The 115455-nt window shown below is 41.3% G+C and overlaps 3 protein-coding genes across 5 annotated transcripts; 2 read left to right on the top strand and 1 right to left on the bottom strand.

Moving 5' to 3' along the window:
• The first annotated feature begins 26247 nt into the window (after nucleotides 1-26247).
• Calb1 (calbindin 1) lies at nucleotides 26248-49162 on the top strand. Its single transcript, XM_057790613.1, has 11 exons — nucleotides 26248-26463; nucleotides 26940-27016; nucleotides 30406-30480; nucleotides 39818-39901; nucleotides 40007-40063; nucleotides 43229-43306; nucleotides 45288-45343; nucleotides 45434-45473; nucleotides 45598-45651; nucleotides 47851-47922; nucleotides 48234-49162. Exons 1-11 carry the CDS (start codon nucleotides 26385-26387, stop codon nucleotides 48345-48347), a joined length of 786 nt encoding a protein of 261 aa, XP_057646596.1. The 5' UTR covers nucleotides 26248-26384; the 3' UTR covers nucleotides 48348-49162.
• A 7079-nt stretch (nucleotides 49163-56241) lies between these two features.
• Nucleotides 56242-80988, bottom strand: Decr1 (2,4-dienoyl-CoA reductase 1). The gene is made up of 10 exons (XM_057790661.1): nucleotides 80879-80988; nucleotides 68015-68217; nucleotides 66156-66213; nucleotides 65941-66027; nucleotides 64420-64567; nucleotides 61554-61653; nucleotides 59873-59945; nucleotides 57978-58124; nucleotides 57498-57560; nucleotides 56242-57403 (listed from the first exon to the last, which is right to left on the bottom strand). The coding sequence occupies exons 1-10, from the start codon at nucleotides 80945-80947 to the stop codon at nucleotides 57344-57346; spliced, it is 1008 nt and encodes a 335-aa protein (XP_057646644.1). The 5' UTR covers nucleotides 80948-80988; the 3' UTR covers nucleotides 56242-57343.
• A 4681-nt stretch (nucleotides 80989-85669) lies between these two features.
• Nbn (nibrin) lies at nucleotides 85670-114772 on the top strand. Of its 3 annotated transcripts, none has more exons than XM_057791076.1 (16): nucleotides 85670-85817; nucleotides 89029-89162; nucleotides 90317-90465; nucleotides 90786-90945; nucleotides 91630-91733; nucleotides 93693-93810; nucleotides 94576-94769; nucleotides 96243-96340; nucleotides 99103-99232; nucleotides 102057-102314; nucleotides 103526-103967; nucleotides 105654-105725; nucleotides 107895-108047; nucleotides 109975-110088; nucleotides 113785-113834; nucleotides 114611-114772. In XM_057791076.1, exons 1-16 carry the CDS (start codon nucleotides 85781-85783, stop codon nucleotides 114636-114638), a joined length of 2241 nt encoding a protein of 746 aa, XP_057647059.1. In that variant the 5' UTR covers nucleotides 85670-85780; the 3' UTR covers nucleotides 114639-114772. The 3 variants fall into 3 exon arrangements, with proteins under 3 accessions (XP_057647059.1, XP_057647060.1, XP_057647061.1); XM_057791077.1 differs by lacking the exon at nucleotides 85670-85817 and adding an exon at nucleotides 85947-86300; XM_057791078.1 differs by lacking the exon at nucleotides 85670-85817 and adding an exon at nucleotides 86808-86846.
• Nucleotides 114773-115455: the final 683 nt, after the last annotated feature.

Here is a 115455-nt window from a genome sequence, read left to right as displayed (position 1 = left end):
ACCTGCTGACTTGCACTGCAGATGAGAAGGGTCGCTTGCATGGAACATAAACAGCCAGGATCAAAAACTCAAAGATGGTAGTCTGCCAAATAATCTTCTTCTCAACAGGTGTTAAAGTTGAATTATTTTTCACAAACATCTTTTGCCTTAAATTACTGTACCAAAACCGTGAAATTGCAACAAGTATTGTAAAATTTACAAAACCTGATCTTTCTACACAGTGGGGTGAGAATCCAGTTTTTGCTGTGGAAAACCTTATCTGTGTGTTTTTTCTCTCTAGTGGAGCAAGAACAAGCAGAAAGAAGCTTAGATTTTATTTACAAGGAAAATTTCATTTTAGATGAAGGTCATTAAATGCTGGAACACGCATAAAGGTCAAAAAAGAACAAAGTTGGGCTTTGTGTAGAAAACAGAATTTCTGTCTCGTGGAAAGATTCTGTTAACACTCAAGGACATCAACTCCTATAAATCTGAAAGTTCTTAGTCTACATTAACCTGTGAAAACAAGAACCACTTCTCCCTGTAGGCAAGGAAAACAAGATGGCAGAATAAGGTAACTGAGAATTTACCTAGAATTTAGGTGTCATGGAAATCAAAACTCAGACATCAGATCCAAATTTTTCCACAGTTTACACTAAAATGGTATACAAAATGCAAAAAGAAAAATAGTGAGCACAGGAAACAGCAGGGTGCTTTAGTTTGAAGAGTCTGAGTGGGGAAGGAGAGCCGATGGCGGTGAAATCTCAAGGCGGTGCAATTATAAGAAAGCATTAACACTGCCTGTCTGCATTCACCTCCTCGTGGCGCGGCTCCACTATGGCTCCTCTCACCTCTTCTCTCGGGAGTTCCAGTTCCCCCTAGGTAGCCCAGGTCTTGCACAGATTCGGGATCTGATACCAAGAAGAAGGAACTTAAGCTCCAGGTTCAAAGAAACACAAGTATCAAATTTTCACATCAAGTTTAAGCCAAGAGAGTTAATTTTGTCTCAGATTTTATACAAATTCAACAGGTGGTCAATGTCCATTCTAACTCTCAGCCAGCGTCCGTTCTCTCTTCTGTGTCTAATCCTTTCCAGGCAGCAGAGTTCCTAATCACAGTACAACTCTGATCATTTCACTTTCACCTGCACGCCGTTACCAGCAGAATGTGTGTGACTCCATTTGAATGCAAATGAATAATGAAAGATTGCATCTTTAGCCATTGACCCACAAAGGGAAACCCCCCCCAAGAAGAATATGCAGCATATCCTTAAAAGTCAAGAAACATTTCTATTTCATAATTCCCTCAGTTTGCACTTTCTGGAAACTGCAAAGGAAAATGATTTCCCCTTCACGGTTAACAGCGCTTGCCGTCAAACATTACACCTATCTTTATTGTTTCTGGAGCCCCCAGGGGAACCAGCCAAGAGCATGAGTAGAAGACGACATAATGAGTAATTTCGTCAGGGTGATTTCTGCTAAGTAACAAGTTTGTGCCAGAAACTTCCAATTATTCTGCCTAACTCCCTCATCACTCCCTCCCTACCAATATAGACCTGTTATGTCAAGTTCACAGGGACCAAGGGATGAACCAGCTAACCTTTTCAGGCTGTGTATTTTGGTACGTCTTTTTCCATATAAAACTTTATTGAGATGCCCCTCCTAAAATGTGTTTGCTTTGGAGTCACATGCAATTGACCTGTGTCTATAATAAAACCATGTAGAATTATATATTTGTAGTTTCCAGGATTCATTCCAGGGTTGCTACTGCTTATTAAGGCTCTCCCAGCATCAGTATGCTTCTAAAATAAATGGTTTTTTTCTCAAGGAATAATTATGACTTCTTGTATATAGACAAGCGCATAGTGGAGCTGGATTAAAATACATGTGGACAACTTTTTTATTTCATGACTGGAGTTTCAAATTGTTCTTAAAATTCTAAAGAGAGAAAAAATGCAATATGTATGTTATGAAAGGGGGGATTGTGTGGAGGAAGAAAGGGAGTGCCCAGAGGAGGATGGGGAGGGCAGGGGGGGAAAGGAACAAGTAAGAACAGCAGAGAATGGTGCATATCAAAATGAAATGAAGTGCTAACGTGGAAATTTAATTTTAAAAAATTCTATTTCAAAAGCCTTATGTTATAAATCAGCAAGTCCACAAATCTTGCCTAAATAAAGACAACGCCTTCTTTTTCCTGAGAACTTTCCAAAATATACAAAAATTATTTGGGCTAAATAGTCAAGCATTTTTATGTATAGCTGAGGATGGAACTCGCAGAAGGCTGAGCACAATGTGAATTGCTGGGACCTAAGCTACCTGAATGTATGTGTTCTGTGTGTGCAGTAAATGGCCTCTTCTCATCCTCTCCCACCTGCACACACACCCACGTCTTGTCTTAAGGAGACTAGCAGATGGGAAGACCCCTGGTAGTGGCAGAATCTTGAGATCCGTGCCCAAGCTCGCAGTACTTCATATCCACAGTGCTCTTCGCCAGAGAAGGGGCTCTGAAGCTGCTGCTGGCCGAATGCTGTAAGAACTGCAGTGTCTGCAGGTGCATGGAGATGCATGTCTGTAACCCCAGCACTCAGCAGGCTAGAGTAGGAAAGCTAGAGGCAAACTCGCACACATAGTGCGATGCTTGCCTCGAAACCTTCAGTGTCCGAGGAGGCCCTAAATGCTGGCCCTAATCCCTTCCTGAGCCCTGAATTTTGTCAGTAGCACCCAGTTGACAGGACAACCTGACTACCAAGAATATATCTGTGAGCTGTTCTTCCTTTTGGTATTTTTTTTCTTAAATTTTGAAACTAGAAACTCTGCATTTCTTAGCTGTTGGCTTTCTAGGTAACCTTTTCGTGAAAGGTAAAAATACATGTAGAATCTGACATTTAAAGCACCAAAGAATCCAATAACTTAAAATAATTGAGTGGTGTGGGCAACAAGAAAGCCAGATCTCTAGCTGAAGTCCGGCCAGAGTGGTAGCCTAACAAAAGAGGAAAACTGCCTCCAACCCTACCCAGCAGAGAAGACTATGGCCACGCCCCAAGCCTCCCGGCAAAAGCCCAAATAGAATGTGCTTTCTCCCGGTTGTCACAGGTCTCCCTTCTGCTGGAGTGTCGGAGAACGTGGAGCGGGAAGACAGGGTTCCGACCCGTATTTGACAACAGCCACCCTCCATAGTGGTGTCTGAGGAGCGCACACTGCACAGGCAGCTTCCCCACCCCAACCTGCCTCCCGCGCCCCAACCTGAGCAGTGTCAGAGCAGGATGATTGGAGGTCTGAATTCCAAAGCACACGCAGTAATACCAAGGCCTTCTACTCTGCTGGTTTCCATGGAAGCTGGAGTGAAGACCTGTGCGTCCCCCTCCCCCGTTAGGACAGTAATGAAGGGGTATTGCTTCTTCATTCTCCGGCACCATGTCAGAAGAACCCTGCTACATCATAGGATTTAAATAAGACCGATAGACTCATTAGGCTCAAGAGCCAATTCATGGATATCCAAGGATTTTTGCAAGCCTCTCATTTGATTATTAGTAGCATGAAGTCAGGCACATGGGAGTATGTACAGCACAGAATGGGGACGCTCTGCAAAGTACAGCGTTCATTCAGGGAGTAGTCTACAGCATACCACAGAACTGCAATTCCCGAAGTTAGAGATTTATTCATTTTTGACTCCTGCCACATATTTTACCACCAATATCATTGAATGGTGCGACATACGCAGGTCTACGAGCTTACCGTGTCCCTCTCGCCTGCGTGCTTTGGTGTGTGGCTTTTCCTCAAATGCCATGAACACCACCATTTTCACTGTTCACAGCATCATCGTCCTAGCTCCCCTGCATCTTCACGCCTGCTTTCATGAGTTGGTGTACGTGTGCTCGCCTTATCATTTAAAGGCACACGTCACATTGTGCTGAGATTCTTGTCTACCCCTGAGTCTGGAGCCAAGGAAAAATCCCTAGCAAAGGGCTCCTTAACCTTTCCCCACAACTAACCCTTTTTCCCAGCTTATGAAATGAAACGGAGGCACAAATCACTTCCTGATCAGAAATCATAAAGATGTTTATTTAAGCATTTCTTTATAATTCTGTCATTCATTTAAGATGACAGGGAATTTGCATACTCATGAAACAGATGTGTTTGCTGATCTTTACATAAAGAATTAGTTCTTAGCTAAAAAATGAGTACAATGAGGTAGAACATCTTTATAGTTTTCCTGGATGGATTGATACTTTACTTTTAGAACTATAAATGCTGAGGATGTCATTTTGCACATACACATATACACATATGTGCTGATGCATATGTATGCATGGTACAAAATGGCAGAAGTATGTTTCGGGCTATCTCAGTAGTTGCTGAAAATTCTGTAATAATCCAAAACCAAAGTTCACTTAAGGTTTTCTTTTTCATGAAACTCAACTCTGGTGCTGCAACAAGTGTTTTTGTTTTGTTTTTAATGATTTGGTTTTTTCTTTCTTCCTTTCTTTCTTTCTTTCTTTCTTCTCTCCCTCCCTCCCTCCCTCCCTCCTTTCTTTCTTTCTTTCTTTCTTTCTTTCTTTCTTTCTTTCTCTCTTTCTTTCTGTGCATTGGTATTTTGCAAGGGTGTCAGATTCCCTGGAGGTAGTTACCGGCAGTTGTAAGCTGCCATGTGGGTGCTGGGGAGTGAACTCAGGTCCTCTGGAAGAACTGCCAGTGCTCTTAACCACTGGGCCATCTCTCCAGCCCCGCTGCGACAAGACATACTGATTTGATATACTTGCTTTCCATAATTGAATCATTTTGTTTCTATAAGAGCACAAAATAATATACACAGTGAACCCACTACAATTTATAATTTGCATGGTCTCGAGTCTGGGCTAAGACAGGTCTTATTGGTGTTGTGTGGCAACATGCATAGTGCAAAATGCACAAGTCGTGTGCTCAGAACCGAGGCTGAGGTGAAGTTATGAGCTGCCACTCTAGTATAGACTGTCAGAAACACTTCAGCTTCATTATGTAATCGGAATTAATTTTCCATCCTTGCATATGCAGAAACTTTCTATGGCTACAAAATTTTTCATAAGCCCCACGTTCAGTGATAAGGTCATAGTTTGAAAGCTGTGCCCCTGGAAAACAGTGCATGGTTGGTACTATGTCCTAGATTTACATTCGTGGGATAACACATAGGGACTTTGGACACTGTCGAAGAGAAACATTTCTAATTATGCAAGTGGGATATGCCAGAAGATATGACTCACTTATGGAAAAGTCAGCTTGTCTGCAACTTCATTAGTATAAATGTCTTTCATCAAGTTAAAAAACGGCTCTGACTACATACGTTTGCTTCGTTTGCTTATACTTATACATGTACTTATTGAACACGTATCTATCAGTAGGTAAAGCTCGGTCTACTTACATTCAAATAATAAACAGTGTTCACTCTAACAATATAATCATCATGTTTTCGTTCATTTAAATTCCCCTGGCACCGTATGTCTCTGTGTGGAGTGCAGAGTCTAATTCTAATTGAGTCTCATTATCCTCTGAGGTCGCTGTTTAGGGTTCATCATTTGTCTCCCTAGGTACATCTGCTTAAAGAGAAAAGACTTAAAAATGGAATTTCCTTAGAATTAAAAGTATATTATAAAATCTTTCACCCTGATTCAATTCTGAACATACAAAATCTCTATTATTCCAAAAACAAAATAAAGAAGAATCCAATTTTCAAATCTTCCCTGATGAACAGGAAAACAAAATTCTTTAAATAGAAAAAGGAAGTTGCTTTTTTAAAAGGTTTATTCTATTTGGTGGGGAGTAGAGAACAGGGAACAGGCACCTGTGGAGGCCAGAGAAGGCACAGATCTCCGGGAACAGGAGTTGGAGGTGGTTATAAGACATTCCAAAGGGGTAGTGGGGATTGAGCTCAGGTTCTGTACAAGAGAGTGTGTGCTTTTAATCACAGATCCATCTCTCCAGCCCAAGAGGAAACATGCTTAATGTTTCTGTAAGATAATGCACATATTCTCCAGGAAGATGAGTCAGTCAACACTCTGCATATGCCACAGGCTAAACTGCCCAATGAAGCAGCCATCAGAGTTCAGACAATCACATCCCATGATATTCAGAATAATGGAACTGCCTGAGGGTGCTTCTCCTAGACCCGATGAGGCATGTGTATGACTGCGCCCGAGAAAGCTGAAAGATCCTTATCAAGATCAACAGATTGCTCTGCACTTTGTGCTGTGTGTGACGTCATAGACACACAACGCTTATTCAGACAGTGCCTCTGGTTAATGAATCATAACAAAACATGAATGAAATCACCATTATCTAATAATCAAAACCAATAAAAATCACCATGGAATTTTGCTATTATGTAAAGCGTGGGAATCATTTTATCGGTCCCTTTCAGTTCAGGCATATATATATATATAGCCTAAGATTCTGAATCCAAACTGAATTATATGTGGACCTTAATAGATTCTTGTTATAGCTGCATCAGTCACTACTTGACCTGGCTAGCATGCAGCCGAGCATGGTACATATGGTTAGATCCCTGATTAATCCTCATTAATCTTTCCTGTATCATGAGGTAGATACCACCATTTTGCAGATAAAAAAAACTGGTTTTGGTCAAATTAGAGAGTAGCAAAAGAGGGTTTTTTAATAGGTCACCATAACTACTAAGCACATGCTCTTCCTTTTAGGACAGGGTACATAATCAATATATCTGTTGTCAATAAACACATTGTAGAATTGCACTAAAAGATGCCAAATCTTTTACAGCTCACCACTCAAAGAGAGAAAGCAAGAACTAGAAGTTGGGTGGGTAGGGAGGTGGGGAAGATGTGGGAGGAGCTGGGGGAGAAAAAAGAAGATTATCAAAATTTACTGAATGAAGAGATTTACATAAAAATAATAAAACAACAATTCACCACTCAGAAGAGCAGGTCCCTCGAAATTATTGCGACAATCATGCATTAATGTTGTCCAAGCATCCTTGGGTTTTGATCGCTTTAGTTCCTTGTGTACAGAAAATGCTCAAGGCAAAGTGCCCTGTTCTGTGTGTAGACCTGCAGACTCGGCTTCAGTTTATAGCTATGAAGACAGATAGCTTTCTGTATATAATATAATAATATGAAGTCAACACTTTTTCTGTTTCTTCTATTGACACACACATAAACTCTAGTTTCTTATAGAATGGATTGTCTGGGAACCATAAAGAGAAGCTAGACTACGTGTGGTGATATTTTGTTTGTGCTATAGCAGACAAAAAAGCTTGCCTGAGGATCAGAGTGCAGAGCTAAGCCACTAGTAGCTATAGAGGCCAGATGGCACACATCTTTAATTCCAGCGCTCGGGAGGCAGAGACACGCGGATTTCTATGAGTTCAAAGCCACCCTAGGCTACACTAGATAGATCCAGTCTCAAAGAGAAACAGAGTCACTGGTGGCTCACATATTTTATCCAAGTTTTTGGGAGTCCCATGCCTTAAATACCAACACTAGGGAGGTGGAGACAGGAAGGGATATGACTGGGCACAGAGAGGAATATAAAGAAGGAGGAGACAGGAACTCAAGGCATTCAGTCTGAATATTTAGTCCGGGAACTTGTAGAGACAGGATACCCCATTCAGTCAGAGGATTTCATAGAGGTAAGAACTAGTGACTGGCTGCTCTGTTTCTCTGCTTTTTCAGCTTTCAGTCCTAACATCTGACTCAGGTTTTTATTATTAAGACCGATTAATACTCATGCTACAAGTACCCATTAAGATGGATAAAAACATGTTCATAGAGCATACTTGGATACACTGACTGCTCTAAATTTTTATGTGGGCTTATCGAGTTGAAGAGGCCATTGGTAAATTTGTCTTAAAAACCTTTTCTGAATAACAAGTACAGTGTCTGAGAATAATGCAGAATCCCAAAAGAATCTCCCCCCATAAAAAAAAGAGCTCAAATGTTGCCCTGCTCTGAAATCCTTTACTTCACTTTAAATCCATCACTCTGAGCTAACAATAAGTAAAAGGCTAATTTGGCTGCAGAACCAATGGTTCTTCTGCATCTGGATAACCGATAAAGTCATAGAAGGAACCACTGGCTGAAGATTGAAAAGACAGACAAATGAACAGAGACATCCCAGAATTACCTGGACAGAACGACAAGCAGAAACTTCTGTGGGGAGCAACACCAGGGTGGAAATATCTGAATTGTAATTGGCAGGTTCCTGGAGGCTGCATGCAGGTCACGTCTTAGTTCAACTCTAGAACTACCAAACACACAGAAGATTGTAGGTGGAGGCAAGGATGTGGAGAAACAGAACCCTTCACACTCTTGGTGGGAATGCAAATTAGTAATAAGAACAGTCACTCCAGAAAAAGAAGAGAATTCAAGTCATCTGTATGCAAAAAAATCTAACTATGAAAGAAGTAGAATCATCCTTGTTTGTACATAACAAGGCTCTATATAGAGAAAACCCTAAAATCAATACAAACAAGCAAAGTAACAAAAACATGTTAGAGCTAAAATATTTAGTAAAATTGCAGGATACAAATTTAGTTGACCTTTTTACTCTTTGGGAGTCCACCACCCAGCTCCCAAATAAATACACAGAGACTTATTCTCACTTGGGAAGGCCCGGCCTTAGCTTGACTTATTTCTAACCAGTTTTTCTAACAAATTATCCCATTTCTCTTTAACTATACTTTGCCTATGTTTTTTTTTAATTTTTCTTTATTTTATATATCTTTCTTTCCTTCTTATTCTGTAGCTGGCTGTGTGGTTGGTGACTGATCCCATCACCCTACTCTCCTCCTTTTCTTGTTCCTCTAGCCTAGATTTCTCCTTCTGTTTATCCTATCTGCCCACCAGCCCTGCCTATTACTCTCTCCTGCCTAGCTATCATTGGCCATTCAGCTCTTTATTACACCAATCAGGTGTTTTAGGCAGTCAAAGTAACACAGCTTTATAGAGTTAACCAAATGCAACATAACAAAATGCAACCCATCTTTGCATCATAAACAAATATTCCATAGCATAAATGAATGTAACACACCTTAAACAGATACTCCACAACACCAGTATTCAAAAATCATTTCTTTCTAACAAAAATGACCAAACCAAAAAGGAAAACAAAACACTTGTGATATCCTCAAAACTAATAAAATCCTTAAGAATAAATTAAATCAGAAAGATGAAAATATACACTGAAAATAATAAACCATTGATGAAAGGCACAAGTGAATGGATGATACGCCAGGGTAATGAACGGAAAAAGCAACATTGTTTAAATGTCAAGCCCATCTAAAGAAAACAATTCTTATCAAATCCAATGATACTTCAGGCTAATGAACAGGAGAACGCAACATTGTTTAAATGTCAAGCCCACCTAAAGAAAACACAGCTCATATTAAATCCAATAGTATTTTTCTTTTTTCTCTCCTTTTTGGTTTTTTTAAGACAGGGTTTCTCTATAGCTTTGGAGCCTGTCTGGAACCAGCTCTTGTAGACCAGGCTGGCCTAGAACTCACAGATTTGCCTGCCTCTGCCTCCCGAGCGCTGGGATTAAAGACATGCCCCACCACCTCCAAGCCTAATTGTATTTTTCACAGATATGTATTTTTTTAAAGAAGACCAATGCCTAGCTTCACCTGGAGCTGCAGAAGAGCTTGATTAGTCAAAGCAATCTTGATAAGAAAACAGTTGAAAGCGTCAGGTTTCCAGGTTTCAAATTCTTCAAAGTTATGGCAATCAAAACAGAACAGCACGGGCGTAAAACAGATGACACAGACACAGCAGAATAGAGAGCTCAGGAAAAAAACTCGAGCATACATTATCAGTTAGTTTTCCATAAGGAAAGAACACTGATAAATGCTACAACATGGGCACAACTCAGCAATCGATTACATATTTCATGTTTTCACTTCTACAAAGCTTCCAGAAAACTGAAATTGACAGAGACAAAAAGAAGTCAGTAGATTCTAGAACGAGAAACATCCAGTCTGTTCCACACAGAAACTTCCAGGCCATCCAGAACTTCCTAGTTAGATTGTGTTACAAACACACAAAAGCTAAATAAGTTAAAATCAAAATAAAACAAAAAATTGTAAATTAAAATTATTGTTCAATTTGGTTTACATGCTTAGATCATCATGGTAAGTTTTTAAATATATTCAGGTCTGGAGCGTATTCTTTGGGATTCTGATAGAATTTCCTTAGTGTCTAAGCACCAGGAGGTTGCTGGGGCTTTCTGGTTAATTCTGATGCACAGCTGCTGACATGGAGTGCTAATCTCAGCACCCCTGTTCTTTCATCTATTAGGCAATTAATTGAGCATTCACCGTATTCCCAACATCGTGTTTCACAATAAGGAGACAAAAACAATTAGAGATCTCATTTCTGTCCCCATGGACTGAGGAACAGAGAGAAGTACGACCTGAGAATCATAACTGTGTGGTAAAGTCTGTGAGGGAAGCAAATACAAAGTTATTGTGGAGACCAAAAAAGGACGGATCCATCCGAGCAACAAAGAAAGGTCAAGGAAAGCTTAAGACATGACGGTTCTTAATCCCGAAAGATTAGTGGGGAGGAAATGGCATTCAAACATTCTCAGAATGGAAAATGCTTGGGAAAAACAAATAATTCAGTACAGCTGCAAAATTGGACAAAGAAATTAAAAAAAAAAAAAACAAAAAACCAAGCACTGTGGGTCTGGAAGAGGTTAAGAGCACTAACTGCTCTTCCAGAATACCTCCGTTCAAGCCACAGCTTCCAAATGGCAGATTGCAATCATTTGTAACTGCCTTTCCCAGGATCCAACCGTGTCTTTTGGCCTTTGTGGGCACCGGACACACGCATGGTACATAGACATACATGAAGCAAAACACCCCTACACACAAAATAAAACATTAAAATAACAAAAAACAAGGCAATAGACAAAAACATTGGGAGACTAGCGTTTTAACTCAGTGGTACGGTGCTTGCCTAGCATGTAGAGAATGCTGGGTTCCAGTCCTCAGCGCCAAGGGTCCGGGCGTGGGATTGAGAAAATGGATGGCAAAGGTAAGTTTGCAAACAACTTCAGACGTCATGATTGGGGGCCTCTGAATGGCACAAACACAGTCACATGTTTCATTTCAGAAGAGCACAGGAAACATTTAAACAAAGCACGCAGGGAACTCCTCTGCGGCTTAAGGTGAGAATGTGAGAGAAAATCGTAATAACGTTCCATTAAGCGAAGATTTCTTAGATACCAAACACCAAAAATATGGTTTACAGAAGAAAAGCCTTGATGAAGTGGGCTTCACTGTGATTTTAAAATATAGACCAGGGGAAAATCCAGTTATATATCCAAGGACATATAGTCAGAATACTAGCTAGATAAAATGTCATACTCGATTTAAAAAAAAAAAAACTATAAAGATCTTTAGCACACACTTTACCAAAGGAGAAACCCAAACAGGGAGTAATCCCAGAGTCCTGCTGGGGGCTCAGTGGTAGAGTGCTTTGTCAAGCACGTACTAGACTACTATAGACCATTTGACCCTGGCTTCCACCTCTGTCTGTCTCCCCCGTCTCTATGTCTCTCTTCTGTCTCTCTCTCCTCTCTCCTCTCTCCTCTCCCCCCTCCCCAGACACACTCCAAAATTTTTTAAAAATCACTGAAGAAAGAAATTCAGCATATGGACAGAGGGCACCCAGAGAAATGAAAACTAACACATTCCTATTCCCAAGGTAAGATCTTCACAGAAACGGCTGATGTTTGAAGAGTTGCTGCCGATAGGGAGGTATTAAAAAATCCTTCCTGCCTGCCCTGCTGTGGCTATGTAAAATGATACAACCACTTTGTAAAGCAATCTGGCAGTTTCTTCAAACATAACGTATTTCTTTCATTTGAGTTAGCCAGTCAATATCTGCAAACACTCTCAAGATATGTGAACATATATGTTTACTTCTTAACTAACTTTTTATTTGATGATTTTTTTCACATAGGTATTTAATGCATTCTGTTTACTCTGGCTCCTCCATCCTCGCTTACCTGCTTCCTACCCATTAAACTCATTATCTCCCTATCGTTTCTTGTGTCCTATGCTTGTGTCCTTTCTGTTTTGTGAGTTTAGCAAATGTCATGTGTGAGCCCACAGCTGTGGATCTGAGTGGGCTCACCACTGAGTACACACCTAAAGACAAGTCGGGGGAGGCCACTTGTTTACTTCCCAACCACCCAAGATACTCACAAAGATGCAATAAGTGGCACTCAAGACGGGTGGTAACTAAGATCCATTTAATTAGACTTAAGGCCCCCTTAACAGGAGGGAGATCATGCCTGCTACTGAAGAGCTAAGTAGCTTCCCAGAGTTAGTGCAGTCACGGACTTTAAGAACAATCTACTACCACCACTTTGCCAGACCAGCATCGTTTCTTACTACATTCTAAACCTTATCCTTATGTCCGCAGATATGGCTCCCACCCCACTTCAAAGGAGCCACTCTTCACAGCAAACAGAGAACCACAATGGGACACAATGCAGAGATCAAGGGATCATGGGGAGCCTAGCCCCAGTGGAGACAGCTACAGCACAGTGCCTGCATTAACTCAGGGAATATCACAGAAGGCTATCAACTTGAGAATGGGACAAGATTTGGGAAGGGATGGAAGGGCCAGGGCCTGGGAGGGGCTGTAAAGTGGAAAGAATGGTGGGAAAGTGATGTAATTTTATTTCAGCTAAAAACATATTTAAAACATAAATTACTCAACCAGCAAAATGTGAAGCATTGAGTAGAAGCACACGGGTGTGGGGAGGGGTGTGGATACGATGAGTTGTTTTGGATGTGGCTTCTCTAGGTTTACGATCCTGATTATTCTCAGCCATCCTTCCACACTGTTATCATGTTTAATTGTTTTTTACAATTGCTTTGAATAAATTGTTTTGTATTTTCACTTGGTCCTCTTTCTCGCTACCCTTTTCTGTTCTCCATGACTATTAAATTTAGATCTCAGAAAAGCAGAGGTACAAAAAGGACTAAGTTTAGACCTTTCATTACAATGTCTTAAATCTGAATTTTTATACATCCTGGACCACTTTTTAAATATTGGGATGACACGCGGTGATGAACACCTACAGTGCTAGCAGTCAGGAGGCAGAGATATCAAAACCATGAGAAGGCCCTGCTGAAAAGCCCAAGAAAACTGACCATTTAGTTTAAGTCAGGCACTTGTGCAACAATAAAGACAAAGACAGACTCAGTCATCACCTCACAGAACCTCCGTTCTGGTAGACAAAAAAAAAAAAAAAAAAAAAAAAAAAAAAAAAAAAAAAAAAAAAAAAAAAAATGAGAACTAGACCAAGGGACATTTTATGATATGATAATTACACAGAGTCTTGTCTGGGCATGTAGAAAAATTATGTAACAGCAGAAAAATTCAATAAGGACTTCTTGAAGAAACAATGTTTGAGCCTCCTTCCAAACAGTGATCAGAAGTTCACGAAGGTGTCCCAGGAAGAGTGATTGTTTGTGCAAATGCCCTGTGAGCAAAGGGGAATCAAGAAGCTGCAGTAGAGGCACCGCACAGAAAATATCTGAGAAGATGTGCATCTAGAAGGAACACAGACACCAGACTTTGAAAAATACACACCGCCTGCATATTATCAAATCCTACTATATGTTTAAGGTGGTAGTTTGGGGATTTAGGCTTGCCGTGCAGTGGGAGAACACTTGTTTACTACACACAAGGCCATGGTTCCAACCCAGTACCACAGAAGCAAAAACAAATGGCTAATATTCCCATTCATTTCATGTTTTGGTGAGGGCTCTCCACGAGACCTGTCTCATTTACGCTTACCAAAATAACAACTATAAATTCAAAGGTATTAACATGTAGTAAATTTATTTAAGCCAGATATTAATTTGCCACCATATTAAAAGAAAAATGTAATAAACTTCCCACCATTACTGGCTGACTTTAATTCATGAACTTAATCTTTTTTAGTTTAGCTCCTTAAATCACTTAGTGAATAACTGGACATTCCAATTGAGGGGTCAGGCAAGGAAGACAGAGATAAAGAAAGTAGTTAAAAATACACCAACTCAGAAATACTATCTCTTAGTAAGATGTTAGAGAGAACCTGACAAGATGGGTAGCTGTGTGAGTATTGCTCAAACAAGGCAAGGACCAAGGAGGGGCCACAAGATATCCCAAAGAAAGATAAACATGATGTTGTTGTTAGATATCACAGGGACAGTGTTGGAAATGTTATTAAAATATACATCTGCTTGAATTTAGGCATAAGGATTGATTTCTATTGCTCATTAAAGTGAGTAACCACTAAAAATCTTTAGATTTTATTGTTTTATTGCATTTTGAATCATTTGTGTATATACACATGCCAAGGCACATCAGAAGACATCTTTGTGGAGTCAGTTCCTGATGTGGGGTTCCCCTCTGTATGCTGTGAATACCACTGGATAATGGGGGGATAAACTGAATACTGGGAGAAAGAAGGCAGAGTCAGGGAAAAACCATGTAGCCCTGCTGGAGACAGACACCCAAACTTTACCTGGTAAGCCACAGCCCCATGGCTATACACAGATTAATGAAGATGGGTTAATTTAAGATATGAGATAGCCAGAAATATGCTTAAGCAATTGGCCAAACATGTTGCAAATAATATGGTTTCTGTGTGATTATTTCAGGGCTAAGCAGCCGGGAGCAAACAAGCGTCTCTCCTGCGGCAAGTTCTCTCCCTCCATCTCCAGCTGAATCCTGGGAAGCAAATCCAGTCAGTCAGGCTTGCAAAGCAGGTGCTTTACCGGAGGAGTCCTAGCTCACCAATCCCACACTGACAGAAGTTAGAAGGAATCAACAGATTTCCTCATGTTTAAAATGAAGCTGATTGTCACATATTGACCTGATAATGGCAGAACATTAACTGTTAGATTCATAATTTCAGAAATATTAAAATGTGGGGAAAAACACAGAGTGCAGAATTGATGGGAATTTGTGTTCTCATCTGTAGTTGTATTTGCAATAGCCTCTGAACATAATTATAGAAAATAAGTCCCCATTTTGAAATCTTTTTCTCTTAAATAAAAAGAAATTTTGTGTTCTGTTTAAACGATGAACATACTATTATTGCCTGATGGTGCAAGCCCTTAATCCCAACACTCAGGAGGCAGAGACAGACAGATCTCTTTGAGTTCAAGGCCAGCTTGGTCTACACAGTGAGTTCCAGAAACTTGTAGTTCCAGGGCTATGTAGAGAGACTCTGTCTAAAACAAACAACACAAAACACACACACACATACACACACACACCACAAATGAACAAGTGAACAAGTAAACAGAAGCCATGGGTATGTAATTTGTAATATTTACTAATCTTTGTAATTCAGAAAATTGATGAAGTTAATGAGCCAAAAGGTTTCATAATTACTGGAAGTGTACTAGGTTGTCATCAAGAAATTGATTTCTATAGAATGGAAAGGTGACTCAGGAGACAGACTACTCCAACACCCCTGCATTGGACCCTATAATCTATGAGTCCCACTTTGCCCATAAACCCACCCATCCCCTGCAACTTCAGTGGATCTCTGGTACACAGACTGCCAAGAGGTGAGAGACCAGCCTCTCAGCTGGACAACCCAGTCTCTAGGTCCTAGGCCCTGGGGAAAAGCCATGGGCCCCTCCCCCACAAGCCTCAGCTGCACTAGCCTGCCAGCTGATCAGCCTTCTGCATGCACACTGCTCTAACACCCCCACATTGGACCCTATAATCTATGAGTCCCACTCTGCCCCCAAACCCACCTATCCCTGGCGAACTCAGTGGCTCCATAAGACACAGACCGTGATTGCACAGAATAGACCAAGAACATCTCTCTGAGACACGGATAGCAACTGCAAAGACTTGTCCAAGAGAGGATCCCTGAGACACAGACACTGACTGCAAGGATTAGACCAAGAGGCAAAGACTACCTGCACCAGTTGGAAGAAGGAATGGGTAGGTGCCAATGCAAGAATACATTCAACAACCTAAAGAGCAATGTGGCAACACTGGAACCTAGTAGTCCCACAGCAGGAAGACCTGATCATCCTAACCCAGAAGAAGCAGAAGAAAATGACTTTAAATATAACTTTGAAGATAATAGAGACCCTTAAAGAAGAAATGAAAAATATCCCCTAAAGAAATGGAGGAAAAGACAAACAAAAAATAGAAGAAATCAATAAATCTCTTAAAGAAATCCAAAAAAAATAATTAAAAAAAAACAATTAAACAAGTGAAGCAAACAGTTCGAATAGGTGAAGACTTGAAAATTGAAATAGAGACAATAAAGAAAACACAAACTGAGTGAATTCTAGAAATGGAAACTCTGGGTAAACAAACGCGAACTACAGCTGCAACCATAATACAACCAACAGAATACAAGAAATGGAACACAGAATCTCAGGATACAATAGAGAAAATAGATTCATCAGTCAAAGAAATGTTAAATCCAACAAATTCTTAACACAAAACATGCAGGAAAGCTGGGACACCACGAGAAGACCAAACCTAAGAATAATAGGAATAGAAGAAGAAGAACGCTAGCTCAAAGGCACAGAAAATATATTCAACAAAATCATAGAAGAAAACTTTCCTAACCTAAAGAAGGATATTCCTATTAAGGTGCAAGAAGCTTACAGAACACCAAATAAACTGGACCAGATGAAAACTTCCCTCACCACATAATAATCAAAGCTCAAAATATACAGAGTAAAGAAAGAATATTAAGAGCTGCAAAGGAAAAAAGCCAAGTAACATATAAAGGAAGACCTATCAGAATTACACCTGACTTCTCAGTGAAAACTCTGAAAGCCAGAAGGTCCTGGACAGATGTGCTGCAGACACTAAGAGACCATGATGAAAGCCCAGACTACTATACCCAGCAAATATTTCAATCAAAATTGATGGAAAAAAGTATATTCCATTTTAAAAAAAGATTTAAACAATGCCTATCCAGAAATCCAGCCTTATAGAAGGTACTGGAAGGAAAACTGCCATCCAAGGGAGTTATGTGCACACACAAAAGCATAGGCAACATAATTTCACACCATCAAACCCCAAAGAAGAGAAACACACAAACACTACCACAGAAAAATAACAGGAATTAACAATCACTGGTCATCAATATCTCTTAATATCAATGGATTCAATTCATCCATAAAAAGACACAGGTTACAGAATGGTATAAAAACAGGATCCATCCTTCTGCTGCATACAAGAAACACCCCTCAATCTCTAAGATAGATATTACCACAGAGTAAAGGGTTGGGAAAAGATTTTCCAATCAAATGGACCTGAGAAAGTAGGTGTAGCTATCCTAAAATCTAATAAAATTGACTTCAAACTAAAATCAATCAAAGGAGATGGAGAAGGACACTTCATACTCATCACAGGAAAAAAAATCTGTCAAGACCAAGTATCAAGTCTGAACATCTATGCCCCAAATACAAGAGCACCAATATATGTAAAAGAAACATTACTAAATTTTAAATCACACATCAAACCCCACACACTAATAATAGGAGACTTCAAAACCCCACTCTCACCAATGGGCAGGTCTGCCAGACAGAAACTTATCATAGAAATAAGAGAACTAGCAGATGCCATGCCTCAAATGGACTTAACAGACATCTATAGAACAGTTCACCCAAACAAAAAAGAATATGCCTTCTTCTCGGCACCTCATGGAACTTTCTCTAAAATTGAGTACATACTCAGCAATAAAACAAACCTCAACAGGCACAAAAATTTGGAATAAACCCTATATCTTATTGGATTATGGCTAAAAGTTAGAATTCAACAATGCTAATCACAGAAAGCTTACAAAGTCGTAGAAATTGAACAGTGCTCAATTTACTCACCCCTGTGTCAAAGAAGAAAGAAAGAGAGAGAGAGAGAGAGAGAGAGAGAGAGAGAGAGAGAGAGAAAGAAAGAAAGAAAGAAAGAAAGAAAGAAAGAAAGAAATTAAAGACTTCCTATAATTCAATGAAAAGGAATGTACAACATACCCAAGTCTGTGGTTGAGATGGGGGAAGGACAGAGAGGGAGATCAAGGAAAGAGATATCTTGATTGAGTAAGCTATTATGGGGCTATAAAGAAACCTTGCACTAAGGAAATTACCAGGAATAATCAAGGATAACCCCAGCTAAGACTCTAAGCAATATTGGAGAGGGTACCTGAATTAGCCTTCCCCTGTAATCAGATTGATAACTACCTTAATTGTCATCATAGAACTGTCATCCAGCAACTGATGAAAGCAGATGCAGATATCCACAGCTAGTACAGGGATGAACTCCCAGAGTTGAGTTGAAAAGAGGATGAGCAAAGGGGTCAAGACCATGATGGGAAAACCCACAGAAACAGCTGACCCGAGTTAGTGGGAGCTCACTGACTCTGGACTGATAGCTGGGGAACCTACATAGACCCAAAGTAGGCCCTCTGAATGTGGGTGACAGTTGTGTAGCTGGGGCAGTCTATGGTACCACTGGAAGTGAAACCAAGATTGACCCCTAATACCCGAACTCGCTTTTTGGAGCCTATTTTCTTTGAAGGGATACCTTGCTCAGCCTAGATATGGGGGGAGGGTCTTGGTCCTGGCTCAAAGTGAAGAGTCAGGCTTTGTTGACTTCCCATGGGAAGTCTTCCCCTCTCTGAGGAGTGGGTGGAGGGTGGTGGGATTGAGAGGAGGCGAGGGAGAGGGAACTGGGATTGGATGTAAAATTAGAAAAGATTGTTTTAGAAATAAATAAATAAGAAAGAAAGAAAGAAAGAAAGAAAGAAAGAAAGGAAGGAAGGAAGGAAGGAAGGAAGGAAGGAAGGAAGGAAGGAAGGAAGAAAGGAAGAAAGAAAGAAAGAAAGAAAGAAAGAAAGAAAGAAAGAAAGAAAGAAAGAAAGAAAGAAAGAAAGAAAGATGTCTCAGATGTTGAAGTCACATTCTTTATAGACGACTGTAGTTTGATTCCCAGCATCCATGTCAGATGGACCACAACCACCTTTCACTCCAGCTCCAATGGATAGACATCTTTTCCTTGCCACTGTCGGCAATGCATTCACATGCACAAAGTCACACACACAGACACACACACACACACACATTAAAAATAAAAATAAAATCTTGAAAAATAAAATCAAAACTTTACCTCTCAAGTCTATAGTCTATACTTCTTACTAGAAATCTGTTGTACAAATTCATGATATTTACCCTGAAATGGACCAGAACAAGTAATCACAAAATTATGAAATTAAAAAGGTGGGAAGGAAACAGAGTTGTGGTGTCAAAGCACCTCAAGTCACTATTCTTTCCACAGTTCTCATGCCTGCCAGAAGTGTAACCTCTATTACTACACTCTTCCTGCTAAGCTTCAAAGCCAATAAGGACAGAAACACTCTGTCTCATTCCCCACTGTACCTTCTGGATGATATATTGTGATCAATAAATGTGCTTGAATGAATGAGTGTCCCTGAAGGCCTCCTGCGAGGAAATATACTACTCATATACAAGTATCCATCTTCATGAAGAGCTACGAACTTGAGAAGTCTGTTTAAACAGCAGTAAAAAATGCCTTCAGTGAGCAAAAGCTGTCTTCCAATAAGGTCAGCTCCCTCTCATTGCATAAGCCCTGCAGATATGTGAAAGCAGACTCTCCAAGCCAAACTATTGTTCCCAGGCATTTTTACTCTGTTCAGAAATGTTAGCACCCTGAAAGAAACATACTTCCCCACACACCTAGATAGCAAAGGCATAGAGTCCTCTTACTAAAACATCTATAAAAACATTTCAACTGTTAGGCAAGGGTTTGTAAAACTTTTTGGCAAACACAAACTGATAATATAGTAAGTCTCTCACCTTAAAGGCTTGATTAATCTATTTAAAATCCTATGTGTGTTAGGGTAAATATAAAACACTCATTTTCATTTCGGATTAAATTCATTAGACATCCATTAAGAAGGGGTGACAGAGCCGGGCGATGGTGGCGCACGCCTTTAATCCCAGCACTGGGGAGGCAGAGGCAGGCGGATCTCTGTGAGTTCGAGACCAGCCTGGTCTACAGAGCTAGTTCCAGGACAGGCTCCAAAGCCACAGAGAAACCCTGTCTCGAAAAACCAAAAAAAAAAAGAAGGGGTGACAGGGACATTCCTGTCAGTCATTTCATTTAGATGGAGAGGGAGTAACATGACTTTTAAAAATGTTAAATTTGAACCTGGCAGCTTTTTTATACATTGTCTGCAAGTAATTTTTTTTCTTTTCCAGCTTTTATTTTTTAGTCTACCATTTTTATTATAGTCCAAATAAAGGAAATCAATCATAAAAAAATCCTTTGTGTGTGATCATCTCATTAGATGCTGAAAACCTTTTGACAAAATCCAATACCCCTTCATGATAAAGGTCTTAGAGGGATTAAGGATACAAGGAACATATCTAAATATAATAAAAACAATATACAGCAAGTGAACCACCCACATCAAATTAAATGGGGAGAAACTCAAGGCAATTCCACTAAAGTTAGGAATAAGACAAAACTGTCCAGTCTCTCCATATCTATGTAATCTAATACTTAAAGTTCTAGCTAGAATAATACGACAATTGAAGGAGATCAAGGGGATACAAACTGGAAAAGAAGAAGTCAAAGTATTCTTATTTTCAAATTATATGATAGTATACATAAGCAACCCAAAAAATTCTACCAGAGAACTCCTACAGCTGATAAATACCTTCAGCAAAGCTGAATACAATATTAACTCAAAAAAAATTCTGTAGCGCTTTTATGTACAAATGATAAACAGCCTGAGAAAGAAATCAGGGAAATTACATACTTTATAATAGCCACAAATAGTATAAAATATCTTGGGCTAACTCTATCCAAAGCAGTGAAAGACCTGCATGACAAGAACTTCAAGTTTTTGAGGAAAGAAATTGAAGAAGATTTCAGAAGATGAAAGGATCTCCCGTGCTTTTGGATTGGATTTCAATCCTGTGAAATAAAAAAAAAAAATGCCAGAGGTATCACCATCCCTGATCTTTAGCTCTACTACAGAGCTATAGTAATAAAAACATCAAGGTACTGGCATAGAAACAAACAGGTGGATAAATGGAATTAAATTGAAGACTCAGACATAAATCCACACACCTTTAGACATCTGATCTTCCACAAAGGAGCCAACATTATAATGGAAAAAAAAAGAAAGTATCTTCAACAAACACTGCTGGCATAACTGGATGTCAGCAAGTAGAAGAATGCAAATAGATCCATATCTGTCCCAGTGCACAAAACTCAAATCCAAGTGGATCAAAGACCTCAACATAAATCCATCCACACTGAACCTAATAGAAGAGAAAGTGGGAAGTAACTTTGAACACATGGGCACAGGATACCACTTCCTAAATATGACATCAGCAGCACAAACACTGAGAGCAACAACAAATTAATGAGACCGCCTGAAACTGAGACGCTTCTGTGAGGTAAAAGACACAGTCAATAAAACAAAAAGACAGCATACAGAATGGGAAAAGATCTTCACCAACCCCATATCAAACAGAGGACTGATCTCCAGAATACATAAAGAACTCAAGAAACTAGAAATCAAAATACCCAATAATCCAATTTTAAAAATTGGGTACAGATCTAAACAGAGAATTCTCAACAGAAGAATATCAAATGGCTGAAAGACACTTATGAAATTATTCAATATCCTCAGCCATCAGGGAAATGCAAATCAAAACCACTCTAAGATGCTATTTTACAGATGGCAGAATGGCCAAGATCAAAAACACAAACAACAGCTTACGTTGGAGAGAATGTGGAGCAAGGGGAACACTCCTCCATTGCTAGTAGGAGTGCAAACTTGTACAGCCACTTTGGAAATCAATATAGTGGTTTCCAACAAAATTGGCAATGATCTACCTCAAGACCCAGGTATACCACCCTTGGGTATATACCCAAGCAAATGCAATTATACCACATGAGCACTTGCTCAGCTCTGTTCATAACAGCTTTATTTCTAGTAGCCAGAACCTGGAAACAACGTAGATGTTTCTCAACCAAAAAATGGAAAGAGAAAATGTGGTATATGAATGACATCATGAAATTTGCAGGCAAATGAATGGATCTAGAAAAAAGATCATACTGAATGTGGTAACCCAGACCCAGAAAGACAAAAATGGAATATACTCACTCGTAAGTGATATTAGCTGTTAAGTAAAGGATAACCCACAGAAGAACTAACCTGGGCTCATAGAAGTTCACAGAGTCTGAACCTACAACCAGGGAGCCTACATAGAACTGACCTAGGTAGGCACTCTGCATATCTGTTATTACTCTGTACCTTGGCCTACTTGTGGCACTCCTAACAATGGGAGCAGCAGCTGCCCCTAATCCTTTGGCTGGCTCTTGAGAATTTATTCCTCATACTGGGTTGCCTTACCCAGCCTTAACACAAGGGGAGGTGTTGAGTCTTGCCACAACTTGATATGCCATGCTTTGCTGATATTCATGGGAGGTTTCCCCATTTCTGAACAGAAACAAGGAGGGGGTGAGAGGTAGGAGAATAGGAGGAATTGAAAAGTAAGGTGGGGTGTAAAATAAATAAATAAATTTAATTTTAAAAGATCCCATGTGTGGACAGGTTCATAGGAGAGTGTGATAGAGTCCTTCCTCCATGTACTGGAATCCATAGGAAAATATCTGAGAGTTTTCTTTTCTGAATGAAGGTTAAGAAAGCATTCATTCAACCTGGGAGGTTCTGGATCTTCCATATGAATAGTGATTAGACCTGACGAGAGAGGCCTGAGTCTGCCTGGAGAAGCAATAATTCAGCAACATGAAATGCAAAAGAGTTTGATTGTGCTGAAGATTGTTTTTTCTACCTTTATGACATGTGGGATCATGCTGGGTAATGAGGCCTATAAAACAAGTCATAAAAGTGCTTTGACATGCGTTTGGAAAGTTTAATCTTATGGAACAATCTCATTACTCAATGAGTGTGTACTTCTCCCAGAATCCTAGAAAGTGAGAGGTTCCTGAACATTGGAAAAATAATGCCCTCCCTACCCTGGTTAATGTACTGAAAACTTCAGGGGGCAGAAGGCAGAAACAGTTCTTAAGTTACTTCAGATCTGTAGAACTGAAACAGTCTTTTGTGCTCTTAAGATTAAATCAATTTTGAAATGGCCCCAAAATATGTCTAAAAAGAGATGGATTTGAAATGAGACTCTAGAACCAACAGTACTTTAAAAGAGAAAGATGTTTTACGAAGTTACATTTCTTCTGCTTAAAAAGAAATTTTAAGAAAACTAAAGTGACTTTAGAAAACCAAAATGTAAATTTAAAGAATTGAGACAATAATATTCAAAGATGATGAGTATCCCATGCTTGCTGCTTGTTAATTTTAATTGATACAAATTTTAAGAATTAACCCAAAAATGCTCATTAAAATTAAATTTTATTTTTATGTATGCTATTGAACCAACAATAGTACCTCATAACCAGAAACCATGCACATCTGAAATAAATATCTTCAGATGTTTGCCATAGTGGAACACTATTCCACTAGAAGACATGGAATTAGAATAAATCAATAAAATATTAGCCAACCCTTTAAAAGTATAGGTTAAACACTGGTGATAATGCTGGAAGGGTGCCCTTCCATTCGTACTTAGATAGAAGATGATATACAGAATATAGAATCTTTTCTCTAAAAGCAAATAACCAAAACATCATATGTCTATATTTTTATGTCTGTGTAAGCTTGGAATTTTTAATGCTGATGACCTCGGAACAGCACCAAGCACTAACTTAAAGGGACTTCAGATCTCTATATAAGTGTCCCCCAAAATAATTCAGCATGAAAGAAATGGAATGTACTTCCTTATCCCACAACTCCGCGCAAATTTTGTATTTCTTTCCCACCTACTTCTCAGCAAGCCACAGCAGGTAAGCATTTCAACATGGATTATGAAGTCTCCTACTGACAAGTAAAAAAACAAGTTTTCATATAATGGGTTCAGAAAAGTGATCATTATATAATATTTTAACTTCTTAAAATTGTCTTTTAATACTTACAATTAAGATAAAATTATTTTTTAAGAAAAGTTTAAATATTTAAAAATTTAAATAAACTTATACTACAACCTGTGAAGATTTTGTTTTATCTTTTCAGGTAAAATATTAGTTATAATTATGAAAATAGTAAAGCATTGTTTTCTTTTCTTTGTTTGTCCAGGCCATGTTTGTTTAGTTAGTTAATTTGTGATATTTCTCTTTGTCTTTAAGGGTAATCAAAGTCTAGACATTACTGTCTCTATCAGAATAAGGAAGAGTCCTAATGAGGCTCAAGTCATTCCACACTGATTTTCCTGCCAACTTCAAAGTCTTTCTTCAACATCAGCCCAAATTTACATAGAACATTAATAAATACAAATGGGCCATTTTAATAATTTTCTAGGAATGAAATCAACTTGTTCGAGCCGTCGGTGTTTCTTTTAACTGTTCCTCCTTAGACCCCCAAAGTGTCTACCTCGGAATAGGCTTTTCTGTGTGAGGATGTGACTTGGGTAAGTTGAGTTTCAGTTTTCCCTAGAAATTAAAAGGTTTGAGCACAAAAGTAACTTATATGCATTGCATCAAAACACCCGGTCACATTTGGGTATGTGACTAAATCACCCTAAGATTAAACTCAATGCTTTTTATTTCATTACTTCCAAGATCTAGCAGAGTACTTGACGTAGAAGGTATTAAGTTTATTGAATAAATAAAAGTATAAGCAATTGGGCATGTATACAACCCTTTAATGTAGAAGAATATAAAGTTGCTAACCTCTTAGAGTTTAGCTTGCCTCTTTTTTTTTGTTTGTTTGTTTGTTTGTTTTCGAGACAGGGTTTCTCTGTGGTTTTGGAGCCTGTCCTGGAACTAGCTCTTGTAGACCAGGCTGGTCTCGAACTCACAGAGATCCGCCTGCCTCTGCCTCCCGAGTGCTGGGATTAAAGGCGTGCGCCACCACCGCCCGGCTTAGCTTACCTCTTACATGTGTGAGAATATGATCAAGTGAAGAAAGTAAAAAGAATTTATGTTCATGGAACTGTAAAGTATTATGACCACAAGACCTGTGTGGAGAAGCCAAAGGAAATTCTCCTAGTCTTGAGATAATGGTTTTGAATGATTTCATAAAGTCTCACAATTCCACCCCTGGAGAGATTCACAGTCTCAGATACACAAATGTGGATGGCTTCACATTCGATTACACAGTTGAAAAATGTGGAGCTTGGTGAGCTTTTTTTGAAAGTTTCTACCACACTTTTTTGCTTTTGCATTATTGTAACCACAGGCTTGGGACACATTTTTAGCAGACAATAAGGTCTCAAAAGATTGATGTCTAGACAACCCAGATGTACTAATGTAGATGATAACCCAAATGTAGCATATGTTATATTAAAAATGCCAAATGTAACATGTAACTGCATAGTTTTCTCCACTCTAGTGATTTCCAGTTTCTGAAAATTCTTAGGAGAAGCGCAGTGAATGGGGCTCTTTCTGAGTCATTGGTTTACCTGGTGACCAGGAGTCATATTTCCTTCTGTTTGTACTTTGTAAGATTCAAGGGAGAAGCTAATGGTATTGCTGAAATCGCTTCCTTCCTAACATCTTAAAATGTTATGAGTTAATTCTATTGCATTTCAATGATTCTACTTCAAGCTTGAAAAAGCAACAACATTGAAAGCAGCGTAATCCTGCATTCTCTGGTCTGTAAGGACAGCTCACATCTTAAACAGCCATGTGACGGTCTTCGTTAGCTCAAGATGAGGCACTGTTGAGGCTATCCAGCCCATCGTATACATTAATCAAATTAAACTAATACCTTGCAGTCTGATGTTGTCCAAACAAATGCTGGACTGCCTGGATAAACAATAAGCAACCATAATCACCACCAACGTGGTTTACACACACACACACACACACACACACACACACACACACCCATCAGCTTTCCCTTCTATCTGAAAATCAAATCAGGCAAGGGGACTGAGTCTCCCTGGACCAGGGGACTCTGAGGAGAAAGAAGTCTAAGCAAGGGATCCCCACCACCTGCTGCTTTCTTGACTCCAAAACTCCATTTCCATCTATTTCCAGGGAAGAGAGAAATCTGAAGGGGAGGGGGAAAGGTTGGAGAGAGCAAGAGGCGGGAGCTAGGAAAGGGAGGCAGGAGGAGGCGTGGCCCGGCCTGGGGCTGGCGGGATAAATACGGAGAACTGGGTGCGGGGTGCAGAGAACTCCGGAGGACGCCCGAACGGAGCAGCACCGCGGACAGCGCCCGCCGCGCCGCGTCCAGCTCAGCCTGCGCTGCCCTCTCGCCCTGAGGTTCCCGCTCAGCGCTCTGATAACTCGCCCCTGCACCATGGCAGAATCCCACCTGCAATCATCCCTGATCACAGCCTCACAGTTTTTCGAGATCTGGCTTCATTTCGACGCTGACGGTGATTATTTTCTTTTTAACCCCTTCAAGATCCATTCCCATTCCTTCCTTCCCTGCCCTTTCGCTCCAGTGATCCTCTTCATCTCAACCGCCCTTTTCTTCTTCCATCATCCTGCCTCATCTTGCCTTTCCACCCGTGGCTGATGACCCATCAGCCTGGAAGTTTGCATTGCTTGTACGGCACCCCCATGCTGTAAGCGTTCGCCTTTCTAGGAACAGCAATGGTAGGACAGAGAGCAAAAATTGGGAAACCCTGTCCCCCAAAAGTTTCAAAGGCTCCCCCCAAACACCCCCACTCTCCTCCTTTGCCCTCAATGTGGTTGAAGTTTGACACTTCGGCAGGGGAGCGCTACAGCAGCTGTACCCATTGCTGATTAATCAGGGCTCAGGCTACCTAGCCTCCCAGGACAGCTATCCTGGAAAGGACCAAGAAGAAACTTAGACATCTGATACCTGGGTGCCTCTTTGTCTTTGCAGGAAGTGGTTACCTGGAAGGAAAGGAGCTGCAGAACTTGATCCAGGAGCTTCTGCAGGCGCGAAAGAAGGCTGGATTGGTAGGCTTGGGCTTGTGAAAAACCCTTCACCCCTAAAACATACCTATTCTTGTCTTTCATGAAAGAGGTTTGGCAGGTGAAAGTCAAGACTTACTAAGAAAAGCGAGAAAGAACCTCTTTCTAAATTGCGTCAGGAGGAAAAGTGTGGCGTGTGTGTGTGTGTGTGTGTGTGTGTGTGCAAGGTAGGGGAGTCTAAAAAAATCCCTGTTGTCTTAAATCGGACATATATAGTCTATATCCATCTTTTCCTTAATAGGTCTTAAAAGGGAACATTGATGTGTGAGACCTTTTATCAGATGTGCCTCTGTATCTCTGAGTTGGTTGGGTGATTTCTGACTTCTCTTTCCTAGACACTAAGTTGGGGGTAAAAAATACATTTCTGCCCCTTTGTGGCCAAGAGCAGATCTGCAGTTTCTAGTGCCAATTTTTGCTGCCATGTAGGTGTTGTTGGGGGATGGGGGTGAGGAAACAGCTTGCCTTCATCCTTATCCCTGAGAAAAGATAACCAACTTGTAACATAAGTGTAGTGAGAATTTGGCAAGAAACATTTTTTTGTTTTCTGTTGGAGAGAAACTCTAAAATCAGGAAAGCAATAAAACAAAGCATTTTAAGAATTCAATGTATTATAGAAAGAAAAAAATTCTGTTGAGAAACTATTAGAAATGATTCTTTAAAAGCTATAGTTTTGACTTAAACCATTGGTTAGCCAAATGATAATTATTGGTTATAAATTAATTCCTTTGGGCCAAATGTATTCGTTGGGAAAGGATGATGTCAACATAAAAAAATAAAATGTATCCAGCCAGCTTTTAATCATATGAGATGTTTATAAAAAGGAGAACAGGTTGAGAAATTTACAGGTCCATTGACATTTATGTAAGACTGCCTTTCAGAAAGCAATGTTGGATTTGGAGTAGTTAAATATTAATGTTCTTCATCTCTTAGACTATGATTACAAATAAATTTTTACATTGAAGATGATATCCATATCATTCCTAGATATCATGTATCATGCCACCATTTTCAATGCTGGAGGGGTGATGTACTAACAGGACTATGTTTGCTGTTTTGTTATTCTTCTGTCTATGGTGAAACTTGTATAATAGGCATCCTTATACAACATATCAGAAGGAAATCCCACAAGGTTGTAATGTACTCTAATGTAAGCAGATTATGAAGTCGCTAAAATCTTGCCAGACTGACTTTAAACTGGATCATGCTCTGGGGAGTCGTTGGCTCAAGTTTAATACAGTATAATCTAAAAGTGTAATAGAATGAGATCCAATAAAGATGTCTTCTATGCACTTTGCCCCATTTCCACCATGTGCGTTACCTTGCAAATAAACCCACGTAATGCTAGCACTGTGGTCCTCTGGGTCTTAGCTGATGAAACTAAAGTAATTTCCTTCCTCACTTAAAATAGAGTAAACACATACGGAAAGTTTTGTTTCTCATATAAATTATAATTACAACCTTGGATGGTGCTTCTACCAGCTAAATGAACATATTTCAACTATCCAGAAGTAACTTTAGTATTACTAGAGATTTATTTCCATCCTATAAATACAAATATTCATGAGCTCTGTGTTTTTCATAGACTTTTTTTCCCTCCTCATTTTAACACTTCTACTTTTTGTATAAAAATATAGAAACAAAAAACAAAGCAAAGTTTGGGTGGGATATACAGAGTTTAAACTTATTTACTTTTTCTGCTGCCTAATTTGATTTTGACCTGTAAGAAGCTTTAATCATATTATAATTTGATAAGACTCATTTTTTTGCAAAAGCATATGTCATGTCAAGTTGCTTAATACTTTGATATCTGAGTATTTTTATGGATTATGTAATAGACTGGTTGGATAACTAAAAACTCTAAATTAAGATCTAGATTAAGAGTTCATATATATTAGGCACATTTCATTTATACTAGTGATCTGCTGCCGTAAACCTACTTTTATATATTTCTTTTCTTTAAAAAAAAACATACGTGCCGACCTGATAACCCAGACTTCTTCTCATATCCTGACTTATTGAGACAAAGAGAAGCATTTATTTGGTTCATCATAATAATGTGAAATTTCACATCTCCACCAAGTGACTATGATAGCCCAGGAGACCATTTCTGAGCTCACTCTCCTGCTTAGACATGATCTCCTCTTGCGTTTACTCTCATCTTCATGAGTCTTCAGTTGATGGTACTGATTATACATGCTCCTCACTACTTAAAACACATATTACAACCCATTTGCTACCCAGCAACTTTCCAAGCTACATACCAAGTCTGCTTCTAGAGCCAGTAATGTCATATCATTTTAATATTTAATAATACAACTTTGGTTGTGTTCACTTAGAGGTATATGAAAATCTGGAATTCCTATTCCCTTGCTTGACACTATTGAGCCAGACACTTTCATGTTCTTATAGTTGCTTCTGTAACAGAATTTGATAGATGCAAATTGAAAATTACCCCCAGTAGAAGGGTTCTTTCGGGACCACAGTGTAATTAAATTAATTTATTGTTGTTTGCTGCTTTAGTTCTATTACATATTTACAATTATTTCTAAAGTTAAGTGCTGGTCTTCATGCTTTAGAGCTTCAATGTGGCCCAGATCGTATTAGACCAGCTATCTACCGTAAACTCGTATGGCTGACACTGTTTGTTACGGTGAAAATTGAGACCTTAATTTGCTTTCCCAAAGAGATGGAATAGGGTATTAGTAACAACTGGCCTATTAAATAGACAAGTTCATGTAACAGAGACACTTTAACTGGGCTTTGCTTAAGACCCAAGGGTTAAAAGCTAAAATAGCTTACAATTCATAACTTTCTAATGTGTCAATATGTAAAGAGATTTAAAAAAGAAAGTCAAAAGAAAAGGTAGAATAGCCTTGAGGCAAGGGGAAATAAGGGCAGCTTGGAAAATTGTTTCTTATGGTCCTGGGAGAGGCAAAGTTCAGACACGTATACTTTGTGGCCTAAAATATGGTCTTCAGTATTGCCCAGCTCCTAGTGAAACACAAATTTGTTAGGTCATTTTCTTCTCTCACACTTCTCTCCCAACATTTAATTTTCTAATTCTATGTAATGAACAAACATCTATTTCAAGCCCAAAAGATTCATTGCCCACAAACGGGATCCCTCCACATATACATATTTCTCTTGTCCAAGTCAAAGGCCGACTCCACCTCCCATAGACAAGATACTGTATTAAAATAAGGAGATGTTATATGACAAGACTGTGCAGAAAAATGAAATAAGACCTTCCATAAACAAACTTTTTAAAGTATATTAACAGCTATTCTATTTCATTTTTCTCTGCAATGAATTATCAACATCATTATAAGAACAGTTTTTCACAAACATCTTACCTGATTTTTTTTTTATTTTAGGAGTTATCACCTGAGATGAAAACTTTTGTGGATCAGTATGGGCAGAGAGATGATGGGAAAATAGGAATCGTAGAGGTAAGAACCTAAGCGCTTGTCTGATTTAATGAATGAACATCAACTTTGCAATTGATAGAGTCATTAAGTCAAGTGTAACTCACACATAGAGGCCATTCGATGTCAACATCCTATCTTCTCTTTCAACACACCAAATTAAGATGGCAGAAACTTGAGAAGAAGCTGAAGAGTTTAACGCAGTCCCAGTCCTAGATTAAAAGCATTATAAGAAGACTGAGAAGAGAAATGCTGTCTCTCTCCCAGTCCTGTCACTGACATTAGCAGAACAAACAAACTCCATCTTCTGGGTGAGCACTGCCCACCCCATACCCCCTCAGCACAGTGGCCAAGTACCCAATTAATTTGTTAACGATTAGCGGTGTAAACTTTCTGTAACGTTTTAAAACCAAATGCTTTCAGTGCTGTGAAGTGTCGTGGCAGAAGGCTGCATCCTGGTTTCTGGAATTCTATTTCACATTGACAGATAAAAGCACAAGGACTTTCCTGCCGTGAGTGAACTCTTCACGGTCTGGTATAGGCACACATTTAAAGAAGTGAAAGCAGTGAATGGCAAATCTTGCCTTTTGACAGTGACTTCTCCTCTTTAAGACATTGAATTATGTCTATAAATCAAGGAAAGGAAATCAATTATTTATCCCTCTATAGTCTCTACTTGCAAAATAGTTGCTGCTTCCCTTATTTCTGCCGGTGATAGCTCAGCTCTGTGTAGCTCCGCCACCTATTAAAATCTTGGTAGAAAGCTTTATCTAGAAAATAAATAGGAACATATTTTAAAATATGAAATATCACAGTCACAATTATGTTCATAAAGCCTTCTCAGTCTCTTCAGTTGTGAAGTGCCTTGGCCTTCAAAAGTTTGTGATAGTTCACTTTTTATTTAGAAAGTTAACCTGGTTTCCAAATAATTGATTGCATTAGGACACTTGTGGTGCCAGTGTGAAATATACAGACTTTTAAACACCTACTACAAATAGAGTGAAGGGGGGACAGACTATTATTATCTTTGTAATTAAAACTTCTCCCTGGAGTATATGCTTCACCCTTTTGCCTGTGCGCAGCTCATTACTGTATAAATAGATAACTGTCATTGAACTTACAGCTGATATAGAGGCCGACTAATCAAGACAAGAATAATAAAATTATGCTTAAGAATGTAAATGAAATGAGATAAAGAATTACTCAAAACTAGTTTGAAAGTCTAATATGAGTGATTCTTCTAAACTGGCAATTTCAGAATTTGGAGTGCTTTATAGTTCTAGTTGAAGGAAGATTACCATCTTACATTTAGCAATTTCACCTTAAAGCCTTCCGATGGACTCAGTTCTTTATTATAAGTCACTTATTGGGTGTTGTAAGGTTACATAGTAAAAGAATGGGGTCTATTCACAAAGTGTTACATTTTTAAATAGGTAGAATAGATGGATACAGATTATGCTGTGTGTGATACAGTCCTACCCTTTCAGACATAATGTTTCAACCTTATTGTGGATGAGAAGTTATCACTCAGCAGATTTACTGTCTTAAGATACAGTGAAATGCAGTCTCCACAAGTTTGAGATAAGAACTGTTAGGCAGGAAGGGGTTTGTGTACATAAAAAATGGAAGCAGAAGAAGATAAATAAAGAGAGAGAGAATAGTAAACCTGCCAAACAACATACCCTCATGACACTGTGCACCGTACAGTTGTGGGCCCTTATCAGTTATTAGCCAAGATTTTGGAGGAAGCAGCTGAAAGAGATTCTCTAAAGAGAAGAGAATTTAAAAATGAAAGAATAGGAAGGAGACTGCTGCAGTGGTTCCTAACGCATGTCCAGGGTAGCTAAGTAAGAGATGAGAAAAGATAAGTCTTGAGGTACACCTGGGGAAAAAAAGTAAAATGTTGCAGAAAACAGGGAAACCATGGGGAATGTGTGCACTCATGGTTTGCCCTCTAGTGTCACCAGAAGGTGGTACTAAATGCAATTTATCCCATACCCAACTTGATACGTGATCTTACCTGCTGAGAAATCCTGCCTATCGCATGGTGCTCCAATATAAAAAGTCTAGTGGGCTAGGAAAGAGCACAAACCCCCATGCTTCCCAAGTACATCATAATCTCCTTCTTAGCCAGTACACGCTGCCTTAGTGTTCACAGAAAGGGGTTGAACTGACTTGTATGTTATACTCTTTTAATAGTTAGACCCCGGGGCTCATTGAAGTCTAATCAAAGGAAACTAATAAGTATGCAGTAATCCGCTTCCCTGTGGGAACTACCCAACTGAATTAAAAGAAAGGAAATTCAATACCTAATTTTCAATATTCTGACATGATACAATAAACTGACACTTTCTATAACATGTATTTTTACCTACAAATATTCATAGGAAAAATGTTGATATGTCTAATATCCTGAATGCATTAATTTAATCACCTTAATAGATTTTAAAATTCACCTGAAGATGGCTCAGAAATAACAAGACTGTTAATATGAACTCCAAAGTGGAGCATTGATGATTTGAGATAACTTAACAACTACCATGGCAATCAGAAATGTTCTAAATTTATTCAGGCTAATATAGTTCTGCTGTAAAGAAGGTCCATTAAAATAATTAAGGAGAGAGACTGAATGGCTTAGCAGGTCATGGAATTCCTTTCTCTAGGTCTCATGAAGTACACATGGATGCCTCCTTCTGCTAGATGTCAAATCTTGAAGCAATGTGTAGGAACCTATCAGCCTCTCTAGACTTAGTGTTCTATCTGTCCAGGTCAGTGAGTGCACAGAAAAAAAGAATAGATCTAAAAGCTATTTTAATATAAAAACTGTAACAACAGTCAAAAGGAAGCGGACAGTTCTCTGGCCATCTCCTGTCTTCCACGGTGGGATGTAAGTGTGCACGTTTAGCCTAGGAGAAGGTTATTAGGGGTGGGGGCAGAAACTTATCTATTTTAGAACTGGAGAAACTGAGTACTGGGAAAATAGGGTCTGAAATTTTGCTCTGGATAGACTTTCTAAAACGAGTTCATAACTGTTTTGAGTGAAGGGTGCTGATGGCAAGGGATCAATGTCTCAAAATCAAAACTATTAGACCATCTGACTTCAAAACTGCCTCAAACTACAAGTTACATAAAAACATCCTCAGGACATCTGCTTTCTGGACTATGAGCAAGCATGTCTATGTTCTAACTTCATGTGTCTATTATGAGCATAAGCATCAAATGAGATAATTCGTGTCAAACAAATAGACCACGGTAAAAACCTAGTATGCATATTGGCATTATCGCCAAATACAGAAATGAGTTACTGAAAACCCTACTCAATTGTTCTAAATGCCAAAAGCTTCTTTCTCCTTCTTACATAATTTATTAAATTCAAGTTATTAAACTCAAATACTTTTAAGTTCATGACTATTTACCTTCCACATCCCCTGGATTTGCTTCTCATTGGCGGGAAAAATGTTCCTTCAGCTTCCAAATGTAAAAAGAAATCTTTGTCTTAAATGCTTAGGAAAGGTGACATGTCCCATAGTTGCTTTAAATGTGATGAATTCTGTTCTCGTGCATGTTGATATGCCTGTTGTAGCTATTTGTCTCTCTGTGAAGTCACCCTCGGGTACTTCTCTGACATATAGCATTTGGCTTTATTTTTGTACGTATCTTTTGCTTAGAAATTAAGGGGAAAGATCTTTTGAAATGATCTGTCTTCCTGTAAGAGTCTGACTGGGAGTAACTATGAATCACCAGCAATCGACATAGTGGCCTACAAATCAACAGCCAGATAAGGAGTGGCTGGGATTTCAACTCTTTCTAAAGCAGGGGCCCCATATTGTACGAGGGAGGAAAAGGAAATGGCGAAGAGCACAAGTGAGACTCCTTTAGGGTTGAGTTCCCTGGAAGCAAACCTGAGATTCCGTAGGAAGTACGTGGGTATCGCTTGCTACAGAAGTAAAGACAGCCCCTGGCCTGAAGGGTGCGGGGCCCCTCAATGGAGGCTTTCTCTGTAATGAGCTCTGAAGTGGGGGTGCTACTTCAGAAATCCCAAGTTTTGACCAAAAGGATAGGTCTTTGTGTGGTTTAACCATGAGCTGCAGTCTCCTTGGAGGCATAGGCATCTTCAGCCCAGACAGTTCCTCAGAGGGGCAGCTGAGTGCACAGCAGTATTTCTGGAAGCAGAAGCAGTTGTGGATAGTATGTTCCAAGGTTCACCCCAGCCTCTATCCACAGCCCAGGCAAGCATCTCCTAAAGTCCACCCCAGCCTATATCCACAGCCTAGGCATCAGCTGAATCATGTCCAAGGGATCTTTACTTCCCTAGGTTTAAAGCTGACGCCAGACAAAGAGTTAGCTTCACTCATTGCATCAGGAAGATATTTATTGATGCAGTTGCTAGGCAAAGAAACAGTCGAAAAAATCCTCAAGGATGCAGGTAAGTAGACAGAAGTTTGTTCCTCCACTGTCAGTGCCAAGCAACCAGTTCCATAAGCAAAGACCTAAGGAGTTCTGTCTGTATTCACAGCTTTTTTCACACTGTCTTGCCTTTTGTTCTCTCCCTTCTCTCATTCTACTATTTTTCTGCAATTCACACTAAAGATTGGGGACTTCAAGAAAGGGAAATCAAGTGAGCCAGTGACTAAAAAATTACTAACAATCCTGAAAGCAGGACTAGGAATTTCTGTGGACATCAGTAACTTAGCAAATCTAAGAATAAAGCAGTCCTACCAAGCATCTTCTGGGAAAGACCTTTGGCACATCCTAGACCTTCCTTGTCTTAATTGCTACAGATAGAGAATCTCCACATTCATGTGAATAATAAATTGAATAATCATTTGAATAATGATTACTATGCATTGGCAAAAGCATCAACAGACAACACAGGACCACGATACTGTAGAATTCACCTTGAAAAGGAAGTCTTTCTATTTGCCCCAAGCAGTCTCAGCCAAACACATGCATTGCTTTTGAAACGGCTATTTTTGTCCCACAATGATATTTTATGTCAGTAAAGTTCATTTGTTTTTTAAATAAGATAGTACTATAATGAGTACCTTAACAGTTTAATTAGATTTAAAGAGGACATTTTGCATATAGATAAAGTCAATATTTTTATAATTGAGATCAAAACAGTATGCACAAAAAATATGCATCTATACTATCCATAAGGGACAGTGGCAGTGGTGGTGCCCAACTTTAATCCCAGTACTCAGGAGGCAGAGACAGGCGGATCTCTGAGTTGAGGTCAGCCTGGTCTACAGAGTGAATTCCAAGATAGCCTGAGCTACACAGAGAAACTTTGTATTTAAAAAAAAAACGAAAAGGAGGAGGAGTATGAGACCATGACTCTCTTTATATTTGACATTCTAAAAATCTCTGGTTGTTATGTGAGTCACATAAACTTTACAATACAAAGATGCGTAAATTTTCCTAATCTTGCATCTAAACATTACTTACTTGTATATTCTTTTACTTCTTTTAATTTTAAATATTTGGTGGATTTTCAGAAGTATCCCTTTTACGAGAATTCATTAATTTCCTAGTTTAAGGCAACAGATATCTTATAAAATTCAAGTAACATAGAAAATGATGTAAGTAAAAGTTGTTGACTCTATAGCCTGTCAATGAAGTATTTCTAATTTTAAAAGAAATCGCAAGCATGTGTTCTAGGCACCCAATATGCTGGGTTCCATTTCCTCCGGATGAGCAAATCATGAAGACTGGAAACTCTCTGAGCTCCTGAAATGGCCTGGGAGAGATCCACTCCAAAAATTAAAAGCTGCATATCAATACGCAAAGGAAGAGTTGAGATTGGCTATTCCAGTCCTAAACAGGTGCTTGCATCATCCACAGCTCTGACATTTCACAGACAGACTTTCAGAATGACACTAAACCTTCACTATAGAATAGAGATACTGCTACCATCAAGTTCTGTAGGTCAACTTGCCTCATCACTGACCTGCTTCCTCATTCTTTATGACCTAGAATTTCTATTTTGTTACTTCATCCTTATCTCTCTCCTGGATAAGTCTTTCTTCCCTTCGCTCCTCACACCCTCTGAAGCCCTAAAAGAATCATTCTCCAGAATGCCTTCAGTATTGTGCACTGGTCTTTAGGAGCATGACTGTTTCTCCTCTCTTTGGAAACCCTCTCTGTATTCAGTTCTCTCCTTTCTTCTCTTCTCCCTTAGCTTAGGGAAGACCCGCTCTCTGGGTCTAGTATTACGATTCTTTAATAATGAAAATCATTTACAGTAGCTTTCTACTAGGGGCCTACATACAGGTGCAAAGGAAAGAAAAACTCATGAAGAAGATGAATTCTAGATTTCATTGATTATAAAGAAGCATGGCTTCTCACAGCCAATGGTAGCAATCACCAATAAGTGCTTCCTTTGCATTCCATGAGAGAAAGAACAACCAAGTCATCCTCCTACTGTAATCAAGGAGCGTGGTGAGGACTTAATTTGTTTTGAGACAAGGTTTCTCTGTGTAGCTTTGGAGCCTGTTCTAGACTCATTCTGTAAACTAGGCTGGCCTCTAATTCATAGAGATCTATCTGCCTCTGCCTCCTGAGAGCTGGAATTAAAAGCATGTGCCACCACCACCCAGCTTTTTGCAGTCTTAATTTATTAAGTAATCAAATTTAATTGAGTTCCAGAGTCTCCAAGTCACTAGGGCAGATCACTCAATCTCAGCATCCTCAATTCAAAAGTTTGTGCTTTTAATTATATTGAACTGTATTATTTCTGAGAGGCAGAATTTTATGGGTAAAGCAATCAACTATGCAGGTCAGATAAGACTTGAATGTAGTACTAAGATACATGAAATATATATTATATTATTTATACATAATATATGTAATCGCACACTACAGTAATATAAGTGTATTTATAGACTAAAACCTGATTTAATTTCTAAAATCACTAGCAAGTCCTAAAGCCCTATTTTCATATTTTAGGTTCATTATCATCTACCCACACTAGTGGCATTGGCTTCTAGTTAAGATGTTTTCTGACTGGATCTTACTAAATATTCTAGGAAGGTTTATTTATTTTGCCTTTCACCTTGTTGTAACCCCCATACATAAGGACTATGGACAGAACTGTTGTAATGTGAGATATTTTTTTAAAGACCTGAAAACAAAACACTTTGAAGCATGTGTTGCACAGCTATCAAGAACATGAGGTGGCTTGCACGTAGAGTGAAGTGATGGTTTACATTAAACTCTAAACTTCGATGTGACCAAAAGTTTGGAAAACTTCTAAGTAGGTGATCTAGTTGAGCATTTCGGACACCTTCTGACCTTAATGTTAATTTCAACCCCGGCTTCTTAAACCAGAGAGAGCGACCTACATGGGTCACCATCAATGTAGTAACAGTACAAGGTTTCTGAGAACACAAAAAACAAAAGTTAATTCAGAATTAAGAGCATAATGACTCCAAGGGGTCCCTGGGAGCACCCACCTTGCATGACTGCAGCCTTGGTGCCGACCACACGTGTTCAGCTGGCACTGCCCATGCGTCGCACCAGGCAACACTGGCAAGTTTTGCCAGGTCACCCCCGCATAGGACTGCCACGTGCTGTGAATTTCAGTCTCTTTTGCTGTACGCATGAACTTTTCTGCTCTTAGAGAAGCTCAATAGTTTAATTACGGAAAACAGAGACTCCTAATACTTTCCTACTGTCGTTCCTCAGCACGCAACAAATTTATTACATCTTTGTATGATGTTACAGTATTTGATTTTAAAGTTTTATGTTACAGTTATCAAATTAAATTTCACAAAAATTTGTCAAGTTAATTCTAGTTTGGGTTAAGAACAATGTTTTCAACAATTTCTGTAATGATGTAAAAACATGGAAGTACCATTTTATATTTCATATTTATGTAAAATGCTGTTCACAGTAGTGACAATTTTACCGTGTTTCTTGGAATTGTCGCAGATGGATCAGTTCTAAAAGACTGAAGATGCTCTGCACCCTGCAGTATCAAACATCCAGCCAAGATTTAATCTTCATATAAAAACATTTTACCAGGACAGGCTCCAAAACCACAGAGAAACCCTGTCTCAAAAAACCAAAAAAAAAAAAAAAAACATTTTAGTTTATCTTTAATAAATGATAAAATTATATAAAAGAATTACTTTAAATTAAATTGTTATGTCTTCTTATCAGTAAATGTTTGTTTGCAATTTTATGTTATGAATGCCTGGGGTCACATAAAACTTTCTCAGGAGGAAAGGGGATATATGTGGGAGAAATTTAAGTAGCTGTTTTAGACAGGTTTAAAGTCTATGTAACAGGGATAAGGGTCCGTGTCTGTGCTTCAGGGAATTTACCCACTGCTGAAAATGAGTCAGATGTTGCATGCGAAGATTTACTCTTCAGTGGTGAAGAGTCCGTCATCCCAACAGCACACAGTTTGAGCCAGGGACGTTCATTTCTCTTTCACCTCCTTCTCCTAGTGATGATGATACTAAAGGCCAGGGCAGCTGGGGAAATTGTCAGGGACCACAGCTCATTAGCAGCAGAGCCAGAAATAGAAGTCACGCCGGCAATGGAGCCATCAATCCAGCTCCCTGCTTCTCCACATGCAATAGATTATATTAGTCTTAAAATGGGATCTGTGGCTCTTTCTTCCTCAAAAGAGGGAAGGAGAAACAGAGAGGTGGAAAGAGAGGGAGGGAGAGGTGTTGAAGTTACAGAATGAGATCTCAGGGGAAATGTCACAGAATCAAGCAGTGAAAAACAGAAATTACCCTGAGCCCCTGATTCAAGCAGCAAGTGTACTCTGACAGAGACCACAATTTAAGAGTGCCCTTGTTTGTGTCTAGTTCCCCCTATCTAGTGCCTATGGTGGTGTGCCTTTCTACCTCTTTCTACTGTTCTGCTGTTGCCTTTGGTCCGCCTCCATTGTGTTTCTCTCTCAAATTAAATATGTATAATTTTTTCTTCCTTCCTTTCACTTATATTCATGTTTCTCACAATTTCTCATTTCCCATGAAATCTAGAGCCATAGTGTGTGCCATTCTGTGCACGCTGAAAGAACCGAGACCTGATCAGTGGTATAGAGCTTCCTCAGGAGGCATCTGCTTGTGTGTGCAGCAGATGGAAACGGGTCCACCGTAGCCATCTCTTCAACTGGGCAGCCAGGTCCTCAGAGCACAGGTATTGAAACATGCCTGGGTGTTTTCACCTCAGAAGCAAAGCATTAGAAAGGAAAAGTGAACTACATCTGTCTATTCTATTAGTCAGCTGACACTTTCTCAGTTAATGTCACTGCTCAAAGAACACGTTAAGGCGACGCTGAAGCAGCAGGTGATGGCCCAGCCTCTTTCCAGGCTCCTCATCTCTGTTTTCCCATCCTTTCCAGCTGGCTCATGTCTTACCCACAGAAGAGAATTTCCTGCTGCTCTTCCGATGCCAGCAACTGAAGTCCTGTGAGGAATTCATGAAGGTAAAAATCCCACACCCTGGAAGACAGGTGCTGAAAGTCAGGAAGTCGATGGGCTCCATAGACTGATTTATTTAAACCTCATTTTCTGTCTCCACTTTTCTGCAGACATGGAGAAAGTATGACACTGACCACAGCGGCTTCATAGAAACCGAGGAACTCAAGGTGAGTGACTCAAGGCTGACGCCAATCACGCTCCTTCCAGATGCAGCCATGAACTGCTAAGGGATTCATAGCTTTTTTAAAAAACCTCCCACCAAAGAACCTTACGCTGAGCAGTGCCGATTGGCGCCCACTCTTCACATCATTACTGAAACACCAGATCGAAAGACAGACTTCAAGTGCTTCTTGAGATTCTGCAGGAAATTAGCATTCTCTGTGGTGTTCCTAAATGGTTACATAAGACGAATGGGTGATAAGACATGACACACAGACAGACAGATAGAGGTAGATAGCTATGCCCACCAAATAGGCGACCACTCTCATGGAAATCTGAAATTATATTTTATACATCGAATGCCTAGATTTTTCTTTGCAAAAACAAATGACAGAGACATGTGTTATACCTTATGCATATTTATTTCATCTTTGCATATATTATAGGAAACAAGCATTGCTCTAGTGAAAAAAAAACTACTAAAAGTTGAGACCTACCGAAGACCATGCAGAAACAAGACACAGGGCTGTGAGGTTTAATCCCAGACCCATCCAGATCCAAGGACTTAGACATAGCCTATGACCTGCTGACTCTTGACAAAATAAATTACACAGCTAGATTGTAGAAAACTGAGATTATGAAAATAAATCTACCAGTTCATATCTCACAGAAGTCGTGTTGAAGAGGAATATAAGGAAAAGGACTCTAAATCAGATATAAGCTCAGGACAAATCGCCATGTAATTCTACTACATTTCATCTTTAAAGCAGGGGCAATGATACTGTGGAATCTGAGATATGCCCAGTGGTCTTCCAAGTGCACAGCATAACAAACGTATAACACTCAGTTCAGCAGTGGGAACCAGTCATCCACCCCGTTTCCCCCAGCCAACCAGAAGACCTCTTAGTCAGAAAGGACCTATTTCCTCTAAGTTCAGAATACAGAGTGATTGAATGGAAGCAAGGGCCAGCGTGATGGCTCTGTCGGTTAAGGCAACCACCAGCAAGCCTGACAACTTGAGTTTGCCTCTCTGGACCCCACATGATGGGAAGAGAATTGTTTTTCTGGTCTGCACATGCATGCCATAGCATCTGTGCACCCTCACCCTGTCACACATGCATGCACACAAAACGATTTTTTTTTAATTTTTGAAAGGGAGGCTTAAGTTAATATTTGTTCAGTGCCCGAATGTGTGCTTTCTGTGTCACAGACACAGTACTGAGTGTGAAATGCATCTCAGCATTTGTTCTTCAGGAAATCTGCAAGGCGGTTTACTATGACTCCCAATATAGAGAGGGGCAGAAGTTAAGAATGCCTGGGGAACTTTTCACAGTTACACGCCTGCCTAGGAAGAGAACCGAGGCTTGGCCCTAGAGTGTCTACTAATATCAATAGCCGTTTTTTATTCTACAGCACTACAGCACTGTGTGCCTCAAGTTTCACTTGCTGTGAGCTGCTTCTGCAGCTGCTTTGTAGGGAAATGGATGTGTTGCCTTCCTAATCATAATTCAACATGGTTTAAGAAGGACAGAACTTTGGAGATTGGTCTGTGTGTGCCACTGTGAAATGGCCAGAAGAGACTCAGCGGCAGCCAACACTTTTGCTGTAAAGTTCCTCAAAACAATGTCTTTCAGAAACTGCTCCTCTTCTAGATCCCGCAAGGTGACAGGGAAGCTGTTATGGTTTTGCTCTTTTGAAAAAAAAGAATGCTTTTTAAAAACTCATCCAGTATGTAATGAAAACCTTAGCTCACTTCAGTACTGACCTCAAAATATCCCCCGAGTCTCTCTCTTTGTTCTAAATTCTATTCTCAGAAAGGAAATTCTAAATAGAAGTCCTCCTCCCTGGAGAATTTTGAAGATAAGTTGGCATTCTTTTTTAATGGATCTTTCAAGAAAGCTAATTTTAAGGAAAGAAAGCTAATTTTAAGATCCATAATAAAGTAAAACATCGCTTGCTCTCAGGCACGACTTTGAATCCTAGTGTCCCAAGGTTTCTCCACGGCTATTTTTGTGACCACCATTTCACTGTCTGATGAGGCTTTTTAACCCAATTAATCTCTGACAAAAAGAAAAACTCAGAAGGCTCAAAAATAAATCTCACCCCCACCAGATAACTTTGAGTTTTCTATGCTTCACTTTGGATCTAAAGCACAGTGGTCAACGTGGAAATAAATGTATCAAGCCAAGAAAGGGGATTTTCCTTGAAAACTGTGAAGCTGGGTCCTCCTAACAGAGCGAGTTCTCTTTCAAGGAGACAGAGCGCTGTCAAAAGCTCCAAAGGAACACGGCCCTCCAGGACTCTGGGCACGGGCTCTGCTCAGCTTCCATAGTGCATTAATTCGTTTCCTGAGGAAATCAAAGAGTTATAAATGAACAACAGTGGAGGAAATGAAAGGCAGTTACAGCCCTCGGTATTCACACGGGTGTTTACATGGCAAGGCTTTGTAAAGCTTTCATCTCTGTAAAACAAAAATCAAACTCACTCCCCAGTTCCAACTGCTGAATAATCATCATTTTCACCCTTCCCACATTTAATTTCTGCCTTAGTATGATTCATATGTCCCTCAATGATTCGATATTACCAACTGGTGTAGCTTGTACCATCAGCGGAAGCATCTGAGCAAAGATCGTATAGATCCTGAGATGCAGAAGGCTAGCCAACAGCCCGTCTGGAGAACGACATGGCACTAGCAGCAAACTAATAGGGAAACACGGCCTGGGATGCAGCAGGAAATGCATTTTAAATTATTGCTATATTTCCATCTAGCTTGCTGAACATTGTTCGCACAGGCTAGAGAGATACAGGCAGGGGCCTTATACTTGTAACAGGAAGAGCACATGGGTGCGGGTGAAGAGAGGCATCCATTGGGCTGATTAAGTTGTAATTCAGATCCTTTCACATCACGCAACCCACATCCTCCTTTAATTGTAATCACAAGAGCACAACAAAGCTCTGACTGGGACAAATTGGGTCTCAGTAAGAGGCAGGTATTGAGCCTGGCAAAAGTAGTTTCATTATTGGGATGCCACAGGGTCCACCAGACTAACCAAATCCTCTCCTCACCTGGCTCTGCCATAGAGGTCTTCTCTGTGTACATCCAGGTATGCTCTGTTACAGACTACAGATCATCAACGGCATGAAAATTTCTGAGTGCTCTTTTTTCTCAACAGAACTTTCTAAAGGACCTACTAGAGAAAGCAAACAAGACCGTGGATGATACAAAACTAGCTGAGTACACAGACCTCATGGTAAGACTGAACTGGAAAAGATTTGGCCAAAGAGCTTATTGAACACATTATGTTCTTGTTAAGTCTTGCTACCCAGGATGGAATAAACAAATCACGGCTTGCACATCACATAACCACAGATGAGCATTTCTGCTAACGCTGCATCACATTTATCCCTCAAAAAGACTTTTCTTTAAAAGCCAGAGTGATCGTATCACTAAGTTACATAGTTTATACACATTACACTTACACATAGAACACAAATGACATCACCTTTTGCTCATAGGGATTCTGAACTTGTTTTTTACCATTGTTTAAGAAACCTAGCAGAACGGTGGTGGCGCACACCTTTAATCCCAGGACTTGGGAGGCAGAGGCAGGCAGATCTCTGTGAGTTTGCTGCCAACCTGGTCTACAAGAGCTAGTTCCAGGATGGACTCCAAAGCCACAGAAAAACCCTGTCTTGAAAAAAAATAAAAAGAAAAGAAAAATTAAAAATTAAAAAAATTAAAAAACCTTGGACTTTTCTATAGTCTAATGAAAACTGTTAACTACTTTATTCATTAAATTACTTAAAGTGAGTTTCTTCTCCTTTGATTTTTATTATTTAGGGATATAGTATCAGTGCTACGAATGAGATCCAAAGCACCTTAAGCCTGATATTTTGATAACTGTATAGACAAGATTTGTTATAAAATATGAACAATATAGCCACAAAACTTCTTTACACAAAAGTGCCTACTGCAAATAAATTAGCAACATCTTAGATAAAGAAAATGTTCGTACTTTGTCTCAAGTAGGTCATTTGTGAATCTTAACACATTATAGGATTGACATTATAGGATAGCAAGCAATATATATGCTTGTATTTTCTCTACATAGCATACAGTTACTGTGAGTTCTTACCCTGTGGGTTAAGTAAGCACATCATTAAGCATTACTTCTATGCTGTGTTGGATTCTGAGGTACTCTGAGGGACAATCTTCTGAGTTCCTGTTCTAGTCAGGAGTGCTGAGGTTCACGCTCCGTCTCTGCACTCCTAGGTACAGCTCCAGCTGCAAGCTGGTGGGTTGTTCTTGCTGTGTCCTGAAAGCAAGGCCTAACTTCTCTTTGGGAAGTGAACAATAACCCACATTTATCAATTTTCTAGTTTGTCTCAATCTTAAGGGATTCTATTTAAAGTAAAGCTGCCTTTCCAGGTAGGAGTCTGAAGCCGCCTTTCATAACGATTCAGATGGGAGCTTCCCCCTGTTGGACTGGCCCAGTAGATCTGATTAAATGTCATAAACCAGTTCCAATCCAGGAAACAAATTAATCAAGAACTAATTAAAATTTGAATATATAGATTAAAAAACATTTCCCTATGGACACAATACTCTGTGATCTAGTTGTCCAGTATCTTGGTAGACATTGCAACAATATGAGGTCAGTTACGGTCAATAGATTGAAAGATGTGTCAGTAAAGAGCTCTGAACACTGATGTACTTCCAACAGAGATGCTTAGACCTTCTTAAACCATAGAGTGTCCTTTCTGTTTCCCTTGGAAACACCTTTCTAAACCTTTATGCACTGACTATACCATAGCCCCTTCCATATATACATGACATTTGTCATATTTAGTGTTAGCATTACCTTCATTCTGACACTATTTACTGCTTTCTAAAGTGTGAATGCTTCCTACGTGAGTATTTATGTGTGCGCACACCTCGGGATGTGATATGCAAGTGCACTACCGAGTTAGGAGGTATCGTTAAGTTTCCCAATGGAAAAATTAAACAATTCGAAATGATTGGAAATAACTTAGACTTGTTATTTAGTTACTGGTTTTGTTGATTTTTTTTGCTTTAGAAATAAAACAGGTTCTTTTAAAAATAAAACACTAAAATAATTTAGTGTTCAAGCGCTCATACTGCATGCACTCAAGATGTTTGAATTTTGAATGCTTGTCCCTTCCTTCAGTAATTTGTAACTCAATGGCCCCAATGTTGGCAATGTCTTTCAGCTAAAACTCTTTGATTCAAATAATGATGGGAAGCTGGAGCTGACCGAGATGGCCAGGTGAGTTTCGGGATTCCGTAGGTGGTAGTAGAATAAAGGGGTCCTCTTCTAAAATTCCAACCGACTAATATAATGTTTTTCTCCCAAAAGGTTACTACCAGTGCAGGAGAATTTCCTTCTTAAGTTCCAGGTAGCTGACTTTTCCCTACAATAAATAGTGTTTTTCTTAAAAAGTCAAAAGGTGGGAGATTTGTCAAGAAAAACAATCTGAAATACAGATCATGTTTTAACTGAACCTCTCTCCTGTCTCCTAGGGAATCAAAATGTGTGGGAAAGAGTTCAATAAGGCTTTTGAGTTATATGATCAGGTAAAAATAATTTCTTTCCTTTTTTTCTTTTAAAAAAATTTACAAAAGTAATTTGACATGAAATCTATCCTCTTAAGATTACATATTTTAATATTACATTTCCTTCAGGGACAGCCTTAGTGCCTTATTGATACATGGTTTACAACTCTCTTCCCCTAGGCTGCAGGTCACATTTCACTCTGAATGGTTCTTGCAGATTTTATGCTGAGTTCCACTATCTCCCTGTTGTCTGTGCCCTGGGCTCATAACCCACAAGCTCTATGCTAAGCCTAATGTCATAAAGCTTTCACTTATTTTATATTTAGGCATAGTTTCTGTTTTTGTTGTCTTGTTTTGGTTTTGGTTTTGACACAGGATCCCATGCTGGCTGGCCTGGAACTCACTATATGTACCAGACTGGCCTTGCACTCATAGAGATCTATTGCTTTATACCTGCCAAGAGCTAAGATTGAAAATGTGTACCTCCACACCTGCCTCTAGGAGTTTTGTATCTTCTAAACTGAAATATTTGCATTGAGTTAAGTTTTGTCCATATGAAAGACAGGAATCCAGCTCCTCCACTTTTGCAGATGGATACACAGTTTCCCCATACTTTTTGTTGAGGAGAATATCCTTGTCCTTATAGTCAGCTTCCTAATGAAAGGTCAGCTGATTCTCTGCATGTGGACCAATTCCAGAGCTCTCTATCCTATTCCATCAGTCTACAAGCCAGTGTCTAAATAATTGCCATACTGTTTTAGCTACTGTAACTGTGGACCAGTTCCGGAGCTCTTCTGTTCCATTAGTTTATAAACCAGTGTCTAAGTAACTACCCCACTGCCTTAGCTACTGTAACTAAGTACTATATTTTGAAATCAGAAACTGTTGCCTTTTTGGTATTTGTGTGTTTGTTTGCTTGTGGGAGGAAAAGCATGCCACAGCCTGTCTTAGCCCCTGAGCCATCTTACCAGCCCAACAACTTCATTTTCATCCTTTTTTTCCTCTCAACTATTTCAGATTTAGGTCTTTTGTGGTTGTTTATAAATTTTAGTTGTGTCTTGCATATTTTGTCTTAAAATACCCCTGGTGTTTGGGAAGGAATCACATCGATCGTTAGAAATAAATAGTATGAACACTTTAACAGTAAAAGTATTAAGTCTGCCAACCCGCAAGCACAGGTGCTTCTCCATCGGTTTACGCCTCTGATGTCTCTCATCAGCATTTTACAACTGTCAGTGCACATGAGTTTCTACTTCTGTTGCTAAGGTTACTCCTAAGCAGTTTATTCTACTTTTAGTGTATTGCAAAAGAGATTTTATTTTCCTTCCATATAGTTAATTGTTAATGTATAGAACAGAACTGATTTCTAAATGTAGGTTTTTATATTTTATGCCTATACTTAATTTACACAATAATGCCACCATGTTTTTATCTTGAGAGTTTTATATTTTTAAAAATCATATTAATACTTCTTCCTTCTCAATTTTTTTTCTGGTCTATAATTTCACCCATAAGGAGAACCTGGAAAGTATCAAAAGAAAATAAAAGCCCCAAACTAAAAAGAAATCATGACCAACAAATTACAAAACTGATTCATTCATTCCACAGAAAACCTGCTCTATCATATCTCACATCACATGACCTTATTCAGATGCTAGCCTAAGACCTTTCCACTATGAGACTCTGAAATCAGAGCCAAATCCTCTGAGCCACCGACTTGCTTGTAAACGGGAGCCAAGAATGCCATTCCCTGGAGAGCTGAATGGACATTAAGGGGAAACAATCCCACAGACGTTTCCCACATTCAAAAAGGGGGGGGCTTCATGTGGGAGAAAAGTTGCTTATGAGCTTGCTCGTTCATGCTTTTGGCTTCTAACTTCTCTATACCTGGATCTAGGTTCTATATAATGCTGCCTGCTGGTATGACAGGAAGTCAGCCACATCTCCTGTAGGCCACAATGTTCTCCTCTGCCACAGGAACGTGTCTAGTTTCATTTACTTATTCCAACTGAAAAGGCTTCTAACATAAAGTGAAATATTAAATGCAAGAGTGATTTGAAATTTTCTATCTATTTCACTGGCATAAGTGCTCACCTGTTTTGCAGCTGCAGTAGAGCTGTGTTAAGAGCCAGATGCACCCGGTTAGAACCCTCCCCCAGGCGGATTTTCTGAGGACCGCAGTTACTTCTAACGCACACCATCTTATTTCTCCTCCCTTAGGATGGCAACGGATACATAGATGAAAATGAGCTGGATGCTTTACTGAAGGATCTGTGTGAGAAGAACAAACAGGTAACTGGTTGTTGTGTAATTTATTTCCTAAGCAGACTTTAGGGAAGTACCCAGAAACAACCACACATCTGTTGTGGGAATCTACTCAAAGACTGCAGAGGAGCGGGAGCAGACTTTAATTCTTAACTCAAACTGAGTCCAGCCCAAATCAGTAAGTTGTGACAAACTTTACCCTAATCTTTTCTTAATGATTTACCCTAATCTTTTCTTAATGTTGATGTAACAAGCAGTTTCTCACATTTTATCACTCGCCAGTGGTTAACTAACTTCCATATCTCATTGGATTGCAATACTATCTGTGCTCTATACAGGAACTGGATGTTAACAATATTACTACATACAAGAAGAACATAATGGCCTTGTCGGATGGAGGGAAGCTCTACCGAACAGATCTTGCTCTTATTCTCTCTGCTGGGGACAACTAGAGTTGGTGGCCACAACCACTTGCTAGTGATACATTGTATCTAAAAACATAACTGTGCGCTATAAAGGAGTAGGCTGTATTTTTCTTTTATATCTGTAAATCCTACTGCATAGAGAGAATTATCCAGGATGCGTGGCACATTCTTTTCTGCTTGTTTCTATACTGTTTGTAATGTACAGTTTTTGTAACCAGATAATTGAAAAGAAGGAAGTTCATGCTTATGCCAGTTGGTACAATCGATTAAGAAATGAATCTAACGTGGTTTCGCTTTCATAAATGCAGCTGAACATTTGGATTTCCCTAAAAATTCTACCAGCATTCTTGTCAAGAAATTCTAGCGTTGGGTGTGCAAACGCACAACTGCACCGAATAAAACATAAATTATAACAAGCCAAGCATTTTTACTTTAGAAGATCATAGGACTGCCCACCAAGCACTTCTATGTTGTTTCCGTCTAGTGGAGGGGAGGTGCTTCTGCATCTGAAGCACCAAATATCAATCAATAGTTAATTATGATTTATTATAAAATATTCTCCCTAGAGATTTAGTTTACTGATCAGTGACAATGTCTACTGCTTGAATAGAAACCACACTATTGATTCAAGTTGGCTTGGTGACAAGGGAAGGGAGCCAGATGACACAGAAATCTGTCTGATTCTACGTCTGTATTTCCAAGAAGTCTACTGCCAGAGAATATGACTTTAGCCCATTTTCTAAATTATTTTCATGTGTTTCCAGATGACAATTATTCTAGTAAACTGCTGTTTTATGTCATATTCGCTGTGTGCTCTCTGATTAAATTCAATGTACTGAGTATCCTGGTGTCAAGTTTGCATACTTACTGGATTTTCTATGTAGAAATGTTCACCTCCACCAAGGATATCTATTGGCTCTGAAAATATTTTTTTTAGCTATAACTACTCTATTTTTACTATGTAATTGATTTTAATGTAAGATTCATAGTAACCTGATTATTGAATGTTATTTCATCTAAATTTTTGTGTATCCTGTGGATTCTATATTTCATATTGAGATAAGCATTCAAAATAGTTCTACTTCTATCTCCAGAGTCTCAGATAGGTTCAAGATAGAATCAGAGGAGAAATGCTAGTGTAATCATTTAACTTATCTAGAAAATGATAATCTAAAACCTTCATGGGCTCACATGTAGCTCAATTTCATGTATTTTTAAGTTAGTATAGCCTATACTGGTTATAGGTTGCAAATAATGACAAATGATCTCAGATTCTTTTTTGTTTTGTTTTTGTTTTTGTTTTTCGAGACAGGGTTTCTCTGTGGTTTTGGAGCCTGTCCTAGAACTAGCTCTTGTAGACCAGGCTGGTCTCGAACTCACAGAGATCCGCCTGCCTCTGCCTCCCAAGTGCTGGGATTAAAGGTATGCGCCACCACCGCCCGGCATGACCTCAGATTCTTTATTGCAAAGCAAAACCCAGTGACAGAGTCTATGAGTTCATAGTTACCATTAAAGAGTTAATGGAGGCCTGGGTCAGCTTGAATATTCTTATCAAGCACTTTTTTCTAGTTTTTAAAAATAACAACAAAAAATTGTGGGTCCTTTCCCTCAAGAATGAATAAAAATGGGATCTGCCACTAAAAACAAAACAAACAAACAAAGAAAGAACCCCATATCCCATGTAGGGAGGGAACAACAGACTGACTTTGATGTAGGATGCATTTGGAAGCAGTGGCATCACACTGAATTTAACTACTAAGAATAAAGAAAATTACATTACTCTCTCCTATTTGTTTCTCCCCCCAAAGAGCTAGTGGATATGTATTCTATTATCAATTAGGGTAGAAATGTAGGTATCTTGAATCATTATAGCCTAAGGGCTCTACAAAAACTTGTTCAATGAATAACTGACTACAAGGCTTAGAGATATGGAGAGTTTTTGCGATTAACCAACAAAGAAATCCCAAAAGATCCAAATATTTAAAGAGTTCTTTTTTATCAAGTTATTTAACCACATATTTTTATGAAAGATCTTGAAAGCAAGAGGAATGTGCAAAGATCTTCTAAATTTATAGAAAAATGGCTGTTCAACAAAATATATATTAAAATGGCACCAAGTTTGGCATTCTTACGATAATAGTCGAACAAAACCTACAATGGAAAAATATAATTGTAGTAGTTCTTCTCATGCTGCTTTATGTTTTATTGGGGGCTGTGTTTCTTAATTCATCTGTTCATTTTTCTGAGGCAGGGTCTCATCATGTAGTGCATACTGGTCTTGAACTCTTGATCCTCTCGACTTAGCCACCCTAGTAACAGAATTACAGATATGTGCCTTCATACCCAACACTGATAGTAACGTTTCTCAAAAGACCCCTCAGAGTGCTGACAGCAACCGTAGTCACAGATCTAGTAGCAAGACCATCATGGTGGACTCAAGTTCCTGAAAACTGTCAAAATGCTGACAGTGTAGTAAGTCAGCTCACACATATGCGACAGATCCTTTCCTGGGCAGAGAACAGGAAGAAGAATAAAAAGGATATAAATCTAGAACTGTGAATGTAAGACACACATTCTTGCACAAATCTGCCTCAAACCTTGAATGAAATGCATTTCAGCTTCATTACGCTCTAAATATAAATGGCATGCAGATAACACTGAGGTATCTTAATACTTTGGGCACAAAGGTATGCAGGTAATACTGAGGTATTGTTACTACTCTGGGCACAATGGTATGCAGATCATACTGAGGTATCATTAATACTTTGGGCACAATGGTATGCAGATAATGCTGAGGTATCTTTAATACTCTGGGTCCAGAAATAGTTTTTAGCCATTTGGAAGAAACACTGAAAATCAATACCCTATAAATAAGTTAAGAGAACACCCACACATGCATACTACTAAGAGTGTGAAAATTATAACATAAGTGGCAAAGGAAATACAAATTATTTCTAAATATTAACTTTAAAATATAACACAGTTGAGAAACAGGTAAGCTGAGTAGGTATTTCACAAGAGGACATTTCATTGTCCAATAAACATAAAAAATAAGCAACTTCATTGTTAATCATGAGCGACACTGGGTGTATCAACCAACCGAGGACAAGCCTCATGTTCCGTAGCTGCCAAACATATAACGAACTCCACAGTCTTTTAGTGTGCTTTTTTATTTGGTGTGTTTTTATTTGGGTTTTTCTTGTGGTAGGTGTGTTCTTGGGTGGGGTTGCAGAATGTGTCAAATGAAGCCAATGCGAGTCAAATGATCCCAAGCAAACTCTGAATAGAGTATTCTAAAGTTTTCTTTATTAAAAGGCAACTCACGGATTACAGCGAGAAAATGGGAATTGGGTCTGACATCCAGTTGTAGTTCATAGGAGAGAGAGTGAGCTGGGCGGGACTGCGGCTTCTTGGTACCCTAAGTCACGCCTCAACCTGGTCCAGCCTCTTAAAGGCCATTGGCTGAAGGAGGTTCCCCCATCAGGAAGGTGTTGCTGTTTTGGTTGGGGGAAGGGGTTTTATTGAAAAAGAACTTAAAGTTCTTTAAGGGGTGAAGGGAAGAGGATCTGGGAAAGACTTGGAGGGGAAGAAGATAATCAAAATATATCTAAATTTAAAAATAGTCTTAAATAAGAAAAATTAAGATATAATTTTAAAGTAAAATAACAAAGAAAGGGAAAGTGAAAGAAAAAAGAAAAAAGTTGGGGAGGTCAATTTCTCATTGATGAGCTTTGTATTTTGAAAACAATTTTATTTCATCTTACTTCATAATAACCCCATAAAGGAGATATCACAACCTAGTATTTTGCTGAAGAAAACAGGGGCGAAAGAAATGGCTCAACAATAGCTGAGAGCCAGCTCACCCACATGGGAAGTGGGTGCCTGTCAACCACCTATAACTTAATAACTCTGGGAGATTGGATGCCGCTTCTAGCTTCTGCATATACCCACACATTACAGATACACATACATAAAGAAAATACATGATGGAACCTTAACAAGGTTATATTACCTTTTTTCGGTTCTTTGCGGATTTCTATCACACATCCTGATCCCACCCATCTCGCCCCCAATATCCAGCCTCTACCACTGCAACCTCCCCCAAAAAACAAAACAAAATTTAAAAGAAAAATCAAAACTAAACAAAGCAAAACAAACCAAAAGGGAAAAATAAAAGAATCCTGTTGTGGAAGCTACAGGTGGTGGCCCAGTGGGTCACACAGTTCCCCCTTCCAGGTCTCTGGCCTCTGTTAGGCCACTGATAATGGGCTCTCACTGGGGCTCCTCTTGGAAATCCTGTTGTCCTGTGTCGTGGAGATCCTGTAGTTTGAATTTGTATGTTCGTCCCATCGTATGTTCCAACAGTTCATAGATGAGGGGGGATGTTGGAGTCGGCTAACTCGAAGGCCTGGTTCTGGGCCTGGGTGGTAGCTGGGCTGGTCAGTCCGCCAGTTTTTCCCCTCTGTAAACACGCATTCTGAAACACTGCTTGTGGCCATCCAAGGCAGCCCGCGGCAAGGAACTGGATCAGTTCTCCTGCTCTCAGGCCCTCAGGCCCAGCTTCACCCACACTCACACCGCCAGAGCCAGCTCCATTGTCTTGACCAAGAAAGGTGAAGGACCCTCTCTCCTGATTGCTGCAGGGGTGCATATGGAGTGGAGGTAATGGTGGTGAACTCCCCTGCTCTCATGCCCTCAGGAGGACTCACCTGTGCCCCTCCTACACACACAACAAGGTTAGCTCTAGTGTGCTGCACTGGCAGGGTGCAGGGTCCGCGCTCTTGGGCTAGTTCTCCAACCCTTGTGATCCGAGGTCCAGCTCTTTCACCTGCTACAGGGGGAGGGCAGAGGGGGGAAGGTATCGTTCCCTACCACATGGCGGATGAGGGAGTGGTAGAATCAGCTCTGCTGTTTTCGCCTGCTTCACTGACAACAGGGTCAATTCTGGTGTGCTGCCCAGGTGAGGTGCAAGCCCATGGTGAGGCGTGGGGCCATCATTACCATGTGTGTGGGGCTAGCTCTCCTACAGTATCCAGCAAAGGGCAGGGTCAGATATACCAGGGCCAGTGATGGGCGCGGCCAGCTCAGCGCGGCCCTCAGATTTCAACCTACGTCGTTCCTATGAAGCTTATGGCAACACAGGCCATAGATAGACATCAGCACAGACCCCAATTGCAGCAGGACCACAGACCCAGACATGAATGATCCTTAGCAACAGCTTGGACCCAGACATCATCGTCGTCCCAGTGGCAGCGCGAGTCACCCGGAGTAGTATGGCCATGGAAATGGCAAGGCCCGTACATACCAGTACGGTCTTGGGTAATTGACCAGACCCCAGGCATTCACACGGCCCTTGGTGAACATCAACTCAGTCCCTGGGTACTGTAGGGCCATGGATCCAGATATGGCTCTCAGCAGCAATGACACCTTAGCCCCAGGTAACTGCGGCGCGCAACTCTGCCAGCAGAGAAGACGACCACAACAGGATTCTTCTTGGAACGTACTTTATTGGAGCGCAGAAGACTGAAGTTAAGATGGAGGCGAAAAGACCCCGAGCCCGACCGCGCGGGGAATATATACAGTGCCTGGTCCGCCTATGATGTGTCATTGCTTGATTGGCTCGGCCCACACTGATGCAATTGCGTGAGCAAGACGTGTGAGCAATTGATAGGTGGATTCAAACCACTCTTGGGCCGGTAGCGAGCGTGCGCAGAAGTTGTTTGCTACTAGGGACACTAGCAAATGGCGGCAACGGGCTTAGTGCCAGACCCTGTGAACATGACAGCTGACAGCTCCGAGGTGCGCAAAGCGCCTGGCGCACAGAGCGCCGTGGCGCGCTACATCGGAACATGACAGCTGACAGCTGACAGCTGACAGCGTCGTGGTGCGCAGAGCGCCGTGGCGCGCTACAGGTAACAGCGCGGGCCAGTCAGATAGGCATGACCCTGGCTGCCGCACAGTCCTCGGGCATCCATGTGGCCACAGACTGTGTCCTAGACGCTGGGCATCCGAGTAGCCTTTGGTGGCAACATGGGTCACAGACATCAACACAGTGGGTGTGGTAGGATCACAGATACAGATATGGTCCTCGGCGGCAGCCCAGGCTCTAATGTCTCCATGGCTCCAGGAGGCAGCATAGGTCATTCAGATGGGCATGTCGCCACCCCACCTCCCTCCCCAGAGTGGCGTGACCCTCAGATACCAACATAGCCCCAGGTGGCAACCCAGGCTACAGGCCTCTGCAAGGACCTCAGAGGCTACAGAAGCTACAGGCGCCAATTCCGGCCTCCTGGCATGTTTTAGGGCTTCTGATCAAGGCTTAGTCCCTGGCAATAGCCCAGGCATGGAGATCACCTTGGCCTCAGGCCGCTAGAAGGCCATTCACATCAGCTTGTTCATCACCCTCACCTCTTCAGATCTGCCTCTCCCCAGCCCATGAACGGTTCTGCCTCTCTTCCACCTCTCCACCCTGTACTTGCTCACCGTAGTGGTGCCCAGCCAGCCAGTGCAAGCAGGCTCCTGGTTGAATCCCATGGGCCCCAACCACAAGGCATGGCACGGAGTTGTTGTTGTACCCTCACCAGCCTAAACTAGCAAAACTTTTTTAATGCTTTAAGAAGCATTGACAATTCTAAAGCGGAAGAGGGGGTGAGAAGAAAGCAGAGCCTCATGTTAGAGGAGGGAGTGCTAGTTGTGGGCACTACAGGCGTGTGTACGAAAAATACTAGCGTCTTGCTCAAGCCCAGTGGATAACAATATAGCAGCAACTGTGCAGGGTTTTACTCCAAACCAGACGAGGATCCTGTGGATGAATTTACTAAACCAACTATCAATGCGCAGTTCCCATACAGGTCTTACACATAACAGAAATTCTGGACTCTTGCACAGATCTACTCATGAAGTAAGATAAAAGCAGCTTCCTTCTTTAGCAAGGAGGACAACAAAGGCAGTCAGTCTAGTGAGCATGCTAACTTATAGAAGTTGCTATAAAAGCAAAACAAACTTTTTAAAAACACAGGTTCAAAATTCTAACTCTGTATGCTTAAGACTGCGGCCTTCTTTCTTATTTGATTCTAAAGATTACAAGTCAGTCAACTCAAATAAAAAACTATATTAATAAGATATATTGGTTTTGTTTTGTTTTGTTTTTGAAATAGGGTTTCTCTGTTGCAGCCCTGGCTGTCTTGGAACTCATTCTGTAGACCAGGATGGCCTTGATCTCACAGAGATCCACCTGCCTCTGCCTCCCGGGGAATTAGATTAAAGCCACCATCCACCACACCTGGCCCTGTTGTTTGCTTGTTTGTTTTTACAAAAATATTTTATAGCCTTCATTTTTCTCTATCTACAGAAATCTTTGAATTTTATGCCATATTACTAATTTTTACATTTGCTAACTTTGAAAGCAATGTGAATTACTTCTTACCCCTCATCTAAATCCCACGTAATAATATTTATCAACGTATCAGACAAAATTCATTTAGAGGTCTCTCATTCCTACTAGCTAAAGTTTCAAGAGTCAAGGGCTATCAGCTGTATCAATAAAACATCTGGTATAATGAGCAACCTCCTAACACACTGAGGGTCAGGTTACTACAGGGCTTTGAAGAAGAGAATCCCCAGGTTTAATGAGGACAGAATATACTGAAAAGTGGGGTCCTTTGAAATCAGGGCAGCTCCTCTCACTTCCAGGCCTCACTGTCATAGACAGTGTGCTGTGTACCTCAAAAACTGCATCCACCAGTTTCTTCTGCTCTACCAGATCACAGATCACTCCTTTCTCTGTTCTCTGAATCTCCACATGCATGCACTTCAGTACTGCCAAAGCTTCTACAACATACACACCCAATTTGCTATAGACAGTGTCTTAGTTAGGGTTTCTATTGCGCAATGGAACACCACGACCAAAAAGCAAGCTGGGGAGAAAAGGGTTTATTTGGCTTACACTTCCACATCAATGGAAATCAGGACAGGAACCCAAATGGGGTAGGATCCTGGAGGCAGGTGCTGATGCAGAACCTGTGGCCACGGTGGGGTGCTACTTACTGTCTTGCTTCCACTGGCTTGCTCAGCCTGCTTTCTTATAGAACCCAGGATCACCAGCCCTTGGATGGTACTACCCACCAGGGGCTGGGCCCTCCCCACATTGGTCACTAATTGGGAAAATGCCTTACAGCTGGATCTCATAGGGGCATCATTTCCTATCAGCTGAGGTTCCTTCCTCTCAGATGATGTTAGCTTGTGTCAAGTTGACTCAAATCCAGCCAGTTCATGCAGTTAATGGTCGCTGGGGAGAGGAGGTCAAATTCCTCAGAGATACGGCCATTGGTAAGTCCCCTTGTTTAAGGATATAATCTCCCACTCATGCCAAGCCAATGGAAACAACCCTGAAATTATGAGTGGACAGGTAGAAAGAAAAGGTTCCATGGGAGAGAATAATGGGAGAGGGTGAATATAACCAAACCATTCATGCATATGGATGAAGCTGTGAAAGATGATTTTGCATTGGGTGTGTGTGCGTGCACATGCGTGTGTGCATGCATGTGCACACATGCGCGCGTGCTCAGGAATGCTCAGTTCACAAGTAGCTGTCAGATGGTAATTCTGGGGAGCTGGCGCTCTCCTACCATGTTGGTCCTTGAGATTGAACCCAGATCATCAGGCCTAGCAGCAAGTGCCTTTACCTACAGAGCCATCTCACTGACGCAAGAATAATTTTAAAAAAGAAATCTTTACTCCTTTTTGTTTCTATCATTTTTAAAGAAAAGCTACCCTGCCCGTTTTATCCTTCAGTACACAGTGACCACCCCTGATCTGGCACATCGCGTGCACTCGATGCCTGTCCAACCATTTATGAGGGCTCAGGTGCAGCTCAGAGGTAGCACTCTAGCGTACCAGACACCCTGAGTTTGATCCCTGGAACTACAGAAATCATTTAAGCAAACATTTATGAACCCTAAAAACAAATGGTCCGTCTGCCTCATCTTCATGTCCCTCTTGTCCCAGGCGGAGATGAAACCATCTTAGGAGCCTTTTGTCTTCCTGACGAGCCCTTCAATTACGTCCCACTCCTCCTTGGTGACCTGAGGGAGGGAAAGACATCACTTTCATCAGCTCTACACACAATGTAAAGCCCAGTATTCTGGCTTGTAGTCATGTATGAACCAAATGCATTACCTTCTTGAGAGAGTTGAATTCACCTGACAGGAATACTTCTTCTCCACCATCAAATCTAATGACCTGAAAGAGATACCGCAAACCCTTTCACGCCTTTTGAGAAATCTCTCAGCCATCATCCACCCTCAAACCCTAAATTAATGAAGTCTCTTGGCTAGCTTCAAAGTTCAAATTTCAAACGAAAGATCTGAGGTATAATCTCAATCTATTTGTTATGGTTAGAATGTTCTGTCCACAAAATTTGGCCTAATTTAAACATCATCTTTAAACAATATCCACTGAGGCAACTTGAACTTAATAAAATTAATATATCAAGGAAGGAAGGAAGGAATGTTTAAGATGAATAATGCATAAATATTTTATCTGATTTACAGCTAACTAAATATTTTTAATCATATTTATATTTAGCATTATTAGGTCTGATTCCAAAATAGGGCTCCCAACACGCCCCCAAAAGTAAATACACGCAGCAATGCTTACCGCCCCATTAATCCAAGACGCATAATCACTGCACAGGAAAGTGGCTAGATTTGCAAGTTCCTCCACAGTCCCCAGCCGACCACAGGGAATTCTTTCGATCATTTCTTTCTCAAATCTCCCAGTTGGGTCCAAACGGCTAAAGGCGCCCTTAGCAATAAAAAAAAAGAAAAATTAAGTTAGTGTGTGTCTGCAAGTGTGTGTTTGTGTGTGTGCGTGTGTGTAGATATCTTTAATTTCTCAATTTTATATAGAATACAACTTGTACTATAGCGTGTTATTCACACCTTAGACACTGTAAAAAGAATGTTACCAAGGTCTTCCACAGTTACTGTCTGTCAAAATTGGTCATTTTACCTGAATGTACCCTTTAAAAGAAAAATATCCATCAAGAATGCAATTATGTGAGTTTTTCATTTCTCCTATCTCGGCAAGTCATTCCTAAAAATCGAATGAGCAGGGACTGGAGAGATGGCTCAGCAGCTAAGAGCACTGGCTGGTCTTCCAGATGACCCAGGTTCAATTCCCAGCACCCACATGACAGCTCACAACTGTAACTCCCATTCCAGTGGATCTGATACCTTCACACCAATACACTAAAATAAATTTGTTATTTTTTAAAAACTCAAATGAACAAACAATACACCCAAAAGAACTTTGAGATTACTCTGTGCGGTGGAGACAGTGGGACTGTTATTTCGTTGAGTAAATTCAAAAAAAGTAATATAAAATGTTTAAAGAGAACTTCCTTTCTTCTCTAATAGAAAAGGTCAAATAAGAGCAACTAACCCCAACTCCAACTGAGAAAAAGCAAGCAGTAATTACATTGGCGAGTCTCTACTCTGTGCCTGAGGTGTGGAACTCGGCAAGGTGAGCTCAGTGTTCAGACTCATAAAAATGATGGTTCCTTCTCTTCTAGACCTGCATCTATGCGATGGATTTCCTCCTAACACAGGGGAGAGGGCTCCCCCTAGAGGAGCCCGGTGAGCCTGCAGCTCTCCCAAGGCAAAGCCGCAGAGACTAGCACCAGCTAAGGCAATCCACATTCCATCCTATCTCACCTGGGCTTCAGCTTTTTCTCTCTTTAACGTCGGGTATAACCCCTATCCCCACGTCTCCGCTCCAAGCTTCCCTTCTTGGGAAGCGCTCTGACACAAAGGCTCTCACAATACCTTTGTATAGCGGGGGGGGGGGAAGGGGGCACCCAAAAAATTCAATGCAGGGACCAAAGAGATGGCTCAGCAGTTACGCGCCCTTGTTGCTCCTACAGAGGACCCAGTTCAATTCTAAGCTCCTAAAGGTTCACAGCCACCTCTAACTACAGTTCCAGGGACTTTACTGCCCTTTTCTGACCTCTGTGGCACCAAGCACGTGAGTGGTACACAGATGTACGTGCAGGCAGACACATGCAGAAACTTGCATATAAAGTAAAACTGAATAAGTCCAAAAATTAAAAAATAATCAAGAAATACAAGGCAAATAAATGCATGAAGCAGATGAAGTCTCCTAGTCACTGGACTGCAGCAGAGAGGCCTCTGTGACCCTAGGACTCTAGTTCTTCTGGGATAGTGTGCAACAGAGGCAATGCAAACTGTGTGCTTTGTCTTTCAGTTATTTTCCCATTAGTTTTATTAGACATATATATATATAATATATAATAGTATGTAACATAAATTATACATTATGTATATATAATACGTACTATATAATATGGTATATTATATATTATAGTTAGATAGATATAGATATATATTCATTCCAGTCCCACTCACTCCTTCCCTACAAGAGCTTCTGATCCAGGCATCCCTGGAAAGTCCCCACTCAGCAGTCAGAATGCATCCACCACTGTTTTAATCTTTAACCAATCACAGTGTTATAACATGTCAAATAAAACTTACTTTGGTTTTTATAGGCCCCGGCTGAATTATATTGAATCGCATCCCATATCTACTCCACTCAGCTGCAAGAGACCTAAAGAGCAAAGGAGATGAAATAGTAAATTGCATTCCATATTTACCCCCATGGAGCTCCAAGACTCCTAAAAGTTAAACAAAGTACACTGTAAACTACTGTGTTGTGTGTTCAAATAAGACTACCCAGGACTACACTGCACATTCAGTGCTTGCCAGGAATCGCACACCTACAGGGAAGAACGTTACAAATAGGCAGGTACCCGAGGCCCAGAAAGACTGAACCTTTCCTCGGGGTCACGCTGGTCATCTGTCGGCCTCTGGGAGTCTAGGCCATGGCTGCTTCCTTACCTCCTCTACTACATAACTTAACAGTTAACGTCTTAATGTCCTTTGTCGTGACACCGACCGTCTGCAGATTACAACAAGAGATCTAATATGCCAGGCATAGTGACACAGGCCTTTAATCCCAGCACTTGGGAGACACAGGTAGGTGGATTTCTATGAGTTCAAAGTCTGCTGGGTTTACATGAGAGCTTTGGGCTCCTCATTCTCACCGCTGTCTGCAGCCCTGGCTTACATTTACAAAGGCCATTGCTTTACTTTCCAGCTCATGCCCTGGATCACAGTGTCTGCAGGTGGCAGCACAGGTTGATCACCTGAGGAAGACATGGATTACACAGGTTTAAATGATTAACATAGCCTTGTTTAACTAGGCTTTACCATAACTGTTAAACTGAACTTTAAAGGAAATAAGACTCAAACAAAACCTTGAATGACCTAAAACCAAAACACAATCCCAAGAGCAAACATGGGACTTTGTGGTGGCCTGTTTAGAAATACACTTGACAGTCTATTGTTTAACAAGGTCATATTTCATAGATGGTACTGGCATGTTTTTGTGTGTATATTTGTACATATATGTACTTAACATGGTTGCAAAAGGAGGATTTAAGTTCCCTTAAAAGATACAAATAATGCAAACAAGGAGGGGAAGACAGAAGGGGAGAAGGGGGACGGGCCAAACAGACGAGGAAACACAATGGAGCCAAAATGGAGCTAAGAGCAACACGTTAAGATGTTTTATGTAGACAGGCGTGGTGGGGCACCCCTTTACTCTCTGCACTCCAGAGGCAAGTGGATTTCTTTGGTGCCAGCCTGGTCTACAGAGTGAGTTCCAGCACAGGGGGCTGTGTAAAGAAACCCAGTTTCAACACACAACCCGTCAACGTGTTGTATATAATGGCAAATTTGCATCCTCTTACCATGACCCTGTGAAAATGATAAGCCTGGTCAGTCTTGGAGTTTGCAGTGCCCATGGGAACAGCATTTTAATTGCTCAGAAGAGCAACCGGTTTTGGTATAAAACTCAGGAAAACATTCCCTCCTGAGAGGTCTATAAAAGGAGAATGTGTGTAACAAAATGGTGACCATAAGACACTGTAACCGCAACAGATAAAAGTCAGTGAGCTCCATAAAACTACAGGGTGCCTATTAAGGTAGTCTGAGAGCATCGGTCAGAGTCCAGGTCAGTAAAACCAGTCCTGGGGCATGGAATCGTGTGATCAAACACGGTCCACTCCAAATCAGCCTCTTTTACCTTTCTCCGGACGGAGACCTGAGAACTTTGATCTATTTTCAGCAACACAATTAACAGAGTAATGCTCACTTATTCATGGCTTCCACGCCTGATTTAGCTGAAGAACTTGGCACTACGAAGCCTGATCCGCTCTCGGCATAGATGGTAGTGATAGCAAGAAATGCGGCTCCTGCGGAGTGAAAGGGCACATTACCAACAGTGCAGCTCATCAGTCCCTATCCCATTACCAACAGTGCAGCTCATCAGTCCCTATCCCATTACCAACAGTGCAGCTCATCAGTCCCTATCACGTTACCAACAGTACAGCTACATCAGTCCCTATCACATTACCAACAGTACAGCTACATCAGTCCCTATCACATTACCAACAATGCAGCTACATCAGTCCCTATCACGTTACCAACAGTGCAGCTCATCAGTCCCTATCACGTTACCAACAGTACAGCTACATCAGTCCCTATCACATTACCAACAGTACAGCTACATCAGTCCCTATCACATTACCAACAGTGCAGCTACATCAGTCCCTATCACATTACCAACAATGCAGCTACATCAGTCCCTATCACGTTACCAACAGTGCAGCTCATCAGTCCCTATCACATTACCAACAGTGCAGCTCATCAGTCCCTATCACGTTACCAACAGTACAGCTACATCAGTCCCTATCACGTTACCAACAGTACAGCTACATCAGTCCCTATCACATTACCAACAATGCAGCTACATCAGTCCCTATCACGTTACCAACAATGCAGCTACATCAGTCCCTATCACGTTACCAACAATGCAGCTACGTCAGTCCCTATCATATTACCAACAATGCAGCTGTGCTGCCAACTCCAGCTACTCTGGTCTTGACCCTCACCCACCTGCTGTGCCCCCCTCTGCCCCTTAAGAAGCCATAGCACACCGAAAGCTGGTGCCTTCATCATGAGTAGACGACTACCCCATGACATTCCTAGGTTGTCTTCCTAGGTGTTGGATTGCCTACATATTTTTGGTGGGGGATTACATGCATTGCTTCCCCCATGAACCAACATCCAGGCTAACCCAAATTGCTATGCTTGAGATCATGAGCTCTTGAGAGCCTCAACTGCTCATCCAGTACCAGGTTAGACCCACAGTACCAAGCTTCTCTTGCCCAGAACACCAACTGTCAGGAGACTGCCTCAACTGACAGGAGTCTTGGAAGGATAGAAATGGGCTTCCATCTTTTAAAAAGTCTTACCTAATACATTTATAATGAAGCCCATAGAATTTTAATCCAGTGTGATGGGTAAAAATAGACAGAAGTCTGTGTTAAAATGAAAGACAATAATGAGGAGTGAGTCAGTCCGAAAACCAAGGATCCCGAAGATGAGCAAGGGAAGAGATAAAAGATCATGAAGCAGAGAAAGAACGTGATCGTGGAGACAGAAAGAAACAGAGAGAACCAAACATGGAGGACCTACAGAAGAAGGAGAGGGTGAGAATTGGGAAGTAGAGAGAAAAGAAACCACATAGCCAACAAGACAGGGGAGACAAAGAGTAAGAGCAGGCACGCAGAGTCAATCCATAGCCCCGTCTCTCCTCCCAAGTCTATCTCCCAGGGAAAAAGTAAATCAGTAAATAAAATGACAGGGTCCCAAAAATCCTCATCCAAATCACATCCACTTTGCTACAATGGAAATGGGGAGTGAGGGTTGCGCTGGCTGCTGGGGAAAGGATGGAGATTATTAGCATCTTCTAAAAAGCTGTGCCTTTCTATAATCCTGTTCACTGTTCTGTTTCTTTGATCATCCCTGCTCAAGCCAGTTTGTGAATTACCTACACTGGGGAGAAGAAACTGAACCTCACAGACAAAAGTTTCTGAACCAGAGAGGGGACAAAGGTCAGGTATAACATTCTCATCCCCCTCCAGACACACACACTCCAGACACTGACAGCCCTGGGCCTTGATGGTGTGCTCTACCTACTCTGAGAAAAAACCCCAAACTTCAAGTTCTGACCCCAGATAATTCAGAGGCACAATGCTGTACACCTCTACTTCAGAGGGCGCTCCACCCAAGGCCTGCTACATAAAGTCATGGTGAGAATCTAGTAAACAAAGCACCGGTCTAGCTCCAGCGATTTCCTCCCCCCGCCCCGTGTTTGTGTTCGTTTATATATACAGGCATTACACATTTTCTATCTATATAGTCATAAATTTTAATAAAGGAGTTGGTTCACAGTTATGACAAAAATGTTCTAATAACATCCATTTAAATCCAGTCTCTTGGCAGTGTTCTAGGTCTCTCCAGAGTTTGCCATCTCAAAGACGTCACCTTCATCAAAACTATTGAGCCCAGTCAAAAGCCTTCCTCTAGTGAGTAAGTCATGCTGCTGTCACTTTCGAGACCCCCCTGCCTTACCACCCACAGCATCTTCCCATACGCCAAACCTCCCAGCCCACCACTGAGTCAGTGCCATTTCCCATCACATCACTGCTCTTCACAAGATAACTCTGATGGACATCTAGCCTTCCCAGTTACACATCAAGCCTCTTCCCCACAACTCTTTCCTGTCTCCTCTCTCCCCTTTTCTGTCCACATCCAACTCTCTGTTGGTCTCTAAATACATCTGCCCTCCCCCTCCACCAGGCCTCTATCCCAGATGATCCTGACTCTTCGTCCTCTTTCTCTGTTCGTACACTTTTGAAAACCAATCTCAAATGCGTCTTATTTCTGGATCTAATCACAGACTACAGGAAAAAGCCGTCACTCCTGTCTCAGAGTTTCTGGATCCCTTGAAACCTGCGTTCACTATGACTTACACCACAACCTCTGGTACACATGTATCATAGCAACTGTGAGGTGTGCAAGTTCAGACTGTTTACATCTGGAGGGATGCAGGGCTCATCCCAGACTCGGCTGAGAATGTGCACAATGAACACAGGAGGAATACATAGACATACCTTTCTGTGCTTTAATGAGCTGTTTCCCAATTTCTAGAGTCACATAGGCTGTGCCATTGAGAACAATGTCAGTTATGGCCTTCCAAGCATTAGGGGACAGTCTTTCAGTGGGAGAAACAAAGTTCCCTGCTGCATTGTTTATGACTACCTAAAATAAACGAAGCAAAAGTGAAGTTGGACTCCCCTCTGTATGCTGTGAATGTGTTTTATTACCATTGGTTAATAAAGAAGCTGCTTTGGGCCTATGGCAGCATAGAGTAGAGCAAGGCAGGAATTCCAAGCAGAGATAGCGGAGAAAAGAAGGCAGAGTCAAAGAGAAGCCATGTAGCTGACGAAGGAGAAAGACGCCCGCCCTGGAACCTTACCGGTAAACCACGAGCCTCATGGTAAAATACAAAATAATAGGAATGGGTTAATTTAAGATGTAAGAGTTAGTAAATAAGAATCCTGAGCTAATAGGCTGAGCAGTGTTTTAATTAATACAGTTTCTGTGTGATTATTTTGGGTCTGGGCAGCCAGGAAATGAACAAGTAGCCTCTGACTACAGCAAAGCATTAGAAAGTATATCTGAATGTCCCAGTCAGCAAGGAAGCAATCCCATGAGATTCACTTGGTTTTATGTTTATTGAGTCTGTAGAAATGACATATAATTTCCTAATCTCAGAATCCCTGAGATTTAAATTAGCATAGACTCTAGAGACAATGGATGTAGGGAAGGGTGTGTCCAATGTCACTACACTTTACTTCATTAATCATAGGAGGCCTTTGAGGTGGCTGTGTTGGTACAGACTGGTAATGACAGCATCAGGAAAGATGAGACAAGAGGACTGAGAAAATGACAAGCCAGCCTGGGATACACAGGAAGTTCAGGCTGGCGTGGGTTACCTGGAGAGGAAATTCCTATCCCAACCTCCACCCACATACGAAATCCCCAGAATGAAGCCTTTTAAGTTACGCTGTCCTCTAATTTTTGGTAGTGGACATCTTCACTGGTGGTCACTCCCTCTCTCCCAGGGAGCAGTCTGCTGGGCAATGCAGTACTTCAGGACTACAGGGCTCTTTGAAGTAGCTTTTATCAGAGAAAAGTGTTCTCTTTGAGACGGATGGGAGGAAATAGCTTTTCTCTAATCAAGTAACAGCAAAGTAGTCATCACCTCTAAGGTCTAGATAGCAGAAATGTGGGATTCCTCATGACTTCCCCATTCTGTGCCAATCTCCTCCACTGAGAGACATGGATCATTATTAGGAAAAGCAAACTCAATTAACCAGCTACAACTCTACTCTTGTTATTGTATAATCTCATTAAATAAAGTGAAATCAAGTTTGTTCTACAATTACAAATGTGTTCTCTAGGTAGTCCCATAGGGCGAAGGGAGAGCAGTCCATTTAACCTTTGCTCTGCTTTAAGCCCAGGCATTTCCCGCCCTGGCTCTCACTGACATCAACAGCTCGTTCCTTCTGTGTGTCCTGATGGTGTTCTCAGGGGCTATGAAAAGCTTCAGTCCCATGATGCTTACTTACATCAGGAAGCCCTGCCACTTGGATCAGCTCCAGCACAGTGTTGTGCACCATCTCAGGATCCCGTACATCACACCGGATTGTGTGCACCTGCACAATGAATGAGAGCAGAACAAAGAACTCAGACATTTCCAGGCTTCCTAAACCAGAACTACAACGAAACCATGTAAACGTTAATCATCCGCACGTCAGATTTAAAGAGCTGCTTTTCCATCTACCTTATTCCCAGTCTGAGAAGAAATCTCTTCTGCAGTAGCTTTCAAAACATCAAGATTCCTAGAAATAAACACAGGAAACATCTCATGAGTTCTAAAAAGTTCTCATAATATACTTTTTAAGTTCCTAAGATAAGGAACACAGAGAAGTGGCAGTTTAAAGAAAAGTGTGAAAATTGTACTTACAGAAAAACCAAGTTGATTTCATTTTTAAAATTAAGTTGAAATAATTTTCATATATCTGAATTAGTTTTAACTTTTACATGTTTATATTTCAAATTATGTGGAGGGTTTTGTTTTGGTTTGATTTGGTTTGGAAACAGGAACTCAGGAAGTCCAGACCAGTCTCCAATTCTCTACGCACTAGATGAATTCCTCATCCTCCTGCCTCGACCTCCCTTGGTCTAGGGTTAAAGTATGTGCAGTCACACCTACTTACTAATCCATTTAAATTGTTTCCTTGATTAGAATCATTATGTTCATTCTTCAACCAAAGAACTTTATCACTGTTATAGTCCACACAGGTTTCAGATTAATTTTATGAGTTTGGATAACCCTGTGTTCAATCTTATATCCTTGAAAGAAACACAAACCATGAATGTGAACTGTTTAGCATTAAAGTTAAAGAGGTATTTTAAAACTTTCAAAAATGTTACCTTAAGAACATAATGAATGTTCCAGCCGATTTACATCTGTGAATGAAATACTAATAGTCACTTAGGTGACTACTTGGGCAAATTCTTAAAGGTCCAGATTTCATAGTAAGATGGTATACTAGACTTTTTCTTTTGGGCCACCAACCAGCTCCCAAATCATGACATGGAGACTTATTACTAGTTATGAATGCTCAGCCTTAGCTTAGGCTAGTTTCTTGTTAGCTCTTATAACTTAACCTGTTTCTCTTCATTCTCTTCATGTACATTTTGCCTCAGGGCTTTTAAACTTCTCTCTCTCTCTCTCTCTCTCTCTCTCTCTCTCTCTCTCTCTCCTTCTCTGTATGTATATCTTACTTTCCTCCTGTGTCCATGGCTGGCTGGCTGGCGACTTCCTGGCTTCTGGCCCAGGGCATGTCCCTCTCTTTCTCCCTCATTCTCTCCTTTTACTCTCAAGTCTAGATTTCTCCACCTACTTGTTCTCTCTGCCTGCCAGCCCCACCTATCCTTTCTCTGCCTAGCTATTGGCCATTCAGCTCTTTATTAAATCAATCAGGTGCCTTAGGCAGGCAAGGTGAAAGCATAACACATATTTATATAATTAAACAAAGACAGCATAAACAAATGTAACACATCTTTACATTGTTAACAAAGACAGCATAAACAAATGTAACACATCTTTACATTGTTAACAAAAATAGCATAAACAGATGAAACACACCTTCACATAGCAATATTCCGCAACTTAAACAAATGAAACATATCCTTGCCTAGTTAAACAAAGGGTCCATAGAAAGATGGCACCAGGATATACCTACATAAGAACTTGCCCCTGTGTGGTTTTATGTTCACCATAATATGCATTTTGAAATTCTTGTCCACCTTAAAGCAACCCTAAGGGTTGCATCCGTTATTCTGGCATGACGTTAATCACCAATTGAATTAGTAAGAAAGATAAGAAACCCAAGAGAAATCAAAACCACTTCAACGTAGTCCTTTTGAACTTCGCCTTCATATTCAGAAAACGAAAACTGCAAACAACAGCAGTTTCCCAGTGGTTACTATTTTTACATCTCAAATTGCAACTGGATCTTTCCAGGAAGATGTTTTCAATCAATCTACAGAATGTTTTATATAAGATGCCCTGGAATACTGTTTTTGAAACTGTGACACAGATGGTTTCTTCACAGATCCTCAAGTGACACTCACCTGCTGGCTATCACACACTGGGCACCCAGACTGGACAGAAAAGTTGTCATTGCCTTGCCAAGGCCAGTGCCTCCTCCGGTAATAAAAGCCACTTTTCCTTGAAAAGTATTAGGTGGTAGCATGGGCTTTAAACGGGGCTGGAAGAATTTAGACTGGGGAGCATCAATGCTTTGATACAGTGTTTTTGTTCCATAACTGAAAAACTAAAGAAAACAATGAGTTGATACCTGTATATTTACAAAAGAGATGAAATCTTCTAACTATCCATCATTATTGCATTTAAACAATTTTTCTGAATAAATATACTAAGTGAATATAATTATTAAGTACTATTATGAGGTGATTTAAAAATCATGGACTCCAGGGCAGAAACAACACATAAAAGAAATTACTCCATAGTCATATAACCATAAGCAAGTTTTTAAACTTCCTTTTGTCTCCGTTTCCTCATTCATAAAATGAGACCAGCAAAAGCATTTTCATGGAACATTGTTAGTCCTCCTAAGTAAAATAAACACAGTAGAACTTAGAGAAAGGAAGTTGCAGTAGACAGTGCATAGTGCTCTGGAGTAAATGGTGGCATTATCTTTGCAGATGTGATGTTTACATTCAAGTATAAAAGTCATACAGCTTGCCAGGCAGAGGTGGCACATACCTGTAATCTCAGCACTTGAGAGACAGAGGCAGGCTGATTTCTGAGTTCCAGGACAGCCAGGGCTACACAGAAAAAACCTGTCTTGAAAAACAAAAAGATCCAGGTAAATAGCACACACCTGTAATCATGGCCATTCAGGAGGCTGAGGCAGGAGGATCATAAGTTCAAGGACAACCCATTAACCAAAAGAAAAGAATTTAGATGCAAGCCACATTCTGTCTTTGAATTACTGAAGATGGTTATTTTCAAATTCCTACTTCAGCTATATTTAAAAGGAAGTAAATAAATAATTCAAATTAACTCAAAACATATTTCTTTTGCTTAGTTTTATATTTCACAGTTTAAAAATCAAATACTTGTGAAAAATACTGCTATTCTCACACATTGTAATTATAAAAACAAACTTTAAGTTTGGCTCAAGTGGTTAAAAGCACTGGTTTCTCTTTTAAGGGACCTGGGTCTAATTCCCATCTTACACCTGTCTGTAATTCTAATTTCATGGTTTCTGACACCCTCACACAGACATACATGCAGGCAAAACATTAATGAACAGAAAATGAAAATAAACACATACAGAAAAATCAAGTTTCATTTAGTAGTTACTATGGTCTACAATTAGATAACAAACCATGTAATCACCAGACTTGAAATAGGTATTACTTTTACCCCATTGCCTAGCAAAGTCTCACAGAGGTTATGAACATTGACAAAGTTGCAGGACCAAATTCAAACACAGGCTGGCAGGCTCTGGAGCCTGCTTCTATAACACCCTGGCACACTCCTCTGGCTTTCTTCTAAGTTTTTCTTAAGATTCTCAAATACACCAGGGAGGGATGTGACATTTCCCCATCAGATAGGCCTTGGTGGCAAGATCAAAATTCTAGATCTATCATTGCCTGCTAGAGTTTTTCTGCATGATCATAGCTGTAACCAGTTGACCCATGTTATCTACAGATTTACCCCCAAAGAAATAATTCAGGATTCTGAGCAGACTAAAATAAGGTTGTTCAACTGAATTTATACAAGACAGCACTTATGATGTGATATTAAGTCGATATACTATTATGTTAATATTGTATCAATATTTATGATTTTCTTAATTACAAATAAGAATCAGTGTTTGGGGGTGAGGATTCAGGTAGCTCTGTTGTCAGAGTACTGCCTTGTTTGTGTAAAACCCTGGATTCAATGCCCAGCACTATACAAAACACTGGGTTTGATAGTGCGCACTTGTGGTACCACTGAGGTGGAGGCTTAAGGATAAAAAGTTCAGGGAGATCTTCAAATACATAGCAAGTCTGAAGCCACCTGGTCTCCATAAAAATATGGTTGGGACACAGACAACAGCTACAGTGTAGCCGCCTGTAGAGAACAGCTACCATGTAGATTCTGTAGACAGCAACTACAGTGTAGCCACCTGTAGACAATAGCTACAGTGTAGATTCTGTAAGTAGGAACTGTGTGCCACCTGCCCATGCTGCCCATAGACAACAGCTACTGTGTAGATTCTGCTGTCATGCTCCTTTTGCAGATTAAGAGATTAATACTCTAAAGGGCCAAATGATCTACTTTTTAAAATAATAGTAAGGGAGCTGGAGAGATTACTCAGTAGTTAAGTTCATTTACTGTACTCCCAAAGAAGCTAAGTTCAGTTCCAGCACTCAACAGCATTTGGCCCACAACCGCCTGTAACTACAACTCCAAGCAACAATCTCTGCATGAGCACCCCTAACACATGGCATACAGTCACACAACATATAAATAAAACTTAGATAAAAAGTAATGTCTATAATAAATAAAATAAGTAGTAAAGACGACTCAAACCCAAGACATGTCTGGCTTCAGAGTACCCCTGAACTTGGTTATTATGACTAAGGGATGGGGTCATGAATAACTTTTCTTTTCCAAGATCTACTGAGCAAGTATGATCTTATTTCATAATCAGGGAAAATCATCACCTAACGTCAACGTCTGCAAATCTGGTGATGTCTCATCTTCATCATGATTGAAGATTATGTCAATATCATCATATTGACAGCGCTCACTTTCCCCTTCTGGATCCTTTTGCTGTGACAGAATGATCCAAGCAACCTGCAGTTATCTTTCTCTCCATAAATGGCACATTTGCTTAAAATTTCCATCCACCTCCACAACAACCCCATTAAGATGACGAATCAGGAAATCAGCACAAGTGGGCTGGCAAATTTGTCACTATCTGGGAATAATGAGAAAATGCACTGCAGTGTTCGCAAAGCTCTACCGTGAATCTTTATTTATTTGGGGATTAATTTGTAGAGGAAATGTTAAGCTTTGTGAAGGATAATTTATTATTTTTATAAAAGCATCTAAAATATACTTAGAAGCATTTTATCAGCCTTGTAACTGGCAAAGGAAGCATACAAAGGTAAAAGGGTTTTGTTCGATCATAGCCATCCTACTGTGTTAATGAAGCATAATTACAAGTCTTAGTAAATTCACGTGACCTGATTGATAATAATCTTAGGAATTCCTTTCCTACCATTGCGAGGGAAAACACTGACTTGCTATTGTAATCGACACCATCCTCTGATGACTGACAGCGTGTGTGTGGGCATGAAGTCGGCCACCTCTTGGTTTAACCACAAGTTGTCTATTGAGAACTCACAAGGGATTGGGTCTCACATGACCATGGTGTGACTGTGCCTCTTTCTACAAGGCAAAGCCCTAAAGAACTCAAACGTGCATCTGGCCACTTCCTTCAGAATTATGAAAAGTGGATGAGACATAAATAGGCTTGAATGATCTTCAAATCTTGTATTGTAATTTTTCTACATGTGGCTTATTTAGAATTGAGGGTTTTTTTTTTCTTCTTTACTTACAAATAATACTTTTCTCATTAGCATTGGTTTCCTTGTAGATCCAAAGATTGTGAATTTTTAAGAAACTTCCTAAAGTCTTCATATTTTGGAAATGCCAGCTTATTAGTTTGGACTCTAAATTTGTCTTAGGGAGATTGGTTCTCACCTCCTCCCACTGCCGTACTCATCAGCCTCCCGTATCACACCCAGTGTGTACACCAGGGGTGATCACACTTATCCTCGAACGGCAATTCTGAAAAAGTATTGTCTTTGTCCTTTCCCTAAGGGATTAAAAACCATAGATGAGATTCAAACCTAAATTGTTTATATTTTTGGTTGTGAGCCTAGCCTTTAATGGCTGAGCCATCTCTCCAGCCCTCAAACCTAAATTGTTCAATGATTTTTGCTAGCCTAAAGTAAGTAGGTTAACTAAAATATACACGTGTTGGTAATCGTAGGCCAAATGAAGCTATCATCAAGTCTTGAAACTTTGAGTCAACAGCAAGATGAATTCACGTAGAACTCAGAAGTCATACAAAGACGACATGAGTAGGTACAACCCTGATCCACACCCACCTGTGGTAAGTTCTGCTGTCTGTCCAGACTCCAGTTTTACAGGCTAAGTGTGTCCCTTTCACTGGATGGCTGATTTCATTTACAGGGCCTTCGGGGCTCTGGGGCATTTGAGAGACGACCCCTTGTGTAAACAAAACCTTAGCATCATACAAAAGAAGTGAGAAAAATTTGAGATTTTTGTAAAGGACGTTATTGGTGCGTTGTTTTGCTTTTTGCACCACAAATAAGCTTCTGGCAGTCGATGTAAAATATCTTTTAAAAATAATATTTAAACATGTTAAATTACTTCAGAAAAACTCAGTTTCAAATCTGTAAAATTCATCAAGCAATAGATTTTGACAGGGAAATTGTGAGACTGAAAGGCTCAATATTTAAACTATTGTCTCAGCTATTTCACTGCCAACATCACGGCTGTTGATCAAGCCTCCACAATCAAACTGCATATCTTACAAGCATGGACATATCCAGAATCAAAAAGACAAAACGACACACTTCAATGCCTCTCTCTGTCTCGTGTGTGTGTGTGTGTGTGTGTGAATTCGAGAGAGTGCATATGTGCGTGCCAGAGATCCACTCTGAGTATCATTCCTCAGTTGTTGACCACTATGTTCTTTGGAACAGGACTCGTCATTGACCTGTAAATTGTTGCTTGGGCTAGACTGGATGGCCAGCATGTCCCAGGAGTCCTCCCACCCCAGCCTCCCCAACACTGAGATTGTATGGACTACCTGACCCAGTTTTACATGGGTTCTGGGGACTGTACTCAGGTCTTTGAAGCCAGTCACATAGTAGAGGGACCACAGCTTGCTTTTCTAAAGCTATTTCATACCAGCTTCAACAATAAAATCCATACTTACTATTGCTGCAGCATTCCTAAAGCTTTTCAAGAACTTTCACCGCCTAGCCTTTGCTCTACCTTTCCTATAACCTGAACTACTCTTTTCTTAGTAGAAGCGCCAGTCAAAACCAGGCAAAAGTGTCAACATTTTCCCTCTGGTGCCTGCTTCTCTGGAGAGCAATTTGGCAACACGGGTCACAATGTTACATGTAATACCCTTAGAAGGAGTTACTCGACTTTCAAAAATTTACCCACTTATTAGGTAGATAGTGAAAGGGCATTCTGTTCAAAGACAAGTATGAAGGAACAAAAGGTGTAGTTCAGTGGTACAGCATTTGCCTAGCACGCTCAAGGCTTGGAAGTCTAGTGCCAGCATTGAAAACAAATTATATCCTATTTTACTTTCTACAAAAGTTGATGAGACTTTCTTAAAATTGATATGGAACTACAACAGGCTCAAAATATCCAAAGCCATTCATAAAGCATGGACCTCCTACCCACTGAAAGAAGGATGCAAACACATGCTGAAGGCAAACACCAAAGTTTGTCCGATTGCTCAGCAATGCCTGTTGAATACCAACAGGGTAAAGCGTCATGTATTAAGAGAAGGGCGCAAAGATAGTGATGCAGAATCTCCTCTGTATTTCTCAGAAGAGGCTATCTTCCTATGTGTTGACACAAACTCAAAAGTTTCTGGACCAATCCATGAGAAACTACTCATTATAGTCAACTATCAGATGCAGACTAACTAACGAGGACACAGGGTAATACTGCTTGAGTATTCCACACTCGTTAGATGGTATTTCATTCAAGTATCTAACAAACAATTGAATTATGTGTGCAAGCGCACAACACAGAAAGGTCTGAGCTGGAATCCATGCTAAAACAAGCAACACAGAAACAGTTCGTGAAGACACCACCTTATTTGAAGTACTGTACCTTTACCGCTTGGCTATGAGTCCAATGGCAGACAATGAACTTCTGCCATGGTTCATTCAGGGAGAGGGGCAGGGGCTGAGAGTCTGCTGGTTTGTGTCGGGTGAGTATTTTTAGAGACAATTTACTCTTACTCAGATTCACACCGAAGTAGGAGTTTATACAGTTTGCTCACTGTCATATAACATCCGTTTGGTAAAACTGGCCAACCATATATTTCAAAAGATGTGAAAATGTGTATCTTTATGCTTCCAAAGCACTCCCTGTATTGTCTGCATATAATGATACTTCCACCGATGGTTGCAATTTTTGTCCGATTGCTAGAATATGCTTGTCTGTGCCAGCCACATGTTTTTGTAAGTGTCCAAACAACCTTTTCAGTAAAGCACCTACAGTTTTTAGCAGGAGGGGTGGCTCTTCTACATGTTTTGGTGTAGAAAGCAAGGTTCTTAGAGAGTAAGACCTTCCCCAGCACCCCGAATGACAACCACGACCCTACAAATATAAAGAACTAAATGGCCCAAACTCTGTGACCCCCCCCCAGCTCTTCACAGGCTAGGAGAAGCGCACTCTGTAACTGTGTGTATCACCTGAGCATCCCTACCCATTCTATCATTTATAACAGAGCACTACACAGAGTGCCAGGAGGCTGAGCTTCTGGGGAGCTCACATCTTGTTACCACAGCAACTAGCCTGGAAGAAAATGCATTGCTGGACTCCAAGCTCGTAAGGCTAGGCTGAATTATGCAATTGCCAGGAGCAAAGCAGAAATTTCATTTCTGAGTACTGACACATCTCATAGCAATGAACCAAAGTCCTGCGGAAAGTCATTACTCCGTACAACAGGGTGTGCTTCTACCGTTATTACAGCTCTTATCTGTCTGCAGTTACATGCAGACCAAGATGTTTCCCGGTGCTGCATATGAAAGGAAGATGAAACAGAGACAAATTAGGGAGCGTGCCCCACTGGAGTCTTCACTCCTGCCTTCCCTTGAGACATCTGTTCTTGACTCCTTATTACTTCAGCCAAGAGTAACATGATTCTCATTATTGAACCAACAATCAGAACCCCTGGTCTAAACTATTCCAGGCAATGACAACATAGCGGTGACCAAAAAAAGAAAAGAAGCACTATTCTATCCTTGGTGAGACTAAATGTTGGGGAAATGGACAAATTAAGAGAAATATATACAATATTTTAAACCTTGGTGTATGTCACAGGATGACATAGAATGGAGGTAGGATATTGGCGGGTAGAAGGGGGTCAGGGCTGCTCCCAGCGTGCCTGTGGATCTGCGGTGGGGATAGCTAAGGCATAGCAAGTGTTTACAGCGGGAGAATCAAAGTCGGGTTGGAAGGAAAGGGCAGCACCATTTCTTCCTCCCGGCAATGGGGAATGTGTCTGGGCTCACACTGCCTCTCCTCCATCCACTGCTCATATCCCACGTCCTTCAGATGCTGGTGGCTGTCTCTGTGTTGTCTTTTTACAGTCTCCGGCCTCCAGCATCTGCTCACCCCAGTCCTCTCGGTGTGGCTCTCCAGAGATCTCAGGAAAGGAACACAATCCTTTTCTCCTTGGCTGCTCCAATGGCTTCCTGAGCTACATAAATTGAAGAGGAGCCAACTTCACACAGGACCATCAGTCCTCTGGGCCCTTCACCCCGCCTTATCTCCCTTTAAACTGACTCTCAGGGAAAGAAGGGCTGAGCTCCCCCCCACCCAAATAAAAAGACTGTTCACTGCCTCCCTTTCTTTCATGAATTTCTTCCTACCATCGTTCCAGCCCGGAGTGCTGGCACCTCCCTCGACTGAACTAACGCCTCATACCCACACAGGTAACTTAACTACTAGAGTTGGGGGGCGGGGGTCTGCTCACTTTCAGGAGTGACAGCTAACTCTTTCCACCCTCCACGCCCTCACAGTGACTGTTTCCTTTGCCGGCATGACCTCAGGGGTTGACGAGAAAACCGAGCTTCATCATCACCACACAGTACGTTCAAACGTTCAGGTCCATCCTGCACTGTTACCAATGCCGCCTTCAGGTCATCCCTTCTACCTTGACTTCCGGTTTCCTTCTGTTAGTGAGGCTACCTTCCCTGTGACAGTGTTGATGGCACCTGACGACCCCCTCCGAGCAGCCCAATCTTCCTTCCTTCCCCTCAGCCCCTAGCTCTTTCCTATGCCTCTCAGTCAACCCCCTGGACACCATATTCCACTTCCAGTCTCTACATCCGCAGCCACGCATTTCCTGGCGTTGCATAACCTCCCCTCTGGGAAGATTAGCCAAGGCTGACGATTGGCCTCCACTTTTGTCACGACCGCTCCCCCACAGCCTTTGGGAGAAGCTCTACGTCCTTTAAGGGAGCCACAGTTGCCCGGTACCTACAGCTAACTCTTCTCGCTCCACCAGTTACCTCCGTTCTGAACCCACCCACAGGCTATTCTCTTGCCTAGAACATTAAGGCTTTTCGGGGCTGTTTCGAAACTCCCGTCTGCTCTTAGGCATGCAGTTTCTGCAGGGCTGCTTTATTTGTCTGGTAAACTGTGAAGATAATCATTAAACAGAAACTTCTATGCCCTACCTCCTCTTGGGACCTCGCTGCCCCATTGGGGTAGCACTGGAACCCCATCCGAGGTGGTAAGTAAGCCTGATTCGGGAAGCCTAGTCAGCAGGCATAGCAGATCTTGGAAAAAAAAAAAAAAAAAACTAAATTCAAAGAAGAGATACTCGCAGATGTGAGATGCATGTGACTATAAACCTAGCACTCTCAAGTGTTAAACAGGAGAATCTCTATGAATCTGAGGCTACTTTGGACTACACAGCAAAAGCCAGCCCCAAAAACTATTAAACATAAGGGCTGGAGAGATGGTTCAGCATAAAGAGACGTCTAAGGCCTGGGTTTGGTTCCCAGCACCTGATAGATGACTGGAACCATCTGTAACTCCAGTCATAGTGAAACCAACGGCCTCTTCTGGTCTCTGTAGGCACCAGGAATGCATCTGGAGGACAGACCTACATGAAGTTAAGACATTCATATACATGAAATAAAGATAAATAAGCATTTAAAATTAATAAACAAAAAAGTGATATTTGGGGGGTTGTCTTCTTCAGAATGGAAGAAAGAGACAGCATTTCTGTTGAAGCTCCCCAACATCTAGGACATCGAGCTCTAACATGGACTGGTTCTTACCACAATGTCCTAAGACCAAGATCAGGACCCTCATGTACCTCTTTCCACATCCTGCGGCACAAACTGTACTGCATCAGATCATTTGAACTTGCAGGAATGGTCAAAGACCTTCCATGTTGATACCTATTATTCTTCAGGATGAAACTATCTTCTTATGTTTTTTAATTTAAGTATGTGTTTATATGTACATGCATGCTGTAGGACAACGGTCTGTACCCTGTCGATTATATTTTAAATAAGCACTGATTGGTCAGTAGCCAGGCAGGAAGTATAGGTGGGACGCAGGAAATAGAGGCGGGGCAATGAGAATTTGGGGAATAGGGAAGTCTCAGTCTGGAGTCGTTACCCAGCAGCAGAGGAAGCAGGATGTGACTGCCTTGCCGAAAAAGGTACTGAGCCAAGTGGCTCACACAGACGAGAATGATGGGCTAATGTAAGTTATAAGAATTAGTTAATAAGAAGAGCCTGAGATAATGGGCCAATCAGTTTATAACTATGTAGACCTCTGTGTGATTTCTTGGGGATTTAACAACTGTGGGAACCGGGCAGGACAGAAACCTCAGACAACATGTACAAATTTGTACAGGTGCTGTGGTGGTTTGAATAAGAATGTCCCCTATGGGCTCATGTATTTGAAAGCTTAATTATCACTAACTATTTGAAAGGATTATAAGGATTAGGAGGTGTGGCCTTTGTCAGATTAAGTGTGATTTCAAAAGCCAATGACAAGTTCTCTCTCTCTCTCTCTCTCTCTCTCTCTCTCTCTCTCTCTCTCTCTCTGGTTGTGGGCCCAGATGAGGAATTCTCATCTATCTCTCCAGCACCGTGGCTGCCATGTGTGCCACCATGCTCCCTGCCATGATCATAATGGATTAACCTCTAAAACTGTAAGCAAGCCCCCAATTAAATGCTTTCTTTTATGAGCTGGCTTGGTCACGGTTTCTCTTCACAGCAGTAGAGTAGTAACTAAGACAGGACAGGTCCCCCTCAAAGACAGAAGCGGGTGTCAGGTCCCCTGGAGCTGTACTTACAGGTGGTGCTGACTACCCAGTGTGAGTGCTGGGAAAACACACTTCAGTCCTCAGAGGAAGAGCAGGCACTCTCAACCCCAGCCACCTCTCCAGCCCTAGGTTGAAATCACTGCCCTGAAACAATCTGACCTCTGATTCAAAAGCCAGTTCCAGGTCCCTCCTCCTCCAGGCAGCCGTCTCTGCCTGTGTGCAGTTTAGTTCATCCACGCATTGTAATACACCTGGTTTTCAGTCTGTAAGAGCTGCAGGTAACTCATTATCACTTCTCACACAGGTTTGATGGTAACCGCATGATACGTTTTCCAACTCGACTACATGCTGTGCACAATCACTCGGGTTACATGCTCCCCCCCCCCCCCCCCCGTGTTCACTCTGTGCCAGGCCCTGTGCTGTGCACAATCACTCCGGTTACATGCTCCATCCGTGTTCACTCTGTGAGGCAAAACCTAAAGGTCATGAAGTAAGCACCAACGAGCAGGAGTCTACAGACACGAACAATTTTTACACTTTCACTGAGGAAATTTAACCTTACTACAAGACACAACAGCACTGCCTTTTGATTCCAGTTCTTTGTTACAACCACTCTCTTTGCACCACAGGTATTTCAATGCCTGATCATGAGTTACTAACCATCGCTCCATAAACACAAATGAATCTATTTCCATACTGAATGCATGCTTGCCTTTCAACCAGGGAGTCTCTCTGAAAAGAGCCAAACAATTACATTTCATGGTAAACAAATGATTAAAGTTTTCTCTGGAGAATGAAACAAAACCTAAGAGCAAGGTCATTTTTTTTTTCTTTTTTAATCTCAAAGACACAGCTCTAGGCCAAGCTATTTATCGGATTGAATTGAGGCCCATCTAGGTCAAGGTTCAATCTAAAATAGTGTTCACAGATAGTGCTTGTGGCTATGGAAACATTTCTCTCACACAAAAGGTTTGAACTATAATATCTTATTTTTACTCTCAAAAACATGATGTTTCTTGGCAGCTCCCAATCCACAGATGTTGTCATTCCTTTCCCACAGGATTCAAACTTCAGCCTTCTGTGTCAAGGAGACAGGCACCTCTACTAACTCAGAACCTTGGGGAGGGGGGTTGTTTGTTTGCTTGCTTGCTTTGTTTTGTTTTGAGACAAGGTTTTTTTTCTGCAGCACTATCTGTCTCTCACTGTGTGAACCAGCCTGGCCTTGAACTCACAGAGATCCACCTGATTCTGCCTCCCACTTGCTGGGTGGGCTTCTGGTCTGTGACTGCGGGTGTTACAATCCTAACATCGCTGAGGGAACAAAAAGGATTGGTTCTTGGGAAGGAAACGCTGACATTCTGTTGGTCTTTACACAGACCACTTTCCAGAAGGTTCCCCGAGTTGAAGAAATCAGCACACCAACTCCTGCCTTCACTTTAGGAGTCCCTTCTGGCCTGCCTCTGACTGCCCTTCTCCCTCCTTGCTTCTCCCCCTGGGACTCCAGCCTTTCCTGCCTTCACTTTTGAAGCCTCTTCCCGCCTGCATCTGACCCCATTCTCCCTCCTTGCTTCTCTGCACTCCTGGGACTCCGGGCCTTTCTCACCTCGCTGCCCCCAGTACTCTGGTCTTTCACACCATCCCACAATTTTCTAAAGCGAACACTGCAGGCCAGTCTGTCTCTCTCAAAGGGACTATGAGGTTAACAAGCGGCAGCCTGACTTTTCTACTTGGACAAGGAAATTCTGCTTGATTTTTAACCTAGTTAGAGGCGAGGATTGTCTTGAAATACTGCTTTTTTTTTTCTTCCTCGTCCTTTTCCTCCCCAATTTCTTCACTTTTATTTTATTTGCCTTGCAGACTTGGTGGGAAAACGTTGGCAAGCGAAACAATATAATAAGCTTGAGAGAAACAGTAGTGGATTCCACACAGCTAGAAAGTGAATCTAAACGTGGCTTAAGTTTTGAGTTTTTCAAATTACTGTACTACACTGTGCTGGTTTATTTGGGGGAGAAGGGCCTAAACCTGACAAACAGATCTTGGGATCTGATGGTAGATGGTGAGAACCAACTTCCACAAGGTTTTGACTTTTGTTTATTTCATCTTTTATGTGCATTTGCTTTGTGAAATTCATGATACAAATGAAGTTATTCCTGTCACAACCCACAAAAACAAGACACTGCCATGGGTATGTGGTGGTGGTGGGGACTTGTGAAAGGCTAACACTGCTCAGGGGAAGCCTCTTCAGCAAGGAAACCAACCTGCTAACCTTCAGGCTAGCTTTCACTAAAGGCTTGCCAATGCTAAAACTGGGTAAAAGGTCAAACGACTCCTTCCAAAATCACCTCCGATTTTCCATCCTAACACTGGACAATCCAGAGATCACGCAGCCTAATTCTGTCCCATTCCCCGCTTATTTACAAATCAAAGTTCCTTTATGGGAGTTCCTGTCTCTTTTTGTCTGTTTGTTTGGTTTTTGTTTCTACACCCCCTCATCTCCCTGTGTCCGGGGTCCCGGGCTTCTCTCCTTTCCCTTCGCTGCGTCCCTGGAGGCCTCTACTCTCTCCTCACATCGCCCCCACGTCCTGGAACCCCCTGTCCCCGCACAGTTCTCCTTGCCTGGCATCTCTCACCTCCCTGCACCCCAAGGTCCCGGCCCTGTTTCATCTGCCTGCGCCCGGGGAACCCTGGCTTTCCCCACTTCTCTGTCCTGGGGCACCCACGTTCTTTCCACCTCCCTTCCCGGAAACCCCGCTCTTCCCACTTTCTTGCGCCCGGAACCCTTCGCCTCGTGGAAGCGAACCTGGCCCTCACCCACCCCGCCCTGCCTTACCCTCAGAGGACCGGGGTCGCGGGGTAGGCGGGACACCCGAGCGAAGAGCGCACGACCCAGCAGCGCCATCTCTCCAGCAAAACTGCCTCTACCGCAGGGCCCGCCCGGTCCGGAAGTATCGGTCGGGGCGGGAACGTACTGCGACCGCAGGCGGTGTGGCCGGAGAGGTCAGGTCCCGGGGCGTCACGGCTCCGCTCCATGCTTTGTCCTGCTCTCTTCGACTAGAGAATTTTGTCCACCCAGGAATGGGCTCAGGACCAGCCAGCCCCTCAAGTGCTAAGCGCATAGGTAGAATGAACCCATATTCTTTACACACACACCCAAAATCAAATGAATGTCTCTTCTCCAATTCCTTATTGAGTCATTGCTCACCTCTAAAATCTCCTGAGCTAGCCTCCATTACCCACATTTCTTTCAACATTTTTGTCTTCCAAGATCCCTTCTGAATGGTAAATTCTGTTTGCAGAATTCAAGGCCTTTTCTAAACCTAAGCTGCAAGTCTTCCACATTTCAGGCATGAAACAGTTCCAATGGCCACATAGTCAGGTTTATCTCAGCAATGACCCCACCTCTGTTACCAATGGCTGTCTTAGTTGTGTTCCCATGTCTAAAGAGATGCTCATGGATGAGAATAAACAGTGCTAAAAAGACTACCATGCTGACATATATACATATACAGTAGAGAACAGAAAGCATCTTCAACAAATGGTGCTGGCATAATTGGATGTCAGCATGTAGAGGAATGCAAATAGATCCATATCTATCACCCTACACAACATTCAAGTCCAAGTGGATCAAAGACCTCAACATATATCCAATTACACTAAACCTGATAGAAGAGAAAGTGTGGAATGGCCTTGAAAGCGTGGCCCAGGAGACAATCTCCTGGATAGAACACCAGTAGCACAGACCAAAAGATCGACAATTAATAAATGGGCCCTCATGAAAATAAAAACCTTCTGGAAGGCAAAGGACACTGTCAATAAGACAAAAAGGGCAACATACAGAGTGGAAAAAGATCTTCAGCAACCCCACGTCTGACAGAGGGCTGATTTCTAAAATATATATTTAAAAAAAAAAAAAACTCAAGAAACTAGACATAAAAAAAACAAATAATCCATTTTAAAAATGGGATACAGAGGGGCTGGAGAGATGGCTCAGTGGTTAAGAGCGCTGCTTGTTCTTCCAAAGGTCCTGAGTTCAATTCCCAGCAACCACATGGTGGCTGACAACCATCTGTAATGGGGTCTGGTGCCCTCTTCTGGCCTGCAGGTGTACACACAGACAGAATATTGTATACATAATAAATAAAAATAAATATTTTAAAAAAATGGGATACAGACCTAAACAGAGAATTTTCAACAGATGAATCATGAATAGCCAAGAAACACTTAAAGAAATATCCATCATCCTTAGCCATCACGGAAGTGCAAATCAAAATGACTCTGAGATTCCATCTTATACTGTCAGAATGGCTAAAATCAAAAGCACAAATTACAGTTTATACTGGAGATGATGTGAAACACTCTTCCATTACTGATAGGAGTGCAAATTTATTCAGTCATTTTGGAAAACAATATGGTGGTTTCTCAGAAAATTGGAGATAAATCTACCTCCAGACCCAGTAATACCACTCTTGGGCATATACCCAAAGGGCACTCCATCATACCACAAGGACACTTGCTCAACTGTGTTCATACAAACTTTATTTGTAATGGCCAGAATCCAGAAACAACCAAGATGCCCTTCAACTGAAAAACAGATAAAGAAAACATGAAACATTCACACAGCTGTTAAAAGCAATAACATCAAGAAATTTGAAGACAAATGGATGGAATTAGAAAAAAAAACATCCTGAGTGAAGTAACCCAGACCCAGAAAGACAAGCATAGTATGTGCTCACTCATAAATAGATATTAGTTTTAAAGAAAAGAATAACCAGGCTACAGTTCACAGACTCAAAGAGGCTAGGAAGCCAGGAGGGTTCAAGAGGAGATGCATGCATGGGAAGGAGAGATAGAAGAGAACTTGTGGGTGGACTGGGGACAGGAGGACATGGGAACTTGAGGGATCGGGCTGAGGGTGGGCTGTAGAGGAGAGTGCTGAGAGAGGTGGCTGTAAAGGGGGGCTTTACAGAGTTGGGTAGAAGCCTAGTACAAGGGAAACTCCCATGAATCTAGCTAAGACTCCTGGTGGCAGAGGATGTATATCCTGAACTAGATACTCGGTGATCGGATTGGTGACTACCCCAGCTTCAATGGAGAGCCCTCATCCAGTGACTGAGAGTCAGATTCAGAGGCCCATGGCTAAACATTGGACAGAGCTCAGAGTGTCCTGCTGAGGAGAGGGAGGAGGGATTGTGAGGTGGGGGAGGTCAGGAACATTGCAGGAAAACCCACAGAAAACGCTAACCTGTCTCATGAGAATTCACAGAGTCTGGACCAACATCCAAGTATCCTGAATGATAGCAATCTAAACCCTCTACATATATGTGACAGTGTGTTTGGTCTGTTTGTGGGGCTACTGGCCATGGAAGCAGGACCGTCTCTGGTGCTTTGGCTGGCTCTTGGTAATCTGTTACTCATACTGGATTGCCTTTCCTGGCCTGAATACAAGGGGAGCTTCTTGGTCTTAAGGCAGCTAGCTATGTCATTCTTTGCTGATGCCCGTGGACGCCTGCCTCTTTCTGGGCAAACACAGAAGAGGGTTGGATGGGTGGGGTGAGTGGAGGTAGAGGAAGGAATGGGAGGAGAGGAGGGAAGGGAGGTTGTGGTCAGGATGTAAAATAAATTAATTAAAAGAAAAACGCTTGCTAAGCCAGAGTGATGTGACAGGAACTGACACTGTGCTCACAATATCATTCCTTTTCTCATGGTCACCCATGTGGTAATTGTTTAGCAGGTGAACAAGAAAGCAAACTACCTTGGGGGAATCAAAAGGTGCAGCAAGTTTAGGTGGAACTTCAACTGTCCTGATGAAAATGCTGTCTAGATGTTACTAAAGTACTGGCTAGTGTGTTTGTTAGCTTTGTTAAAACCTTATATTCAGAGCCTTATGTAAAATTATCACATTTGGTTTGGATGAAGTTAAGGCTCATAGCTTCTTAGGTAGGGAAAGAGTTTGAAAAGAGTGATCAGTCCCTCCTAGCTTTGCAGTATACTCAAAATTAAGAAAAAAAGCTTAGCAATTTAACTGGGCATGGGTGCACACACCTTTAATCTCAGTGCTTGGGAGGCAGAGGCAGGCATCTTTGTTAGTTTGAGGTCAGCCTGGTCTATTTAGAGAGTTCTAGGCAAGCCAGAACTACATAGTGAGACTGTCTCAAAAAAAAAAAAAAGAAAAGAAAAGAAAAGAAAAAGAAAAAGAAAAAAGAAAGAAAGAAAGAAAGAAAGGAAAAATAAAAAGAAAAAAAGCTTAATTTCCAAGCTGAATTCTCCTTGTTGTGAGCCAAGCCTTCCCCTTTCTTCCCTTGTCCCTTAGAGCAAACAGTAAACTCTCTGTCGAAGCCTTAGGTTCTTAGGGTTCTGGGTTTTCAGAGTCTAACAGCCACAGACTAAAACACTTTTTTAAAAAGTATTTCTGCTGAATATGTAGAGATTTATATTCTTATTCTCTAAATAATAGTACCAGACTACTGTGGAAATAGCATTGACATTTTGTTATATACCATATGTAATCTAAAAGCCAGTTACACTATATGGGAAGATTACTGTTATGTATTTATTGCTGCTGAAGATCCCAACCATGCTTTGTGCGTATTAGGCAAATACTGCGTTTACTCTGCTTGCATTTGTATCAGCCCCTGTACTTGGATTTCAAAGTCCCTTGACCTCTCTGCTACAGTCTCAAACTCCTTTATAATTATCCTTTAATCTACACGCACACACACACACACACACTTACTATATTATGTGCAACGAGTGATCCCAAAGTTATTATTAGCAATTACTGAAGTACAATAATAAAAGTTCAGGGTCAGAAATTGTGGTTCAACCTGAAGACCTGGAAAGTAAAGCAGTCAGTCACCGGCTCTTACCTTGACCTCAACTGGAAAATGGTGATCCTGTCTCCAAGAATCTTAGAATGGGACTGTGTGAGAGCTGTCTCCCCCACACCTTCTATTGTATAATCCTCTCTAGGGCTAGGATTAAAGGTGTGCACCACTGGGATTAAAGGCATGCACCACCCGATTTCTATGGTTACTGGGATTAAAGGTGTGTGTTACCATAACCTGGACTGCAAGGCTGACCAGTGGGACTCTTTTATTCTCAGATCTTCAGGCGGTCTTTTGAAACGCCACTACAAATTACAGCTGGGATAAGAAAAAAAAAAACTGTTTGCCAATGACCAGCTATTAAGGAAAATTGGGACTACTAGGAAAATTGCAGCCAGATATCCGTGTAGCTTGTTGATTTATTGTTATTCAATAAATTATGACATTGTGTAAAGACACAAAAATATGTTTCTGGCATAATGTGCACTGAAAAAAGTTAAACAAAAAGTTGGCTTTGGCATGAGGTCTTCATTTTAACCGATCCTCCCACAAATGATGCGAATAAAGACATTTTAAATACAGAGAAAGAATATAACCAACCAGTACTTTAATGACACTAACTTAAAATTCGCGTTTCTTCGGAGATTTTTAAACACTGCTATAGTTTGTGGATTAGGGCGTCACAATCACACCCTTTTAACGGGACACTTTCCGCGCTGCACTGCTCTCGGCGACCAGCAGGTGGCGCGCGGCGCGGGCGGCGCACTCGCGCCTCCTTCCCGCGCCTCCGAGGAACTTGGCGGAATCCTGGGAGCGCGCACGTCCCGGAGCCCGCGCCGCTGCAGCTCGGTGGCCGCGCACGCCGGACAGCCGCGGTTGGCGTGGCGCGGCTCCGAGGCGCAGGACCCATGTGGAAGCTGCTCCCCGCCGCTAGCGCAGCTGCAGGTAAGCGGCGGGGGAAGCTCTTCCCGGGAGCTGCTGCAGGGAGTTGGGGGCGGAGGGCCGCGCCGGGGCCACTTCCGGTCCGTCGGCTCGCCTTCCGGTGGCGGCGAGGCTCCGGGGACTCGGGGACCCCTCCCGGCCGGCCGCTGAGAGCTGAGCGCTGGAATCCGGGCAGGGCGCCCCGAGTGGGCCGGGCGGTGCAGTGTGCGCTGCCCGGTGAGATCCGCTCCAGCCCGGCTGCCAACCGGGGGCGGAACGGAAGCCCTGACGGGAAACGCAAGGGTGGGGACCGAAGACCCGTCGGGAGCACGCTGTGGAAATCACGTGACGCCCCGGGACCGCTTTAAAGTTTTACTTCATCATTGCACCCCAGACTCTCAGAACTACGGGAAAAAAGTCCCCCACCCGCCCATTTTTGCGCAGCGAAAATGTTATCGTGTGCTAAGTGGTTGTCGCCATATATAGTCATTATTAGTTGACGGAAAGGTGAGCGCTTGCCCGCGGTTGGATTTTGTTAACAGGGAAGTTAGTGAGGAGGAAGTTTGCTGACAGCATAAAGGGAAATACACAGGCAGAAGGATGGTCCCTGTGCGTTGGCCGCCTTGCAAAGATAGAACACAAATTTATGTGGGTGAGCGAGCAGGACTCTGAGTAGTTAGCCTGAGCCTAGCTGGGTCTGTGGGTTTCTGTGAGATGACAGGAATTTTCTGGACGCGGTGGCGCAGGCCTGCAATCCCATATTTGGGAGGTGGAGGAAGGAGGATCGGGAGTTAAAGGTTCTCTGTTCTCAGCTACAGAGTTAGGGCTGCTGAGCTGCAAAAGATCGCGTCTCAAAACAGATAAACAACCGGACACATTCAAGTTTGAGGCCTTGACCCGCAGAGCTTCACGGAACTCCACACAGCACCTTGGTCAAGCAATAGTTTGTAGACAGAAAATGGACATAACTTAGAAAAACACCTTCACTGAATTTGACTTCAGCAGTCGCCCTACTTGGGTGGATAAGGAGGCCTAAGGCTGCCCTCTTGATAGGTTGGTGTGACTGGCTGATAACCTCGCCACCTGTTAGAAAAATGTGTTTGTGGGCTGTAGTTCCCAATTCCCGGAAGCTAAGGCTGGAATAGATTGAGTTTGAGGACAGCCTGGGCAACATACTGAGACTTCCTCCCCAAAACAAAATAAAACGAACCCAAATCTCATTGACAAGATTTAACTCGGGCTGTTTAGGACGGATGCCAGGGTCCTACTGGACGGTTCCTGTTTGTTTAGTTGTGATAATATGCCACCGTTCTCTGAGAAGCCCATGCTCCCAATTCCCACATGCTATTACTCCAGCATTTAGAGATTACAACTGTTTTGTTTGTTGGTTGGTTTTTAATCCCCCCCCCCATAGAGTTTCTCTGTGTGACAGCCCTGGCTGTCCTAGAACTCACTTTGTAGATCAGACTGGCTTCAAACTCATGCTGATTTGAAATACTACTGCTAACAGTAAAGCAGAAATCTCCTAAATGTGTAGTCAAATGCATCTAATCTGATCTTAATTATACCAATCTGTGTTGTTTTTTTTCCTGGTCCATTGAAACATCTTTTAATTACTATTTATAGCTTTTTGTCATATTTTGCAATGCGGTAGGGCAGATTCCTTTAATAGGATTAAATTTCAGCCCTTCCTGAAGATCTGTGTTTGATTGAACAGTCTATCATTGACACCATCCCATGGCCTCTGTGAGTACTGTATACACATGCTACACAGACAGACATTCAGGCGAGTGCTCATATACGTAATAAAATAAAGTATTTTTGATAATCTTTTTTCTTACTAGCCCTCCCCCCTATTTTTGATTAGGAAAGGGTCTCAACTATATCAGCTGCCTGACTTTAAACGCACAGAGATCTGTCAGACTCTGCCTCCTTTGTGCTAGGTTTAAAGTCGAACAGACTTGTCCCTGTCCTGCTTTATTTTTATGATATTTTCCTAGTGAAGTTTTAAGATCAGTTAATCAACTCCAAAATCAGTAGTATGAATTTGTTTTATAGTACACTAAATTTATGTTATGTTGGAGGGAGTATTCAGTATTTGCAAAATGATAAAGGCTTCTGTGTATTTAGATAACATTATGTATCCTTCAGTGAAGATTTATTAGAAAAAAATCAGATGGGGTTAGAGAGATGGCCCAGCAGCTAAGACCTTCCGCTGCTCTTGCAAAGAACCCAGGTTCAGTTCCCAGCATCCACATGGTGGCTCATGACCATCTCTAACTCCAGATCCTGAGGATCTTATGATTGACAGGAGCGCCAAGCATGTATGTGATTGAGAGGGTAAGAGGTCCTTGTGCACACAGACACGCACTAGGGAAACCAGGGACGTTAAATGCACGGCTTGTCTCCTCAGAAGAAGGAGATGTTTGCCTGTCTGCCACCTGGAATGTGGGAAAGGATGTAGTCACCACTGGTGATCTTTCGCCTTCTGCAGGGCCAGGCTTCACCCAAGTCCCCCAGACTATCACGTTTGTTTATCTCAGAATTTTCCCCAATGCTAAGCATTGCTTTCCAGTCCATCAAACAACCCTTATGGGAGATGTCACGTGTACGGCCTGTGTGACCTCTGTGTTATCTTAGGGCCAGTCCGGACTCCCCCAGATGTTATGGTTACTTTAGTCATTCATTCTCCCTAGATAGACCCTTCTCTTGAACAGTCCCTGAGTTAAGTGAACTCATCTTTGTGGAGAAAGCCATATGCACTTTGTAAAGAGTTTCAGTGCAAACTTGTCTTAAGCTTTGTTGTATACCCTGGACTAATTTGTTACCAGGAAACATTTTCCTAAAATTGTGCTGTGCCTAAATATGGATAAAATAAACTGCCTGGTGTCAGGCTCCAGACATTTGAACCAGCACTGGGTAACTAAGTCATGTGCACTGAGTTTTATTCTTGGCTCTCTGTGGATCCTCTGCTGCCAGCTGCGGAGCTTGCAGGGGCCCCAGTATGTGATATGCACTCATTCAGACAGGCAAAACGCGTGAAGTAAACCCAGGAAAACAATTTAAAAAAAACAATTTGATGTGTATGCATATATGTATGTAATATATTATGCTCAGTTGCTTAGCAATTATATAGCAGAAGTGTGATTTATTTGTAATACCTATACATTTTGTCACGTACCTTGAAAACGTGTGTGTGTGTACCTTAAATTTGTTGATTTTTGTTTTTCTTCAGGAGAACCATGCAGACTTTTGGCTGGTGTAGAGTACATCGTTGGAAGGAAAAACTGTGCCATTCTAATAGAGAACGATCAGTCGATCAGTCGGAGCCATGCTGCGCTAAGAGTAAACTTCCCTGCAGCCGGCTTGGTATGCTGCTGGCTCTATTTTACTGTCTTGTAAGCAGATTAGAAATCCTGTCTGTCTGGGTAAAATGAAAACAGCAGGAGAACCCACACATAAGCAGCAGTGATTCTATTAGAATAGTTTCCTTTTCTTTAGGAGATTTTGAAATTCAGAAAAGGCGTTAGGAAACATTGGGTTTGTCTTTTCTCGTGGTGATGAAATGCTGAAGGTCCACTGTGTCTCAGGATTTCCATCTGTGATCTCTTTGCCACGTCGTATTTGATATGTGGTCCATGCCGTACATCACGGAATACGCCATGGAGGCTGCTTTCCTGCTGGCAGCCAATAAGCAAGCTGGGCAAAGGTGGAGTCTGAGAACTCTGTCCAGTGCACACTTTCACAGACCCAGCTTCCTTCCCCGGCCCCACCAGTGGCAGCTAAGCCTTTAGCACATGGGTCTTTGGAAGACGCTCAGATCCAACCGTAGGGCCTTTACCAAGTGATTCGCCTTGGTTGTGTGCCAGTTCTGGGAACACAGCCTTCATGCATTTCAGGGTGGAGATTGATATGTTTTACTAGGGAAAGTAACTGTCTTGTGCTCTGGGTGTGTTTTATCACACCCACAGGTGTGGAAGTGGGTTTACCTGACTGTCGGGACTTATGTTTGTGTTTGTAGCCTAAGAAAAGCCACTGTTTTATGTGTAAATACAGCTGCTCAGAAATTCAGGTTTTAAGTCTGTTCTTCTAGGAGTAGAGAAAATGTTTATTATTGAAACGCTTCTAGAAAAAAGTAAAAGACTTACATTCAGCCAGAAACTCTAGCCTTTAGCCTTACATTGTCATTGGGTTACTTTTTAATGGTACAATTTTGATAGTATTTAAAAAAAATTACAGGGGAGGATACACCCCCGTCTTTTAAACACAAAACAGACTATACCAAACAAACAAAGCCTCAGGAGAATGAACTGAGTGGCTATGGAAATACACACTGTTAGTACTTCTTGGCTTTAAGAAGCAATCTTAGGGAAAATAAGAATTGCTAGTTCAGTGATCATTCCTTGAAGACAGCCCCATCTACTTAGTTTTTGGTTAACCAGAAAGTTACAGATCTTGTGAGCTCTGCCCTGTAATTACGAAGTAGTTAAAGACTTTAAATCATTTGTTGATTTTTTTTCCAGAGTCAAACAGATGAAATTCCTACATTAACAATAAAAGATAATTCAAAATATGGAACCTTTGTTAATGAGGAAAAAATGCAGAATGGCTTTCCCTGCACTTTGAAGACAGGAGACAGAGTTACCTTTGGGGTGTTTGAAAGCAAATTCAGGTAAGAACTTCCAAAGCTGATGTGAAAGTCACAGCTTTATTTGAAATTCTAGAAGAGGTTTTGTGGATGATGAATTAAACTGCCATCACTGGATGAGTTGGTGTGGGCTCATAGTTGTAGGGTAGGTCAATTGTTTGAGTCTCATAGGTGACATGTAATTTTTGGTCATTGCTTTTTCTTCATTAGGATTTAAGACTTAAGAAATGATAGTTTCTTAGGAAAAAATGCATTAAAATTAAAATGACTGATATTTTTGAATCCTGTAAGTTGCTGTCCCTTGAATTATAATCTAACCTTATGTAACTTATTTTTCTTTGCAGAGTGGAGTACGAGCCTTTGGTTGTGTGCTCTTCTTGTTTAGACATCCCTGGGAAAACTGATTTAAATCAAGCTGTATTACAGCTCGGAGGACTCACTACAAATAGCTGGACAGAAGAATGCACTCACCTTGTCATGGCATCAGTTAAAGTCACCATTAAAGTAGGTTGGAGATCTTTGTGTGAGATCAGTTCTGTCGGCTCGAGCTCACCGAAGTGACATACTGTTGTCAGAACAGCTATAGACTCATGTATGTCCACCCCATTGTTCATATTTAGGCTTGCGTGGCTTTTCATTGTTTGTTGTCTCAGAAGCAAAAGCACACTGAATAATATTTCAGAGTTTGATTTGGTATTTTAGAAAGGTTTTTATGTTGTCCTTTACCGTGAAATTCATTTGATTGCGTAGATCCTGCATGCAGTTGAAAACAGACTGAAGTGCTTGCCACTCTAGAAGGTCAGCAGCTCACGTCTCCTTGTCAGGTCCCCTTCCTCCTGCCCTCACCACCCATGCCTCACACTGTTCTTACGGAAGAGTCTGCTCACAAAGACTAGAGAGTTCGCATAGTTCAGTATTACCTCAGTGAGTCCCGCCAGCACAGAGTCACGGCAGTGACGGAGGGCTTCGTAAATGTGCCTGCTTATTACGTACTAACCTAAGGTGTGACCTAGTGCTGACTTCTGCATTAGATGGTGTCTCCTTTATAAAATCAGGACTTTGATAGGAAAAGGTGGCTTTACGAAAACATAGAACCTCCTCTTTGTAGTTTATAACCTACGGCTTCCTTTTAAGTAAGCTATTGTATGAATATATGTATTTATAGTTACATGTGATTTTCTGTTTTAGACTATATGTGCCCTCATATGTGGACGTCCAATTGTAAAGCCAGAATACTTTTCTGAATTTCTCAAAGCAGTTGAGTCCAAGAAACAACCTCCAGAAATTGAAAGGTATATAACTATGTTAAATTTGATAAAATATAGCATAGAAATAAGTAGGCATTGCTTTTATTTATATTAATTACATATCAGATATTTTCACAAATCTTATGTAAGTGCTATTATTGACACTTATATAATTATTATTTTTAAATATCAAAGTGTAAGGGCAATGAATGACCCTGAAGTGTGGTCAGGAGAGCACACATGACAGTCATGACGTCATCAGAGAAGAAACTTGAAAGCTTTGTTGTACAACAAGACTCCTGAAGTCACAGAGACCAGAGCTTCTTTTCTTCATTACCTCTTTTCAAACATGCTGCTAAGCTGGGTGAGGAGGCTCTTGCTGGTAGCCCCAGCATCGGCCGGACACTATAGCAGAAGGGTAGCAAATTCCCAGCCAGTCTGCGTGGTGAAACCCTGTCAACTGAGTATGGGGTGACTTGTGCTTTCCAGCTTGGTAGTTAGAAGCGTAATCGCGCACCGCGTTAAGGTCCGAGCAGGCTGTCTGATGAAAGCACTTGCCAAAAAGAAATGTTTGTCGTTGTTGACTCTCAAATATCTGAGTAGATTCATAGTCTTACTTTCTATGCTTTTCATATTCTGTCAGTTCTGAACAACCACCTTAGGAAATTTATATGTTGTGTAGTGATACTCTGTAGTAATATAAATTGTGATCGATGAAGATGGGTGACCTTTTTTCATAGGTTTCGTTCCAGCAACTAGATAGTGAATTCACAACTGTCTGTAGCTCTAGTTGAGGTCTACACATAGTATACCAACATATACATATGTAAGCAAACTCTCTTAAACATAAATTTTTTAAAAACATTATTAATAAAAATGAATATAAAAGAGATAATGAACTATAGTGACTCTTTATGTCATAAACGCTTCTTTTAGTTCTGGAAAAATATGACTAGCTCTGAATTTAAATTAGGGCATGCTTTGGTGTTATTACACCTCAAGTGCTGTCCTGTTCAGTGCAGTTACACCTGCATCTTGCAAATTATCCCGAAATGGGGTAGAAAAGTCACCACCTCATGTACCTGATGTACTGGGACAGATGAAGTCGTTTCTAGAAGACTTGGTGTTGTAAAAACTGTTGAAGTGTATCCTGTGTATTCAGGCAGGAGAGTCTACATTGTGTGTGTCTGAACATAAGTAAAAGAGGAGGGAGTTTCCGTTCAGTGTGTACAGAACTCTCACGTTGTGACATGTCTCGATTATTTTATTTCAAACAAGTCTTACTGTTGGGAGAGTCTCCACGGATCTCTGGCGTTCATATGTAATTTGCCGGCTGTGCAGAGACACAGAAATGGCTCTGTAATGTTTGCAGTGAGAGCGTGGGAGACGAGGTGGAGTATGCTTGCTGGTCCCTAGCATGTGGGTTCACACATGCACCCCTCCTTACCCTCTCCAGGCCTTAGGGTAAGAAGAGGTCGGCCAAAAACAACCTGTAGCTTCATTCTTGCTTAACGTGTGTCTTGTTGCGGTCATCTCCCTTGGTGTAGTTAAGAAAATACAGAGGCATTTTGCTAGAATACATGCAACCGTATCTTATTTTAGGAAAAGGCATTTAGATACCTTTGATATTTTTGTTTCAGATAAAGCTTTACTGAGAAAATACAAACAAAACCCCTGAAAATAGTGGTTTTTGTTTGCTTTTTTTTGGGTTTTTTGCCTTTTTATTTTTTTGTAATGACAGGATCTCACTGTGTTGCCCTGGCAAGTCACTCATGTACTGTGTACTCTCGGTTACTCTAGCTCATCGTGTAGATCAGGCTAGCCCTGAACTTGCCCTGATCCTCTGTTTCTGCTTCCTGGGGATAAAGACATAGATCCTTGTGCCTGGCTCAAGTCATAGTGAAATTAAACCTTTTTGGTTCCAGGCAGTCACCTGATTCACAAATTCAATAGTAAACATACAGAAGAGCATATAATTAGAGTATACTTTAATTATTCTTACAGTTTTTACCCACCCATTGATGAACCAGCTATCGGAAGTAAAAGTGTTGATCTGTCAGGAAGACAGGAAAGAAAACAAATCTTCAAAGGGAAGACATTTGTATTTTTAAATGCCAAACAGGTAATTTTAAAGCTTGGATACATTAGTTTTCTTTTTTTTTTAAAGTGTATTTATTTTTTTGTGTATGGGTGTTTTGTCTGCATGTGCATCTCATGCATGCCTTGTACCCGGGGAGGTCAGACAAGGGCGTCATGCCCTGGAACTAGAGTTAGACAGTTATAGTTACCACCGTGTGGGTACTGTAAACTGAACCAGGTCCTTCGCAAGAGCATTCAGTGAGTCACTCAGGTATCTGTCCAGCCACCACACTAGTATTTTTATTGACAGCTGTTAGGGCTTTTTATTTGTGGGTTTTATGTCGATGTGTGAAATAAGATAAGGAGCTGCGTGCGCACTGTAGCCTGCTTGCGCGTGTATCTGACTTGTGTGTCTCCAAACACTGCCTAATTGGCCCGTGTAGTTGGTGTGAGTGCTGTAGTGGGAAGGACAGAAAACTTGTAAGTCCTTGTTGGTTTAACTAAGAGAACATGTGTGCAATGTCTTTTGTGTTCCAAAAAGTGAATTTCAGGAGTTTATGATGCAGTGGCAAAATCATGCAGGTGAGCCAGCCCTCGGTGAGCTACGTGATGAGAAAACCATAGAGATGTGTGGGCTAGAGACAGGGTGCTGAGCCAGCTTTCCAGAGTGGAAGCTCAGATTGCCACTGGGAAGTAGGATGAATTTCTGTCTTTGAATTCCAAAGTCCAATTTGTACCTAGTGAGAATGTGCTCTGAAGCCTCACTGCAGCTGACCCTTGGCTGGTTCAATGCTTCTTCTGTTTCCAGCATAAGAAATTAAGTTCAGCAGTTGTTTTTGGAGGCGGGGAAGCCAGGCTGATGGCAGAAGAAAATGAAGAGGAAGAGAGTTTCTTTTCGGCTCCTGGAACTTGTGTTGTCGACATAGGAATAACAAATACACAAATCATAATTACTGACTCCCAGAAAAAATGGGTTCATTTGGTAATGGATGTGCTTCAAAGGTACGTCATCATTCTTCACTGGTTAGGAATGCTGGTACATTTATATACAGCCCAGTTAATGTAACTGTGTCTACAAGGTTTGTTATTTGGGATGCTAGAGGGTGGAATATCTTTATAATCTTATCTAGGTATTTTTTGCCTTTTGCTCCTTGAATAGAATTTATAGAATTTGCTTCGTTTTTTTTTTTCCCCTTTTTTCTTTTTTAAATTTTTCTTGCATTTTGTTTTATTTTGAGACAGGGTCTGGCTATATAGCTATATATAGCTCTGGCTGTCTGACCTCAGACTCAAAGAGCTTTGTCTCCAGAGTGCTGAGATTAAAAACATGTGCTACCACACCACACTATAGCTGCTGGTCTTTACTCATAGAAGGAGGTATGGGGAGGTTCACTGGACCCTCAGCTGAGTAGCCACCCCCTCCAGCCAGTTGTAGCTAATCCTGCCCTAATTGCATGGAGAGAGTAGAGGGAAGGATGGTCTTAACTGCTAAGACATCTCTTGGGGTGCTAAAATCTTATTTTCACTGCAATATTGTTATAATCATAGTGCAGTAGAATTCTAAATTCAGAAAACATGTCACATAATTCAAACTACCACAACCATTTGAAACAACTCTTCATTGAGTTTTTAAAGGTGCTTTGTAGCTTACGATTTATTACAGTATCTATGTAACATTTTTTAAAATTATACTAAGAATTCTGTTTCATAAAATCATTCATATTGTAGAATATAGCAGATAAGAGTCCCCATAAGACTCCTGCGTGAAGTGGTCTGTGCCAGCCCAGAACTCTCAGTGGGAGGGGGGGAATCACTGGAGTTGCTGAGTGAGGCTGGTCAGTGCGGCACAGCCAGAAACTCATATAACTAGTGTCCTAACCTTATGTTAGCTGGAGGTGAGCTTATGGATGGGGATTGAAGCCCCCACCTTCTTGCTGCCTTTCTATGGGGTCAGTGTAGTTGTAAATTTCTATATGAAGTTCTGTTCTGTTGTCTTTCTAGATAGTACTGTGTGCTCATTCTGAAAATTACCATAGCAATGTAGAACTGGGAAGACCTCTCCTCTGCTCTAGCCCTGATCCGATTGATGATGTAGCTGAGTTGCTGGAGGATGAGGGACTGTCCACAGTACTGCCCTAGGGAGGAATTTAAAAATACTATCTACTAGCCGGGCGGTGGTGGCGCACGCCTTTAATCCCAGTACTCGGGAGGCAGAGGCAGGCGGATCTCCGTGAGTTCCAGGCCAGCTTGGTCTACAAGAGCTAGTTCCAGGACAGGAACCAAAAACTACGGAGAAACCTTGTCTCGAAAAATCAAAAAAAAAGAAAAAAAACTATCTACTTTTCAAGTCTGTTCATACCATAGAATTTTAGTGTCTCTTTGGAAAGAAAAATAGATTTGTCAAGCTTGATATTCTATTAATGAAAGTTGTTAGTTTTAGTATATTACTATATTTAAACTATTTTCTTCTCATAGACATGGTCTTAGGCCTATTCCTGAAGCAGAAATTGGATTGGCTGTTATTTTTATGACTACAGAAAATTACTGTAATCCTCAGGGCCAGCCTTGTACAGGTAAATAAGGCATTTTATTGTTTAAAAAAACTGTAAATGTATGTATTTATTTGTTTATATGTGTACTTTACTATTATGCTTGTGAGGTATTACCATTCCTTCTTTCAAAACTCACCTATTTATACATTCGTTCATTTACTCAGTTGATACATAGTTCTGCCATAATACTAGGTGCTGCTGTAGTTGCTGGTTCATTAGTGAGTGAACAGGCACTGACGTATAGAGAAGTTAGCCCTTTAATCTGAGTTCACACCACACAGTCCATGCCGACCGACTCTTGGGTCACAGCTGTTGTGGTTTTCCCCTGCACTGCTTGTTTCTGATGCGTCAGAGAAGTAGGTTTGCTTCCAAGAACAGAGTTTGAAGTGCTTGGGAAGTTTTAAATATGTCACATGATTTCTTCTGCTAAAGTTGTGTTATGAATAATATTTTCCCAACGTTTATGACTGAAATTCCCAGAGTTTATCCTTAGATTACAACCTAGAGACTACTCTACATCCTTTTAACAAGAAAACTAGTGTAGATACCTAAATATCACCACATTTTTGGAGAGGCTGTCCTTTCCTACCGCTTAGAAATCTGGGAGCTAGAATGATGCTCAGCTGTTAAGAACACTTGCTGCTCTTCCAGAGGACCCAGGTTCAATTGCCAGCACCCACATGGCAGCTCACAAATGTCTATAACTCCAGTTCCAGGGGATCCAGCACTTTCATATAGACACACAAACAAGTCAAACACCAATGCCCATAAAATAAAAAATAAGATTAAAAAAATCTGTCTAACATTTTAGAAATAGCATGTGCTGTTTGTTTTGTTGCTATTCTGAGGGCGGGGATCAAACTTATCACTGGTTGAAGACATGAACAACAAACATGGAAACAGCTGCATCTAAGTCAGTAGCCTCTCTTATCCTAGCCCCTGTTGGTGACATCAGTCTTTTGTTTCTGTTTAGAGCCCAGATTCTCAACTATGTATAAACTATAGAAGTAGTTTTTACTGTATTTGAATTCCTTAGCTCACAGTATTCTGGGAAGTGGCCAAGGCAGCTGCGTGCATTGTTTGGTTGTAAATTTGATTTCTATACCAACCTCGAGCCACTGGTTGTGAATATCTGGGAAAGAGCTGGTCTAGAGCTCGTGCATGAGGAGATGCTTAGACTGCAAGCTTCCATCAACCTCATTTCCATCCCGTGTCTCACTTCTCAGATCGGAAACTCACCCTCCTCCTTCCTGTCTGCAGCCACAGCCCTGGTTTATGTCTGCACAGACCTCTGGGGATCTGTGGTGGTGATGATTCTCCTCCAGACGCGTCAGTGTAGCTCACGCCTCACTGCCCGACTAGCATCCATCACCGCTCTGGTTTTTCTGAATACTCACCCACCTCTCACTGTGAACAGAAGCCTCGTCTAAACTTAGTCTGGCTCCTGGACCATCTGGCTGCAGACTCTCCTTCAGCTCTTACCTCTTCCTGACGCCTTTACAGAACACTTTTTTTAGCTTAGGTTACTAGTTTACAAGGCTATCTTGGCAGTGTGAACCAACAAGACTTTTTTGTCTGTAGTTTATGTGTGAAAAGGCCTTAGAGGTCATTGGATCTTTGGATTGAAAGGCAAAGGGTAGAGCTGGTACTGCAGCTCAGAGGTCGGGTGCTTCGGAGCACATATAAGGTACCGGGCTCCGCCCTCAACAGTGAGTAAATACAGACACTATAAAAGCCGGCTGGTAAACAGAGCAAGTGTCTTGTGGTGGAAAAAGAGTAAATAAATATTAGACATAATCCAGAAGCTTTATAAGGAATGGTGTTAAGTGTTATTAGTGTTGGTTCATTCATTTCAGCAGTTGTCCATGTGTGCTGACCCCAGCCATAACATCATTTTCATTGATACCTCATAGCTGTAATTTTACTATTGCTATGATTCATAATGTAAACATCTGATATGTGACCCCGTGAAGGGGCCGCTCCACCCCTCAAAGGGGTCACGACCCACAGGTTGAGACCCACTGTGTTACATGAATGGAAGTGGCTAACAGTAAGTGGTCCTGGGTATGTGAGGAACCTGAACTGAGGGCTCAGCTCTTCTGTAACTCTGAAATTACTAAAGTTGAAGCTCATCATGAGGCTTTTTAGGAAGCCACCAAGTAAGGTGTTCAAGTCTGAAATTGCAGCGTTCCCGGGCAGAGGCAGGAGGAACCGGAATTCAAAGCTTTAGCTACTACTGAGTTCAAGGACAGCATGGGCCTTGAGACCCTGTCTTCCAAGGGAGGGAAGCAGATGGCAAAGCTGAGAAAATTGGAGATTTTACAAACTGGTCCTGCATTTGGCTTTTAATGGGCAGATCAGGGCCTTCTGTAGGGTATGATTTCATACAGAAACCAGGCCGTGGACGGCAGTGACAGTCTGCACAGTCTCAAGGTAGCCTTGGCTCTGGTGTAAATGGGTTCATGCCAATAGAGCTGGAGAGTCTCTTCCTTCCCATTCTCCTTTTCTCTTTGTGTTCATGAATTGATTTGTAATTAGTAAGCATTTATCAGCAGTTGTATACATACCTGCCGTCATGTTACCCACGAGGCGTGAGGGACTGAGTGTGCGAGCCGGTCAAGGTGACGGCAGCAGTCGTAGCCCGGCTGACTTCTCTGGTCTCCTCTTGCTGTCCAGTTAGCAGTTCATTTTGCCCCTAAGACAGCTTGAGGTTTTATAATTGTTTCCATGTTACATACAATGATTGTGATTGTTTTTTTTCTTTCCACTTGCATGATGTACAGAATTGAAAACAACTACTCCGGGACCAAGCCTTTCCCAAGGCTTGTCAGTCAATGGAAAAATAATGCCAAGTGCTCCAGGGAATATGACCGCGTACGTAACTGACACAGAATCCGAGCAAGCAGATACATGGTAAATGTCCTTCTTATCGTGTTATTGTCGTTATTGTACCAACCAGTAGCGGATCCAAGAAGTTGCTCCCTCTCAAGTCATCATTTTGGAGATAAAGCGTGGGAGAAGGGAATGCCAGAGAAAACTAGCTGGCCAGCCTTGACCAAAATACCTCTTGCCAGGGTAGGGGTGTGGGAATTTAGAAATATTAGTAAAGACTATGAAGACACATGAAAAATAGTAAGACAGAAACCACAGAAGAGTGTGGGAGGGCATTCCAGTGAATATTGAAATCGCCCAGTTTATTTTTCCATAGCTTTATACCCAGTACAAATGGGGAGAGAAACTAACAAAAGATTTTATTAACATGATCCAAAGGATAACTTGAACGGTCAATCCCTGTAACACCCTGAGACATCAGATCATTAGCCTGTTCTTTCAGCAAGGAAATCTTACGGAGCTGTGAGCTGTTGGTCTGTGTTGTAATTACGTAACTCCACTGTTGCAGAATCGAAGTTGCTATAGACGGCATGTGACTGAGTGCGGTGGTATGGCAGATCCGATTGAGTCTGCTAACTGTACTTTTATTTCCTTAGGGTAATTTTTATTATTCCTTCAAATGTGTTTGAAAAAGAAAAAGAGTTTGTGACTTTGAAATTAATTTGAAATATAGTAGCCCCTCCTTACATGTACTTTTAATTAACCATAGTAAACCATCGACTAAAAATATGGAGTGGAAAATCACTGGAGTTAGAAATTCCCAAGTTTATCTCATGCTTCTGAATAGCGTGATGAGGTCTCTTAGCACAGTGGCTCTCAGCCTTCCTAATGCTGTGACCCTTTGATACAATTCCTCATGTGTGGTGACCCCAATCAGAAAATTGTTTCCTGCTACTTCATAACTGTAATTTTGCTACTGTTATGAATTATAGTGTAAATATTTGTGTTCTGATGGTCTTAGGTGACCCTGTGAAAGGGTCGTCTGACCCCAGGTTGAGAACTGGTACCACGTTATCTTACTTAGATACGCATTCCTTTGTGCAGCTGGTCCGCACTGTGTGTGTTGCACACCTATTTGTCACTACTAACTGCTGTAGTTACTGCATTGAGTGTCTTAGTGTTTCAGTGGTTACGTTCACGTAATTCTTACATTGCTGTCTGATGCTGTATCACAGTGCCCAAACCATTCCGCGCTCTTCATCGTAACCACATGGTGATTATTTTGTTGTCTCATAAGAAGGGTGGGTACAGTGCAGTCAGACTCTTTGGAGACACCACATTCATGAACTTTATTATAGAATGTAGTGTTCTATCTTTTTAAATTCTTTTAAAGTTTATTTCTATGTGCATTGACAGTTTTGCCTACATGTATGTCCAGTGTGTCAGATCACTGGAATTGTAATTATAGACAGTTGTGAGCTCCCATATGGGTGCTGGCAATTGAACCTGGGTCCTCTGGAAGAGCAGCCAGTGCTTTCTTAACTACTGAACCATCTCTCCAACCTCCGTAATTATTCTGCTTTGTTAGTTCCTACTGTTAATCTCTATGCCTAATGTCTAAAGTAATGGTATATATACATACAATACATATTAATAGGATTCAGCATTATCTTTGGTTTCAGGCCTCAGGTCTCTGATGGTCTTAGAATATGGGGATAGTATTATAAATATGCTAGTCTGTATAATTGTTACAGGGAGTCAGACCAAACTTAGAGCCAATTGAAAGTCATTTTTCCAGGCAGCTATAAAGTATTAAGTATTCCCGCCCAAGTGTCGCCCTGAGCATTTAGACCAAGGGGCTTTTAAAGGCAAAAACCACATTCTGGTATCTCATTCAGCAGCTGCAGGAAGAGGTTTGCACTAGCAAGCAGTTTAACAAACTTAAGATAAGCAAGCCAGGACATCTTGGCCTTGGATCCTAGAATAGATAGAGTTGAAGAATTTCTTTATTAGGAAGATCAAATTCTAGTTAAACTTGACTGGCCTCAGCAGGAACCCAGTTTGGAGGAACCTCATGCTGGGTTGCCCTGTTACATAATTTGAGAGGTGCTATATTAGGTCGGCCTGGATATCCAATTAGTTCATGTTCATCCCTACTTGTAGTTTTTCAGTGGTTCCTCTTATTTGAAGAACTCTGTTTCTTTTTATTTTGTTGTTTCCCAGAAAGGGTTACCATTTTGTATTCTGTGATAGTTTTCAAAGTCTTATTTTCAATATTACACAAAAGCATGTTCCTATTGAGATATTTAATAACACTATGTTAGATTGTCTTTAATTTTACTATTATATTAATTGGGCAGAACTTTTAAAAGAAACAGTTAATTTTTAGTAGTTGCTTGAAAGACAGCTCTATTTAGTTTTCAGTGTGTTCAATCATATTTTACAAAATAGTTCATGTCTTTAAAATATTTTTCTAATAGTAGTCTGGAATTGTATAACAGAGACCACCATCTGGTTAGAGAGACTCATCAATCTGTACAGTGATTTAAATGTACCGGTATGTGTGATACTGGAATAATAGGAATTTTCCTGATTTTCTATATTTCATTATAGCAGTCTTACATGAAAACAATTTTAAAATGTTTAAATGAAATAGGCTACCGCCTAGTTTTGTCTCCAGTAGGATACTTGGTTAAGGCCATGAGTGTGCTTGGCAGTTACTTCTAGGAGTGTGTGTCTGAAGAGGCGTGCTACAGCAGGGAGAATGTGATGTTGTCCTTGAGGCCTTAGATAGGTCTGCCCATTCTTGGACTGGGAAGACACAGTTGAATTATTATCTAATCGCCTGAAGTTGTGTTTCTCAGAAAATGCTGCTAATTGTTTGCTTTCTTTCCTTTTCTCATAGCATGTCTTTGAGTGAAAAACCAAAAGAAGTAAAGATATGTGGAGTGGAACAAAACGTTAGACCGCTTTCACAGGGAACCTGTAGTATAAAGGAGGTCCCCAAATCCAGCTCCACGACTAATCATGTGGTTAGGGAAAAGAACCCAAACTATCAGCTTTCACCAGTGAAAGTCCCTGCTACTAATAAAAATAAAGATTGGGCTTCTCAGCAGCAACAGAACTCCATCAAAAACTACTTCCAGCCATGCACTAAAAAAAGGTAAGTTGTCAGTGATTCCCCAACTGTGTCTGTGAAAGACATGTTCAGATAGATAACATAGAGTAGTGTTTTCTTTAGCTGGTCTGTTAAAATAGAAACAGTGTTTTGGCAGAAAGCTCGAATTTCTGGTTTTAAAGATTATATTCTGTGTGTGTGTGTCAGAGAGAGAGGGAGGGAGGGAGGGAGGGAGGGAGGGAGGGAGGGAGGGAGGGAGGGATGGGAGGGAGGTCAGAAGATAACGTGTAGGAGTCAGTTTTCTTTGTACCATGTGGATCCCTTGAAGCAGCTGCAGACTTGCAGGGTTGGGGCCCTTACCAGCTGAGCTACCCTGCTGGCCCCGTGGTTTTATTTCTGAGCTGATTCCGTCTCAGTTTTGTCCCAGTCTCCTTCTCTAGGCCCAATATACAGACTGCACTTGGTTTTTCTTCATGTCCTCCTACGCTAGCTTTATTTCCTGGGTGCTTTCATTTTTAGGAAAGATTAGCCAAACCCAAGTTCCAGAATCAACCATTTCTCTCTCTCTCTCTCTATCTCTCTCTCTCTCTCTCTCTCTCTCTCTCTCTCTCTCTCTCTCTCTCTCTCTATCTCTATCTCTATCTCTATCTTGCAGGGTAGAAAGAGTGGTTTACAATTGTCAGTTGTTCCCCACTTGCCTCCTCAGATCTGTATCTCCCCTCCCATCCGTTTGCCCCCAGCTCTGCACTCAGGTCTTTGGCGACCTAGACAGCAGAGGACCAAATGCGAGTCCTCTGGACTGCGGTACAATCGCATAAACAGAAGCATTTAGTGCTTCTGGCATGGCACACGTGTTTACAGTATTCATTTGGTGGTAGCCTCTTGATTTAGCCTGTTTGGCTTAATTTTTTTGATACCAGCTCTCATTAGCCCATCAGATTACAGTCCCAGATATAATTTTAGTTGCCCATGAATTTTCTACACTGCTGAATAAGCTGCTGCCTTCTACCAGTGGGTGGGTCCTGGGTGTGTCTATGTAGTTCTCTTTTCACACTGATTTATCTCTGATGATACCTTAGCAGAGGTCAGGGCATCAGTCCTGTCAGCAGAGTAGAAATCATGATGCACGTATTGTTCTAAAGGCTGATTTCCAGTAATACTGTTGGTAGTCAGGAGTAGGTCAGGAGTGAGTAGCAAAGACTGAAAAATTAAACAAATTTCCTGTGTCTTGATTTTGTTTTCTTTTCAAACCTAAGGGAAAGGGATGAAGAAAATCCAGAAATGTCTTCATCCAAATCGTCAAGAATGGACCTGTCTTGTTCTCTCTTAGAACAAACGCAACCTGCTACCCCCTCACTGTGGAAAAGCAAGGAGCATCCTTCTCAGAGTGAGCTTGTCGACAGGGAAGCAGGTAGCTCACTTGTGGGTGACAGAGACATGAAACTCAATGGGACGAGTCCTGCCACTAAATCATTTTCCACAGAATATCTTAGACCAAACAAAAGGAAAGAGGTTGATTTGGCCATAGAAGAGGAAGTATTGGAAGAGCTACTCAAGAGTACAGAGCTGAGGCTGGAAGTTCAAGTGAAAGTTGATAAACAAGAGGCAGACGTCGGTGTCAGAAAAAAGCCAAGGATGGATGTAGGAAGGAGTAGTCACCTTAGTGGTGACACAATGCCAGGAAGCAGCAGAGTGAGTGTAAGTAACAGTTTGTTTTATGGGACAGGATCTCGTGTACCCAGACTGGTCTCAGATTTGATGCATAGCCAGAGAGCTTCTTTCCCTTAAATTCTGTTCCTCATTGATCCACTGCACACAATGAGTGCAGACCTACAGAAAAATAGTTCTAGTTTGAGTCACAGAAGTCTGTGCTCTCTGCCTTTCCTTCTTATCCTCATGCCTACTTTTGTTATACACTTGTTCAAAGCTCCTGTCACTCCCGTCATTAGAATCCAGACAGGAACAGACAAGAATTGAGCACCATATACCCATGGACACCACTAGTATTTTGTAAAACAGCCAAAGCCTTTCATTTAATATTAAAGGGTTTTTAATAACAATATTAGACAATATTATTTTCCTGGTTCTATAGCATAGTTCTTTTGTTCGTACGCTACTGTTTTAAATCTTAGGACAGACTGATGAAACAAGGGTGCGGTGAAATCACCGACCTGACTACTCTGTAGATGGGGAACAATCCTTGTATCTATGAGAGAGAATAGCCAGAGGCGTTTGTGGGAGTTTAAAGCAGCCATGAGTCTCTCTCTGGGACAGAGAGGAGCCTAGCAGACAGGACTATCTCTCTGAAACAGAGAGAAATTGGGGAGAGATAAGCCTGAAAACTGGAATAGTCTGAGAGTTAGGGAAGAAGTGGGGTTGTGAAAAGCCAGGACACTAGTGTGGGGGCTTTGGTATGCATAACAGGTACAATTTAGTAGAGGCCAGAGCAGCCTGAAGGTGAGCATGGGCCTTTGATGTGTAGCCAGATCCCCGTTCGCCCTACCCCAGTAGGAAGAGGTATGAGAAGTAAACGGCTTTTCTTGATAGAGAGAAATCCGCTTCTCAGGCTTTTGAGGAGTGCTGCCCGTGATACAGTCCAGCCTGAGCGACATTTCCATCTTGAGATGTCACTGCCTCGGTCAGGGTGGAGGATGGTATTGGTTCCCTTCGGACCTAAGAATGACATTATGAATGGAAAAAGAGTGTGGGAGTTAGGAGAGAAAGCAACAGTCAGCCTCAAATAGATCACTGTATTCAGGTACTAACTTGTTTTTGTAAGAATCTTTGCGGAGAAGTTTTTGTTTGTACAGTATTAGGAACATTTTAGTTTTCTAGCACTCAGGAGACAGAGGTAGGCAGATATCTGTGAGTTGAGACCAGGTTCCTAGCCATCCAGGCCTATACAATAAGACCCTGACTCAAAACAAACAAAACCTTTTTATTTTAAGGTAATTGCTGATTCTCTTTATGTGAGAGAAATAATATAGAGAGCATGCATGTGCCCTCAACTGATTTTTCTGTACTTGGACAGCTTGATAAAATACAGCGTCACATACAGGAATCAGTATGAGATTAGTTTTCATTTGATTTTCTTACATGATTTTGAGAGTTTATCTTCGTAAATGCTTATAGAGGAAGGTGGACCAACAGTTTATTGATATTCTGCCATCTCTGTAGTAGTATCTTCTTGATAAAACCTTTTTTTTTTTGCGATATAGATTAACTGTTCATACAGTTTTCTGGCTATAATTTTATAGCTTTTTGTTTTGTCCATATTGTGTTGGCTAGTCTCTAAGTATATCATTTATGTACTTCCAAGGGCACAGAATAATTTTTTTAAAGGTTTTAAAAAAGATGTCTATAAACAGTGTTTTCTACTTTTAGCAAGAAGATGAACCAGAAAAGGAAGTTGAAGTCAAGAAGGAATTACTGTGGTCGACAAAAGATGAAACAGCCGTAAGGAGATTCTTATTTTTTTTTAGAAACGTTCGACATAAAAGGATTATCCTCGTGCAGATTTCTGTCAGATGCATCCATGTTTAATATTTCCTTGTATAATTCCGGTTCTCTTCGTGATTTTCCCTTTTCTGGAAATAGATTATGTTGTGGTCATGAGACGGGTGTAGAGAACCTTAGGTCTAACTCTTCTCTGTACTACACGGATGTGCAGTCTCTAAGTTTATCATTTTTAAGGAAGTCATTTGTGCATAAGATGACCGAAGCTTTTCTAGCCAGACTGTTTATATCAAATACGGTGATGGATTTATGATGTCTGTAAGTGCCAAAAGAATCAGGCCGGGTTTACTTAGGTTCTGATTACATTCTGTCGTTACCAGGTGAACTTTTTTGTTCTTTCTGAATGCACATACCTTACATATACATTGTGTAGTTCATAATTGGAAAATAGCTGGTTGTGGCCTTTGCTTTTAATCCTAGCACTATTAAGGCAGAGATGGACTCTGAATTCTAAGCAAGCCTGGTCTGTATAGAAAGTTTCAGATTAGCCTGGTTAGTGAGACCCTTTCTCAAGGAAAAAAAAAAAATAACTCGATGTGTCTTGATGTTTGGTTGGATTGGATTAGAAGTAAAAGGAATTGCAGATCCAGGCTGTGCATTTTAAGTCATTATAGTCAAAATTATTAATACGAACTGTTAGAGTCAATACATTTTTGCCAGTGAGAGATAAGTTTATTTCTGTAGCATAAAAGCCCACGTTTCCAAATTCAAGGAGCTCTTGAAAGCATTTTCCGCTCATGGTAGTGTTTCCCTGTAAAATGTCGGTGAGCTTCCTGATGAAGCAGTAGTCAGTTGGCAAGACATTGTGGACAAGGCAGAGCCTCACAGCTCAGCACTCTTCCGCTCTGGACTGACGTGCAGGTAGACGTAGTGGTGGAGAATTGAGACCTTTCTGTCTGTCTGATAACTGTGGGCTTTGCAGCATTGGGTGCATCTCATCAGTTGGCTGCACACACCTCCCGGATGCAGTGGTCTCACGAGGAATTAAAACGGTGTCCTGGGTCGGGCCAGCGACCAGTGACTGCGACCGTTTTCAGATGCACACTTGGAGATTCTCAGTCCATCCAGTGAGGTAACCATCACTGGTTGTTGTGTACAGCACACTTTGTGTTGCACATCACAATATTGGTTGAGAAGTGGTTTGTTCTGTAGACTAAGAGCTACATGTTATATACTGCTCAGCTCCTGGGCACCCACGTGTGGAGCTCATCTTCCCAGTTTGCTTAGATGCTGAGCAATAATTGAGTGGCCCCAATTGAATTTTTCAACAGTTTTCCTTGTAGTTGTGAGAGCTTCTTCACTAATCGCTGTCAGTTGGCCATGCTCCCTGATGGCTGCCACCACACTCCTCATTTTCAAGGCTCTTGCCTCTTTCTAAGCCTCCTGAACCATCACTGGTCATCACATGTTCATGAGCAGTTCCTGGGTCCAGTGTGTTGTATGTAGTGTCTGCTGCTTTGTGGGCCATATGAACTCAACAGACTCACTCGGGTTTGCTTTTTGTCTAGCATCATCTTTATCATATAAAGCAAATATAAAGTAAGCAGGAAGTAGTAAGAAAAAATGTAAAGCAGGAAATGTGCATTACAATTCTATGTTCCGTAACCACATTGTTAAGAATGTATTCCAGTGTCAAGCGGCAGGCTTTAACAGGGCAAAACTGCACTTACTACCAATGCAATAGTAGTAAATGACATAAGCAGAGAGTCTCATTGAACAGATTATTAGTTAATGACCACAAGTGCTCATTCAGAATTGGTCTCTAGATGTCATGAAAATATAAATACCGTAGGTGGGAACTGGAGGAATGGAATATTTCATAATTGTGATGCGTGGTGTCCATGGGAAAGAAGCAGATAGTGATGAGATATGTGCGGAGAATATCTAAAGGAGGAAGCTTGCTGTGAGGAAACACTGTGAATCGTAGCCGTCCTGGTAGCTGTGCGTGCTGTGGCACTCCTGAGTCATTTTCTGGTTTTGATCCCAAATACAGACTTCAGATGCCAGGAGCAACTCTGTTTTCCTTGGGTACTTGGACCTTGGCTATAGATGTAAATGTCAAGTTCTTTTCCTTTCCTTCTCCCTCTAACCATTTACTCCCCACTTAAGAACAGAGATGAACTCCCAGACAGCAGTGAGCTGCTTCCGAGAAAAGTGCTGCTGACGGAATTTAGGTCGCTGGTGGTTAATAACTCCACTTCCCGAAGTCTGTCCATGCTAAATGATTGTGGTCAGCTGAAGAATTTTAAGAAATTCAAGAAGGTAAGTGTCTTCATGAACTGTGTTTCAGGAGGGCAGGGTTCGGACTGTCAGGAACACAGCACTGGCACTAAATTTAATAAAAGTAGTATTTAACGTCTGGGTTTTGTTTTGCATTTTAAACTGATTGTTTATTGTGTGTGAATGGAGGTTAGAGGACAGCTTGCAGGGCAGTTCTTTCTCTCCAGCATGCGCACTCTGCTGTCAGGCTTGATGGCAGGTGCCTTCCACTGAGCCGTCTCACCAACCCCAAAAGCAGTATTTTGGAAACCTATGCTGTTTCTTTTGTTTCAAATAGTTAAGAAAAAATGCTAAAAAAAACAAAACAAAACAAAACAAAATAAAATAAAATAGCACAGAGTATTAGTAAATGTAGAGCTTTCAAAAAGTGTGTTTAATGGTTACTTAGTTCTGAAGTTGCCGTTTTCGCCAACTCTAGAATTAGGCTCTCTGATGACGGGGTCCTCCCAGTTCTAATTGTCATCTCTGAGTACCTGAAAGGGTTCAGCAGCTCAGGAGTCAGTGAGGATAGGGGCGTTACGTAAAGTTTTTGTTGTTGGTATAATACATGTAGAGCCGTGTGCTCTGCTGTCAGCCTGATACCTGTGCTCTGTGTTTGCATCGTCTCCCTCCCTTTGCTCTCTCCAGCTCCTCCACATCTCCCACTCCTTTCCATACTCATAGCCTCTTTTCTTTCATTATTATTGATACATACATACAAATTATATCTCTATAAACAACCTACTAGGTCCATTTAGTGGCACTCCTACTAGGTTCTATGAAAGTTAGCTTTCAGAAAGGAGGCTTCCAGGTCAAATCTAACTTGATTCTTCCAACTCTTGTGCCCGAAGTGCATGATGTCTTCAGCAATGGGGACTTAACCTCAGCTTCTAGGAGGCAACCAAGGGCAGTGGCAATGCCTATATTATGTTGGGAGTTGCTTGGACTCCTCTGACCAAAAACTCATAAGGAGGTTTCTCATGCCTGGCACTGGAGTTTTTGTTCAATTCTGTGACTGTTGGGGAGAAGTGTAACTTCATAAAAAAAAAAAAAAAAAATACACAAACAGACACGCACGCATGCACGCCCACGTTACCCCTGAAACTTCTGATCCCCCTGTCTCCACCTCCTGAGTATTGGGATTGTAGGTGTGTACCAACATGTCCAGCTGGGGTCTAACTCAGGGCCTCCTCACCCGTGCTAGGCAGACACTCGGCCGGCTGAGCTGTGGTCCAGCACTGTTGCTTGTTTGGTTTTTGTTTACCTACTTTATGTGTAAAAGTCCCCACATGCCACAACACGTGTGTGTCTAGATGCCAGAGGACAAAGTGTTGGGGTCACCTGTCTCTTCTTCCACTGTGAGTCATGAGACTTCACTCACGTTCTCAGGCTTGGTGGCAAACCCCTTTGCCCCAGGGGCCAGCCGTACTTTTGGTTTTTGAGATCAAGTCTTACGTGAAATATGAACTGGCCTGGAACTCACTGTGTACCCGGCATTGCTTTGAATTCTGTAATCTTCCTGTGTGGCCTCTCAAATGCTGGGATTATGGGTTAAATTTGAAAATCATAGAATAAGAAATAGTGGTTTAAACTATAGTTTGCTTTTCAGAAGTTATCTTTGATTGCTAGATAACAAACTAAATCGATTTTTAAAAATGAAACCTACAAACTAAAACTTATATTAAGTTTTTCTTAGTGTGTAAATCCTGGATGCATATCTAAATCTATGTACAGTAATAGCTAGGAAAGAAAAGGCTGAAAACAGGTAGGTCTGGTACAGTTCTGTATCTCGTTTGTACTATTAGAATATACGCACTATTGATACTCTTGATATTTGTGCATGAATTATGCTGTTTGCATTTTACGGCTTTTAAATAATAGTTATGTCGGCATTTAAATATGCCTAGCCTCACTACTTCCTGTCTTCCAGGTCCTGTTTCCTGGAGCAGGGAGACTTCCACACATCATTGGAGGATCAGATCTGATTGCCCACCACACTCGGAAGAATACGGAGTTAGAGGAGTGGCTGAGACACGAGATGGAGGTCAGAAGGGGCAGTCTGCCAACTGTTTTTAGTGTGGGTGGTGTATGCGTGTGTCAGAGTGTGCATGGGTGTGCCTGCACGTCTGGAGTTCAGAGGCTGATTTCAGAAGTCTATTTCTATTTATTCTTTGGGAAATAGGGTCTCGCTGACCATGCTGGCTGGTGAGCTCTCACTTGCCTGTCTCTGCCCCTCCTGTAGGGGTAGCTTGTGTGTGCCTCGCTTTTGTACGGGTTCTAGGGCGCTGAGCTCAGGTGGACATACGTGCACAGCCTTCCTTTATCCACAGCGCCATCTCCCTAGCACAGCAAACTTGAGTGACTTGAGCTCATTCCCTTAGGAAATTATTCCATCACAGAACGTTAAGATTGGTCTGTACTTTTCCAGACTTATTTTAAGAGAATTACAGATTAAAATAAAGCAAGTGGGACCAAAATAGAGTAAGCTAAGTCCTAATGTAAAGAGAAGGGAATCCTGAAGCCACAGAAATGCAGGTGAGAGAACATGCCCTGAGAAGGATGGCTGTGGTCAGCTCTGCCATGAGACGCGGTGGTTGCAGGGGTTGGCTGCCTTCCAGCAGTTCCGACCCTTCTCTGAGCGCCGTCATTGTCCTCTTTCCCTGGACTTGACCCTGGAATGCCCAGTAACGTTTTATCAAATTTTCTTTGTTTATGTCTTCAACACTAATTGTTGACATCCAGCCATGGTGCTTTAATTTGGACTTGGATCTTTTCATTGCTGATGTCTGTTTTGTTTTTCCAATTCTTCCTATTTTCTGCAGATGTTTTTGTCAATGACTCCAATTCTTGAAGTGCTTGCTGATCTTTTTAAAAATTATTTGTTCTTACGTAGACAAGTGTTGTAAATGGAGGTTTTTGTCCCACCCGGTCTGCAGCTGGTTTAAAAATAGCCATTCAGAGGCTTAGTATTAATTATAAATGTTTGGCTGATGGCCCAGGCTTATTACTGGCTAACTCTTACATTTAAATTAACCCATTTCTACTAATCTAAGTATTGCCTCCTGGCTGTGGCATTGCCAGTCTCCTGGCATGTTGTTCCTTGGGCAGCTGGATGGCGTCTCCCAGACTCCACCCTTCTTCTCCTGTATCTCTGCTTAGATTTTCCATCTGGCTCTATCCTGCTTTGCCATAGGCCAAAGCAGCTTTATTTATCAACCAATGAGAGCAACACTTATTCACAGTGTGCAGAAGGGCATCCCACTGCAAAATGTTTTATGAATACACCTTTTTATGGCAATACATAAAATAATAATAAACCCAAAGCCTGGAAATTACCTGTTGGAACATAAGTGGATCCTTGTTGAGGAGGGTGAGAGAGGCAGAGGCTGAAGGGAGCCGCGCCCCACACACCACCTTTGTTGTTTGCACTTGCTCAGGAGAGTTTGAAATGATGGTGCTGCTGCCAACTGTCTCTGTCTTCTGTATTTCAGTAGGAGATAAAGAGAGGGGCTTTATGTGTGCTAGGTTCACACCATGGCCACAGCGGTGTGAGCACTCTGTAAACTACATACCTAAAGGTATCACGTGTTGGCATCTTGCCCTGGCTTTACCCCCACTACTTTCCTTCTGTATTCAGTATTTTTTTGTTGTTGTTATTTTTTAAACATTCGGCGAACCCATCATAATTTTTATAGTAGGCCAGTTCTTAAAGTTTCTGTGAATTTTGAATGTTGTAGATGAAACATAATCTTTAGCTGGGCATGGTAGTGCACACCTTTAATCCCAGCACTTGGGAGGCAGAGGCAGGTGGATCTCTGAGTTTGAGGCCAGCCTGGTCTACAGAGCGAGTTTCAGGAAAGTCAGAGCTATTGCACAGAGAAACCCTGTCTTGAAAGAACAAACAAACAAAACAAAAATTTAGTTTTTTGTCCTGAGGCTTTGAGATTTTTTTTTTTTTGTAGAAAATGACATAAGCAGTTTCTCTTAACAATTGTTTTATGCATGATCTGTGTCTTCCTATTTATGTTCTGCTGCTGTAGTAGAAAATGTAAAAAGAAAAGATGGAATTTCATTTTATCATTTCACAGTATGGATCAAACAAAATGTGTAGGATTAAATGCCTGCGGGTCACTGGTACATTTGTTTGGGGTATTTTTTACTACATGTATTTTGCCTGTGTGTGTGTGTACATGCATGTGTGTGTACATTTGTGTTCTCACATTTGCCTGTGTGTGTGCATGCATGTGCATTTGTGTTCTCACACATGTGCCGGGCTGCAGTTCTCAAACACAGGTCAGCCCTCCTCTCCCCCGTGGCCAGGGTCACTCACGGAGTGCATGCGTAGATAATGTAAGACCAGAAGCTGGTGTGTTGTGGAAGTTCTGTCGCGGGTGGTTTGGGCTGGTCTGTTACAGGTGTTCTGTCTCAGTAAAGGATCCAAGCTGTGATCAGTGAAGTGAAGGCAGGTTCTCATTGTGAAGAAGACACTAAGTAGATATTGAATAAATTGAAAATACTAGATGTAGGAAAAGGAATGGGGGTGGCTTTCTGGGCAGAGAGAGAGAAATATGAATTAAAACAGAAGGAATTGCATATGTCGGAGATGATTCCTCTTGTGGCTCTGTTCAGATTAACAAAACAAGCACAGGGGGCTGGAGAGATGGCTCAGCGGTTAAGAGCACTGGCTGTTCTTCCAGAGGTCCTGAGTTCAGTCCCCAGCAACCACGTGGTGGCTCACAACCATCTGTAATGAGATCTGGTGCCCTCTTCTGGCCTGCAGATGCACATGCAGACAGAACACTGTATACATAATAAATGAATAAATAACAAAACAAGCACACAGTGTCCGAGAAGAGGCATGAAGTGATTGGGAGAAGCCAGATTTAAGGTTTGCATATTTTAAGGGTCAGACTCGAGTTGTTTTGTCTTTGGTAGATAGAAGTCATGGAGGCCTATTGAATGCCATGTGACAGGATCACTCTGGACTTGAGAAAGGAGCTTTCAATTGGGAGCTTTTCACTGATTCTAACTTTATAAAGTACTTTAGGAGTTTGGTGATGTCTGTTGAAAATGATTGTGGGCAAAAAAAAAATCTTGATTTAGAAGCAAAAGGAGGGGAGACCTTCTGCCGATACTGCTGCCTTGTTTGAAGATGACATGTTTATTGCACTCTCAGGCTCTCTGTCACCGTAATCATGGACAATGGCTATGACAGAACAGATTTAAGCACATGCGACTGACTGGGCCTCTCTTTAAATCTTCAACTCGAATCTTATTTGTGGAGTGTGTGTACACATGTGTGTGCACATGCATGCGCTTCCATCCTATTGCATGCACGCAGAGGCCAGAAAACAGGTTTTTGGAGCCTCTTCTCGCCCTCTGTCGTATGGATCCTGGGTGTTGAACTCAGGCCATGTGGCTTGTAGGCACACATCCTCACTCCCCGGCCATCATGCTGTCCTAAATCTCCAGTTTTAAGAAGCCCATGTGCCGTCATTCTTGACCCCGGAGTACTGAACTTTCTGCTCAGAGGAATGTTTAGAAACTCAGTAAGCTAGTGATGTTGTCTTAGAAATTACCTGGACAGTTATTTCATTGCCGCAGTTCTGTGGCCATCTTAGTATGAAGCTGAAATAGAGGGGTCGGGGGAATGGTAGAGACCACAGAAGGAAAACTGCCCAGTGACATCTTGGCTATGGAAACCTGGAGCAGATGATTCACGTCATGTTAACTCTGACAGGTGCAGAGGCAACAAGCGAAAGAAGAGGCTCTCGCGGACGACCTGTTTAGGTAAGCTTTGACTTTCTCTCGGTGCTGTACATATGCAGTTATATCTGTGCCGGCCAGATACTTGTTTCGTCGGTTCTTGAAGAGATGCCAAGTCTCCTCATATGAAGAAGTTTGGTTTTGAACTCGTGCGGTCTTAGTATTTGAACATATATTCATTGAATTTCCTGCTGTCATGTTTTACTTGTGCATGGTATCGTCCAGGCAAAGGAAGGTGCCTAAAGTATATGTGAGGTTTTGTTACAATAGAATTAAATGAACAGATTTTGAAATCAGACAAATAAGGATCCAGAACATTTGTCGAGTTTTAATTTGACAAATAGATAAAAATGAAAGGGTGGATGAGATCCAAAACTGGATTTGCTTTTTGTTTGCTTTGTGGCAGATTGTAGAGGAATTGTTAAGAGTGATTATAATTTATATATTTTGAACATATCTGGAAACCCAATAAAATTCTAAACCTTTCCGATACAAATGAAGTCCCATTTCAGGTGGACACGAGGTAACATTTTCCCAACTTAAGTAGAGGATGTTTTAATCTCTTGGGGCTTTTTGTTGTTGTTGTTGTTTACACATTTACTCTTTGTGTGTATGCTATTGTTCCAATTTTAATACATCAGAAGATTTTTGTTAATGATGATGTTTTACCACGTATTCATTTAAGCAACACCAACAGATAAACAGAAAGAAAACTGTTTATCATCCAACTTTAAGGACAACATTGGTAATCTCATGTGATTGTTAAAATGACCTTTAACCCATTTTTTTTTTTTTTGCAGATATAATCCTAATGTAAAAAGAAGGTAATTGAACTTTGTAAAGGATGCTGTAGAAACACATTTCTTAGCAAACATTTATTTCAGGCCAGCTGGGATACATGAATGTAATACATATAAATAACAGATGTTTTAAGGTTTCAACTTACTAAATAAAGCAAACAAACTCCATTCCTTTTGTGTGGTAATATTGTGGGGCCTTTGTGATCTTGTCTTTCATTATCGATAGATAGATAGATAGATAGATAGATAGATAGATAGATAGATAGATAGATAGATAGATAGACAGACATATGCATTACATTTTAAATGTATTTCCTACTTAATAAGTTATTACAACAGTCATAGTTTCCAAGGTTCTGAAACTGCATTAAGGATAAACAGAGTTCTCTTTTACTAGCTACTTGGTTCCCCTGGGTGGGGACATATCTGTATCTATATCTATATATGGTACTTACTTCCTTTGAAACATTCTTATTCAAATTCCTTGCATAACATTTTCAGAAATTATGTGTGTGATTACTCTGCCGTGTTCGCTTTCATGTTACATTAGAAGATGGTAGACATGTCAGTAGAACCTTTTCCTTTCTGTTATGCTGTAAGCTTTACTAAACTGGTGTGACCAAAGTGAAGAACTTCAGTGGTGAGAACATCTCCCATATCACTAGTACAAGAGACTGAGGTAGTGTGCAAACTGCCCTCTGTGGTTAGGTCACACTAGAGAGGGATGGAACTGGTTTTGGTGGGTTTCCTGAGCACAGTGACTGTCTTTTCTTCTTAATGATTCAAGTCTGTAAAGTAGAGGCAGTGAGGTTGTCTTTCACCTAAACATAAAATGATAACAGGAA

Source organism: Chionomys nivalis, chromosome 16 (genome assembly GCF_950005125.1).
Source record: "Chionomys nivalis chromosome 16, mChiNiv1.1, whole genome shotgun sequence".
NCBI classification, from domain to species: Eukaryota; Metazoa; Chordata; class Mammalia; order Rodentia; family Cricetidae; genus Chionomys; species Chionomys nivalis.
This window is presented reverse-complemented; position numbering and strand designations above follow the sequence as displayed.

Excerpts from the sequence above, each read along its gene's own strand:
- Decr1 (XM_057790661.1), bottom strand. The coding sequence starts at position 80,947 with ATGGCGCTGCTGGGTCGTGCGCTCTTCGCTCGGGTGTCCCGCCTACCC. Across the intron at positions 66,028-66,155 it reads CTTCTCAGACTGGGAATAAG|GTGCACACAATCCGGTGTGA; the intron begins GTAGATGGAAAA and ends TTCATTGTGCAG. Across the intron at positions 59,946-61,553 it reads GGCGTGGAAGCCATGAATAA|GTCTCTTGCAGCTGAGTGGA; the intron begins GTGAGCATTACT and ends TTTGCTCTTTAG.
- Nbn (XM_057791076.1), top strand. The coding sequence starts at position 85,781 with ATGTGGAAGCTGCTCCCCGCCGCTAGCGCAGCTGCAG. Across the intron at positions 96,341-99,102 it reads TCAGGGCCAGCCTTGTACAG|AATTGAAAACAACTACTCCG; the intron begins GTAAATAAGGCA and ends CATGATGTACAG. Across the intron at positions 102,315-103,525 it reads CAGCCATGCACTAAAAAAAG|GGAAAGGGATGAAGAAAATC; the intron begins GTAAGTTGTCAG and ends TTCAAACCTAAG.
- Calb1 (XM_057790613.1), top strand. The coding sequence starts at position 26,385 with ATGGCAGAATCCCACCTGCAATCATCCCTGATCACAGCCTCACAGTTT. Across the intron at positions 43,307-45,287 it reads CTGAGTACACAGACCTCATG|CTAAAACTCTTTGATTCAAA; the intron begins GTAAGACTGAAC and ends AATGTCTTTCAG. Across the intron at positions 45,344-45,433 it reads GAGCTGACCGAGATGGCCAG|GTTACTACCAGTGCAGGAGA; the intron begins GTGAGTTTCGGG and ends TTCTCCCAAAAG.